The 133695-nt window shown below is 39.2% G+C and overlaps 1 protein-coding gene across 1 annotated transcript; it reads left to right on the top strand.

Annotated features, from left to right (window-relative positions):
- Positions 1–56062: 56062 nt before the first annotated feature.
- Positions 56063–130109, top strand: SPTLC1 (serine palmitoyltransferase long chain base subunit 1). The gene is made up of 15 exons (XM_032635690.1): positions 56063–56157; positions 59018–59125; positions 62084–62178; positions 82732–82825; positions 83399–83471; positions 99343–99475; positions 107108–107237; positions 110851–110940; positions 115591–115698; positions 117855–117950; positions 118309–118405; positions 119506–119560; positions 123677–123794; positions 127034–127107; positions 128719–130109. The coding sequence occupies exons 1-15, from the start codon at positions 56101–56103 to the stop codon at positions 128810–128812; spliced, it is 1422 nt and encodes a 473-aa protein (XP_032491581.1). The 5' UTR covers positions 56063–56100; the 3' UTR covers positions 128813–130109.
- Positions 130110–133695: the final 3586 nt, after the last annotated feature.

The following is a 133695-nucleotide window of genomic DNA, read 5'->3' as shown; positions in this document are numbered from 1 at the left end:
TAAATTCTTTATCAAATTTACCATTTTAAACATTTTGCCCCATTTACTTTACCTCTTGCTTACTCTCCCACTCCATTTGTTTCTTTGTTTTGTTTTGTTTTGTTTCTGAATCATTTGAAAGTAAGTCACAGACATTAAGCTTTATTACCCCTGAAATACTTAGGAATAAGGACACTCCTTACATAACCACAGTACAAAATTAAAAACCTGGAAATTCAACATCAACACAACACTATTAACTAAAATATAGCCTCTATTCAAATTTTGTTAATTGTCCTAATAATGTCCTTTGTAATTATTTTTCTCCAGGCTCAGGATGGAATCCAGGACTGCTAGCTGCGTTTAGGTGACATCTTTAATATGGAGATGTTCCTCAGTTTGTTTTTGTCTTTTGTGACTTGGAGACTTTGACAAATACAGATCAATTATTTTCAGTCTGGTTTCCACATGATTAGATCCATGTTAGCAGCTTGGAGAGGAATTCCGTAAAACTGACGTTCTGCCCAATTGCACCCTATAAGATGACACAAACTCCAACGCCATGCACCCCAGGGTCACTTGATGCCCATTTGTTGGTGATATTAACTTTGGGTAACCAGATTGTTTCTTTACTGTAAATTTTCTGTTCTCCATTTCTAACTAATAAGCTGTTCTGTAGGAAAATATTTCAAAATTCAGCAGTTATCCTGTTCCTCATCAAACTTTCATCCACTGACCATTCTTACCTGAATGTTATTAATATGCTCTGAAGACAGGTTTCCAATGTCGGCATTCCTTCTACATTTGTTAATTGGCATTCACTATAAGAAACAGCTTTTCCTTTTCTCTCACTTGTTATGTATTCTTTAATTTATTTATACCTGAATATACTAATGGGCTCTGATTTCACCTTATTCCTTATTTATTTTGATGCTCAATTGTCTCCTGCATTAGTCAGCTCAGGGTACTATAACAAAATACCATAGGCTGGGTAGCTTAGAAAACAGAAATGTCTTTCTCACAGTTCTGGAGGCTACAAGCCCAAGAACAAGGCATCATAAAAGTAGGTGTCACCCTGAGGCTTCTTCTTTCGGCTTGTAGGTGGCCGCCGTCTCACTGTGTGCTCATATGGCCTCTTCTTCGTGTGTGCTTGGAGAGAGAGAGAGCAGTTTTGATGTCTCTTATAAGTGCCTCACTCTCATGACCTCATCAAACCTAGTCACCTCCCAAAGCCCCCACCTCCAAATCCCATCACATTGGAGGTTAGGACTTCAACGTATGAATTTAGGAGGGGAAAAAATATTGATCCCGTCTGGACAATTATCTCCTATTGGTCAGAGGGAAACACTTCAAGCAGACTCTTAAGTCCTTTTCACAAACTCCAATATTATTTGAAGGCTTAATTGTTTTCTGGCATAAGATGTACCAAGGTCATCTTGTTCTTTCACTGTCCTAGATATGGAATCAAGAATTTTCCGAGGACCCCTTTTTCTTTTTGTGGGGATTGATATTTAGAAAACAGCACACTATATGTGCTGCTTGCTACTGGCTTATTGCTCACTGCTACTGGCTTATCCCTGCTCTCGTTCCTCTCAGCAGAAAGAACTAGGTGAACATGCAAATATATGCACATGCATATACATATACACGCACACACATATACGTATACAAACATACATATACACGTACACGTACCACTCAAATACACATACCCATGTACACACACATGCCTGTACACATAACACACACGCACAAACTTATATATACACACACAGACACAGAGGCACAGACATATATACATGTATATAAGCTTTGTAAAAATAATAAAATGAAACACAAAATAGACATTTTAAATCTGATTCCTGAACCTGACACTATCACAGAAGCATATCTCTTAGGAAATGGAGTAGGAGCCAGGCAACATGGTGGACAAACCTCATAGAATCAGGAGTCATTGACTCTTACCACACCTGTTCACCTGAGAAACAGCTGTGAAGCATGCTAAACAGAGTGGCAGCTGTATCTCTTAGCAATACCTTGAGTCTTAAATGTTCTGTGTTCAAAATCTCTACTCCTATAGTCACAAAGGTCATTCACATTTACTTTAATGTTGGAATAAATATGGCTATATAACAACAACTATTAGTCTGTAAAACATAGAGATGAATACCTGTTTTCCTTGGGGACTTTGCTAGTGCAGAGCCTTCATTTGGTTGGGCTCATACTGAATGATGCACAAAGAGGCAAGTAGTGGAAGGCAAGACTCCATGGGACATAATCCAGTCCCTTAATCTCAACTCTAGACCATAAGGAAATTCTCATTTAAATGAGAATTAAATGCAGTTCATTCAATGCTCTTAGCTATATTAAATTAATAGGTAGTATTCTATATTATAAATCACTTTTATAATGTAATCTTTGAGGGCAGGATTGATACACTCATAGCATTTTAGTGGACTTTCTGAAATCTGCTAAGAGAAGGCTGGAAGGCAGTGTGAAAGAATGCTGTATCAATGCTTGCTGAATGATGGATGTTATCAATGAGACCATCCAGTGTGGGTCAGCTCAGGGACACTCCAGATGATGGTTTCCAAAACAAGAGTAAATAAGGACCAGTTGGTCTGAAAAGTGTAATTGGAAACTGTTCTACATACATCAAATTGTTTAAGAAAATTAATTAATTCAAGGAAGATAAATGATTATCTGCCACCATATGAAGTTTTGCTTGTTAGTGAGGGATTACACACATACACAACCACACACAATATTATTTTAAAAATTTTAATGATGGTTCTTTCCAGAATACTGTGTTCACTAATACATCTGGATAAGTGGAACTCTGTAGAAATCATATACAAACTCCTCTAACCTCTTCCAACAAGCTCTAGTTTCTCCCTATCTTAAGCCAAAAAGAAAAATGATAAAACTTCAACCCTCAGCTAAGTTTACCCCAGAATGACTATAAAATAAGACTAAAATAGCATAAAACAAAAATCCAAGTCTTTGAAGCCATTTGAGGACAGCCAAAGCCACCAAGATACCAGAGTAAAGGGAAATACATAGAGTGGGCCTTATATTCACCACAACCCTTTCTTTCAGAGCATTTGTTAGTTTGCCATCCTGTGCACAGACACAGAACAAAAAATAGCAGCCCAGAGCTTACAGCAATCTTACTGGGCTGCAGGAGATGATGGCCAAAATTTGAGAAGAAAGGGAACCAAAGAGGGCTTGACATTCTGCATGCAACTTCCTTCTTCACAGGGCATTTGATAAATTCTAGGCTGTAAATATGGAACAAAGAAGACAAGCAAAAAAGCAGTTTTAAGAGACTATAAAATGAAAGCAGAGTTTCAGCTGTTTAATAGGGCTGGAGAAATGGAAGTTGGAGTTCAGAGCCTATCAAAGAGCAGAAGTCCTTGTCAACATTCGAGGTTTTCATTTGAGACCTCAGAAAGTCTCCACCATGGGAGTCAGAACAAACTAGAAAATGCCAGCTTTAACAATGTCTGAAATACCATCTGAACTGGATTCAGGTGAACGACCCACTCTCTATCTGCCTACCAACAGAAAATCCAATCTAAGGAAAAGCAACTTCATCCTGAGCCTCTATAATTGCTTATGAAATTTCTGTTATTTAATGAAAAGGCAGTGCACTAAGAATTCATGTAATCAAAAATACAAAAGTAAAAACAGACAATAGAGAAAACCCACAGGTAAACCATATCTTGTCATGTCTCCAATCCCGCAGAGGCCAACTGTGAGTCAGAGTTTATTCAGAAATGCACTCGTGAGCAATAATTATGGAAGGGAGGGTACAGGGGCAGGACTGGGAAGAGAGAGAAGTTGAGTCATCATGAAGACCCAATTATAGTCTAAACTGACTCCACGGAGAACTCTAGATCAAGAATGGGCTTTCTGAGTTGTGTCAACTTGCGCAAAGATAGGCGGGCATTTATGTTACTCATCAGTCAATGGATGTGGGCTCCCCTAGGGTGGTAAAACCTTGGCAAAGTGGTTCTGCATCTACAGCTGAGGCAATCCCTGGAGTTACTGAGAGCTGAAAGTAGTCTGCTGACAGAACTCCGAGCAGTGGAGCCAACAAATGTTTCAGTGAAGAGGGAATGTGGGTACACATCACATGTTCAAGAGGATATATAAAAGATGAAAGATAGATAAAACTAAACTGGGATTTTAAAAAGATGTCATGTTATTGGGACCCAGGAAAAAACAGAAGCCAAGACAAGATTCGATGTGCAAGATATTTATTAGGAGAAACACTTGTAAGAGTGTATTAATCATGTTTATTATTTTCTATATTTTATGATGCTTTGATATCTTGAGGCCTTATGGACCCAGAGAGAGCTTGACCCTTGCAGGGTTAGCTAACTCCTAGAGATAGCAAACAACTTGCCTGAAAGCATGCCTTTGATATGCAAACCAACTAACCCAGAGCCTATACCCCCAACCACTTCCTTTATCTAATTCTCACACACACCAAGCCAGTACCCCTCCTGCCCTACATCACCTCTGTACCAGGTACCAGACAACTAGGGATGACTTCTATAGCCTAGAGTCCACCAAAATCATTCAAACTATCCAATCTTAGACCTGCTCAGATGCTTAGACTGTCTTACCTTTCCTCTCCATGAAACCACAATAAATTCTCTGGCCCATGCTCTCCCCTCTCCTTCTCCCTCCTGACTGACCCTGGTGCTTCCCCATGTGGCCCTGCAGGGCACAGTATGCTCCCTCCCCTTGGGAATTTTAAGCAATAAACTCCTCCTTCAAGGCAGTCATCAGTCCATATCTGTCATCTTACCATACCTAATTAAACCAAATCCAAGCTACCAACCAAAACAGAGAGGAAATAGAGGGGGACCCTGGGAGAACCCGGATATGACCCCAGGAGAAGGAAAGAGAGAAGAAAAGAACATGTGTGGAAGGACCTTATACTGAAGTGCAGTTCTAAGGTATGCCTGGTAAGGATGTCGGGGACACCTTAAGGCAAACTCTCCTGGCAAATGAGTCCTCCATCTCTCAGGACCATCCTGCCCCTGGTATTCCTACAAAGCTCACTGGCTGGGATCAGCCTGTGGGAATCACAGTCCCAGTACAAACACTGTGATGAATTTAGAATACAGCAGCTGAGACCAGTGGTCAATTAATATGGCCCCTGCTTTGGGAGGTGAGAGGTGCATTCTCATGGCCACCAAAGATGGCAATTCTAGAACACAAAACATGTAACTTGAAACAGAGATTCAACAGATGGGATACTAGTGAACAGGAAAATGGGTCAATAAAATTTTTTTCGATAGAAAAATTATGGGAAGGGAGAAGGAAAATATAGAAAGTTTGAAGACTGTACATGAAAAACAGTGAAAATGTATAACAAAAGTATTTATAGTGCAAGAATAATGAAGAGGGAGAATTGGACAAAAGTAGTATTAGAGTAGGTACGGACCAAGTATTTTCCAAAATTGAAATCAAGTGACAAATCCAGAAAGCTCTACAAACCTCAAATCTGACAAACAAAAATTAAGCCAAATCTAAGTTTATCTTACTAAAATTACCGATAATCAGTGACAAAGAGGGGGAAAAGAATCATTTTGCTTTCAAACAGAAAACAATAACATTTTTCATAAAAAATATGGGAGTATCTCTCTCATTATTTGGTCACAAAAGGAACATTTTTTAACTGCTTAATGAAAATAACTGCCAACTTACAATTCTATACCCAGTAAAGGATATGCTTCAAAAAAGCATGTGGTTATACTGGAGATATAATATGGAACAAGATGAGTATCATTTACATGGCTGTATGGCATATTTGAAAGTTTTTAAGACAGTAAATCTTAAGAGCTCTCATCACATGGGGAAAAAAACATTTTTTAGCTATATGAGATGATGGATCCTATCTGTAACAATTACAAATTCACATACTCTTTTACTTGGCTATTCCACATATAAGAATTTATACTACAAATAAACCCTCAAATGTTTGCAAGAATGTACGGATAACATTATTATCTGTGGCTTTGTTTAAGGATGGCAAATGGTTAAATGAATTTTCATACTTTGACTCAATGGAATACTAAGTGTCCATATCAAGGAAATGATCATGTATTGATAGATTGATCACCACTATATTCTTAAGTGAAAAAAGCAAAATATATAACAGAATACACAGTATGCTATCTTTTGTGAAAAGGAGAGTATAAAAGTATATATGAGTATTTGTATCTACCCTGAATGTACACATAAATTTTCTTTGAACAAATATGTTAGAAATTAATAATATTGCTTGCCAGCAGGGAATGGAATTGATTAAGTGGGAAACAGCAGAATAAGGGAGATTTTTCACTGTATGCTCTTTTGTATCTTGTTAATTTATTATCTATTCTGTCTATTAAATTTTTTTAAGTAAACACTGGAAGTTTCCAGTTCTGGTAAAGATGGAACAAGCACACTTCATCTTATTGAATGCAAATAAAATCCTAGGGCAGAATAAATAGAACAGCTATCTGAGGACTCTGAAATGTAAATGGTAAAAGGTAGATTGAAGAAACAAACCAGAATCCAAGTAAGAACAATCCAGCAGTAAGGTTCTTAGATATTTCCCCCCGCCCCCACCTTTGGTATCTCCTGACCTGAATTCAAAGTCAGCTTGAAACCTGAAATTGCACACAAGGTGTAGAGAGAATGAATTCCAAGAGAAGCCTTTTCTTTCTGATCTACCTTTAACAATAAAGAAGGGTGACTCGTGGGGGAGAATCAGATCAAGAGGTGAAGTCAAGGGCCAAGGAGAGTTATTTCTAGACCTTGAAACCTAATTGAGGAACCCAATATTTACCTGGCTAGATTTCAGAACATGTATGATAAAGTGACTACTTTTTTACCTTCCATTTTACCTCATTTTGAATCACAATGTCTAAAGCTTCTATCCTATGCCTGCTATCATGCCCTTGTATAATTCCATTCTGCTGAAGGTGGGTGGGCCCTGTGACCTGCTTGTAGCCTATAGAATATGTCAAAAGTGATAGCATGTTACACCTGTGACTATATTGCCTTATATAAAATTCTATCTTGCTAGCATAGATTCTCCTTCAGAGCATGATGAAGTAAGTATCCATGCTGGAGAAGCTCACATGACAAAAGCAGATGGCCTATAAGATCTGAGGGAGCCTCCAGCTGATAGCCAGCAAAAGTCATATAGCTGCTAGAAAATACATTCTGCCAACAACATGAATGAACCAGAAGTAAATGCTTCTCCAGTTAAGCCTCCAGATGAGAATACAGCCTGACCAACACTTTGACTGCAGCCATATGAGACACTAAGCAGAAGACTCATCTAAATTTTATCTGGACTCTCCTGACCCACATAACCTCTGAGATAATAAATGTATGTTCTATTTTAGCCACTAAGTTTAAGGCCATTTGTTATGCAGCAATAGAAAACTGAATATAGTGGAATGAAATGCACTGAACGACAGAGAGAAAAATAGATTGGAAAACAAAAAAGGAACAGAGCCTCAGACCTACTAGACAACATCAAAGGGTTTAATATTTGTGTCACTGCAGTCCTAGAAGAGAAGAGAAAGTGTGCAGAAAAAATATTTTAAGAAATCATGACTAAAAACTTTCCAAGATTGGCAAAACACATAAACTTCCACATTGAAGAAAGTCAGTGAATCCAAATAAACCCATACACAGATACATCATGAGCAAACTGCTAAAAAAAAAAACAGAGAAAAATAATGCATAACATAGAGACAAACAGTGATTCGAATGATGACATGTTTCTCATCAAAAACCATAGTGGCGTAATTCAAAAAGAGTCATGTACCACAATGTTCATTGCAGCCCTTTACAATAGCCAGGACATGGAAGCAACCTAAGTGTCCATCGACAGATGAATAGATAAAGAAGGTGTGGCACATATATACAGTGGAATATTACTCAGCCATAAAAAGAAATGAAATTGAGTTATTTGTAGTGAGGTGGATGGACCTAGAGTCTGTCATACAGAGTGAAGTAAGTCAGAAAGAGAAAAACAAATACCATATGCTAATACATATATATGGAATCTAAAAATTAAAAAAAAAAAAAGGTTCTGAGGAACCTAGGGGCAGGACAGGAATAAAGACGCAGACATAGCTAATGGACTTGAGGACACGGGAAGGGGGAAGGGTAAGCTAGGATGAAGTAAGAGAGTGGCATGGACTTATAAATACTACCAAATGTAAAATACATAGCTAGTGAGAAGCAGCTGCATAGCACAGGGAGATCAGCTCGGTGCTTTGTGACCAACTAGAGGGGTAGGATAGGGAGGGTGAGAGGGAGACGCAAGTGGGAGGAGATATGAAGATATATGTGTATGTATAGCTGATTTACTTTGCTATAAAGCAGAAACTAACACACCATTGTAAAGCAATTTTACTCCAATAAAGACGTGAGAAAAACAAAAAAAACATAATGGTCAGAAGACAGTGGAACACATGTTATGCTAGGAGAAAAAAAATCCATGTGTATGTAAAATATTATTCAGGAATGAAGGCAAAAAAAAGATATTCTCAGATGAAGGAAAATTAAGAGAATTCGTCACCAGCAAACCCACTGTAAAAGAAATGCTAAAAGAGTTTTTGTGAAATAACACCCAAAGAAAATATAGAATTTCAGGAATAAGAAAAGAGAAAAAGAAATAGTAAGTATCTATTTAAATATTTTAAAATTTTCTCTGCTTAAGTTCTTTTAAATATGTGGGACAACTAAAATCAGAAATTATAACATTGTCTTATAGGATTTTGAATATATTTCTACAACATAAATGGGGGAAAGTTAATGGACTTATGTGGTGGTAAAGTTTCTATATTCAACTTGAAGTGGTAAAATGTAAAATTCTTAATAATAAGAAATGTTAAATATGTATATTTTAATACCTAGAGCAATCAATAGAAAATTACAGAAATATTATTTTAAAAATTCAATAGATAATTTTAAATGGAAACCTAAAAACAAGTCAAATAATTCAAAAGAAGTCAAGAAAGAGTAACCAGAAAACAGAGGGAATAAACAGAAGACAAGTAATAGGAAAGTAGACCTAAATGCACACATATCAGTATTATGTTATATGTTAATGGTATAAACACACAAATTAAAAGACAGAGATGGTCAGAATGGATTTAGAACTGACTGTATGCTGCTTGGAAGAAATGCAGTTTAAATAAATGATACACACAGGTTAAATGGGAAAGGATGAAAAAAGGATAAACCATGCAAACACTGGTGAAAGCAGGAGAGGTTACGCTAATATCAGACAAAGTAGATTTCTGAGCAAGGAAAAACTACGTGAATAAAGAAAAACATTAAACAATGACAAAAGTGTCAAATAACAAAGAATACATAACAGTCCTAATGTGTATGCATCAAACAACAGAGATTCAAACCACATGAAGCAAAAACTGAAAGAATGGGCAGATCTACAGTTACCGTTGAAGACTTCAATATTCCATTCTCAATTATCAACACAACAATCAGAGAGAAAATCAGCATGAATATAGAAGAACTGAACAACGTCATCTAACAACTTGATCTAATATTTAGAGAACACTTCATCCAACAGGAGCAGAATTTTCATCAAGAGAGATCATATCCTAGGTCATAAAACAAACCTCAACAATCAGACAGAATATGTTCTCTGACCATAATTAAACTATCTAGAAATCAATTATAAAAAGAAAACCGAAAATTTTCCAAATATTTAGAAACAAAAAACACACTTTTAAATAACCTATGTGCAAAGAGGAAGTTTCAACGGAAATTAGAAAACATTTTGTTTGAACTGAATGAAAATGAAAATATAGCTCATCAAAATTTGTGGAATGTAGCTAGGCACTAGAGAGAAATTTATAGATTTAACTGTTTATTTAGAAAAGAAGAAAAAAATCAACTCAGTAATCTTAAATTTCCAACTTAAAAACTAGAAAAAGAAGAAGGAAAAAATGCAAAACTAGTGGAAAAAAAAGAATTAGTACAGATAAGAACAAAGGTCAGTGAAATTGAAGACAGCAAAACAGTAATGAAAATGAATAAAACCCAAAACTGATTCTTTTTTAAAAATTAATAACTTTGATAAACCTCTAGCCAAAATAACAATGAAAAAGAAAGAGAAGACACAAATTATCAATATCAGGAGTGGGAAAAAAAGGATATCACCCCAGACCTCACAGGTATTAAAAGGACAATAAGAGAGCGATATAACAATTCTAGGCACATAAATTAGACTTAGATAAAATAGATGAGTTCCTTGAAAGCCGTAAACTATACTAAAGTTCACCCAAGAAAGACTAGACAAGCCAAAGAGTACTATATCTAACAAGGAAATTAAACTTATAATTTAAAAATACCCCTTTGCAAAAGACTACAGGCCCCAATAGTTTCACTGGAAAATACTATCAAATCTTTAATGAAGAAATAAATCTTCATAAATAAATGGTGCCAGAACAATTAGTTACTTGTATGCAAAAGAAAAAATACCTCAAACTAAACTTCACACCTTATACAAATAGTAACTCAAAAATGTATCACAGATCTATGTGTAAAATGTAAAACTATAAAACTTTTAGAAGAAAACATAGGAGACAATCTTAATTACCTTGGTTGAGCAAAGTGTTCTTGGCATGTTTTAAAAGAAAAAAAGTAATAAATTGGACTTCATCAAAATTTAAAACTCTTGCTCTGTAAAATGTATTATTAAAAGAATGAAGAAACAAGGTATAGAGTGGGAGAAAACATTTACAAAACACTTATCTGACAAAGAACTTATATCCAGAATATATATATATTTTTTAAAATTCCCAAATCTCAACAGTAATAAAACAAACCAACTTTTTTAAGTGGCAAAACATTTGAACAGACATTTCACCAAGGAAGATGTATTGTTGGCTCATCAGAAGATGCTCAGTATAATTAGCCATTATCTATTTGGGAAATGCGAATTAAAATCATAATGAGTTATAGTTTCACACCTATTAGAACAGCTTAAATTTTTAAAAATGTCAATGCCATGTCTGGCAAGAAGACAGGGTAACTTGAATTCTCATACATTGTTAGTAAGAATGCAAAATGATACAACCACTGTGGAAAAGAGCTTGGTAAGTTCAAGAAGTTAAATATACAAACACTATATGACCCGACAATCCTAATCCTATGTATTCATTCTTAATAAATAAAAACATGCTGACAGAAAACCTATACACAAATGTCTATAACAGCACTCTTTATAAATCATCAAAAGCTGCCAACTAGAGAAATGTCTTTTAATAGGTTATTCAGTAAATTCTGATACATCCATACAATGGAATATTAGTGAACAATAAAAAAACCTAAACTATTACAATACACAACTTTGACAAAACTTAAGGACATTACACTGACTGAAAAAATCCAACCTCAAAATATTATATACTGTATGATTCCATTTATACAGTACTCTATACGTGTGTTCAAACTCATACAACTGTACACAAAAGAAAGTTGACTTACTAGATGTAAAATTTTTAAATAATATAAATTAAAATAAACAATGCAGGGCTTCCCTGGTGGCACAGTGGTTGAGGGTCCGCCTGCCGATGCAGGGGACACGGGTTCATGCCCCGGTCCGGGAAGATCCCACATGCTACGGAGCGGCTGGGCCCGTGAGCCATGGCCGCTGAGCCTGTACGTCCAGAGCCTGTGCTCCGCAATGGGAGAGGCCACAACAGTGAGAGGCCCGTGTACCACAAAAAAAAAAAACAAAGTCATGTACTCCAATGTTCACTGCAGCACTATTTACAATAGCCACGTCATGGAAACAACCTAAATGTCCATCAACAGATGAATGGATAAAGAAGATGTGGTACATATATACAATGGAATATTACTCAGCCATAAAAAGGAAAGAAATTGGGTCATTTGTAGAGAGGTGGATGCACCTAGAGTCTGTCATACAGAGTGAAGTAAGTCAGAAAGAGAAAAACAAATATCGTATATTAACACATATATGTGGAATCTAGAAAAATGCTACAGATGAACCAGTTTTCAAGGCAGAAATAGAGACACAGATGTAGAGAACAAACATATGGACACCAAGGTGGGAAAGCAGAGGAGGGGTGGTGGTGGTGGTGGGATGAATTGAGAGATTGGGATCGACATGTATACACTAATATGTATAAAATAGGTAACTAATAAGAAGCTGCTGTATAAAAAAATAAAATAAAATGCAAAACAAAATTTCCCTACAGTTGTGGGTGAGCTAGGAATCATTCCCCATTTGGCTCATTTGTGGCTCAATGAACCAATCTCATAATTGGCCACTTGAGAATGGAAAATTCTCATTTGGGCTTTCCCTTTAGCCTTGTCCAAGTATCCTACATTTTGACTGCACTAAAAAATTACTAAATACAAGAAAGGAAAAAGAAAAAGGAGAAACATACTAACCTGTGCACTTAGCATATTTTATACAACTATCATCAATCTACAGGTGGGCCAGTTCCACAGCTAAGGTACTAAGGTCTCCCAGAGCCTTCTGCTATGGCCCAACTGCACCAGAAGGTTTGAGGTGAACTGACTATATGTAATAGAGGTTTAATTCTCATGGTAAAGTAGCGAGTGAAAGATGAAGTACAGCAAGGGACAGGTACGGCCATAAGAATTTTCCAGCACTTTCTTTAATTTTCTACTCAACATTAGTAATAATCAGATATTCTGTGGGTGATATTTCCTTCCTTGAATGGTTTATGGAAAAAGCCATCACCCACCCATCCTGAGACAGGCAGAAAAAGAGACAGACTTGTGTACACACAACTCCATAAACATGACATGGAGGTCAGACCCCTGCCTCACTCACTCATGTCTGAGATGACTGACAGTAATGATATCTGATTCTAACTCCTTCTTTCTCATTTGGGACTCAGGGAAGTGGGCCACCTTTAAGAGAAATATCACCAAGTAGGAAGCATATAAAAGTTCCCTTGGCAAAGAACAGACACACAGACTTCACAGGGTCTCTCATGCTTTTATTCCCTCTCTTGTAACTTATGTAAATGGTCTTCTGGGAAGACAATGGTCCCGCCTCATGGTATTCTCAAGTGACAGCTTGGCATATCTATCTTTCCTGAAATGAAAAAGAATTGTTACAGAACAAGTGGCCAAAAATCTTGTCCTGCAAAGTGGTATTTTCCAAGGGTCCACTGAACACCAGGCAGGCTTGAGTTTCCTTAATAACGTCCCAAACCATTGTCAGTGCAGCTACAGCCAAACCCAGCTACAGCCTTGGCCTCTGTCCTCATAGTCCCCCATCATCCAGCAGGTACCCCAGACACTCACATCTGTCTGTTACCACTTTTGTGGCCTTTTCCCAGCCCACACGTTTGCTTCTGTCTTTCACCTGACTTCATATTTGCCCCTGTTCATACCCTTGTTTCCTCCAGCCTTTTCCTACCCAGTCCCTACCACTTCTCCCCATCCCCTCTGCTCACTTATTTCAGGATTTTCACTCAATTCCTTTTCTTCTCAACAGTTCTTTTCTGTTTCTCTAGTCCCTCCCGGTCACTTGGCCGTTGATCAAAAGACATTTTTTGAGAGAGATAATAAAAAGTTTGGGGAAGGATGTGAAGAAATTGCAACCCTCATACAATGCTGGTGGGAATATGCAATGGTGCAATTGTTAGAGAATAAAGTCTGTCAGGAGGGAATTCACAGAACATGTGAAGTAGAATGTGCCAGGAGTCTGTCTCTCCATCTAGACAAAAATTGCACTGACAGAATCTGTCTGATGTAACTATATTGGAAATCTGGAGCTTATTGAAGGCTTGCAACTTCCAGGGAAGTCTTGGATGGCAAATTGTAGTCAATTTGGGGCAATTTCAGCTCTTACCACAGTAGCAGCTACCCATCCCCCAACTACAGCCATGTGGCAGGCAGCTGTGCACGTGTTCTATGAGCAACTTGAACAGAGCTTGTAGATGTGCTGAGGAAAAAGGACTCTATCCTCCAAATATGGGGGGATCTGTGCTCTAATTGTTTTGGGGGGGGGTTGTAATGTATTTCTTTAACATCTTTATTGAAGTATAATTGCTTTACAATGGTGTGTTAGCTTCTGCTGTATAACAAAGTGAATCAGCCATACATATACATATATCTCCATATCTCCTCCCTCTCGCATCTCCCTCCCGCCCTCCCTACCCCACCCTTCTAGGTGGACACAAAACACCGAGCTGACCTCCCTGTTCTATGAAGCTGCTTCCCACTAGCTATCTATTTTATGGTTGGTAGTGTATATATGTCCATGTCACTCTCTCACTTTGTCCCAGCTTACCCTTTCCCCTCCCCTTGTCCTCAGGCCCATTCTCTATGTCTGCATCTTTATTCCTGTCCTGCCCCTAGGTTCTTCAGAACCAGTTTTGTTTTTTTTTAGATTCCATATATATGTGTTAGCATATGGTATTTGTTTTCCTCTTTCTGACTTACTTCACTCTGTATGACAGTCTCTAGGTTCATCCACCTCACTACAAATAACTCAATTTCATTTCTTTTTATGGCTGAGTAATATTCCACTGTATATATGTGCCACATCTTCTTTATCCACTCATCCGTTGATTGGACACTTAGGTTGCTTCCATGTCCTGGCTATTGTAAATAGCGTGCTCTAATTGTTCATTGCTGCTTCTGGTCACAGAGGCACAGATGAAGAGTCAGGCAATCATTGTTGCTGCACCTCCGCCCATTGTTTCAAACCCTTCTTCTTTTGGCTAATGTGATTTCCAGGAAATTTCAAGGGCTGGTGCCATTTTATTCCACTACATGTTTTGCTTTTCCTCATTCAGACGCCAGACATTAAAGACTAGGACATCCAAAAACAAGTGCACATACAGGAAAATTTTAGAAAGTTTCTGTGCATGCCTAAAGTATCAGGAAAGACAGAAGAAGACATTAGGTTTATATCACATGATGATGCTCAGCACAGAGAGGCTGCAATAGTCAACAAAAACAAAACCAATAGACAAAAACAATGACAAAAAATAACAAGCCCTGGGGAAGGCTGAAAACCCTGATTTCCAGAGTTACCAAATTATTAAATTAAAGTTCCAGTGTTCCATAAAACCACAAGGCATACAAAAAAACAAGAAAGTATGGCCCAGGGACTTCCCTGGTGGTCCATTGGGTAAGATTCCATACTCCCAATGCAAAGGGCCTGGGTTCAATCCCTGGTCAGGAGACTAGATCCCACATGCATGCCACAGGTAAGAGAAGTCCGCATGCTGCTACCAGAAGTCCCCATGATGCAACCAGAAGATCGTGCATGCCGGACTTCCCTGGTGGCACAGTGGTTAAGAATCCACCTGACAATGCAAGGGACACAGTTTGAGCCCTGGTCCGGTAAGATCCCACATGCCGCGGAGCAACTAAGCCTGTGTGCCACAACTACTGAAGCCCGTGCACCTAGAGCCCGTGCTCCACAAAAAGGGAAGCCATGACATTGAGAAGCCTGCGCACCACAACAAAGAGTAGCCCCCGCTCACCGCACCTAGAGAAAGCCCACGCACAGCAATGAAGACCCCATGCAGCCAAAAATAAATTAATTAGTTAATTTATTTTTTTAAATAAATGGATATTTAAAAAAAAGATCCCACATGCCACAACTAAAGATCCCACATGCCGCAACTAAGACCCAGCACAGCCGAAATAAATAAAAATAAATAAATAAATAAAATATTACACACAAAAAAGAAAGTATACCTCATCCAAAGGAAAATAATAATTCAACAAAATTTGTCCCTTAAAACGACTTAACATAAGACACATTAGACAAAGTCCTCAGAATAACAGTCTTAAAGATGCTTGAAGAATTAAAGGAAGATGTGGAAAAAATCAAGAAAACGATGTATGAACAAAATGGAAGTATCGATAAAGAGATATAAAACCTTAAAAGAAATCAAAATGAAATTCTGGAGCTGAAAATTACAAAAACTGAAATTTAAAAATTTACTAGAAGGATTCAAAGACAATTTTGAGCAGGCAGAAGAAAGAATCTGTAAACTTAAATACAGGACAATGGAAATTATCAAGGCTGAGGAAAAAAAGAAAAAAAAGAATGAAGAAAAGTGAACACAGCCTAAGAGAAATAGGGACACCATCAAAAGAACTAACATATGCATCATGGGAGTCCTAGAAGAAGTAGAAGATAAATGGACAGAGAGGATACTCGAAGAAATGATGACTGGAAACTTCTCAAATTAGAAGAAAGACATGAAAATAAACATACAAGAAACTCGATAAACTCCAACTTAGATGATCACAAAAAACCCACACCAAGACACATTAGAATCAAACTTTTGAGAGTTAAATATAAAAAGCAATCTTGGAAGCAGAAAAAGAGAAATTAATCATCACTTACAAGTGATCCTCAGTAAGATTATAAGCAGATTTCTCATCAGAAACTTTGGAGGCCAGAAGAAAGTAGGTTGATTTATTCAAAGTGCTAAAAGGAAAAAAACTCTCAAGCAAGAATACTATATCTGGCAAACTGTTATTCATAAGTGAGAGGAAAATCAAGACATTCCCAGAGAAACAAATGTTAAGGGAGTTTCTGACCACCAGACCTTCCCTGCAAGAAATGATCATTAAAGCCCTATGAAGTGAAATGAAAGGACAAAGATGGTAAATCAAAGATGTGTGGAGAAATAAAATCTTAATAAAGATAGATACATGGACAAATGTAAAAGCTAGCATTATTGTGACAATGGTTTGTAACTTTATTTTTTGTTTTCTGTATGTTTTAAGAGACCAATACAGTGGGATAGATTTAGAAATCAATAACATAAAGAAAACTGGAAAATTCACAAAACGGTGGAAATTAAACAACACACTTTTAAACAACCAATGGGTGAAAGAAGAAATCACAAGGGAAATTTAAAATTAGAGATGAATGAAAACAAAAACATACCAAAACTTATGGCTCTCAGCAAAAGTGGTGTTAAGGAGGAAATTTATAGCTATAACAGCTTACATTTAAAAAACTAGAAAGTTCTCACGAGAGAGAGTCATGGACATATACACACTAACAAACGTAGCTAGGGGAAGCAGCCGCAAGGCACAGGGATATTAGCTCGGGGCTTTGTGACAGCCTGGAGGGGTGGGATGGGGAGAGTGGGAGGGAGGGAGACGCAAGAGGGAAGACATATGGGAACATATGTATATGTATAGCTGATTCACTTTGTTATAAAGCAGAAACTAACACACCATTGTAAAGCAATTATACCCCAATAAAGATGTTTAAAAATAAATTAATTAATTAAAAAATAAATAAATAAAAATAAAAAACTAGAAAGATCTCAAATCAACAACCTAACTTTACAACTTTAGGAACTTAAAAAGAAGAACAAACTGAAACCAAATCTAGCAGAAGGAAGGAAATAAAAATTAAGCCAGAGATAAATGAAATACAGTATACATAAACAATAAAGAAAATCAATAAAACCAAAAAGTGTTTCTTTCAAAAGAGAAACAAAATTGGCAATACTTTAGCTAGATGGACCAAGGGAAAGAAAAGAGAGAAAACTCAAATTACTAACACCAGAAGTGAAAGTGGGGGCATTACTATCAATTCCACAGAAATAAAAAAGAAAGTACTGTGAAAAAGAAAGAAAGAAAGGACTGTGAATCTTGATACTCAAAAAAATTGAATAACCTAAATTAAGTGGACAAATTCCTAGAAACACAAAACCCACCAAGACTAAATCACAAAGAAATAGAAAGAGAATAGACCTGTCACTGGTAAGGAAATTGAATCAGTAATCAAAAATCTCCAAAAAATAAAAGCCCTGGACCTGTTGACTTTACTGTGAATTCTACCAAACACTTTAAAAAGCACTAATACCAATCCTTCTCAAATTTCTCAAAATATTAAAGAGGAAGGAACAGTTCCTAACTCATTCTATGAAGCCAGCATAACCCTGACACCAAAGCCAGGCAAAGATACTACAAGAAAACTACAGACCAATATCTCTTATGAACCTTGATGCAAAAATCCTCAACAAAATACTACCAAACAAAATCAGCAGCATATTAAAAGGATTACGCACCTTGACCGAGCAAGATTTAGTCCCTGAATGCAAGGATGGTTAAAAATATGAAAATCAATCAGTGTAATATGCCACATCAAGAAAATGAAGGAAAACAAACACATGATCATCTAAATTGATGCAGAAAAATTATTTGAAAAAAATTGAACATCCTTTTATGATAAAAACCTTCAACAAAGTAAGAATAGAAGGAAACTACTTCCACATAATAAAAGCCATGTATGAAAAACCCATAGTAAACGTGATGAAAGATGGAAAGCTTTTTCTCTAAAATCAGAAAGAAGACAAGCATGCCCACTTTCACTACTTCTATTCAACATAGTACTGGAAGTTCTAGCCAGAACAATTAGGCAAGAAAAAGAAAAAAAAGACATCCAAATTAGAAGGGAAAAAGTAACATTATCTCTGTTTGCAGATGATACAATCTTACATGTAGAAAATCCTGACAACTCCAAAAAAGCTGTTAGAACTAATAAATGAATTCAACCAAGTGATACAAAATCAACACACAAAATTAGTTGCATTTCAGTACACAAATAATGAACAACCTGAAAAGGAAATTACAAGACAATTCAATTTACAATAACATCAAAAAGAATTAAATATTGATACTTAGGAATTATCTTAACCTTAAACAAGGAAATGAAAGACTTCTACAATGAAAATGACAAAATATTGGTGATAAAAATGAAAGATGACAAAATAAGTGGAAACACATTCCATGTTCAAGGATTGGAAGAGTTAATATTGTTAAAATGTCAGTATTATGCAAAGCGATCTGCAGATTCAATGCAATCCCTATCAAAATTCCAAAGATTTTTTTGCAGAAATAGAAAAATCCATCGTAAAATTCATATAGAATTTCAAGGGACCCCAAATAACTGAAACAATATTGAAAGAAAAAGAACTAAACTGGAGGACTCACACTTCCTAATTTCAAAACCTACTACGAAGCTATCATAATCAAAACAGTGCAACAAGTGCAACATTGGCATGAAGACAGACATATAGATCAAAGGAATAGAATAACGAGCCAGAAATAAGCTCTTTAATATATGATGAAATGATTTTTGACAAGGTACCCAGATCATTCAATAAAGGACAGTCTTTTCAACAAAAGGTGCTGGGAAAACTGAATATCCACATGCAAAAGAATAAAGTTGGAAAGTTGGACCCTTACTTAACACCATATATAAAAATTAGCTCCAAATGGACCAAAGATTTAATGTAAGACCTAAAACAGTAAAACTCTGAGAAAAAAAAAAAGAAAAAAAGCATGGAACAAAAGCTTCACAACATTAGATTTGCCAGTGATTTATTGGATATGACACCAAAGGCACAGGCAACAAAAGTTAAAGTAGACAAATTGAAATTCATGAAAATTTAAAATTTTTTGTCGAGACATTATTCACAGAGTAAAAAGGCAACCCACAGATTGGAATAAAATATTTGCAAATCATATGTCTGATAAGGGATAATTATCCAGAGTACACAGAGAACTCCTAAAACTCAACACCAAAAACAAACAACCTGATTCAAAAATGGGTAAAGGACTTTAAAAGATATTTCTCTAAAGAAGCTATACAAAAGGCCAATAAGCACATGAAAAGATGATCAACTTCACTAATCCTTCAGGAAACGCAAATGAAAAATGCAATGAGATACGACCCTACACCCATTTAGATGGCTACAATCTAAAACAACAACAACAAAACAATGTGTTGGTGGTGAAGTGGAGAGATTGGAATCCAGTGCAGTGTTGGTGGGAATGCAATATGGTATAGTCACTGTGGATAACACTATGAGGTTCCTTGAAAAATTAAAAATAGAATTAGCATATGATCCAGCAATTCCATGTTTGGGTATATATCCAAATGAAATGAAAGCAGGGTCTCAAGGAATATCTTCATACCCATGTACATAGAAGCATTATTCATTATAGCTAAAATATGGAAGCAACCCAAATGTCCATCACCAATGAATAGATAAGCAAAATGTGGTACATACATACAGTGGAAGATTTTTCAGCCTTACAAAAGGAGGAAATTCTACAATATCCTACAACATGGCTGACCCCTAAAGACATTATCCTAAGTGAAATAAGCCAGTCACAGAAAAACAAATATTATATGATTCCACCTATATGAGGTACTTAGAGTAGTCAAAATCATAAAGAGAGAAAGTAGGATAGTGGTTGCCAAGGGCTAGAGGGAAGGGAGAAAGGGGAGTTATTATTTAATAGGTAATAGAGTTTCAGATTTGCAAGATTTGTTGGAGGGGATTATGGTGATGGTTATATATCAATGTGAAAGTATTTCATACCATTACACTTAAACATAATTAAGAAGGTAAATTTTATGTTATGTGTATTTTAACACAATTTTTAAGAAGGAGGAAAAAGTCTGAAAGTTCCTCAAAATGTTAAACTTAGAAATACCATATGATCCACCAGATGGTGGATCTACTAGACAGACAACTCTCTTTGAAATAACTCTCTTAAGGATGTTCAAAGAACTCAAGGAAGATGTGGCTAAAGTCAAGAAAACAACGTACAAACAAAATGGAAAATGTCAATAAAGAGATAGAAAACATTAAAAAAAAAAAGAAATCGTAGAGCTGAAAATTACAACTGGCAAAAAAAAAAATCACTAAAGGAATTCAAAGGCAGATTTAAGCTGGCAGAATAAAGAATTTGTGAACTTGAAGAAAAGAAATTATTGAAGCTGATGAACAGAAAAAGACTGAAGAAAAGTGAAAAGTGCCTATGGGACTTATGGGGTACTATCAAACAGATCAACATACCCATAGTTGGGAGTCCTAGGAGGAAAGTAAAGAGACAGAGAAATTATCTTAAATAATGACTGAAAACTTACCAAGTTTGATGAAAGATATTAATAAAAAAATCTCAAAAGCTCAACAAATTCAAACTAGGATGAGCTCAAAGAAATCCACACCAAGACACATTATAATTAAACTTTCAAAAGACAAAGACAAAGAGAGAATCTTGAAAGCAGCAAGAATGAAGCAACTTGTTACATACAAAGGATCCTAAGATTATCAGTAGATTTTTTCATCAGAAACTTTGGAGGCCAGAAAACAGTGGGCTGATACATTCCTAAGTGCTAAAAGAAAAAAAATAATAACAACTAACAATCCTATAACCAGCAAAACTGTCTTTCAAAAGTGAGAAAGTAATTAAGACATTTCAGGTAAACAAAAAATAATGTAGTTTGTGACACTAGACCTGCCTTGCAAGAAATTCTAAAGGGAGTGCTACAGGTTGAAATGGAAGGACATAAGACAGTAGTTTAAAACTGCATGAAGAAATAAATCCTCAAGCAATGTAAATATATGGGCAATTTAAAAAGCTAGCATTATTCTAACAACAGTTTGTAACTCCACTTTCTGTTTCCTCCATGATTTAAGAAACTAATACATAAAAAGTTATTAGACTAAATGCTAATATTATTCTAACTTTGGTTTGTAACTCCACATTCTGTTTTCTACATAATTTAAGAGATAAATGCATTTTTAAAAATTATTAGTTCATGTTTTTGGACACATAATGTATAGATGTAATTTCATGACATCACTAACTGAAAGGAGTGGGGACAGAGCTGAAAAGGAGCAGAGTTGCTTTATGTTATTGAATTTAAGCTGTTATAAATTCAAATTAGAGTGATTTAACATGAGGATGTTAAATGTAATCCCCAGGGTAACCACAAATAAAATAGTTAAAGCATGAAAGCAACCCAAGTGTCTATCGATAGATGAATGGATAAACAAAATATGGTGTATGAATACAATGGAACATCTTTCAGCCTTAAAAAGGAAGGAAATGCTGACACAGACTACAACATAGAGGAACATTGAGGACATTATGCTAAGTGAAATAAACCAGTCACAAAAAGACAAATTCTGTGTGACTCCACTCATATGAAGTGCCTGGGGTAGTCAAATTCATAGAAACAGACGGTAGAATGCTGGGGGACTGGGGGAAAGGAGGAATGAGGAGTTATTGTTTAATGGGTAGAGAGTTTCAGTTTTGCAAGATGAAAAGAATTCTGGAGATGGATGGTGGGGATGGTTGCACAACAATACTAATCTATTTAATGTCACTGAACAGTACACCTGAAAATGGTTAAGATGGCAAAAATTATGTTACGTGTATTTTACCATAATAAAAAAGAGCAACGGAGTGGCTGAGTTCCTGAAAACAGGTGTGTGGGTGAGGAGACTGCTCAAGCCTTCAGAGCTTGGAAGTATGAGCTCTGGAGTGTAGTCTTCCATGTGCTTTCATGTTGATGACTTTGCTTGGACCTCACAGTCATCTGTGCAGAAGGCAGACCCTTACTTCCCCATTTTAAAGATCAGAAACCTGAAAAAAAAAAAAATGACCTCCACAGTGATTTTTCAAACTGTAGCCAAAATGGACCAAAGAATGTTCTGTGCCCATTGGCATAAAGAGTTTATGGCACATTTAGCAGCATTTTCAGCCTTTCCTTAGAGAGTGCACATAACAGAAACTGAGGCAAACCTTTGTTAGGACAAGAACAGCTCAGGACCCAGGCCAAGCATTGGCTGGAGCAGTGGAACATCACTGAAGCCCTGGGCTAAGAGCCAAGGGTTATTGAGCACGTATGATGTTCCAGGAAACGCTTTACAAGGTTAGTTTTGTTCTATCCCCACAGCAACCCTGGGTAGTAGGACATACACACTCCCCAGTTCTTCTAAGAGACGGAGAGTTAATTAGCTCACCACATTCGCTCAACTAGAAAGAGGTGGAATCAGGATCTGAGCCTACACAGGCCACTCGGGAACCTGCATTCATAGTCTCCTCCCCCAAATGCCCTAAGCTGGCCACATGGGGGAGGCCAGGACCCTGATTTTGGCATACACAACATGGCAGGATGAGCCAGAGGACCAGATCTCTGGAACCCAAAAATGTGAGTGTGAGCTGTGATTTATATACTTATATAAATATATATATATAACTATAAACTTCAGTTCACAGCCTGGTTTCACACTTCATCTGTGACAGCTGACTTCTGTTTCTTTCTATAATGTGTTTAGTATAAGTCTTTGGTTATATATGTAGCCTCGAAAAGTACATCCTGCTATTTTATTTTATCTGTAAGAATTTTTTATTTATACAAATGGCATGGGCTTTAAAATCTCATTTTGTTTCCTACTTTTCTCACCTGGTACTCAGTTTTAAAGCTGTATCTATGTTGATAAGCGTGTGTGTGCATGCACTTATATGTCAGCAGCTATGTCAGATTCCATTGTACGCATCTGTCTTATTCAGGACCCCTGCGAGGGAGACCCTGAGATGTGAGTGCATCTCAGAATGTGGATACAAGTGGCTCATTTGGGTCATGACCCCTAGAAACTCCTGAGCGCAGTGGGAAAGTGGAGCAGGGAGAGAAGGAAATCAGTTTCTTCTCTGGAACTTCTGGCCTGCCTTGAACGCAGGCAAAGGTGACTCCAGCCGCCAGATAAATCCCCTGGCAAAGAGGTGCAGGTACTGGCAGAGAAACTGTAAGTGCTGGGGGCATTGTGGGGTGAGGAGGAGGTACAAACAGCCCCTGCTACAGCATCATTCATGATCATTCCGCTTTAGACAGACCTTAGCTTTCTGCTACCACATATAGTGCTGTATTGAATATCCTTGGCTCCTGGCCCCTTATGATCCTGTGTGGGAGGGTTCCTGAATATATGGCCCAAGAGTAGAATTACTGGGTCTAAGGGACGTGTATGCTGAGTTTCCCCAGCTCAACCAGACTGCTCTTCCCAGGCGCAGCCCTGACTGACAGCCTCGCCAGCAGTGCATCGAGTTTCAGCCACACCATCACAGGATTAAAAACCATTTCTAGTCCTGTCCACTCATGGAGTCTCACCCACACTACCACCAGCATGTGACAGAATCTCTTTCTAGTCCTGTACATCAGAGAGCTGGAAAGTGGTCTTCCACTCTGATAACGAGTTAATTTCTTATGTTTATTAACTGTTCAGGTTTTTGCAGGACAAAGGAAAAAGCTGGGTACTTCCTCCACACTGCACACCAAAATAAAATGCAGTTATATCATTAAAAACAAATTATTAAAATTGTAAAAATATTTGAAGAGAAAAATTTTTTTAAATGTGAGTTGAAAGTTGAAGTGTATATTTGAAAATTGCTAAGAAAGTAGATCTTAAAAGTTCTCATCACAAGGAAAAAAATGTGTATGTGACAGATGTTAACTTTTTGTGATCATTTTGCAATACACACACATATCAAATCACCTTAAACTAATACAATGTTATATGTATATCTCAATAAGACTGGGACGAAACAGAAAAGAATGGCAAATTTGACCACAAAAAAAATGTTTAATTCTGTACAATAAAAGATACCTAAAAAAAGTTTTTTTAAAAACACTGAGAGATGCAATGTAGGGAAATAGGTAGAGCATACATAAAAGGAGATAAATATAAAACATACATCAAATCATATAGAAAAAGAAAAAGAACCTTATGGGAAAATGGGTAAAATTATGAACAAACGATGCCCTGAAGAAGTTTTACAAATGGGCAGTGAGCAGCACAAAACACCTCATTGGAAATGAGGAACCAGCAGTCAAATCCACTAAGACTCATTCATTTCTCCATTGTCAGACTCACAAGTACTCCGTGTGGGCATGAAGCAGGGTTACAGGCTCTTGCCAGTTCTGTGGGTGGCAGTATAGATCCAGCCAGTCTTGGCCAAGGCACCTGGCTCTTGGGTCACACACAGGAGATGCATGCAGAGGAGAGACAGCCACACAGGAAGTCCCAGATGTACTCATTTCTCTCCTGAGAGCTTAGCAGAGTTTAAGCTCAAAGCCCCTTTACTGGTGCCGTGCTCTAGCCTTCTGGAGGCTTCTAAGAGTTCCCCCCACCCTGAATTGGAGGATGGGCAGAGGAGCAATGAGGAGGTGGTCTCTAATTTGAGTGTCAGACCCCTGGCAGCTCTTACAGCACAGATTGCTGGGTGCATTCCTGGAGTTTCTGATTCAGCGTGAGATAGGCTCAGAAATCAGGGAGTGTGGACACTATATTAAAGTATGAGCAAAACATGGTTATAATGACCAAATTAGTCTGCTTGGGCTGCCATGACAAAGTACCACAGACTGGGTAGTTTAAACAACAGAACTGGGCTTCCCTGGTGGCTCAGTGGTGAAGAATCCGCCTGCCAATGCAGGGGACATAGGTTCGAGCCGTGGTCCGGGAAGATTCCACATGCCGCAGAGCAACTAAGCTTGTGCGCCACAACTACTGAGCCTGCACGCCTAGCATGCTCCACAACAAGGGAAGCCACAGCAGTGAGAAGGCTGTGCACTGAAACAAAGACCCAACGCAGCCAAAAATAAATGAATTTAAAAAAAAAACAAAAAAACAAAAAAAAAACAGAACTGTGTTGTCTCACAGTTCCAGAGGCCAGAAGTCCAAGATCACGGTGTTGGCAGGACTGATATCTCCTGAAGCCTCTCTCCTGACCTGTAGATGTCTGTCTCTTCTCTGCGTCCTCACATGATCATCCCTCTGTGAATGTCTGTGTCCTAATCTCCTCTTTTCATATCCTTATAAGAAGTCAGCTTTGTATATACCAGTCAGATCACACTAGGACTCACCTAGTGACCTCATTTTAACTTAATTACCTCTTTAAAGGCTCTTTCTCCAAATACAGTCAGATTCTGACGTGTTGGGGTTTAGGACTTCAACATATGAATTTTGGGGGAACACAATTCAGCCCATAACAATGACCTCATCCAGAATTTCTTAGTCAGGTCTTGGACTTCTTTTGTTCCCCTTGGCCAGCATATCCACTTACCTCGTTTCCTCAGGCCATATTTGAGTTATCAAAAGAAAAAGTTTCAGAAACCTAGTGGGAATAGAGTCACCTCCAACACTACTTATTTTTCTTTTTTTTTTGCAGTACGCGGGCCTCTCACTGTTGTGGCCTCTCCCGTTGCGGAGCACAGGCTCCGGACATGCAGGCTCAGTGGCCATGGCTCATGGGTCCAGCCGCTCCGTGGCATGTGGGACCTTCCCGGACCAGGGCACGAACCCGTGTCCCCTGCATCAGTAAGCGGACTCAACCACTACGCCACCAGGGAAGCCCTACTTATTTTTCTTGATTGTATTATGTTTTCATTCATCTCGCCTCCTTTATTGATGTCTCCAAACTGTAAATTCCATGAGGGCAGGGACCTTGACTGCTTTCTTTACAGTTGTATCCCAAGGCCCTAAAACAGTACCCAGCATATAGTAGATGCTGAATAAATGTGTATCAAATATATGACTGAATGACCCACCCCTCTCCTTCCTTCTAGCACTATCCCACAGAGCATGCTCATCTCACACACACACACACACACACACACACACACACACACACACACACCTCTAATGTATGTAATATCTATTCAATGGTCCACTCTGACCCATTTCTAGCAAAATCTCTTTATGCAGCTTTTGTCTGTGAAAAAGAAGCAATGCAATGCTCTGTTGTATAGATACTGATGAGGAAATGTCCCTAAGATATGTTTAACTTTTAAAAAGGAAGTCGCAGAACATATCCTTCCACACCTTGCCCCATGCCCTCTGCTCCACTCGTACTTCTCCTCCTCCCACACCTCACCACCACATTACTAAAGGCCTATTTCCAGTAGGTCCTTTTACCCAGTACGTGATGTCTAGCCACCAAAAGGAAATTACAAGGCATACCAAACAGCAAAATATACACTTTGAAAATACAGAGCAAGCATCAGAACCAGACCTACACATGGCAGATATGTTGGAATTATCAGACCATGGAATTTAAAATAACTATGATTAATATGCTAAGGGCTTTAATGGAAAAAGTACACAATATGAAAGCACACAACTACATATGGGCAACAGAGAGAAAAAATTCTAACAAGGAATCAAAAAGAAGCACCAGAGATCAAAAACATTCCAACAGAAATGAAGAATGCCTTTGTTGGGTTTAATAGTAGACTGGACATGGCAGACGAATAATCTCTGAGCTTGATGATATGTCAACAGAAACTTCCAGAACTGAAAAGTAAAGAGATAAAAATCTGAAAAAATAAAAAAGAATATCCGAGAACTGTGGATAACTCGGAACTGTGGGACAACTGCAAAGTGTGTAACATACAACTAATGGGAATAACAGAAGGAGAAGAAAGGGAAAGAAACAGAAGCAATATTTGAAGCAGTAATGACTAAGAATATCTCTGAATTAACGTCAGACACTAAAGCACATTTCAGCAGGAAAATGTAAAAAAACCAAAAAACTTGCACTTAAGCATATCATATTCAAACTTCCGAAAATCAGAGATTAAAAAATAAAATCTTGAAGGAAGCCAGAGAGAAAAACACCCTACCTGTAGAGGAGCAAAGACAAGGGTTACATCTGACTTCTCAGAAACCATGCAAGGGAAAAGAGAATGTAGTGAAATATTTAAGTGTTGAGAGGGAAAAAAACCCCACTAATCTAGATTTTTGAACAGTCCAAAATTATCCTTCAAAACTGAAGGAGAGGGCTTCCCTGGTGGTGCAGTGGTTAAGAATCCACCTGCCAGTGCAGGAGACATGGGTTTAATCCATGGCCTGGGAAGATCCCACATGCCATGGAGCAACTAAGCCCATGTGCCACAACTACTAAGCCTGCACGCCTAGAGCTCGTGCTCTGCAACAAAAGAAGCCACCGCAATGAGAAGCCCACACACCTCAATGAAGAGTAGCCCCCCTCACTGTAACAAGAGAAAGCCTGCACGCAGCAACGAAGACCCAACACAGACAAAAAAATTTTTTAAAACAAAGTCAAAAGTGTTTTATTAAAAAAAACAAAACTGAAGGAGAAGTATATTCTCAGACAAATAAAAATTAAGGAAATTTGCTGCTAGTAGACCTGCCTTGTGAGAAACATTAAAAGAAGTTCTTCAGGGAGGAGGAAAATAATACAGGCCAGAAACTCAACTCTACATAAATAAAGAGCATCAGAGAACGAATAAGTTGAAGGTGAAATAAAAACACATTTTTCTTATTCTTTTGTTCAAAATAATATTAGCAGCAAGGCATTCGGTTATGTATGCTTATGTGTGTATGTATGTGTATATAGCAAACATACTCTTACCAAAAAATCCAACAATAGCACTTTTTGGTATTTACTCAAATGAACTGAAAATGTATGACTGCGCAGAAACCTACACATAAATGTGTATAGCAGCTTTATTCATTCATAATTACCAAAACTTGGAAGCAACCAAGACATCCTTAAGTAGGAGAATGGACAAATAAACTGTGATACATCCACAATGGAATACTATTCAGCACTAAAAACAAATGAGCTATGAAGCCATGAAAAGACATGGAGGAACCTTAAACGTGTATCTCTAAGTGAAAGGAGCCAATCTAAAAAGGCTACAAACCATATGATTTCAACTGCTGTATATGACATTCTGGAAATGCTAAAAACTATGGAGACAGTGAAAAGACTAGCGGTTGGCAAAGGTTAGAAGAGAGCAAGGGATGAATAGCTGGAGCACAAAAGATTTTTAGGCAGTAAAACTTTTGTATCATACTATAATTGTGGATACCTGTCATTATAAATTTGTCAAAGCCAGTAGAATGTATAACATCAAAAGTGAACCCTAGGGCTTCCCTAGTGGCGCAGTGGTTGAGAGTCCGCCTGCCGATGCAGGGGACACGGGTTCGTGCCCCGGTCCGTGAGATCCCACATGCCGCGGAGTGGCAGGGCCCGTGAGCCATGGCCGCTGAGCCTGCGTGTCCGGAGCCTGTGCTCCGCAACGGGAGAGGCCACAACAGTGAGAGGCCCGCGTGCTGCAAAAAACAAAACAAACAAACAAAACAAAACAAAAAAAAGTGAACCCTAGTATAGCCTACGGACTTTGGGTGATAATGATGTATCAGTGTAGGTTCATCAATTGCAACAAACATACCTCTCTGGTCGGGGACATTAATAGTGGATACTAATAGTGGAATGGACTGTGCCTTGTAGGGACAGGGAGTAAATGGGAAATGTCTATACTTTCTGCTCAGTTTTGCTGTGAACCTAAAACTGCTCTAAAAAAGAACTTATTCATTAAAAAAGGAAACATAACCGCAGGTAGCAAAGACATGAACAATATTGCTCTGTTGTTATTTTTATGGTGATTACATTGCTAATTTTCCTTACAGGGAGTGAGGAAGCGTTTTAGATATATTAGTAAATTTCTAACCACCTGCTCATTCCTTTGGGAATTCTAAAAGGTTTTAGAACTCATTGGGAAAACCACTTACTCTCCATAGAAATGCAGTTTTAGGATTTAAATCCACATTTAATCACAGAAATAAAAAGGAACACAGTGTTAAGTGGGTAGCCTTGCAAACGTCTTAAACACTATTGTGCAAACCTGCCATTGAGAAATCCAGCTCAAAGAAATCCAGCAAAGGGGATTCAGCATGTTGTCAAACTTGTCCTACTCCCTGTGGATCCTGAATGTTTGACTCCAGAAACCTGGCACTTAATTTTAATCAAGATTTTCTAAAAGACACAGGACACTCCTACTTTCCTTGGCTCCTTCACCATTTCCAACACAAATAAGATGTGCACTGGGCTCAGGACTAGCATTGCCACACACACAAACACTCATATGTTTGGAATGAAGAAGGAGTGGTTATTTATTTCCTCCAGTCTGTGACATAAAAAACAAACAAACCAACAAACTCAGTTTGAAAGCTCGAGGATGCAGACAAAAAGCACAATAGGATTTCACTTTAAAAATCTGATTGAACACAACTCGGTCCAGAATTTGGGAGAAGGAAGGATTTCGGGGCTCCACCTAGGAGGGTCTGGACCCTGCATTTGGAGGACACTTTGTTCAAGATGGAGAACAAGCTGACTTTCAAATCAGGTAATTATGAGAAATGAGGAGAATAGGGACTATAAGGACTTTAGAGCCCCCCTTGGCCTCTGCTTGGCGCTGCCCTGATTCCACCACCTCCTTTTTGAGCGCCTCTCTGAGTCCCTACCACTTGGACCAACATGGCAGATCATGATGGACTTTTATGTTGCCCTATGCATACTTTGGCTTGAAGTTTATGCTAACTAGAACAACCCGTCTTGTGGTCTATCAAACAAACATTGTACATCTGCTTTAACCATTAAAGAAAAGGGTGCATTGTCCAGGAGTAAAGAGTGTCCATCTGGAAAACAGAGATAAATGCCTTCCTTCCTGGGGCTCCTTTGATGATAAGGTTTCCTTCCTATGAGCTAAGGCCATACTGACTTGCTGTGTATGTGCCAATCTGTCTTTTTCGAAACCTTGAAGAAATGTACCCCCATCAGGTTCGATGTTTTGTTCCGACAAAATATAAAACTGTCCTGAAAACCATGCTTCCCTGGAGCCTTTCCTCAGAGCTATCTGAGAAGCTGTCTTCTGGGCTACAGTCCCCAGTCTGGCTTGAATAAAACTTTCCTCTATTCTTATTATAGATTGGTTTATTCATTGTTTCCAGTGACATCAGCAATCTTAGTGAGCACCCTGTCAAACCCCTTCATGTACAGATCAGGAAATTGAGGTTAAGAAAGGTGGAATGACTCACCTGAGGACACCAAGCAAATAAGCAGCAAGCACAGAAGGGAAATCAGTCACCAATAGGTTACCCTTGTTCACTGTGCCAAGATGAATTGTGCCAACTCTCTGACTCCTTCCTTTAAACCTTGCTGATTGAGGTGGGAGGAAGAAAGGAGGTGAAACATAAACATGACACGGAGAGTCCTTTGGCCTTATTCTCTGATCGTATTTTTGTTCAGGGTACATATGAATGCTTTCTTCAGCCTAGATGACCCAGATGAAGCCACAGGTGTGCATGTCTAGTCCATCTCTGATGGGGATCCTGCCAAGTCACCTAGTAACTCCCTAAATTGGCTCTGAACACATCCTCCAACTTCCAGGTAATGGGTCCCTGCCCTTCTGTCACCACCGAAACTGGAACTTCTCCAATGATTATAATAGCTGCCTGTTATTACCGTCTATTACTGTGCTAGGTGCTTCATATTTATTAAACCATTTTATCTTCATGAGAATCCAAGAGGGAATTACCATTTCCATGGTACAGATGAGAAAACTAAGAAAGCAGAGGGATTCTTTCAAATGTGCTGAGAGTGTGAAAGCTAGGACAGGAGGCCAGACCCATTCAACTGGGCCTGGACTACACTCATTCCCCCACTCTGGGTACTGTGGCCTGCTGTCCCCACTCCAGCTCCCAGACATGGGCCTGCGGCCTTCCCAAAAGAATCAAACTTAAATCTTTCTTTTATTCCATGAACACATCACACCTGGAACCCAAGCTAGACCCGGAGCCTGGGGCTCCTTGACTATCTAATAAAGAAGATTGATGTGATTACTTTGTTTCAGGGTCTTCATCTAATAAAGAAATGTAATAGATGGAAAAATAGGAGAAGAAAGGAGAAGTGAGGAAGGGAGAGAGAAAGATACTAAAGCAAACCTCCCTGTACCGGCTTATCTCACTACCCTGGGGGTATTCATAGTAGTGCAAAGCAGCGCATCAATACATACATGCATACACATACATACACACATGCATACACATACAAACACATGAATGCATGTATATATGCAGGAGTGTGTAGACATGAATATATATGCAATGTATATATTTGACTCTAATGTATAAAACTAATAAGGATTGGTTGTACTCGATTGTGAGTCATTGAAGTGGAAATGCTAAATGCATGTGAAAAGGTACTTCCTGAATGACAAATGTAAGTCATCCGTCTCAACCAGTGGAACAGGAAGAGGGGTCACTTGGGCATCCCACGATCACCTGGTGGGATCTGAGTAGCTCCGACTTCTCTTTTTCCCTGTCACTGGGGAAGGTCGTTAACTGTGCTGGGTGGAAAGTGCTCCGCCCCTGCCTGTGTGCCTTTGCACATGCTGTTCCTGTCTCTTCAAAACCTCACCCCCAACTCCCTACTCAACCCCTCAGTTCATCCTCCTCCTCCTTAAATGGCCCAGCTTAAGTCTTCCTATTCCAGGAAATTTTTTCCTGATCAACACAAGCTCACAATTCTTTTCTTGTCTGAAACCCTATACAATGAGTTCTTCTTTACTGTTATTTATTGTTGAGATTGTCATGAGGAGTTAGGGAGGTAAGTTACATAAAAGGGCCCAGCACTAAGTCTAAAACATGACAGGTACTCAACAATGAAGACTGCTATGACTATGCCGGAAATAGCATAGAACAGGAAGCAAAATAAAAGCAAAAATGTAAGTTTCTTGTAGAAATGTTTCATTTTAAAACACCTGGATTTTTTTTCCCACACAATAGTAGTAAGGGTCTAGGTGAATGTAGGTTATGTGCTAGGCACAGTTCTGAGCACTTAGCATGTGCTATCTTGTTCTGTCTTGCTTATTCCCCCACAGTCATCCTTGGAAATGAGTTCCACCATCATCCCTGCTTGACAGATGAGGGAACGAGGCACACAACTAGGAAGAGGGTGTATGGGGCTTAACCAATCCTCCAGACCACTCTGCACCCCCTTGCTCTCCCCAACACTAAGCACAGATCTTGTAAGGTCAGAAGGTTCACCTTCAAAATAGCATTTCCTTTTTAAAATTTTTTTTTTAATTTTATTGAAGTATAGTTGATTTACAATGTTGTGTTAGTTTCTGCTGCACAGAAAAGTGACTCAGTTATATATATATATATCCTTTTTCATATTCTTTTCCATTATGGTTTATTGCAGGATATTAAATATAGTTCCCTGTGCTATACAGTAGGACCTTATTGTTTATCCTATATATAATAGTTTGCATCTAAAATAGCATTTCCTTTTGTCCAAGCCCAAAGACCCTGGTGATTTTAAGTTCATGGTTCTGTTTGTATGACCAGCACAGTTGAGAATTGCAGTGTGCCTGGGATTTTCCTTTAAACAGCATGCTTCCCACTGCCTAGCACAAAAGCACAACGCCGGAGAACAACAAACATTATCAACAGCAATTTTTCTCTTGAGTGTATTCATTTTAGCAGTTCAAATTCATTTTTCAAGTTTCCTATAAGCAGTTTTAACACTTTTAAGCAGGTAAAATTCTATTCTTCTCAGGAAGTAGAGAAAAGTTCACCGGCAGAACCCAGGGAAGATCTGGGCTGATTCCAGGCTAGTGTTGGGTTAACTGCAGTGCCTGATTCAGGGGCAACCACACTGGGCAACCGTCCATCTGAGAGATGAAAATCCCTCAACTGCTGCTGGGGTGAGTCTACTTGGTGGCCCAGATGCATTTCAGGGCCCAGCGCTCATCCTGGCAGAAGCACTGCCCTGCAGTGGGCCCTGAAGCTGCCTCCAGTTCAGACACGGCCAGCTCACTCAGGGATCACGCAGGGGCCATTCTGGGCTCCCCCATTTGGCTCGATGAACCTTCAAGAGAAGGTAGGGTACTAGGATCATTTTCTACATTCCAGATATTTATCTCATATTACCTTTGAGCCCGTTATGAAGTTATTCTCTATAGGTGCATAGTAGTAGTATTAAAGATCACCAATTAAGAGAAGACATTTTATTAAAAACTAATATAGTCATTCGAAAGAATGTTTATATTTTGCTCATTATAGAGAACAGAGATAGAGTTTGCTAAGGACCAAGGACTCCTGGCCCTCGGTCCTCTCAGTGACTTCAGAACCAAGATGGCCTCTGCCACAGTGTTCCCCAGAGCTGCTCCAATCCATCGACTCCTATTCAGAGGAGCGGAGAAAACCTGTCTATAACAGGTCTCCCAAAAGACAGTGAGGGGTTAAGGGGTTCCAGCTCATGCAACTAACTTATTCCTGCTTCTCTGTACCTTGATGGGTAATGGCCGGACCACAGGAAGTATTTGCAACTCCTAGAAAAGAAGGGGATTACAAATTAACACAATGTAAATTTAATAAAATAAAATGTTATCCTAAAACAGAGAGGTGCACAACTGTTCTTCTTTTACAACCTGTCTCTGTCTCTAACTAGCTACGTGACTTTGAACAAGTCACTTTATCCCCTCTCCTTCCGCCCCTGAGTTGTCCCCTCTGAAAAATGACTGAATTTGAACTTGATGGCTCCTACATGCCCTTCAGGCCCCGCAGTCCAGGGCACTCTGGGCTGCCATGCGGGGATGATGGCTTCTTGGTGGCTGAGGCATCAAGTGAGAGCAGCATGGTGTACCAGGTACTTGCAGCCACAACTTGATTTAATTTAAACTGTATTTCATGAGGTAGATATTAATATCCCCATTACAGATGAGAATACAGAGGTTTAGAGAGAATAAATGATTTACCAAAGTTCCTGGAGCTGGTTAAGTGGTAGAGCCTGGATTCAAACTTTGAAAACCCATGCTTTGGGCGGCTCTGCATTGAGATCCTGCCACTATGCTAGACATTGGAGTAACAACCCCAAGTACACAGCACTTACCAGGAGCCAGACACAGTTCTAAGCACTTTGCATATACTAACTCGCCTAATCCTCACAACGGTCTCATGGCATTTCACAATTGAGGAAACTGGGGCACAGAGAGATTAAACAACTTGCCCAAGGTCACAGAGCTGGTATGTATAGGAGGGATATTCATAAGCACAAACGATAACTTAGAACTGGGTTTCTCCTTTAAAATAAAGTATGGAAATACTATTTTTTTACAACTATCTGTAGAATATTGGCACAGAAATTTTTCCAATACCAAATCATCTACCTTTCAAAACTTCCTCCAATACTAAGATTCTGTTCCCCAATAAACCTAGTCACAGCATCACCCCAGGACCCTCAGGTTGGGTATACTATAAAATACGTTCGTTTCTAGAACAATTAATTTTTCCTTCTTTAAGAGGGCTCTCCTAATTATGTTAATCTGAACTTTTAAAAAAAACGTGTAACGTAGTTATCCAAAACTTGAAAGATGAATTGGATTCTATGACATTATAAATTGTTTATTTGTAGTATCCTGAACTGAAACTTAATAATTTCACCAAGCATAAAATAAGCTCTTGGGGCTTCCCTGGTGGTGCAGTGGTTGAGAGTCCGCCTGCCAATGCAGGGGACACGGGTTCGTGCCCCGGTCTGGGAAGATCCCACATGCCACGGAGCAGCTGGGCCCGTGAGCCATGGCCGCTGAACCTGCACGTCCGGAGCCTGTGCTCTGCAACGGGAGAGGCCACAACAGTGAGAGGCCCACGTACCGAAAAAAAAAAAAAAAGCTCTTGTTTAAGTAAAATGCTAGACAATCATTTCTTGGACAATCTAAGATCACCCTTTTGAAGTTTTTCAGGATTTAGGATGCAGAATAACATTTTAAAGTGGCTCAGTATTTATACAACACCAGCATAGGGAGGTGTGGGTGAAGGTGAGAGAGCAAAACACAGTGTTCATATATTTTATAATTATTTATTGAGTATGTACTAGATACTTGTGAATACAGTGATGAAAATACTGTCACAGCTCCTATCTTTGGTCAATGGAGAAGGCAGACATTAATTCATACATACACAACTACATACTTAGGTTTTATTACGTGAAACCAAGAAGTGCAGAGTCCTGAAAAAAACAAACAAAAAAGTGCCGAGTCCTAAGAGAGCTTATAACTCAGGGAGGGGAGAGCTCCCTGAGAAAGTAGTGTTTGAGCTGAGATCTGAAGGATATATATCTCAGATCTTGGCTGGGAGATGAGAGCATTCTAGGTACAGAGTGTGCATTCCAGGTACATGTGCCAAGATGCACAGAAGAGGAAAGGAAGGGCTAGTGGGGATGGGACACAGAAGGAAGGATGGTTAAGGATGGGGTTTTAGGTAATGGTGTGGCTGGCACAGTGGCACATCCAATTCTACTCCCTCTTTCCTGAAAACAGAACCCCACTTTATTCAGGCAGTGGGCAGAGACCCCTTGATCTCAGTGAAGGTAAGCCCAGCTCCCAGACTCAAAAGATAAGTCATAACTGGTTGGCTAATTCTTTGCCTCCTTTCCCAGTGACCAGAGAGGGATTGGCAAGTGGCCAGTTCTGACCAATAAAGGAAAACTGAAAGAATGCTCGAGTGTTCTTGGGAAAAATTAGATTTCCAAATAAAACCTCAGAGATCAAGAGAAGACATCCTTTTTGCCTTGCCCCTCTTGTCCTGACTGTATGTGACAGCGCGGCACTGTGGTCATCTGGAATGCATGACAATCTTAAAAACACAAAGCCACCGGGTGGAGGATGACAGAATGGAAAAGTAGCACCTGGGTCCTTGACATTTCCAAGCCTCTGAGCAAACCCTGGAACTGCCTCCCCCAGGCTCCTTGATATGTAGGATCATTGAAGGCCTTTGTTTAAGTCATTATTGCTCAGGTCCTCTTATTCATAGCCAGATGCAACCAAAACTGATATGTGCGGGAAGGCATTTGTTTCAGTGGTCTATTGTTAAGTCATGAACCACCTCAGAACTTAATGGCATAAAGCACCCATTTATTATTATCTCTCACAGTTCTGTAGGTTGACTGTGCCCAGCTGGGCAGTTCTCACTTGAAGTCTTACAGGTGGCTGCCCTCATACAAAAGCTGCAGTCATGTGAAAACTCGACCAGGTTGGATGCCCAAGGTGGCTCACTGATGTGGCTGTTGGCTGGATGCTCAGCTGGGGCTGTCAACATTGCGCCTATTCATGGCTTTGTCATGCAGCTTTAGCAGCTCACAGTATGGTGGCTGGTTTCCTAGAGGGAGTATTCTAAAAAACAGTGTTCTAGCAGAAACAGTAAAGTTTTTTATGACCCACTTTCAGAAGTCACATGGCATCATTGGTCAAAAGCAAATTGCAGAGCCAACCCAGATTCAAGATGTGAATACCAGGAGGTGTAATTCAGTGGGAGGGTCATCTTTGAAGACTAGCTTCCATACTGTTGAAAGATTTTAAGTGATGAGTGGTGTAGTCAGATGGTTGCTGTATCAAATGGATCGGTGGAAAGGAAGATAAAATAGGGAGACGAGTGAAGTGGCTTTCTAGGATTGTGATTGACTCCAATATCCATTCTGTGCCTCCCATTGTGTATCAGCAAATCATCCCTTCTCTCCTTTACACTTACTGATTCAGGTGTGGACAGATCCAAGTCAATGTCGACCAAGGAGACTTGAGCAGAACTCTCAGGATCTCTTAGAAAATTCGTTCCTTGTTCTTAAGAAAAAACCTCTTGAAACCAGTCTTTCTCTTTGGCTGGACATGAACATGGAATCATGCAGAACTGATTACCATCAGCTGCTGTCTTATAGCCAGTGAGGAGTATTGGTCTTAAAATTATCTTGATATTGGTCTTACAAAGAAGTTAATACTGTGGGTAGTGGAACAAAGATCTCAGAAGAACCAGAGGCTTCAATAGCTTTGTTGAGCCACAGGACAGGAGCTATCCAGGGATGACCTGAACCTCACTTTTTAAAATTTTCACCAATTATTTGATTGATTGATTATCACTGCATATTTTGCAAGGCTACAGGTATAATTAAAGACTTTAGAGCAGGTGTCCAGAAGGACAAGGGATGAGAATGGGAGTGGGGACTGGAGACAAAGTGGGGGGAAACAAATGGATGGATGAATAAAGACACTACAAGTGATTTATAAACTTAGCAGTCTGAATAACTCAACTTTATACCCCTACAATAATAAAAATAATAATAATGAATTGACAGCCCTTAAGAAATATTATCTAAGGAAAGGTTGCAGGAATGGATTCAAGGGTGTGTATACAAAACTACCTGTTTGATATACTGCAGGGTAATGGGAGATTTAAGAGATTTTCAGTTAATTTTAATATTATGCCAACAAATCTATTTGATTTTAGATCCAAACAGAAATTTTTCTACATCCCATAATAAGATATTATTCCACTGTTCAATACACATAAATCACTGATAACAGTGACTGACACATAATGCTAAATACGTTAGGTAAAATATTATAAAGAACAATTAAAGATACAACTTTGCTTAATTTTGATTTTTTTCCCATTTAGTACATATACTATATATGCATATACATATACACTTACGTATATTATAGCTTAAGAATTCAGATAAAAGCACGAGGTTTATAAAAATAAAAATCTGTCCTGGCCCACCCTTCCCCATCCCAGATTCCCATTTCCAAAAGGCAACTACTTCTTTTAGTTACTTCTAAAAATTTCTTTATATTTTTAAGTAGCTTGCTCTTCTGGTATTTATGATGTTTTCATTTTGCTGCTGTTCATTAACAACATGCTATAGAAGATGAAGATTCAGGTGTCTTAACATTATCCCTCACACACATTTCAACATTTCACCAACTCCCATCTTCTCAATATAGTTGAACCCATTTTTCAGTTAAGTTCATTCACAGTGTTTCTATTATTATTTTTTTTTTTTTTTTTTTTTTTTTTTTTTGTGGTACGCGGGCCTCTCACTGCCGCGGCCTCCCCCGTCGCGGAGCACAGGCTCCGGACGCGCAGGCTCAGCGGCCATGGCCCACGGGCACAGCCGCTCCGCGACATGTGGGATCCTCCCGCACCGGGGCACGAACCCGTGTCCCCTGCATCCGTAGGCGGACTCTCAACCACTGCGCCACCAGGGAAGCCCTGTTTCTATTATTAAATGACTTTAAACGTTGTTCACTGTCAAGCCAAATAGTGATTCCTCTCTGTAACATTTTTCTTCTGGGTTTAATTGCCTCTTTTTGTTAATTTTCTTGATGTTGGACCCACTTAGATCCATTCCTTCTGTCCTCCATCCCGTTAATCCAATTTTGCCTAGTCACACTTAGGCCTGCCCACAGCTGTCATCCTGGAATCTCCTTCCCTTCTTTTCTGTGTGAGGTGTCCCATGCCATCTTCTTTCTTGTTTTGCTTCTCATTTGGGAGCAGCATATCACCCAGGAGTTTCTTGAGAAAGAGTACCAAGGTGGATCGGTTATTAAGAACTTGTGTGCGGGCATCAGTGCTGTTGTGTTTTCCAGACATGGAGTAACATCACACCTCCTTGCCCCATGAGTAGAAGTGGCATGTTACCTTCATGCCATAGCACTAATTGCTAGTGTGAAACTGACACTAACACAATGATAGGTGATGTCCAGGATGGTGGCTGTTGTATTGACCTGGATCATGAAAAAGGGCAGTGTTGCAGGATCTCCCCTACTCTCAGATTTACAAAGGGGTTAGCATAAGCAAGAAATAAACTTGTTATAATAAGCCACAAAGATTTGGGGGATGGTTGTTACTGTAACATCACCTAACTGATCCTAATTGATACACATTATATGTCTTCATTCTACTTTTATTATTGCATAATAGTTAATGATAGACTCCTTTGTTGGAAATCATTTCCTTCAGAAGTTTGAAGGCATTGGGGACTTCCCTGGTGGCGCAGTGGTTAAGAATCCATCTGCCAATGCAGGGGACAGGCGTTCAATCCCTGGTCCAGGAGGATCCCACATGCTGCGGAGCAACTAAGCTCATGTGCCCAACTATTGAGCCTACGCTCTAGAGCCCGTGAGCCACAGCTACTGAGACCATGTGCCAACACTACTGAAGCCCGCACACCTGGAACTGGTGCTCCACAACAAGGGAAGCCACTGAAATGAGAAGCCTGCGCACTGCAAGGAAGAGTAGCCCCCGCTCGTAGCAGTGAAGACTCAACACAGCCAAAAATAAATAAAATAAATTAATTAAAAACAAAAAGTTTGAAGGCATTGGTCTATGCTGTCTGGCTTCTAATATTGCTAATGAGAAGTCTGACCCCACATTTACACTTGATCCTTTTTATATGACCTGTCCTCCGATCCCCCCTTTTAGAATATTTAGGAGCTTTCTTTATTTTCATTTATGTTTAACTTTACAATGGTATAAGTAGTTGTGGGACTTTTTTTTTTTTTTTTTGCAGTACGTGGGCCTCTCACTGTTGTGGCCTCTCCCATTGCAGAGCACAGGCTCCAGACGCGCAGGCTCAGCGGCCATGGCTCCCAGGACCAGCCACTCCGCGGCATGTGGGATCCTCCCGAACCAGGGCACAAACCTGCTTCCCCTGCATCGGCAGGCGGACTCTCAACCACTGCACCACCAGGGAAGCCCTGTGGGACTTCTTATAATCAGTATGTTGGGCACTTGAGGGAGCCTTTCAATCTGGAAACTCATGTCCTTTGGGGAATTTTCTTCTATTATGTCTTAGAGTGTTTCCTCACCATCTTTTCCTATGTGCTATCTTTCTGGAACTCAAGTATATGAATCTTGCAATTCCTAAACTGTTTCTCTCATCTGTGTGTCTTTTCTCCCTAATTTCCATCTCTTTGTATTTTTTGTTATATTTTCTGGGATATTTCTTTAACTTTATCTTTCAAGACTTTTAACACATTCTTTCATTTCTGCTTCCAAGTTTTTAATTCCCAAGAACTCTTCCTTATTACCTAGATGTTCCTTTTTATGACATATGGCTCTTGCCTCATGGTTGCATTATATTCTTCTTCTTTCCATTATATTCTTCTTCATTTCACATTAACCCTGTTTCCCCAAGTTCCTTTTTTTTAAAATAAGCTCTTTATTTTACAATAGTTTTAGATTTACAGAAAAAATTGTGAAGATAGTAGAGTTCCTATATAACTCACAACTAGTTTCCTTATTATTAAACAGCTTATACAAGTATGGTGCATTTGTCACAATTGCAAAGCCAATTGTGCCAAGCTCTTTATTCTTTGTTTTGGTGTTTTTCTTTCATGTTAAATTATTTTTTCAACTCTGCGGTGACTCTTGGATGACCATTAATATCTAAGAGTTGGGGAAATCCTGATATATAAAGTAAATGGGATTTTACTGGGCTTTAATTAAAAAGTCTTTTCAGTGACTATAGTAAAGTCTGTCACTATATTAACATTCACTTTATTCAGTCTCTGAGTGGGCAGCAATCCAAGGTAGGAAAAAATTAAAATTTTAGAAAAATTTTTTAATTTTTAGAAATGTTTTTCAAATGTACTGGAAACTAATACCTAATATGACCAAATAGAAATAATATCTGAGGAAATATGGTTAATAGGGAAAACAGGAGGCCATTTTAAAGTAAAAGTAGTTAATATACCCAGAAAGTGGTGCTTTAAGGCAGAGTCTTTATACCTCTTTTCTCCTGCAACTACACTCATTTCCATTTCTATTCCTTACCTCTTTTCTGAACTTCAGATCCAAACATCCACTTGCCTATGGGACATCTCCATGTAGATGTCTAACACCTGCTTTCAAACTTGCTCACCTTCAGTCTTCCCCATCTCAGAAAATGGTAATGCCATTCACTCAATGATTCAGGCTAAGGACCTTGGAGAAGCCTTGATCTACCTTTCTCTCCCATCCCACAGTAGCAAATCCTATCAGTTCTATCTTCAAACTGTCTCTGGTATGATGACTTCTCACCTCATCCAACTCTACCACCAGCATCTAACTAAGTGAGGACCTTTGCAGTAGCTCCCCTCACCCTACACCAGCCACACTCTCATCTTTGGTATTTCTTGAACTCCCAAAACATTTTATCATCACTTAGTCTTTCCCCTACCTATAACACTCTTTCACCAAACATTCATAAATTTCATTCCTTTATTAAAAGCTCTGTCCACACAACAATTCTTTAGAGAGGCTTCCCTGTCCACTTTCTGTAATTCTTTATCTCTATACATACTTTCCCTTTCTTCATAGCATTTCATGACATTAGGCCATATATTTTATTGTTTATCTGTTTATTACCTGTCTACCCACTAGAGTGTAAGCACCAGGAGGGCAGGGATGTGACATTTTTTGTGCATTTCTATGCTCCAGTGCCTTAGGAAATAAGTGCTCAATAAATAAATGTTGATGAATTCCACATCTAGAATTTTAAATAACATCTCTAGAAATTAAAAATGATCACTGAAATTAGATTTTAAATCAATGATCTGATGGGCTGAATAGGCACAACTAAAGACAAAATGGTGGACTAGAATATTGATACCAGGAATTTTACCAAAATGAAGCTTAAAAGGACAAAAATTGGAAATTTTGGAAAAAAGTTAATCTATATAAAATTTAAATACATACATATAAAGAAATCCTTTATTGTGGTAAAACATACATACATAACAAAATTTACCATTTTGAGTGTATAATTCAGCACCATTAAGCATCCGTTTATGTGCTTAGTGACTATTTGTATACCTTCTTTGGTGAAATATCTGTTCAAATCCTTTGTCCATTTTTTAACTTGGTTTTTTTTTTTTGTTTTGTTTTTGTTCAGTTGCAGGAGTTCTTTATACATTCTGGATATTAATCTCTTACCAGTTGTGTAGTTTGCAAATATTTTCTCCCATAAATAAAAAACTGTTTTAAAGGTAACATAAATAATGAGGTAGAAATAGTCAAAAAACTTGTTCTAGAACTGAAGAAAGTCATAATGCTTCAGCTTGAAAGAAACCACCTGGTAACCAGCAAAATAAATGAAAAATGTTTAACATTACTACATATAATACTTGTGTGTGTGTGTTGTGTTAGTCTCAGATTCTTGATAGTGATGCTCATGGTTAGGAATGCCTAAGACACTTGCCCAGGGCCTATATTACAAGGAGTCAGTCCCCACAGACATTTCCCTGACCTGATCCAAAGTTGTGGCTGGTCTGGTCCTTGTACTTCTTATTATGATTGCAGGATGCACTTCAGCAAAAACCATCAGGGAACTTTAAGGAACAAGGTTTATCACTCACAGGTCTTGGAGGGTACACGGCAAGCTCCAGGACCACACTGTGAGGTCATGGAGAGGGAGGGAGGAAGGGAGGGAGGGAGTGGGGGGCAGAGAGAGAGAGAGATAGAGAACCTAGCAAAAATCAGGGGCTCTGCCTTTGTTAGGGTCCAAGGTTGGGGTGTGTAGGGTTTTACAGGTTCACTCTGTCAGGAGGAAGAAATTTTTCTCTACTCTTCTAGGTTCTTCTGGCTGGTCTAAGAATTAAACTGACATGAAACAGATTAACAGGAGAAAATCACACAAAATTTTAATAACATGTATACATTGGAGAGACACAGGAAAACCGGATAACTCACCAAAATGGCAGAAACCCTCACCTTACATATCATCTTCAGCTAAAGACAAAATAGGATGTTGGGGATAGCAGTTTGGGACTTCAAAGAAGAGGAAGGCAATTTACATGGAGATGGAAAAGCAACTGTTTGGTAAACAAATGTTTGCTGGCCATGCAGAGACAGTGAGACAGAGAGGAATTTTAAAAAACACACTGCTAGGTTCCTCCCTGTGTACACACCAAGTTCATACCATAGTTATCTATGGTGATAGCTCCCTTCCTGAAACAGGTCCTCTATCTACATTCTTTAGGCAGTTAGGAGGAAGGTCAAAGGTCTTCCTGAGTCTTTTGGGCTTTGAATTTTTTCAGCTCAAAATAATCTGCATGCCAAAGAAACATTTTTGGGTGAGAAATTTTGCTCCTCTGTAGTCCCACTTTTGAAACTTCTCTTTAGTTTCACAGTCCAGAAGTTAAGTTGATAGATTGCTTTATATCTCATTGAACCAGTATCTTAGTCCTGATAATCGGTCAGTTCAGTTACTCATTTCAGGAAGCAGAAATGCAGGTGGGCTCCCAAAGCTAGGCCTATAGGGTGTAAGAAGTTGGGTATTTAATAAGAGCCATTTCTATGGAGACAAAAGAAAAGCAATGGTTAATGATTGGAGCAAGTTATAAACTCACTGTCTGAGTGAGTTCTGATTGCTGTCAGTCCAGAAGATTTCTCGATGTCAGGGTTGAAGCAGATTTTGCAGTTTGAAATGTCTCTGAGGATGTCATCAGGTGTTCAGGTAAACTTTCTGAGTGCCTTACACAGCAATAAGCACAAAGATTGTCTAAACATGGGCTATTGAGGTAACCTCTCTTAAGTTTATATCAAGTTGTTCAGTTCACAGGGCTTCAGGAAAAAGGCAGTTCTAGTTCTCAATGATTCCACGTCCAAAGTGGGAGAGAAATTGGAAACATTAGTTTGAAAAGTTGTAGTAAAAGATTTGAGTAAGCTAGAAGAATTCAGGATCCAGACCAGCTAACGAGTGGAAAAGCAAAACCTTGAAGACAATTAACAGAACTAGCATCTAATATCCATGACTGTGTATTAAAGTTCTACTGAAAAACAACTTTTTTCTCTAGTCACCCTTATTTCTAACAAAGATAGATGAATTAACATTTAATTTGTTTGCTAAATAAATTTAGTTTCATTAAACCTAGCCTGATTACTTAAATCCAGAAAGAATAGTGATTGACCATAAAGACTATTTTAAATTTGCTTTGCTGGAACTTTTCACAAGGAATTCCAGATTAAATTTTTTTTAGCCTATGGAGGCCAGGAAGCCATGAAGCCACACCAAGGACTTGCCATCTGACTTGCCTGTAATACCTATATATTTGGGTGAATTCCTCTCTTCTTGAGGTCCCCCAAATATTCTGAGATTCTTGTGCCTGCCAGGAAGTGATCTTCCTTACTCACCTGGTAAGGCCACTGAGAACCTGTTATCAGGGCACCAGGCTAACTTTCCAACGGATTTTATGGCTCCCTAAAGTCAACCTCAGTTCCTTAAAGCTGTCTGGCTGTATCTGATTCTATGCACATTCTCAAAAGTGACTTTCCAGCCAAAGCCTTAGCCAAAGTTTCCAATTGGGTCCTGCTATAAGGGGAACATATTCTTAGTGAACTTATACAAATAACTATATTGCCATGAAAATAAGAATACTCACCAAGAGTCTCCAAATTCTGGAGCAATCAGGTAGGGATAAAAAAAAGGTAAATTTTCAATTCTACTTACAAATGTATAATTTACCAAGTAGCTATAATATTGTTAGCTTAAGAGGAAAGATTTCCTTATATCTGGAAAGCAGAGATTAAAAAGCCTGTAATAGTTCAGATGAAAAATCATAAAAATTATGATCATGTTCATCAGTTCATTCAGTTTGGTATAATTAATTCTTATTGATCTTGATCTTTGTTAGCAGTTTTATGAAGCCATCAGGGTTTTCATTAGAGTTCTGTAATTTCTTACTCAGTTAAGTATATGATTTGAAAGTTATCAGAAAGGTATATATGTCAAAAACTTCTTTCTATAAATCTTCTTGAACGTGAAGCATTTTTGTAAAAGCATCAGAGTAAAACAGTAACAGTCTGTAAATGACAAAATACTTAAAATGGTATGGTTAAAGATCTTATTATAATGCAATTGACAAGGAAATTTGGTTATTTCTGTGACATACAACATTATAAAATAATAACTAGAATTGTGATTGATATTATACCAGGACATATCTGAGTTTTAAGAATTTTATATAATTTCTATAACATTTATATTAGTAACATTCATTCATACAATATAACCTAAGGTTTATCTCAAATTATCACTCATTTGACAATGCTTTCCATGTAATTTAACATACCAAATAAGCCTAATAAGTTTAATATCTCTGAGATTTTTCAGGGGCTCTCTGAAAACCTCAAAGTTAGCTAGAGGTCAAAAAGACTTCATCTAGAATTTGATTTGGGGAAATTTGTCAAAGATATCAAAAGGTTTAAAACACTTGGTCAAATAGGATCATAGGTCACTGTGAAAGAATACTTATTCACTTAACCAAAGTGACAATAAAATATTTCAAAGGCAGGGCTTCCCTGGTGGCGCAGTGGTTGAGAGTCCGCTTGCCTATGCAGGGGACACGGGTTTGTGCCCCGGTCTGGGAAGATCCCACATGCCATGGAGCGGCTGGGCCTGTGAGCCATGGCCGCTGAGCCTGCGCGTCCGGAGCCTGTGCTCTGCAACGGGAGAAGCCACAACAGTGAGAGGCCCGAGTACCGCAAAATATATATATATATATTTCAAAGGCAAATACAGAAAATTACAACAGATTATTTAAAAGGTAAAGAAATTTTACAATCTGCTATCAAAAACAGATCAATATTGCAAGATAACTTTGTCCACTTAACAGAGAGAAAAATTCAAATTCTAGTTTTGCAGCAGCTTAGTTTTAATATTAAAATTCATTCACTCAATTAAATTTATTATATTTATTCTACATTTATTCTATTTTATTCTTAGCCAGTCTTAACCATGCACAAAAATTTTTCTAAGGGTTTCTTTTCCATAAACATCTATAACACCTTTCTTTTGTATATTCAAATTTTGTCTTATGCTTTCCCTTTCTCTCTCTCTCTCCTTTTTCCTTTAACTTCTTTTTAGGACAAAATTACTTGTTTTCCCCTTAACAAAATGCATTTCCATTCCTTATACTTTTTTCCCCTTACATATAAAGATGTTTTCCTCATTAATTTTAATAATTTTAATTATTTATATTAATTAGAGTTCTTAACCCTTAGAAACCTTAATTTCTAGTGAAAACTAAGGAGTAAGCAATTGTGACCTGTTTGTTATACCAATATTTTTTGGTTGGCAAACATGTGAATACATTTCATAATTTCTAGAAACATACATTTCCTCATAACATAATATCTTTTTTAATGTGGTACATGACACGTTTCTAATAAATCTAAACATATTTAGTTTTTCTGTAATAAAAAGACAAAAAGTAAGTATATTTATACTCGTTTAGCAATTAATATTTCAGCAATTTATCATATTTGGAAATGATCTAGACATTTGATGAATTGTCATCATTTAATTTAACTTAGCAAAACTGTACAGTTTTGTTACCAAATTATTTTGGAAGCTGTTTTTAAGTTTTAGCTTACTTACATTTATCTACATCACTGTTCTCAAAAATTATGTTAGATCACCCTTGAAAACTTCAAGAGACATTAGACAAAGTCGATCAACATCCCAAGATATTTTTCTTGCTGACAAATTTTGTATCAGAGATAACATAAACTTATTTGACTTTTGATAAACCTAGGTTGAATAAAAGTTTTACATTTAATGCTGACAACTCTAAACACATGCCTATTTTAATTGAACTCATAACCTTAAATATACTTTTATTTGTTAAAGATTAATCCTGGATCACATGAACTTGAAAAATATTTGGGTTTGTTTCTATTACATTTAAAAATATTTAATTTGTAAGCACTTTTAAGCAAAGTAAACAGAGGTCTTTTACAAATTAATTTCAATAATATTATCAGAGGTAGAAAAAAATACCGTATCTTCAACATACACCACAGATATACAGACACAACCAGTGATCTTATAGCTTCATTTTAAAACTTTAGTCATGAATCTTTTACAAATTAATTTCAATAATACTATCAGAGGTAGAAAAAACACCATATCTCTAACATACACCACAGACATACAGACACAACCAGTGAACTCAAAAAATACCATATCTCCAACATACACCACAGACATACAGACACAACTAGTGATCTCACAGCTTCATTTTAAAACTTTAGTCATGAATCTTTTGCAAATTAATTTCAATAATACCATCAAAAGTAGAAAAAATACCCTATCTCCAACATACACCACGGACATACAGACACAACCAGTGATCTCATAGCTTCATTTTAAAACTTTAGCCATGAATCTTTTATAAGTTAATTTTGATAATATTATCAGAGGTAGAAAAAATACCATATCTCTAACATACACCACAGCCATACAGCCACAACCAGTGATCTCATAGTTTCATTTTAAAACTTTAGTCATGAATCAGGTATTACAATATAAAACTCGCTAGTTTATAAGTAACAGTTGGAATAAGTTAAGTTTATCTGCTCAGAAGACTAAGGTTTTTTTTACTATTTGTGGAGGAGACTTTTAAGATTTGCATTTGTCCTTGAAAAATCTTTACAGAGACTATGAATCAGATTTTGGGGCAAGGAAGTCTTTACAGCGGTTGCACTTTTTAAAGTTCTCTTTCCCTCTTTTTTCCCCCTTTGGTTTCAGGTACTACCTGACTGAGGTAACAAGGCCCAGTCTTAGGCAATAGTGAGCTGTGTTTACATTTCTGTTTAGGTAGAGATTACAAGACAATGTTTTCAATTTCCTCAAAAGAACTGGGTTGCCGCCTAAATGATATGAAAAGGCTGACTTGCTGGTTCAATTACATTTTCTTTCACTTGCTTCTTTATATCAAGGAGATTTCCAACAACTAAAATGGAAATCAAAATATTTCTATGTTCTAGAATTTCGGGGTTTATGTACCACATCTTTAAAAAATCTGCACAAGGCATTCAACAAAGGCCCTCTATCTGAGTGCATAAGTCAACCCTAAACCAGTTCACGCTAGGGACAAAAGTCCTCCGCCACTACTGTCAATCCCCAGTTTCCACCTTACACTACGTGGGATCAGGCAACCCTATTGACTTCTTTTAGTATGTTCAATTCACGTACTACGTTGTCCAAAAGGTGGATTTATATGGCCTGTCTTGCAATACCAGGCAGGGGAAGCATTCCACAGTGAGACACAAAGTTCACTCCCACAAAACAATCAGGCAAAAGAGACACAACCATTTTACATAAAGCCCATTCAAATATTCCCATTTTCTCCAAACTGAGGTAAATAGAGCAGACTTGTTTGGGGCCCTTTAATGTTGGGGGGATGAGTAGGGGAGTAAGTAACCACATCAGTATTTGTTTTATATATCCCACTTCTTAATAATTATCAAAAGATTTTCATCCCTCTGTGATGAATCCCATGATTCTTCCTTTTTTGATTCTACTTTATTCTGCCTCTAGCAATATTTGCTAGACATAGGTGTTGTGAGGTTGCCCCTGAGCAGAGCTACTTGCTTAGGTGGCAGCTGCCATTAAAAGTGCTGAAGAACTTCAGGCAGGGCAAACTTGACTCAGAGCAAAGTGTCAGGTTTGCTTTCTCACCACTCAAGTGGTTTATTTTTCCTTGTTAGACCCTAGCTGATACATTGCTTCTAAAATGATCCCATCAATCAATTTTCAAAGAGCCAGCAGAGAAATCCTGGCAAATGCAAGCCAGAGCATGTCCCTCTTCTGTTCAGAAACCTCCAACAGCCCCCATGTCATCTGGGAAATGGCAGAGTCCTGAGAGCGACCTACAATCCCCATGAGACCAGGTTTCTTCCTCACTCCTAACCTCACCTCCTACTCTTCTGCCCTCTGGCTCAATCCAATCCAGCCAGATGGGCCCCTCATTCTGCCTTGAGCACTCTGAGAATGCTCCAGCCTTAGGGCCTTGCACCTGTTAGTCACTCTACCTGCAAAGTTCATAGGAGCTGAGAAATTTTTGTAGTGTGTAGCACAAAGGACAATAGTATCAACTAGGTATCTGCATGGCTAGCTCTTTCATTTGCAACTAGTATTTAAGTCAAAAGTTAACTTCTCAGTAAGCTTTCCCTGGTCATACTATCTAAAATATCAACCTCTCAAACAATTTATATCCCCCTTCTCTGCTTTATTACTTTCTCTCTAGCATTTATCACTATCTAAGACACTATATATTTTCCTTGTCTGTCTTGTTTCTTTCTGGTTCCCTTAGTAGGATATAAGCTCCAGGAAGAAAAAGATCTTTGACTATTTTGTTCACTTCTTTGTCCCTATCTCCTTAGGCTTATAGTGGGTACTGGTTAAATACCAGTTGAAAGAGTAAATGAAAAGAAAATGTAACCTCATGAAGGAAGGACTGACATGAATAAGAAACAATGAGCCAACTGAATTGCTACATTCACCAAGAACAAAATACCACAAAACTACAGTGAATTAAAAAAAAACATGGTGCAAACCACTTAATAGTATCTAGATTACACAAAGAACTCTTAAAACTGAACAGTTAACATAAAATCCTATTGGAAAATGGGCAAAAGACATAAATAGACATTTTACCAAAGACGATAAACAGACCTCTCTCATCCTTATTTGATAACAAATAAACATACGAAAATTGGAAAATTCTAATTAAAACTACAGTGAGATATAATTACATACCTATCAGAATGGCCAAAGTAAAAAATTGTGACAACACCTGGTGAGGATGCAGAGAAACTAGATCACTGATATGTTGCTGATGGGAAAGCAAAATGGTACAGGCACTCTGCAAAATAGTTTGGCAGGTTTTGTAAAACTAAACATAAAATTACCATATGACCCACCAATTTCACTTCTGGGTATGAATCCCAGAGAAATGAAAATTGATGTTTACACAAAAATCTGTACACAAATCTTCATAGGAGCTCTATTCTTAATAGCCTAAAACTGGAAACTACTCAAGTGTCCTTCAACATGTGAATGGCCTAACAATGACTTAACATCCATACCACAGAATACCACTCAGTAATGAAAAGGGAAACACTATTGATACATACAACTTCCTGGATGAATCTTCAGGGAATTACGCTGAATTTTAAATGCCAATCTTAAAATTTCCCCTATGGTATGATTCAATTTATATAAAATTCTAAAAATGCAAAATTATAGAAATGGAGAACAGATTAGGGGGTGTCAGGGGACAGAGACTGAGGAGGGAGAAGGGGAAGTTGGTGTAGCCATAAAAAGGCAAAATGAGGGATCCTTGTGGCAAGGGAATGTTTCTGTATCCTGACTGTATCAATGTCAGTATTCTGGTTTTAATATTGTACCATAGTTTTGCAAGATGTTATAATTGAAGAAAACTGGGTAAAGGGGACATGAGATCTCTCTGATTTATTTCTTACAATGCCATATGGACCTGAAAATATTTCAAAATAAGTAATTTATTTTTTTAAGTCATACTGTATCAGAATGGGCACAAATAAAACAGATTAATGGAATCAAATAGATGCTCCAGATACCAACTCTATCAGGTTTGGTTTTCCAGAAGCAGACTATGAGACAAGGATATGTGTGAAAATGATTTGTTAAGAAGCATTCTCAGGAAAAAACTGGTGGGAGAGATTGGTGGTAGGATCAGAAAAGAAAGGAGGCTGTAGTAAATTGAATAGTGGCCCCCAAAGTCATGGTCTTATCCCAATCCTAATCCTACATTGTAAATGTCACCTTATTTGGAAAAAGGGCTGTAAAAGGTGTAATTAAGGATTCTAAGATGAGATCATCCTGGATTATCCAGATGGGTCCTAAATCCAGTGACAGAATCTTTATAAGAAACACAGAGGAGACATACACAGAGAAAGAGGAGAAGACCATGTGAAGATGGAGATAGAAATTAGAGTGATGCAGCCACAAGCCAGGGAATGCCTGCAGCCACCAGAACCTGGAAGAAGAAAGGACACATTCACCCCTAAAGCCTTCAAAGTGAGTACAGCCCTGCAAACAGCTTGATTTTGGATTTTTGACCTCTCAGAATATAAGAAAATAAATTTCTCTTTTTTTTCTCCCACCCATTCATGGTAATTTGTTATGACAGCCCTAGGAAACTAATACAGATGTTGATACTAGGAAGTGAAGTGCTGCTGTAACAAATACCTAAAACTATGGAAGTGGCTTTGGAATTAGGTAATGGGTTGGAAGAATTTTGAGGTGCATGAGAGAAAAAGATTTGAAGAGTCTACAAGTAGAAATATGGGCTTTAAGGATAATTCTGGTGAGATCTCAGAAGAAAGTGAAGAGCATGGTAGAGAAAATGTCTATCACCTTAGAGAATAGGGATCCCATCATGACCAGAATGTTAGTAAATATGGATGTTAAAGTCATTTCTGTTGAGGGCTCAGAAGGAAATGTGGAACATGTTATTAGAAACTAGAGGAAAGGCAATTGTGGTGATACAGTGGCAAAGAACTTAACTGAGTTGTGTCCTGTAGCTACTGTGGAAAGCAGAACTTTTAAGTGATGAACTTGGATAATTAGCTGAGGAAATTTCTAAGCAAAGTGTTGAAAGTGTGGTCTGGTTCCTTCATGCTGTTTCTTCAAAAATATGAGAGGAAAGAGGTAAACTGAGGAAGGAACTGTCAGGCAAAAAAGAACACAGCACTTGATGACTTGGGAGGTTCTTGGGTTATCCATATTGCAAAGGATGAAAAAATTAGTAGAGTCACTGTTGGGAAAGTATGCTCTGGAGAGAGGGTCAAGGATGCAGCTGGACAAACTTTTTGTAAAGAGATTAAATATGTGACTCATGGATCCACTCAATCATCTCAGCAGAGCCAGAAGTAGAGATGGGGTTATTCAGAAAAGATCTCTGGAGGACTCTCTGTCTATGGCACAGTCTCATGACATACATGGGAGACCCACAAGGTTTCTGAGAATGTTGTATCAGCAGAAACACGGTCAGCTTGGCCTGAAGGGACAGAGACAGGACAAAGTGAAAGAGTGCTGTTGAATTTCCAGAATTCTACAGGGCTGTTAGAGCTGCTTAGCTATAAGCATATGCTCCCCTTCAAGAATGACTATAAGGGCAGAGCCATGGACTCAAGAGCTAGAAGCTGGAGGTGTAGGAGCAGAGGCCTACCAATCTACCATAGGTACAGAGGCCTATGGAGCTGTGTGTCCAGATGATGTAGCTTCATAACACAGAGAATTATTCTCAGGCCTTGAAACAAAATGAAACTGGCCCTGCTGGATTTCTAACTTTCTTGGGACTGATGACTCCTTTATTCCTTGCATTTTCTCCCTTTTGGAATGGAAATGTCTATCCTATTCCTGTCCCACCCTTGTACTTTGTATGTGACCTTCTGGCTTTACAGGTCAATAGATGGAGAATTTTGCCATTGGATGGGTTATACCTAGAGATTCATTCATATCTGATTTAGATGACCTAGATGATGAGATTTTGGACTTTTTGAACTGATTTAGATGAGGGTTGAAACTTTTGGAAATGTTGGAATGGAGTGAATGTATTTTGCATGTGGGACAGATGTGAATTGTGGGCCAGAGATTGGACTGTAGCTGAGTTGAATGGTGGGCCCCCAAAGTACATGTCTATGTCATAATCTCTGGAACCTGTGAATATGGTCTTATTTGGAAAAAGTTTCTTTGCAGATGTAATTAAATTAAGGCTTTTGAGATGACATTAGCCTGGATTATCAGGATGGGTCCTAAATCCAACGACAAGTGTCTGTAAAGAGACACATATAGGACAGACTGAGAAGACCATGTGAATACAGAGGCAGAGATTGTAGTTGTGCAGTCACAAGCTAAAGAATGCCAGGGGCTTCCCTGGTGGCGCAGTGGTTGAGAGTCCGCCTGCCGATGCGGGGGACACGGGTTCATGCCCCGGTCCCAGGAAGATCCCTGGACCCGTGAGCCATGGCCGCTGAGCCTGCGTGTATGGAGCCTGTGCTCCGTGACGGGAGAGGCCACAACAGTGAGAGGCCCGCGTACAGCAAAAAAAAAAAAAAAGAATGCCAGGAGTCACCAGAAGCTGGAAGAGACAAGGAAGGATTATTCCCCAGAGTCTTTGGAGGGAGTGCAGCCCTGTCGACAACTTGATTTTGGATTTCTGTCCTCCAGAACTGTGAGAGAATAAAGTTTTGTTGTTTCAAGCCACCCAGTTTCTGATAATTTGTTATGGCAACCTGAGGAAAATAATAAAGGGACCATGCAAGAGTGAAAAAGTTTGCAAGGTTCCACAGGGTACCCATTCCAGTGATCTATTGTAGCAGATAACTTCTACATAGCAACCCATCCCAAAGCAGTGGCTTAGGACAATAACAATCATTTGTTTTGCTTACAAATTTTGGAGTTGTCTGAGCTTAGCTAGACATTTTTCACTCAAAGTCTCTTAGATGGTTGAACCAGAGGGTGATTAGAGCCAGGGTCATCTTGAAGGCAACTTCCCTTACATGTCTGGCACCTGGACTGGTAAGACTCAAACAACAGGGGGCTGGAGCAGGTGGGGTCACTTCGCCATCTCTTTTCGTGTGTATGCGGTCCCCACGTGATCTCTCCACGTGGCAGCAGCAATCTACTGTAGAAGGTGTCACAAGGTACTTCCAGATTCAAGCAAAGAGAACATAGACTCTACCTCTTGATGGGTGTGTCAAAGAATTTGCACACAGTACCCCTGACTCATTCTAGAGGAGATGGTGAGGTTTACCCCTCAGAATCGTCTTGCTCTGTGCAGCCAGGAAGCTCCAATATTTTATTCCCCAGCAACCATCAGTCACCCACCCAGTAAAGGGCTGCCTGAGAAAACATGTTCTCAGATCCTTCCAGTTCTCCATGAGAGTAGGAAACATGGGTTCTGGCAACCTGAAGGTACGCCTCTGAAAATTGCAGGAGCTGGCTGTTGGGAATGAATGCACCTGGGCTAGGCAGTGTGCACAAACATGATACTGGATCCCAGGGCACCAACATCATCGGGGACATAGTGGCAACTTCATGTGCAGTGCATTAGTGCTGGTGCCATTTCACAGAATTTGGGGAAATCAGGATGACTCAAATAAATGGCACTGAGAAAAATTGTTATTCCTTTAGGAAAAAATAAAGGCCCATAACTCTCATCATACAAAAATATAATTTCCAGAATAATTAAAGAGCTAACTATAAACAACAAACTGAAGCATGGGAGGAAAACCTAAGTGTGGTGAAGATGGTCTTTCTAAGCAAGATACAAACCCACAGGCAATAAAGGAACAGACTGACACATTACATAAAAATTAAAATATAGGTATGACAAAAGACAATGTAAAAATCTAGACAGGAATTGGGCAAAAATAATTGTCACATATGAAATTAGATGGTCTTTCTAAGCAAGATACAAACCCACAGGCAATAAAGGAACATACTGACACATTACATAAAAATTAAAATATAGGTATGACAAAAGACAATATAAACAACTAGACAGGAATTGGGCAAAAATAATTGTCACATATGAAATAGGAAAATATAAGATATTCAGGATGCATAAAGAGCTTCCATACATCCATTAGAAAGTGAAAAATAACTAATAGAAAACTGGGCAAAGAATATGAGTTGATGATTCACGAATGGACTACAAATGCCAATAAACATATAAGAATAGCCATGAATAACCAGCAGCATGGAAAGTAAAATTCAGTGAAGAGACATTTTATCTCCATTAAATTAAATTGGCCAAAATTTTTAAAAGATTGATAATATCCATCATGAGATAGACTATGGATACACTTTCGAACATTTAAAATTGGTTGAGCCATTCTGGAGAGCAGTATGGCAGTATTTATCGGCATTAACATGCATTTGAGTAAAATTCGACTTTGAGGAAACTTGCCAGACATACCCCAACACGCACAGAAAGACAATAGGGCACATCGATGTTTACTGTAGCATTGTTTGTAATAGGTGAAAAAGTAGAAAAAAACTAAGTGTTCATCAATAGGAAAATGTTTAAATAAAATGGAAAGAGAAATATACATAACAAATTATTCCAATAAATAGGCTTCTTCGTTGATTAAAAACACAAGATTTATAGCCAAAAAAAGAATGGAAGAAAAGCAAATTGTAGAACGATATTGTCCCTATGCTCCCGGTTAAATTTAAGAAATCCAACCGAAGTGTGTGTGCACACCACGTTGGGATACATAGGTTCTTGAAGGTTCCACACCAAACTCCTATTATGGCTTAATACCTGCAAGGCCTTAGGCTAGGCTTTATACACAGTAAGTGCTATATAAGAGCTGTCTATTTTTTTTTACGATAATGCATTCCTGCATTACTTACGTAATTTAAAAGTAAAGAATATGTTTGCGATTGCATTAATAACTCCCTGCACCCAACTGCCTGCCAAGCGCGAGGGCCATTTATTAAAATCTCTCCATCCGGAGAGCCCAACACGGGGTCTGGCACATAATGGCCGCGTTGCGAACACCTGTTGCGGGGACCAGCCTGCCGCTTCCCACCCCTCCCCGCACCCAAGCGAGACACCAAGTTGACCTTTCACCCCTAAACCTTCCTCAGCCAGCGCAGCCACCCGCCGCCCAGTACACAGGCCCGAGAAGGCGGTGCCCAACTGACGGCCGCCCCGCCTTCCGGGCGTATAGACGTCACTGGACCGCGCCGCGCAATATCTGACGTGCCTGTGGCCCGCCTTCCGGAAGGAAACCCTGGCGGCTAACTATGGCGACGGTCGCGGAGCAGTGGGTGCTGGTGGAGATGGTACAGGCGCTCTACGAGGTGAGCTTGGCGGCCCCAGGGGTCCACGACCACACCCAGCCCTGGGGAAGTGGGACGTTTTGTGTGGATTTTTGGTCTGAGGCCTGGGCGGGGCTGGCCCGGTTATGCCCGGACCCCCGGCGTGCCTCGCTGGAAAGGCTCATAGGCGCACACATTTCCCAGTGGCGGAATGTAGGAAGGCACGGGCGGGAGCCGGAGCCGGGGGTCTTGTATTGTGCTGCTGCGAGCACGGAGCCCTCTCCAGGTCCTGCCCGAATACAGGAGAGAGGCTAGTCAAAAACAAGAGTTGGGACTGATGGTAAAACGGAGTGATGAAAGTAGAGTGGAAAATCTCAGTCTGGTGAGGTCCGGGGGAAGACAGGTTCTCGAAACTGTGGAGCAGGGAATAGGGGAAAGAATTGTAATAAGTTCGACTTTGTTTTTTTGGGACGTGGGGTTAGAAAGGAAGCCGAATGATTTAGGTATGTGAAATAGTTTGTCATTCTTCCGCCTACGTCCCATTTTCTGTCTTGTAAAGATACAACTATTTTAGTAAAATTTTAAAGAAAGACCAGTTAGGAGCTTTTTTGAAAGGCAATATAAAATTTAAATGTCAGTCTTGGAGAATGTTCATTCATTTGACATTTAGTGAGTTTCTATGCATTGTGCAATGGAACTTTCTGCGTGTTCTCTGAGCTGTTCAGTACAGTAGCCCCCTAACCACATGTGGCTGTTAAGCACTTGAAACGTGGCTAGTGCAACTGAGGGGCTGAATTTTTCATTTAATTTAATTTAGATGTGTATTTAAATAGTTGAATGGTGCTAGTGACTACAGTATTGGACAGCAGAGATCTAGATGCTAGGAATAGTGCAGTGAGGGAACAGGTAAAAGTTCCTGTGCTTACAGAGCTTACATTCACTTAAAGTGAATCTGTTTTCTTTTGATAATTTTCTTAAAACTTAATATAGCGCTTACTGGGAAGGGTGATGATGCAAGATGTATTATTGCAAAACCCATCAGGACTTTTTGAAAAAAAAAAAACAGTTAAGAGAGCAAATAGAGCCTAGGTGATGTCCAGCCTTAGGTAGATTATAGTGACTAAGAAGAACCACTAAAATTTAAGATTTCCTTTTTTAGAAATGAGTAATTTCTACTATATATTGTTGCTGCCTTTTTGAAGACTGCCCTTTGACTATGTAACTTCTCATACCCTGGTATTGACCATGAGTGAGACTTGACAGAAGGTCTCCTTGATGTAACATTTCCCAGGGGAGAAAAGAAGCCACATTTGTGATTTTTATTAATTCAGTAGACATTTCAACTTTTCTTAGGATTTCTTTGTGGAGTGGAATGTTTAGTGACTTGGACTTACGTTTGTCAGCTATAATCCAATTATTGATAAAACCAAAGGGATTTTTTTAGTAGAGTCCTCATTCTTAAATGAATTATAGTCAGGAGGGATCAGCAAATTTTAAAAATAGTCTTAGATTTCTGGTTTTGCTTCTAATTTCTGTGCACAGTGTATGCAGAATTTGAGGAGTCTTGCTGTGTACCCATACATATGTAGCATGTATGTAGTTTTAAAGTTATTTGTCCAATGACCTGAAAGTTTATTTATGAAATTGCCAGCAGTTTCCCTGGTCCCCCCTTCTGAACTTTTTTAACTGTTGTGAATCATCATTGCTTTCTTTTTGTCTAATGTTTGAAAATAATTTGTATTTACGTTTCTAAATACCTCTTTTATTTTTAACATCTTTATTGGAGTATAATTGCTTTACAATGGTGTGTTAGTTTCTGCTTTATAACAAAGTGAATCAGCTGTACATGTACATATATCCCCATATCTCTTCCCTCTTGCATAAATACCTCTTTTAAATGACTTTCCGATGACAGCCTATTGGGATGTAGCACCCCATAACTGACTTATGGAGGTTTAGTTGATATCTGAAATCTTTTATATGCACTTACTGTATCTAGTTGTGTAAGACATAAAAGTCAGCCTGGCTTTTATCCTGGAAATGTACAGTTGAAAAGAAGACCTGATGCGGATAATTTCATTAAGGTACCTTCATGGATGTTGACATGGAAAGCACTACATACTTTGGGGGAACTGGTAGAAAAGAGACCTGCTATTTCTTTAAACACTTATAAAGTCTTTTTGTCTCTGCCACATTCCAAGGAGAATTTAAAGAGGCCTATTGGGGATACAGGAAATATAGTAAATTGTGCAAAAGTCTTTGAGAATTATGGAAACTGGTGTCCAAATAATTCTCAATTTATCCATGGTATGTGGGGGTTGTAGAAGGCTTGTGAAGCTGTGAAATGTTTGTTACAGTTATTTCTCACCAGTAAAAATATAAATTACCTGAAGGATCTGATAGTTGATATTGTTAGACTATTGGAATTCTGTGTCAGATTTAACTTTTAAAATTAATTTTTATACAGTTGTAGAGATTTTTCATGTAGGAGAAATTGCCTTCTGTTAGAAATGGGAAAACGAATGAGTAGACATGAAGTGAGCTTTGAAAGTAAATTTTAAGAAGTAATAACTAGGTATAGGGCTTCCCTGGTGGCGCAGTGGTTGAGAGTCCGCCTGCCGATGCAGGGGACACGGGTTCGTGCCCCGGTCCGGGAAGATCCCACATGCCGCGGAGCGGCTGGGCCCGTGAGCCATGGCCGCTGAGCCTGCGCGTCCGGAGCCTGTGCTCCGCAACAGGAGAGGCCACAACAGTGAGAGGCCCGCGTACCACCAAAAAAAAAAAAAAAAAAAGGTATAAAGGTCATGGGAGCAGTATATACAGATGAATTAAATTTTATGTGCAGGTTTTGGAAATGTTTATTTTACTTCTTGTTATGCTTTTGCTTTTGACTCCCTCCTAGGCTCCTGCTTATCATCTTATTTTGGAAGGAATTTTAATACTCTGGATAATCAGACTTCTTTTCTCTAAAACTTACAAGTTACAAGAACGATCTGATCTTACAGTCAAGGTAAGAAGTTAAATCTCTATTTTATTATTTGGTGTATGATTATAGTTGCTACATCTTTCAAAACAGGACTTGTGGTGGCTCAACTATAAATGTTAAAATATTTTCTGGAATGTAAGGAAATCAGGGTAAGCAAAATACGGGGAAGCCAGGGATAAAGTGAATACACAAAGGAGTACCATGTTACAGGCCTTTATACTTTGCTAGGAGTAAACAGCAGTCTGGGAACGTACTAGATGCTGGACGGGAAGCATGGATGCATGCTGGATTTCAAATGTCCATATACAAGGATTACATGAGATGCTCAGGAAAAGCACCACTATTTCTGAAGCCTGAATGAAAGTTTCCCCTGTGGTCTTTATAAAGGAAATTCAGAGTTAGAAAGAATCCTCCCCATCCCACTGCTCTCCACCTTCCCACCCCAAATCAGATTTTGATGTGTTCTATATGGTAAGGGACCCAGCTCAAGCCCAAGCTAGGCAAACCTTAGGAAGCAGAAGTGTCGAGAGGACTTGCAGTCCTGACCACTTCGAGTCTGTTAGTACGAGGGACCAAGGGGTTTGTGGAATCCCCTACCTTCTCACGCAGGTAGGAACACTTAGTAACTGTGCCCCGGGTGTGAGAGGAAGAGCAGTTTTGACTGCAGTGTGGTTTCTGTAACTTGGATTGTTTCCTTATCCAGCCTCTGTAGCAATGTGCCAGAATACTACTTAGGGATACAGAGATGGTGAGAGATATTTTCCCACAAAAATGCCTGAAACTTTGGTTCACAAGGCAGCATTGAGTGTGGCACAATGATGGAGCACCGCTCTTTTCTGGAGCATTCACAGAAGGAAGTGCAAGTGGAATGGAATTACAGCAATGTGGCGATTGTTCCCCTGGTTTCACTGGCTGCCCCTGCTGTCCTGATCATTAATATTTGTCATGAGATGGTCAGGCAGTATCCCCCCTAGGTGATAGGGGATATGCAACAAATGGTTCTTAGGGCAAATAAGTTTTGGAAACCTGGGTAAAGAAGACTAAAGAGGTGTCTCATTGCATGATTTCTTGTAACCTTTAATATGCCAGTGGATATTTGAACTGCTGTTTGGAGAACTGCCATAAACTTGACCATAGATCCCCACCCCCGCCCTTTTTTTTATGAATACCTGTGGGATTAGTGTGCCTTAGAACACTCTTTTGATAGTATTGCATTAAGATTGGGCTATCTGGGCCAGAAATCCTGTCTCTTCTTTTTTCCCTTGGTATTTAGGAGCTCCACATGAATGATTATGAGGCCATGGAATAGATTTATAGCCCAACTTTTTAAGGGGTTGATCATTCCTAATATTCTTAGTTTAAGTTTAGACAAGTCAATCCACACAAATATGCATTTTAAAAGAAGGATACTGAAACATAATTTTAGGATAACCCTCTAAAAGCAGAACTTACCTAGAGCAAGATTCAGTAATCACTGACATCTTACCCTAAAAGCTGTGGAAGAAAAAAAAAAAACTTTATGAGTGTTTCTAAAGCTTAACTTATGGCAGCAAAGAAGAAATGTCCTTCTCAGTTTTATAGGTCTGCAGAGTCTCTTTATTATTTATTTAATTTTGGCTATGTTGGGTCTTTGTTGCTGAGCGTGGGCTTGCTCTAGTTGCAGCGAGTGGGGGCTACTCTTCATTGAGGTGCTTAGGCTTCTCATTATGGTGGCTTCCGTTGTTGCGGAGCACGGGCTCTAGGTGTGCGGGCTTCAGTAGTTGTGGCAGGCAGGCTCAGTTGCTGTGGCTCACCTGCTGTAGAGTACAGCCTCAGTAGTTGTGGTGCACAGGCTTAGTTGCTCTGCAGCATGTGGAATCTTCCCGGACCAGCGCTTGAACCCATATCCCCTGCATTGGCAAGCGGATTCTTAACCACTGCACCACCAAGGAAGTCCCCTGCAGAGACTCTTGAATACCAGGCAATCCTGAGTTGATTCTCAAATCTGTCTCTGTGGTAGCAAGTGGACAGTGTGCATGATACATACTTCAGGCTTGTTCAGGCTGCTGTTCTGTGCAGTCATTGGCAGAAATAGATGAGGAATTTATTGACTGATTTATTCAGCCAGCATTTTTGAGTGCCTGAGCATCAGGTGAATATGCTCCTAGCCATGCCCTAGAATTGCCTATTAGGAGAAAAATGCACAGAAGCATTTAACAGGAGTGTGAAAATAGAAGTATTGAGAGTGGACTTATGTAAGGCAAGATTTGCTGTGGCTGTCATGTTCATCAGGTGCCTCATCTCATCCTGTACATCCAGACTACATTTTCAAAATTACATTGTTTTCTAGTTCAAGAAAGGGTAAGAAACTCAAAATAGTCAAAATACTTGGAATGCATGAAATAACAGGTAAAAGGAATAAAGTAGTTTTTTATGAGAAATTTCCAAACAACTAAATCCTGTTACAATAATTATTATGAGAGTCTTTTGGTATATTTCAGTTACTTCTGAATCCTTGCCAATGGCTGGTAGAAACAGTGCTTTATAGTCTAGTTGATCCCTTCCTGTGACAGCCATGCCTGTAAGAACTTAAGGCATGGCTGTCTGTCATATCTTGCAGTAGAGGCTGAGCTCCCTTACCTGCAGTCATGCCTCTCACCTTTGTGTTATAGACTTTTAGTTTTATCATCAGTTGCAGTTATACTTCCTACTTCCCACAGTGAAAAATCCTGAACATAGAAATAAAATTTTTAAGAAATTTCCAGTCAGCCACAAAGCTTCATGGAAAAAGAACCTTTAGCCTGAGATAAGGAAAGAGGTGAGGGGTTAAGTGCACAAAACTCAATAGTGATTCTGTGTCATTTCCAGGCACAGCAGCTGGACGTCTGTGTCTAGCAGTGTGTTCATTATGATGGTTCCATTACAACAAACAGTTTAGATACCGCTAGAGTTGCTGTCCAGTATGTAGCACTGCACTGTATTTTAACTGCTTTTCTCCTGTAGGAAAAGGAAGAATTGATTGAAGAGTGGCAACCAGAACCTCTTGTTCCTCCTGTCTCAAAAGACCATCCTGCTCTCAACTACAACATCGTTTCAGGGTAAATTGGTTTTGCTAGTCAAGGGCTTATATTTGGTTTACTGTAGGTAAACTCAACAAAGTATACAGTGGTTTATATAGTATTCCTTTCTTTTTAACTGAAATAAGACTTTCAGAAATTTCTGGAGATCAGAAACTTTTTTAATAGTCTCCAATTTGGGTTTCCAAGTTTTTCCCTTTCTAAAAATATATATATATATATATATATTTTTTTTTAAAGCAGGGGCTTCCCTGGTGGCACAGTGGTTGAGAGTGCGCCTGCCGATGCAGGGGACACGGGTTCGTGCCCCGGTCCGGGAAGATCCCACATGCCGCAGAGCGGCTGGGCCTGTGAGCCATGGCCGCTGGGCCTGCGCGTCCGGAGCCTGTGCTCCGCAACGGGAGAGGCCACAGCAGTGAGAGGCCCACGTACTGCAAAAAAAGTAATAACACACACATAATATTTCAAATGGGAAGACAGTTAAAATGAAAAACAGCATTCCTACTTTTTCCCACCTGGATTGTTTCTGATTTTAGATCTGTTGAAGGTTACCTTCATAACTAGATATTAGCAGTATGCTTACATTACTGTTTCTTGATTGATTAATGATAGGCAGTGCCTGTTGACTTTCACAATATGAATTATGAAACTTCAGCTCACTTATGCTACCTACCTCCTGGTTTCCAATGTTTTATTTTTATTTTTATTTCTTAAATTTTAAGTATACAGAAAATATCAGTCACATATGTATCTACCACCCAGAAGTAATAGGTATTAACATTTTGCTATCTTTACTTTAAATCTATTTTTTAAAAGAAATAAAGCATTAGAAATGCAGTTGACCCTTGAACAGTATGGGGGTTAGGGGCCCTGACCCTCTGGGCAGTCAAAAACCTGCATATAAATTAGAGTCAGCCCTCCAGATACCCAGTTCCTCTAGATATGTGGTTCTACATCCATGGATTCAACCAACCGTGGATCATGTAGTACAGTAGTATCTACTGTTGAAAAAAAATCTGTGTATAAGTGGACCTGCACAGTTCAAACCCATGTTGTTCAGTGGTCAAGTGTATCACTAAAGAAATCCCTTCCCATCTATCACTTACTCTTGCCTCCCAGGCAAGATAACCACCATCTTGAAGTTGGTAGATGTTTTTCCTTTGCTTATATTTATACTTTTGCCACAGCATGCCTGTTGCCATGAAAGTGTTTAGTATTCTATTTTAAAATATGATGTAGGATATTCTCCTGAGTATGTCCTTCTACTTCTGGTCTGATCTGAAACAGGTTTGTATTCTTCACTTTCGCGAATTTCTTTGGTCTCATGAAAGTTTTACTTCTCCTGAAATCAGACTGACCAATCATTAATGTTATGGTTATAAAATCCTTCCTACCACAAAGGTCTAATTTGCCTGTTTTCCATATGACAGTCAGTTGTCCCAACATTATTAGTTGAATAGTCCATTTTTTACCTACTGATTGGAAATTTCCCTTCTTTCATATGTCAAGTTCCCTTATAAAGGATCTGTTTCTGGCTTTATTTTTATTCTTTTGGTATATTTATCTCTCCCTGTGCCAGAACCTCGCTTATACCACAGCTTAATAATAGGCCTTGACTAGAGTGAGTCCTTCACCTCCTTGTTCTTCACAATTGTCTAGGCTATCCTTGACTCTTCACTATGAGTTTAGGTTTAGCTGATCAGATTTGACCAGAAAATGGGTTTGGGTTTGTGACTAGTAATGCATTGAATTTATGGATTAATTTGGAGAGAATTGGTATATTGCTAATACTGAATCTCTTCACCACGTACCTTGTGTGTCACTTGTATACTTAGGTCTTTTATGTCTCTGAGAGAAGTTGCATAACATTCTTCATAGAGATTTTGCTTAACTATTATTTTGCTACTTTTTATTTGGAAATAATAGTAGATTCACATGCAGTTGTAAGAAATAATACAGAGAGATTTCATATACCCTTCATCAGTTTCCCCCAATGGTAACATCTTGCTTAACTATAGTACAGTATCACAACCAGGAAATTAACATTGCATATCTTTTAATAGCGTCGTCTCTGGGTTCCAGAGAGTTTTCACCTCTGTCATGAAGCGTCATTTTCTTCTTGTTTCTGTGTTATTGCACTTGCTAGGATACCTACCATGCAGTGTTGAATAGGAGTGGTAACAAGGGCCTCTGTATCCTGTTCCTGATGGCTTTTAAGGGATAACCTATATGGTGTTATAAGCCTTCCTTTCTCTTCCTAGTTTGCTAAGGGAACTTTTTGTTAGTTTTAAAGTCAGTGTTAAATTTTATTAAATTTTTTCTTTATCTATTGAGATGGTTGTGACTTTTCTTCTCTAATTCATTACTATATTAAATTGTACTGATTGAATTTTTTACATTAATTAAGCATATACATAAATTTTTATGAGAAAAATTGCAAGCAGCCATGCCACTCATCCTCACCCCAGATTCCAGCTCTGTAGACTTGCAGAAAGATGGGAGATTTACTCTCTGGAAAGGCTAAATATAAATTGAAAGTCCTAAGAATGTGTGAGGAGGCGAGTGCCATTCTAAAAACAGAAAGCAAGCATATAATGAATAATGGGATGCTAATCCTGTTTCCTCCAACTCAGCTTTCAGAAAGTTGGAAACCAGATTTATATCCTCATATACACCTCACTGGAGGACTCCTCTCTGGTGAAACTCGGAGTCAAGAGAGTAAAAACAGAAAATTTTGAGTTTGCGGTCTCCACAGATGAATAAACAAGTCTATGTCTCATTATCATAGAATGAAGCCCACCATCAGTCAAGAAGCCAAGCTCATTTACACAGTGCTTGCAATTAGCATTTCAGTGTCTTATTCTTAAAAATGGGTGGACAACCTTAAATTATGGTCCATTGATTTTCAACAGAATGCCAAGACAATTCAGTAGGGAAAGAATACTCTTTTTAACAGATTGTGATGGGGCAACGGGATATACACATGTAAAAGAATGATGATGGACCCTGACCTCACACCATGTGTAAAAATTAGCTCAAAATTAATCATGGGCTTAAATTTAAGAGCAAAAACTATAAGTTCTAGTTTAGAAGAAAGAAAACAAAAGAGTAAATCTTCATAATCTTGGATTGGCCAGAGATTTTTAGAAATGACACAAAAGCACAAGCAGCAAAAGAAAAAATAGACAAACTGGACTTCATTAAAATTAAAAACATTTGTGCTTCAAAGCCCATTACTAGAGAAATGATACAAAACCCCACAAAATGGAAGAAAATATTTTCAAGTCGCATATTTGTTAAGGGGCTAGTATCCAAAATATTAAACATATAAAAAGAACTCTTACAACTCAGTGACAAGCATGACTATTTGGTTAATTTTTATTAATTGTTGGATTTTTTTTTTTTTTTGCTAATATTTGTTATTTTTAGCATCAGTATTGAAAAATGAGTTTAGTATTTTTCTTTTCCCTTACTGTGCTGGCCCAGCTTTGGTATCAGAGGTATATTAGTCTTATAGTTTTCCTGGCAACACTATTTGTTGTTTGTTCTGTTGAGCATAGATTTTTAATCATGAATTAAATGTCTTCAGTGAGTTTTTAAAGCTGTTCATATTTCCTTTTTGAGTAAGTTTTGGTTACTGCCATTTAGTAATTGTTCATTTCTTCTTTTGTTTTCAAATGCATTGGCATGAAGTAATTCATAGGATTCTCTTGGGAAGTTATATGTAAAATATATACATATAACTTTGTATATAGATATATATAACAACACATCTATGGGGTTTGTGTCTCCACTGCAGGCATTTGTGTCTCCTTTCTCACTCAAATTTGCCAAAGGTTTATCCTCTGGTTTAGTTGAGTCTCTGTTTTATTTTCTTCATTTTGAGCCTTTCCTGCAAAGGCATTGACTCTCCCTTCAGCACCGCTCTCATCAGCACCCATGTAAGGCAGCATTCTCATTTGCTTTATTATTTCCTTCATCCCTAGTGCCTGCATCTGTTCTCCTCCCCAGTAAGGTATCCCACTGTAATACGTGTATTTTGCTTTCTTTTATTATTTTATGTTATTAAAGTCATATATGTTATTGTTTTTATTACGTATGTATGCTTGAAACCATGTAATCTTAATGTTTTATGAAAGTATGTTTTTAATTTTGTGCTCTAGACTTCATTCTGGTTTTTTTCTTACAAGTTTTTTACTCGGCACTTATTTTTCAACAAATATTTGAGTGCCTACCATGTTTAAGGAATGTGCTGATGAGCATGTGCGATAAATCAAAATCTTAGTTGTCTTGGGGCAGGCTGACCAAGAATGAAATAAATAGAATGTTAGCTGGTGTTGAGCAGTATGAAGAAATATCAAGCAGGGCAGAGAGGTGGAATTGCTAAATGGACTTCCTGTTCATTTCTTCCAACTGCTACATATTATTCTGTTGTGTATGGCCACCATGTTTTACTTAGTGATGGGTAAATTTAGTGATTTTCCTCATGATGGATACCTAAGCTACCCCCACTCCCCACTGCCACAAAAAACCCTGGTGATTAAACCTGATTAATGTCCTCTTGTGGACCTGTCTGAGTCTCTCTAGGGGTGTGGGACCAGAAATTGGGTACTACTCTATATGCCTGTCTCATTTCCCTATGGGACTTTCCTACATTGTGATTCTCCTGAGTTAGTATATGGGCATTCAGTTTCCCACAGCTGTGTTTGGTAACATTGTTTTATTTTGCATTTCTCTGATTATTTGAGCCTTTAAGTATCATTTCATCTACTTATTATTAGCTGCTGGGGTTTTTCCCTCCTGTGAATGCCTCTTCATATCTTATAGTTCTTCTTCTCCTTGATTCCCAGTCTATCTTTCGATTATCAAGAGTCCCCAGTATTGTGTAGATTTTAATCCTTGGTCAGTTTTTGAGTAGTAGTCTATTACAATGAGTCTAAGAAACTTTTTTTTTCCGATTTTATGATCTCTGAAACATGTATGAATCTTACAGCTGCTGAGAGTCATTGTCAGCTGGGAGCAGGTGAGAGTATCATTTCTTGCACACTGATGAACTTGGTCATGGCTATGCTTACTGCCAGCACCTCAGTTGAGTTTTGTGCACTGCTGGTAAGTAAATCAGCTGATGGAAGGAGAAATGGCCAGATCCCTCCAGACAGTTGAACAGAGGCTACTGGGACTAAGGCTTTGAACATTCCTTTGTCAAACTCCTACTGCCTTTGGGTAATAACAGTTTACTTTCTAGAAACATGATTCAACTGCATAAAGATGAAACTAAGAGTTTAGTCCAGTAGGAAAGTTCCAGCATCAAACTTAGAGAATGGGTGATACTGACTTGTCAAGTAATCCCAGAGATGATAGCGGAGCATCCTCCTAAGCAATGCCAGGATCCTTCTGTCAGCAGGGAGCAGAATATGTTAGCAGGGAGTATGAATACCCATGATATCCATTACGTAGCAGAGAGCAGACAGAACTGCTGACTAGAAGTTACGAATGTCTTGCCTGATTGATCTTGCTTATATTTTTCTTTTCATGGGTACAAAAGTAGAATGACAAAAATCTGTGTCAAGATAGCCCTTTCATTAAATATGAACTAAAATATAAATGATGAGAAAACATCATTGCATTTTATTTTTTTTTTTTCATTTTTGGCTGTGTTGCATCTTCATTGCTGCATGCATGCTTTTCTCTAGTTGCGGCGAGTGGGGGCTACTCTTCGTAGCAGTGCACGGGCTTCTCATTGCAGTGGCTTCTCATTGTGGAGCATAGGCTCTAGGCACGCAGGCTTCAGTAGTTATGCCACACGGGCTCAGTAGTTGTGGCTTATGGGCTCTAGAGCACAGGCTCAGTGATTGTGGCATACGGGCTTAGCTGCTCTGTGGCATGTGGGATCTTCCTGGACCAGGGCTTGAACCCATGTACCCTGCATTGGTAGGAGATTCTTAACCACTGCACCACCAGGGAAGTCCCTGCATCATTGCATTTTACTTCCTTAGTGATAGATAAAATACAGTCAATGCCATCTTAGATTCATGAAATCTAGTAAATCTCTTTATCACCCGTCTGTTAATTTTGTCTTTGGTATCTTCATTGAACCAGAATTCTAAATTTGGACTTGGTCATATTCATCCATTTTCGCCTCATGGTTTGTGTGTTTGCATACTTGTTTCAGAAATCATTTCCTATTCCAAGGTCACAAAGACCTTCTAAGTTTTCCTCTGTTCCAAAATACTTTTTAGGATTTTTTTTAATATGCGTGGAATTCATCTTTGAATATGGTAATTCAATTTTATTTTTCTCCATAGAGAAAGAAATATGTGTAACTTAGTTAGTGGGGGCAGCTGCTGTCATTTGCCATATATTTATATATAGGCACACCTCATTTTATTGCACTTCACTTTATTGCATTCCCATAGATACTGCACTTTTTACAAATTAAAGGTTTCTGGCAACCCTGTGTTGTCAGAAGATGGTTATCATTTGTTAGCAATAAAGTATCTTTTAAAAATTAGAAAAAAGGGAGACCTTCAAGATGGTGGAGGAGGAAGATGTGGAGACCACCTTCCTCCCTACAAATACATCAGAAATACATGTACATGTGGAACATCCCCTACAGAACACCTACTGAATGCTGGCAGAAGACCTCAGACCTCCCAAAAGGCAAGAAACTCCCCACGTACCTGGGTAGGGCAAAAGAAAAAACAGAGACAAAAGAATAGGGACGGGACCTGCATCTCTGGGAGGGAGCTGTGAAGGAGGGAAAGTTTCCACACACTAAGAAGACCCTTCACTGATGGAGACAGTGGGTGGCGGGGAGGAAGCTTTGGAGCCATGGAGGAGAGTGCAGCAACAGGGGTGCAGAGGGCAAAGTGGAGAGATTCCCACGCAGAGGATCGGTGCCAACCAGCACTCAGAGGTTGAGAACAGCACTGAGAGGCTTGTCCGCTCACGCGCCTGGGCGAGTGGGGGCTAGGAGCTGAGGCTCTGGCTTAGGAGGTCAGATCCCAGGGAGAGGACTAGGGTTGGCAGCGTTAACACAGCCTGAAGGGGGCTGCTGCGCCACAGTTGGGAGGGAGTCCAGGAAAAAGTCTGGAACTGCCTAAGAGGCAAGAGACCATTGTTTCGGGGAGCGTGAGGAGAGGGGATTCAGAGCACCACCTAAACAAGCTGCAGAGACAGGCACGAGCCGCAGCTGTCAGCGTGGACATCAGAGACGGGCATGAGATGCTAAGGCTGCTGCTGCAGCCACCAAGAAGCCTGTGTGCAAGCACACGTTACTATCCACACCTCCCCTCCCAGGAGCCTGTGCAGCCTGCCAGTGCCCTGTGATCCAGGGACAACTACCCCGGGAGAACACACAGTGCGCCTCAGGCTGTTGTAACATCATGCTGGCCTCTGCCACCTCAGGCTCGCCCCACATTCCATACCCCTCCATCCCCCCGGCGTGAGTGAGCCAGAGCCCCCTAATCAACTGCTACTTTACCCCGTCCTGTCTAAGCAAAGAACAGACACCCTCAGGTGACCTACACGCAGAGGCGGGGCCAAATCCAAAGCTAAACCCTAGGAGCTGTGCGAACAAAGAAGAGGAAAGGAAATCTCTCCCAGCAGCCTCAGGAGCAGCAGATTAAATCTCCACAATCAACTTAATGTACCCTGCATCTCTGGAATACCGAATAATAGATCATCACAGAATTCAGGTGGTGGACTTTGTGTAATTTTTTCTGTATATCTTTGCTTTTACCATTTGTCCTAGGGTTCCATCTGTCCATTTTTTATTTTTTGTTTGTTTTCCTTTTATTATAGTTTTTAGTGCTTGTTATCATTGGTGGTTTTCTTTTTTGGTTTGGTTGCTCTCTTTCATTTTTTTAGTTATTATTAATTATTAAATTTTTAATATTTTTTTAAATTTTTTAATAACTATTTTATTTTTTTTCCCTTTTCTTCTCCCTTTTCTTCTGAGCCATATGGCTGACAGGGTCTTGGTGCTCCGGCCGTGTGTCGGGCCTGTGCCTCTGAGGTGGGAGAGCCGAGTTCAGGACATTGGTCCACCAAAGACCTCCTGGCTCCACATAATATCAAACAGCGAAAGCTCTCCCAGAGATCTCCATCTCAGTGCTAAGACCCAGCTCCACTTAGTGACTAGCAAGCTACAGTGCTGGACACCCTATGCCAAACAACTAGCAAGACAGGAACACAACCCCACCCATTAGAGAGGCTGCCTAAAATCATAATAAGGTCACAGACACCCCGAAACATACCACCGGACGTGGTCCTGCCCACCAGAAAGACAGGATCCAGCCTCATCCACCAGAACATAGGCACCAGTCCCCTCCACCAGGAAGCCAACACAACCCATGGAATCAGCCTTACCCACTGGGGGCAGACACCAGAAACAACAGGAACTACAAACCTGCAGCCTGCGAAAAGGAGACCCCAAACACAGTAAGTTAAGCAAAATGAAAAGACAGAGAAACACACAGCAGATGAAGGAGCAAAGTAAAAACCCACCAGACCAAACAAATGGAGAGGAACTAGGCAGTCTACCTAAAAAAGAATTCAGAGTAATGATAGTAAATATGATCCAACATCTTGGAAATAGAATGGAGAAAATACAAGAAATGTTTACCAAGGACCTAGAAGAAGTAAACAGCAAACAATGATGAACAACACAATAAATGACATTAAAGATTCTCTAGAAGGAATCAATAGCAGAATAACTGAGGCAGAAGAATGGATAAGCGACCTGGAAGATAAAATAGTGGAAATAACTACCGCAGAGCAGAATAAAGAAAAAATAATGAAAAGAATTGAGGACAGGCTCAGAGACCTCTCGGACAACATTAAAGGCACCAACATTCAAATTATAGGGGTCCCAGAAGAAGAAGTTAAAAAGAAGGGGACTGAGAAAATATTTGAAGGGATTATACTTGAAAATTTCCCTAATATGGGAAAGGAAATTGTCAGTCAAGTCCAGGAAGTACAGAGAGTCCCATACAGGATAAATCCAAGGAGAAACACACCAAGACACATATTAATCAAACTATCAAAAATTAAATACAAAGAAAAAAATATTAAAAGCAGCAAGGGAAAAACAACAAATAACATACAAGAGAATCCCCATAAGGTTAACAGCTGATCTTTCAGCAGAAACTCTGCAAGCCAGAAGGGAGTGACAGAGCATATTTAAAATGATGAAAGGGAAAAATCCACAATGAAGATTACCCTACCCAGCAAGGATCTCATTCAGATTCAACAGAGAAATTAAAACCTTTACAGACAAGCAAAAGCTAAGAGAATTCAGCACCACCAAACCAGCTTTACAACACATGCTAAAGGAACTTCTCTAGGCAGGAAATACAAGAGAAGGAAAAGACCTACCATAACAAACCCAAAACAATTAAGAAAATGGTAATAGGAACATACGTATCAATAACTACCTTAAATGTGAATGGATTAAATGCTCCATCCAAAAGTCATAGACTGGCTGAATGGATACACAAACAATGCCCATATATATACTGTCTACAAGAGACCCACTTCAGACCTAGGGACACATACAGGCTGAAAGTGAGGGGATGTAAAAAGATATTCCATGCAAATGGAAATCGAAAGAAAGCTGGAGTAGCAATTCTCATGCCACACAAAATAGACTTTAAAATAAAGACTAGTACAAGAGACAAAGAAGGACACTACATAAAGATCAAGGGATCAATCCAAGAAGAAGATATAACAATTGTAAATATTTATGCACCCACCTCAATACATAGGCAAATGCTAACAGACGTGAAAGGGGAAATCGACAGTAACACGATCATAGTAGGGGACTTTAACATCCCACTTTCACCAATAGACAGATCGTACAAAATGAAAATAAAGAAGCACAAGCTTTAAATGATACATTAAACAAGATGGACTTAATTGATATTTATAGGACTTGCCATCAAAACACAACAGAATACACTTTCTTCTCAAGCGCTCATGGAACATTTTACAGGATAGATCGTATCTTGTGTCTAGCCTTGGTAAATTTAAGAAAACTGAAATCATATCAAGTATCTTTTCCAACCACAATGCTATGAGACTAGATATCAATTACAGGAAAAAATCTGTAAAAACTACAAACACATGGAGGCTAAACAATACACTCCTAAATAACCAATAGATCACTGAATAAATCAAAGAGGAAATAAAAAAATACCTAGAAACATGATAATGGAGACACAATGATGCAAAACCTGTGGGATGCAGCAAAAGCAGTTCTAAGAGGGAAGTTTATAGCAATATAGTAATATTTCTTGTTTCTTCCTACCTCAAGAAACAAGAAACAGCTAAAATAAACAACCTAACCTTACACCTAAAGCAGTTAGGGAAAGAACAAAAAAACCCCAAAGTTAACAGAAGGAAAGAAATCATAAAGATCAGATCAGAAATAAATGAAAAAGAAATGAAGGACACAATAACAAAGATCAATAAAACTAAAAGCTGGTTCTTTGAGAAGATAAACAAAATTGATAAACCATTAGCCAGACTCATCAAGAAAAAAAGGGAGAAGACAAATCAATAGAATTAGAAATGAAAAGGAGAAGTAACAGCTGACACTGCAGAAATACAAAGGATCATGAGAGATTACTACAAGCAGCTATATGCCAATAAAATGGACAACCTGGAAGAAATGGACAAATTCTTAGAAAAGCACAACCTTCTGAGACTGAACCAGGAAGAAATAGAAAATATAAACAGACTAATCACAAGCACTGAAATTGAGACTGTGATTAAAAATCTTCCAACAAACAAAAGCCCAGGACCAGATGGCTTCACAGGTGAGCTCCATCAGACATTTAGAGAAGAGCTAACAGCCATCCTCAAACTCTTCCAAAATATAGCAGAGGAAGGAGCACTCCCAAACTACAAGACCACCATCACCCTGGTACCAAAACCAGGCAAAGATGTCAAAAAGAAAACTACAGGCCAATATCACTGATGAACATAGATGCAAAAGTCCTCAACAGAATACTGGGAAATAGAATCCAACAGCATATTAAAACGATCATACACCATGATCAAGTTGGGTTTATCCCAGGATTGCAGGGATAAACTGCAATCTTCAGTATACCCAAATCAATGTGATAAACCATATTAACACATTGAAGGAGAAAAACCATATGATCATCTCAACAGATGTAGAAAAATCTTTTGACAAAATTCAACACCCATTTATGATAAAAACCCTGCAGAAAGTAGGCATAGAGGGAACTTTCCTCAACATAATAAAGGCCATATATGACAAACCCACAGCCAACATCGTTCTCAGTGGTGAAAAACTGAAACCATTTCCTGTAAGATCAGGAACAAGACAAGGTTGTCCACTCTCACCACTATTTTTTTTTTTTTTTTTTTGCATTTCGCGGGCCTTTCACTGTTGTGGCCTCTCCTGTTGCAGAGCACAGGCTCCGGACACGCAGGCTCAGCGGCCAAGGCTCACGGGCCTAGCCACTCCACAGCATGTGGGATCTTCCCGGACCGGGACACGAACCCGTGTCCCCTGCATCGGCAGGTGGACTCTCAACCACTGCTCCACCAGGGAAGCCCCACTCTCACTGCTATTATTCAGCATAGTTTTGGAAGTTTTAGCCACAGCAATCAGAGAAGAAAAAGAAATAAAAGGAATCCAAATAGGAAAAGAAGTAAAGCTGTCACTGTTTGCAGATGACATGATAGTATACATAGAGAATCCTAAAGATGCTATGAGAAAACTACTAGAGCTAATCAATGAATTTGGTAAAGTAGGAGGACACAAAGTTAATGCACAGAAATCTCTTGCATTCCTATACACTAATGATGAAAATCTCAAAGAGAAATTAAGAAAACACTCCCATTTATCATTGCAAAAAAAGAATAAAATACCTAGGAATAAACCTACCTAAGGAGACAAAAGACCTGTATGCAGAAAACTATAAGACACTGATGAAAGAAATTAAAGATAATACAAACAGATGAAGAAATATACCATGTTCTTGGATTGGAAGAATCAACTTTGTGAAAATGACTGTACTACCCAAAGCAATCTACAGATTCATTGCAATCCCTATCAAACTCAATGGCATTTTTCACAGAACTAGAAAAAAAGATTTTACAATTTGTATGGAAACACAAAAGACCCCAAATAGCCAAAGCATCTTGAGAATGAAAATTGGAGCTGGAGGAATCAGGCTCCTGGACTATAGAGTATACTACAAAGCTACAGTAATCAAGACAGTATGGTAATGGCACAAAAACAGAAATATAGATCAGTGGAACAGGATAGAAAGCCCAGAGATAAACCCACCACATATGGTCACCTTATATTTGATAAAGGAGGCAAGAATATAGAATGGAGAAAAGACGGCCTCTTCAATAAGTGATGCTGGGAAAACCGGACAGCTACATGTAAAAGAATGAAATCAGAACAGTCCCTAACAGAATTCACAAAAATAATATCAAAATGGATTAAAGACCTAAATGTAAGGCCAGACACTATAAGACTCTTATAGGAAAACATAGGCAGAACACTCTGACGTAAATCACAGCAAGATCCTTTTGACCCACCTCCTAGAGAGAGGGAAATAAAAACAAAAATAAATGGGACCTAAAGAAACTTCAAAGCTTTTGCACAGCAAAGGAAACCATAAACAAGACCAAAAGACAACCCTCAGAATGAGAGAAAATATCTGCAAATGAAGCAACTGACAGAGGATTAATCTCCAAAATTTACAAGCAGCTCATGCAGCTTAATATCAGAAAAGCAAACCACCCAATTCAAAAATGGGCAGAAGCCCTAAATAGACATTTCTCCAAAGAAGATATACAGATTGCCAATAGTTACATGAAAGGATGCTCAACATCACTAGTCATTAGAGAAATACAAATGAAAACTACAATGAGGTATCACCTCACACCAGTCAGAGTAGCCATCATCAAAAATTCTACAAACAATAAGTGCTGGAGGGGGTGTGGAGAAAAGGGAACCCTCTTGCACTGTTGGTGAGAATGTAAATTGATACAGCCACTATGGAGAACAGTATGGAGGTTCCTTAAAAAACTAAAAATAGAACTACCATATGACCCAACAGTCCCACTACTGGGCATATACCCTGAGAAAATCATAATTCAAAGAGTCATGTTCCACAGTGTTCTTTGCAGCTCTATTTACAATAGCCAGGACATGGAAGCAACCAAAGTGTCCATCAATAGATGAATGGATGAAGAAGATGTGGCAAATATATACAGTGGAATATTACTCAGCCATAAAAATAAACGAAATTGAGTTATTTATAGTGAGGTGGATGGCCCTAGAGGCTGTCATACACCGTGAAGTAAGTCAGAAAGAAAAACAAATACCATATCCTAACACATATATATGGAATCTTAAAAAAAAAAAAAAAAGGTTCTGAAGAACCTAGGGGCAGGACAGGAATAAAGATGCAGATGTAGAGAATGGACTTGAGGACACGGGGAGGGGGAAGGGTAAGCTGGGATGAAGTGAGAGAGTGGCATGGACATATATACACTAGCAAATGTAAAACAGATAGCTAGGGGGAAGCAGCTGCATAGCACAGGGAGATCAGCTCGCTGCTTTGTGACCACCTAGAGGGGTGGGGTTGGGCGGGAGACACAAGAGGGAGGAGATTTGGGGATATATGTATATGTATATGTATAGCTGATTCACTTTGTTATAAAGCAGAAACTAACACCATTGTAAAGCAATTATACTCCAATAAAAATGTTAGAAAACAAATAAAATTTTTAAAATTAGAAAAAATATTTTTGTTTTATTGAGATGTAATTGACATATAGCATTGTATAAATTTAAGGTGTACAGCATAATTATTTGACTTGAACACATCATGAAATGATTACCACATTAAGTTTAGTGAATATCCATCATCTCATTTAGATACAAAATTAAATAGAAAAATTTTTTTCCTTGTGATAAAAACTCTTAGGATTTACTCTCAACAATCTTCATACATAATTTAACAGCAGCATTAATTATATTTGTCATGATGTACATTGTATCACTGGTACTTAATTTATCTTATAACTGAGAGTTTGTGCCTTTTGACCTTCATCCTGTTCCCCCTCCCCTAACCCTGCCTCTGGTAACCATAGATGTGATCTCTTTTCCTATGAGTTTATTCGTTTCTTTTTGAAGTATAATTGACTTTAAACACTGTTAGTTCTTTTCCTTTTGAAGTATAATTGACTTAAAACACTGTTTATTCGTTTCTTTTTGAAGTATAATTGACTTAAAACACTGTTAGTTCCTGGCACACAACATGGTGATTTTATATTTTTGTACATTTCAGAATGATTATCCTGATGAGTCTAGTTACCATTTGTCACCATACAAAGATATTACAGTAATTATTAACTATATTCCCCACACTGTACATTTCATATCCATGACTCACTTAATAACACACACCACACCACGCATATATAGCAAATCTTTTTCCGTACATCTATCGATGGGCACTCAGATATTGCTACCCCATCTTGGCTATTGTAAAGCTGAAATGAGCATAGGGGTGCAAGAATATTTTCTAACGAGTGTTTTTGTTTTCTTTGGGTGAACACCCAGGGGTAGAATTGCTGGATTGTATGATAGTTCTATTTTTAATTTTTTGTTGAGTTTCCATACTGTCCTCCATAGTGACTGCACCAATTTACATTCCCATGAATAGTGCATGAGGGTTCCCTTTTCTTCACTTCCTTGCCAACATTTGCTATTTGTGGTCTTTTTGATGATAGCTATTTTGACAGGTGTGAGGTGATATTTCATTGTGGTCTTGATTTTCATTTCCCTGATGATTAGTGATCTTGAGCATCTTTTCATGTGCCTATTGGCCGTCTGTATGTTTTCTTTGGAAAAATATCTATTCAGATACCCTGCCCATCCTTGTCTTGTTCTAAATCTTAGAGGTAATGCTTTCAGCTTTTCACCATTGAGTATGTTAGCTATGGGCTTGTCATATGTGGCCTTTATTATGTTGAGATATGTTCCCTCTATACCCACTTTGTTGAGAGGTTTTATCATAAGTGATTGTTGAATTTTGTCAAAGACTTTGTCTTTATCCTTACTGAGATGTTCATGATTTTTATTCTTCAGTTTGTTATTGTGATGTATCATGTTGATAGATTTTCAGATATTGAACCATCCCTGCATCCTTGGGATAAATTCCATTTTATCATGGTGTATGATCCTTTTAATGTATTGTTGAATTCAGTTTGCTGATATTTTGTTGAGGAGTTTTGCATCTATGTTCTTCAGTGATATTGGTCTGTAATGTTCTTTTTTTGTGATATCACTGGTTTGGGTATCAGGGTGATGCTGGCCTTGTAGAATGATTTCAGAAGCATTCCTTCCTCCTCTGTTTTTTTGGAATAGTTTAAGAAGGATAGGTCTTAACCCTTCTTTAAAGGTTTGGAAAAATTCACCTGTGAAGCCCTCTGGTCCTGGGCTTTTGTTTGTTGGGAGTTTTTATTACTGATTCAGTTTTATTACTGGTAATTGGTCTGTTCATATTTTCTACTTCTTCCTGATTCAGTCTTGGGAGATTGTACATTTCTAGGAGTTTGTCCATTTCTCCTAGGTTGTCTATTTTTTGGCATTTAGTTGTTCATAGTAATTTCTTATGATCCTTTATATTTCTGCAGTGTCTGTAACTTCTTTTTTCATTTCTGATTTATTGATTTGGACCCTGTTTTTTCTTGATGAGTCTTGCTAAAGGTTTATTAATTTTGTTTGTCTTTTCATAGAACCAACTCTTAACTTCATTGATCTTTTCTGTTGTTTTTTAGTCTCTTATTTATTTCTGCTCCAATATTTATTATTTCATTCCGTCTACCAGCTTTGAGATTTACTTGTTCTTTTTGTAGCTCCTTTAAGTGTAAGGTTAGGTTGTTTATTTGAACTTTTTCTTGTTTCCTGAGGTAGTCTTATATTGCTTTAAACTTGCAACAGCACACTTCCCTCTGGTCACCAGAGCTACGTGCTCTGAGTGTGCCCTGTGTGTGTGCTGAGCGAGTCTTTCTGTTTTGGTGTGCTGACTAACTACTGTGGGTGCTTGGTAGCCATGGTTGGCCCTTGGTCCAGTTGGTTGCCAGACCCTGCCTTGTGCAGAAGTTGCTGGCCCCTGGTAGGCATGCCCAGATCCTGGCATGGCTGGCTGCATGGCTAGGGGAGTCCCAGTCCTGGTGCCAACCAGCTGGTGGGTGGGCCCAGGTCACAAAGTAGCTGGCTGTAGGGCCAGGGGTCCCAGAGCTAGTGTTGGCCTAGTGTTTGTAGGCAGGGCTAGTCCTGGATTGCCTGGGATTCAGGGGGTCCTATGATAGCCTGCCTGTTGGTGAGTGGGACTGTGTCCCGGCCCAGCTGGCTCCTTGGCCTGGTGTTTCCCAGTACTGGTGCTGACTAGCTGGTAGGCAAGGATCAGTTTCAGTGCTAATAAGCTAGAGTGAGGATTCAAAAATGGCACTTGCCAATACCAGTGTTGCCATGGTATGATAATCTCCCAAAAGTGGCTGCTGCCAGTGTCTGTGTCCCCAGAATGAGTCCCATTTGCCTCCTGCCTCTCTGGGAGGCTCTCTAAGATCAGCGAGTAGGTCTGACCCAGGCTCCTTTCATATTACTTCTGCCCTTGGATACTGGAGTGTTTGAGATTTTGTGTGCAGCCTTTAAGGGTAGAGTCTTTATTTCCCACAGCTCTCTGGCTGTCCCAAGAGGAAGCTCCACTGACCTTCAAAACCAAATGTTTGGGACTTCCCAGGTGGTCCAGTAAGAATCCACCTTACAATGCAGGGGACCCAGGTTCAATCTCTGGTCAGGGAACTAAGATCCCACATGCAGTGTTGCAACTAAGCCCATGCACCACAACTACACCAAGCCCGCGCGCCTCAACTAGAGAGCCCATGTGCTGCCAACTACAGAGCCCATGCACTCTGGAACCCCTGTGCCACAACTACAGAGCCCACACACCCCAGAGCCTGCATGCCTCAACTAGAGAAGAGAAAACCTGCATACCACAACTAGAGAGAAGCCCACGTGCCACAACGAAAAATCCCACATGCCTCAATGAAGATCCCGCATGCCTCAACTAAGACCCAGTGCAGCCAGAAATAGATAAAATAAGTAAATAAATAATAAATTTTTTAAAAAAAACCGCAAATGTTCTGGGGGTTCATCTTCTGGGTGCAGGACACCCAGGCTGGGGAACCTCTTGTGGGGCTCAGACCCCTCACTCCTTGGGAATGACCTCTGTAATTGTAATTATTCTCCCATTTGTGGATCACCTACCTGCGGGTATGGGTCTTGACTATACCATGTCTCCACCTCGCCTACCCATCTCATTGTGATTCCTTCTGTCTTTAGTTGTGGAAGATCTTGTCTGCTAGTCTTCAGGTCATTCTCATCAATAGCTGCTCTGTAAATAGTCGTAATTTTGGTGTGCCCATGGGAGGAGGTGAGCTCAGGGTCTTCCTAGTCTGCCATCTTGGCCACTCCCAATGCAATAAATTATTATTTATTTATTTATTTTTGGCTGTGTTGGGCCTTCGTTGGTGCACACAGGCTTTCTCTAGTTGTGGCAAGCAGGGACTACTCTTCATTGTGGTGCATAGGCTTCTTGCTGTGGTGGCTTCTGTTGTTGCAGAGCACGGGCTCTAGGCACACAGGCTTCAGTAGTTGCAGCACGTGGGCTCAGTAGTTGCAGCACACGGGCCCTAGAGCGTGCAGCTTCAGTAATTGCAGTGCATGGGCTCAGTAGTTGTGGCTCGAAGGCTCTAGAGCACAGGCTCAGTAGTTGTGGAGCACAGGCTTAGTTGCTCCATGGCATGTGGGATCTTCCCAGACCAGGGATCAAACCTGTGTCCTCTGCATTGGCAGGCGCATTCTTAACTGCTGCACCACCAGGGAAGTCCCAATAAATTATTTTTTAATTAAGGTGTGTACATTGTTTTTTAGACATAATGCTGCTGTACACTTAATAGACTACAGTATGGTGTAAACATAACTTTTATATGCACTGGGAAACCAAAAACTTCATGTGGTTCTCTCGATTGCTATACTTGCTTCATTGCGGTGGTCTGGAACCGACCCCAGAGTATCTCTGAGGTGTTCCTGTATACACAATTTTCTTGAGTTCTGGATTCTTTCATTCGTCCGTTTGTCTGTTCTCCCTCAAGTGCCAAACCTGTTGTTAATGGGGGTCTGTAGTATTTGTTTCTTTCTGGTAAAGCACCATCGTCCTATTTCTAAGTTCACTTATGTAATTACTGACTCTCAGTAATAGTGTGGTTGTGGGTTTTGACCGGAAGGGTTTTATTTTCCCTCCCTTGACTCTTCTGAAGCCTTGTTGTGAAGATGTCTTTCTGTATTGGTTTTATTTGCTTCTGTGAGGAACTTTGAAGTGTCTTCAGCTCCAGGATTCCTGTGTTAAGTGCCCTGTCTGGCTTACTGCTGCAAGCCTGCATGGGGCACAGGTGTGAGCCTTCCAGTTCTCATGGAAACTGTTTTCCTTTCCTGCCCCATGTGCTAGGCAGAAACAAGATGTCTACATCCCTACATCATGCTGGCAGCTTATCAACTCTGGTCAGGGGCTTTGGGTGTACTTATTCCTGGTAGTTTGATTTCTCTGTGTGTCCCAGTTTTTGTAGAATGGCCTCAACTTTCACAGCAGCAACCGTTAGTACAGACTTGTCTACATGGATATTTTTTTTTCATCTTTTTGTGGGTGCCAACACCTCCACATCAGGGAGGACTTATGAAACTAAAGAAGTCCTGGGAAGTGGGAAGCTAAATAACACAGTGGATTATTTGAAAGAGAAGAAGCTCTTGAAGCAATAGGGAAAAAAAAGGAAAATATGTAATGAACACCTCTTATAATGACAAGTTGAGAAATGAAACTGAGGCTTATGCAGGCCAGGTAACATCTCTGAGTTTCTGAAGTGGTCAGTAGCCATAATACTGACGGGATCTGCCTGACTCCACAACCATGTTCTTTCACCGAGTCTTGTACGAGTTCATCTGCTTTTGTGAATTTACTTCAAGTAGTCATTCTCTTCCTTCCCTGGTTTCCCAGCATCTTTCGTTATTTTTCTCATAGAAAACCAGTTCTGTTAAAACATACCAGTGAGAGTGGTGTTTCCCAATCTTTTCTGACCACAGTGCATTTTACAGAGCAGCCCAGTGCATAGAGCAATGCATGTGTAGAACAGTTATGTGCCACCGTCCTTTCCCTGGCCCTGTTGGTGCATTTCCATTCCATTCTATTCTTACGGTTTACTTTAGGTGAAATAGGCTGGCTGTGACTAAGTAAATTGATCTCACAACCCTTTAATAGCTCATGTCCCATAGTTTGGCCAGTGTTTTGTTTTGTTTTTTTTTTTTTTTTGGTTTATTTATTTATTTATTTTTGGCTGTGTTGGGTCTTCGTTTCTGTGTGAGGGCTTTCTCTAGTTGTGGCAAGCTGGGGCCACTCTTCATCGTGGTGTGCAGGCCTCTCACTATCGCGGCCTCTCTTGCTGTGGAGCACAGGCTCCAGACGTGCAGGCTCAGTAGTTGTGGCTCACGGGCCTAGTTGCTCCGCGGCATGTGGAGCCAGACCAGGGCTCGAACCCCTGTCCCCTGCATTAGCAGGCAGATTCTGAACCACTGAACCACCAGGGAAGCCCTGGCCAGTGTTTTTGAAGCATGACTTAAAGCTAGAGTATTTGTCAGCAGAAGATGTAATAGGTTGTCTCCTCAAGAGCCCATTTCTTGTCTCAGCTGAACTCAATCCATGCTTCTCCTGTGTAACTGGCCACTCTGTTTTCCCCCCTTTTGGGATGAGGGGGATTCCTTTTAAACGGTATTCCAGCATTAACTTTAGAAATTGGGAACAGAGCTCACTTATTCTTTTGGTGGCTTCCTGTAGATAACATGTAATTTTTTTTAATATTTATTTATAGTTATTTATTTTGGCTGCACCGGGTCTTAGTTGCTGCATGCGGACTTCTTAGTTGCAGCGTGCATGTGTGATCTAGTTCCCCACCAAGGATCAAACCTGGGCCCCCTGCATTGCGAACGCAGTCTTACCCACTGGACCATGGGGGAAGTCCTAGTAACATGTATTTTTAAACCACTTAACTGTAAGATTGTTACTTGCTCTGCCTCTTCATACCTTTGATCTTGACCTTTTTATATTTCCTCCCTGTTTGTCTCATTCCAGGTACTTTATTTAGCAGCTTCTTTCTTAAGTGAGTTTTAAAACTAAAGCAACGGTTTGCCATTCATCTTGGAATTCTAGCTCAATTTTTTTTATTTAAGTACTACGAGGTGGCCTATTAAGAGTAGAATTGATGACCGAGTATCTGATTTTTAATATACTATTGTCTAATTTTACTTTTTAAGAATAAAAAGAGAGCTAGGAGGCCAGAAGGCAAATAGAGTAGAATGACAACACTTGTGTGTCCTGTCACCTTCCCTCTTCTGGACAGCTGATAATGTGTGTCCTGTAACAAGAATGACTGCTGAAGTATACCACTCCTGTCTTTCCCCAGCCCTCCAAGCCATAACATTGTGGTGAATGGAAAAGAATGTATAAACTTTGCCTCATTCAATTTTCTTGGATTGTTGGATAACCCTAGGCTCAAGGTAAGTAGCGCATATGCTGAAGTGGACAGATAACATGACTGACATAAGCATCTGGACATAAAATAAGAGACAAATGCAGAATATCAGAAGGGGCTGTGTAAGTACTTACTCTTTACTCTTTAGTGACAGAGCTGTAACCTAGTTTTCAACAAAGGGAGGCAAGAGTGTCCTAATGTGGCTTAGTGTTGGGTGACAACCAGAGAACTATATGAACCAGACCCAGGTAATAGTTGGAGATGTGTCTAGGAAATTGCTTCATCTCCTGTTGGGATTGTGGGCCAGTAAACATTTTTTGAGGAAACACCTGTGCCCACAAATGCCAGAAAGTACGAATGCATTGAGTTAACCAGGTTTTAATGATCAAGCTAATACAACTTTTCCATGTTTTAAGTCGTATACCTAAGTCTTCCCATCCCTCTTTTCTTTATATCCTGTTAGAATTGTCTTAGTACTAAGAAAGGAAAAGCCAGGGTACTGGGGAGCTATGTGGGTTAAAGAATAGGAAATGTCATTTTTAAACTGTTAAAGATATATTATTACAGTCTAATTTTTTTTTTTTTTACTTTCACAAAGGCAGCAGCTTTGGCATCTCTAAAGAAGTATGGTGTGGGAACTTGTGGACCTAGAGGATTTTATGGCACATTTGGTATGTTTTCTGTCATATTTTTCAGACTACTGCTTTCAAGAATTAAGATTCAGTTTGATTTCAAAACTCCTTGGAAAAGGTATCCTTAATTAGTTGTGGTAATAAGCTGGTGAACTTTCTAGATTTTGTGTTTGAAATCATTGGTAGGAGATGCATTGGTCTGGGGCTGACTGTCCCTTGTGGAGAAGAGTCATAGGTATCTAAGGCACACTGTCTCAGTAGGGGGAAGCCTGAGCTCTTGTTGCATTTGCCCCAGGAGACATGGTGTGAGGAGACTGTTTTTGCCGTGCATGACAGTTGTAAGGGGAAGCATCCGGTTGTGAGTGGCTCTGCTCTTTGTAGTCGTGCAGGAACCCAGATTTTCCCTGTCTCGTTGCTCTAGGCCTCAGGGCACCATCTTTGTCTGTGTGACCGAAGCCAAGTGATGAGTATGGAGGAGCAGGAGTGCAGGGCATTGGTACCTGTTTAGGTGGGCAGGTGGTGTTGCTCATCATTCTGGCCACATTCTGTTGGTGAGAACATTAACCAGGTCACGTCTCCCAGCAGAGGGACTGGAAAATTGCTCTAGCTGGGCAGCCACCACATGCCGGGAGGAAAGTGAGAACAGATTTGGGGGATGGGGGAAGTCATAGACTGTGTAGCCCTTTTCTTTCTGGAATGAAGACAAAGGATCATTGATTTCCTTGTGTGTGGATGACCTGGAGATGGGCTAACTACATATTAGGATGAGAGTGTGATTTCAAACACGATGAACTCCCTAAATCAGAGTCATCAAAGAAGACCCTGGAATTTTATGGTGGTTTTTTATTAAATGTATATTGTTCTTTGCTTCTGAAAATTTCAAAAATGTTGTTAAATAATTTTCCAAATGAGTATATTACTGGAAATAACATTCTGGTTTACAAAATGTCAGAGGGTGGGGACAGTGGGGCCAGGGAAGTCTCTTTTGTCTTCTCTACTCATTTTCATTTCTGGGTCTTTGTTTTTTTCACTTTAACAGTTAAGATGTTTTTATTTAAGGGAGCACCTTTCTTTATCCCTTAGCTAATTTAGTGGTTAAATTATTTTTATTGGAAACAGATGATGGGAGTTAGTGTCCAAGAATCCTACAGTTGGAAAGGATCTTTAAAATCTTGTATTCCAGCATCCCAGCTATTCAGAAGAAGAACAGAAAGCTCAGAGAGGTTAAGTGACTTCCTCATGGTCACATAGCTAACTAATTTCAGCCCTAAAACTAGAAAATAAGTATTCTGATTTGCAATATTAATGGCAATATCAAAGACTTAAAAGAGCTCAGATCAGAGGCTCCCTCTTTCCTCTAGCCTAGTGCAAACATGATTTGTTTGCCTGCTTTTTATTGATAGGGTGTTATTTCCTTCATAAGAAGTAGAAAACTAAAAAAGGCATTTTTTTTACAAAGTTGTTTGTTGTAATCTGATCAACAAGACTTTCTTTCCATGATCTGCTTGTGGGGTAAAGAAATTGCTTTCTTAAAAGCCTCTCTTTCTAGTAGATCTTATTTGCATGTGTGGCCTTGGCTCTTGCTCAGGAGTTAATCTGAGAAGACTGATAAGAGATTTATTGCTAAATTTAGAGAAAAAAAAGTTTCAAATCTTCAAGACCAGTTTTCCCAGAGCTATGGAAATATGTTGTTTTAATTGCCCAGTCAGTTTTTCATTTGGATCACCTGAAATATGTGTAATAGGATGCTGTGTGCCTCCAAACTTGGAGGGGGGGGTCTTTAATGATTTTTAAATTATTTTTTTAAATTTAAATATAGTTGACGTACAATATTACGTTAGTTTCAGGTTTAGTATATAGTGATTTGACATGCATACATTATGAAATGATCACCATGGAGTCTAGTAAGCGTCTGTCCCCAAAGTTATTACAATTTTTTTTGGCCATATTCCTTATGCTGTATGTTACATCACCATTGCTTATTTATTTTATAACTGGAGCTTTGTACCTCTTAATCCCCTACACCTAATTTTCCCCACCCCTGATCCCCTTTCCCTCTGGCAACCACCCCTTTGTTCTGTGTATCTATGAGTCTGTTTTCATTTTGTTTGTTTGTTTTGTTTTTTAGAGTCCATATATTAGTGAGATCATATGCTATTTGTCTTTCTCTGTCCAACTTATTTCACTTTTCATAAAACCCTCTTGATCCATTCTAAATTAATTTTCTTGATTCAATAATTCAATCCAAGATATAAACCTCAAAGATTTAAAGAGATAGTGAAGTCTTCTCCCCACTGCCATTCCACCCCCAAAAAAGACAGCTACTCTCAGTAGTTTCTTGTTCATTCTTCCAGGCTTTTTTCAGTGTGTGCAAACCACTTCCATACATTTTCCCCCCAGTTTTACAAAAATAGTAGCATACCACATACATGTGGTGTGCTGTTCAAGTGCGTTTTAAATTTAAATTGGATTTGATCTTTCAAGTGTCTGAATGGGCCACCAGAGTCAATATAATGAACACATAGTTGTGTATTAGCTACTCTGTGAACTACATTATTGGTCACTGTGTCATCCTTATCCTAATGTAGTCGAAGGTTCAAACAGACTGGTATCTGGACAAAGGTTGAAGGTTAATTTGCAGTGTGATGCTTTTGTAATAAGACACCAAACCTACAGCTTGGAGTAATGTGTATTGTTTTCTGAGTACATTGTCCTTCCTGTAAACTTGTTTTGTTCCTTTTCAACAGTTGCCCATGCTTGCTTATCATCTTTTTTCCTTTCTTTATGTGTATATCGTATGTATTTTTACTTGGTTTTCCAACAGGGTATTTTCTATGTTTTTCCTTATTCTGGAACTAATCACTTCAATTACTGTAGTTGTATTAAATTACCTTGAAATTTCAGTGTTAGATAAGTTCAGGAAGATACTTGAGGTCAGCTAAGGCTATATTTTAAATCTCTAAAATACCCTTGGGACTTCCCTGGTGGCACAGTGGTTAAGAATCCACCTGCCAATCCAGGGGACACAGGTTCAAGCCCTGGTCCAGGAAGATCCCACATGCCACGGAGCAACTAAGCCTGTGCGCCATGACTACTGAAGCCCGCATGCCTAGAGCCCGTACTCTGCAACAAAGAGTAGCTCCCACTCGCCACAACTAGAGAAAGCCTGCACACAGCAATGAAGACCCAACGCAGCCAAAAATAAATAAATAAATTTATTTTAAAAATAAAATAATAAAGTAAAATACCCTCTATAATTAAATTATTCTAAATATTTAGATATTTGCCCTTTGTACTGAGCATTAAAGCAGAAGTGAACTTCCCTTTCCTCTCTTAGTAGCTTGTGTGTGAGGCTAGGGTCTCTTTCCCAGGCCCACCAATAGGTTGCTTTCGATTTTGGCTTTTTCTTTTCCTGGAAGTACTAATATCACTCAGGCATCTGTTTTCAGTGATGAAAATCCTCCGTCTTTTAGCTCTTTTCTCAACTTTTCAGATAGTGAATGAAAATCACTTATTGGAAAAGTAAATTTCCTTATTAAAACATTTTCTGTTATTTCATAGTAACATATTAGATGGTACTAGATGATTAACACAGAAAAAGAAAATTGACAGTTGAATTAAAATTCTTCTAGTTTCTTAGGCTAAATGTTCTCCTGCCTCCTAAAGGCCCAGCAGGTTCTTCAAATAGTCTTGTGAGGACTGTGTGGATCAGAAGTGTTTCCACCTTCTCATCTTATCGTTTTAATGTGTAGTTTAGAATCAATCAAGTGATTTTATCAGGTTGTGGAGCCTTCCTTTCCTCTAAGGCTAATGGGGTCCCTGTGCACTTTGATAGTTTCTCTTGTTGAACCTCTCTGATTGTTTTGTTTGTAATGCATTCAGATCTCATTTACATGTGGTTTATCCCCGTGCCTGGGATCTGCTTTGCATATGTGATGCCTACTTGACTCTTTGGTCTTAAACTAAATCAAAAGACAATTAGTGGCAGAGTTTCATGGTGAGAGATAGTGGCATATAATTGTGTTCTAGAGCCAATAGTGAACAATTGTTCATTTGTTTATTTTAAAAAATATTTTCTCTCTGTTACAGGACCATGAATGCATGTTTTAGTAGGAAGGGCATTTGGTCATAAAATTCCTAGATCTGCCACTTCTTCCTACCAGTCATGGAATTGTAGTTTTCGCAGTGTAGGCAGGGAATCATCTCTGTTGCACAACTTAGAACATTTTGGTAAGAATCACATAAGACACTGTATGTGAAAACATTCTGGAAAACATTCAGCACTGTTTTTAATGTTCTAATGAGTACATAGGTGATATTTGTACTTTTAAGAAAATTGTCCAAGTCTCAAGGGATTTAAAAAAAGTCTGTAGGGCTTCCCTGGTGGCGCAGTGGTTGAGAGTCCACCTGCCGGTGCAGGGGACATGGGTTCGTGCCCTGCTCTGGGAAAATCGCACATGCCGTGGAGTGGCTGGGGGGGTGAGCCATGGCCGCTGAGCCTGCGCGTCTGGAGCCTGTGCTCCGCAATGAGAGAGGCCACAACAGTGAGAGACCCGTGTACTGCAAAAAAAAAAAAAAAAGGTATGTAACACAAAAATATGGAGATTTTTAAGAGAAAATATAGTTGGTTGTTTTTAAACTGTTCTAAAGTTGGGTATTTTATAGTCTTTCCTCTGAAAAACAATCAAGAAGGCCATAATACCTCCTTTTATTCTGATAAATATGAACTTGAATAAGTGGCTTTAATATAAGATAGTCCTTTAATATCCAGGATTTGGATAACGTAATTAGCAGATAGCGTACCTTTTTTCCTTATAAAAGATTACTTTTTTTTGGAGGGGGAAAGCTTCAGAGCCCCGGAGAAGAGCACAGCAACAGGGGTGCAGAGGGCAAAGCGGAGAGATTCCCGCACAGAGGATTGGTGCCAGCACTCACCAGCCCGAGAGGCTTATCTGCTCACCCTCCGGGGCAGGCGGGGATGGGAGCTGAGGCTCGGGCTTCAGTCGGAGCGGAAGGAGAGGACTGGAGTTAGCGGCGTGAACACAGCCTGCAGGGGGTTAGTGCACCACGGCTATCCGAGAGGGAGTCCGGGGAAAAGTCTGGACCTGCCGAAGAGGCAAGAGACTTTTTCTTCCCTCTTTGTTTCCTGGTGCATGAGGAGAGGGGATTAAGAGCGCTGCTTAAAGGAGCTCCAGAAACGGGCGCGAGCCGTGGCTAAAAGCGCAGACCCCAGAGACGGGCATGAGACGCTAAGGCTGCTGCTGCCGCCACCAAGAAGCCTATGTGTGAGCACAAGTCACTATCCATACCCCCCTTCTGGGGAGCCTGTGCAGCTCGCCACTGCCAGGGTCCCAAGATCCAGGGACAACTTCCCCGGGAGAACACACAGCACGCCTCAGGCTGGCGCAATGTCATGCCGGCCTTTGCCACCACAGGCTCACTCCGCACTCCATACCCCTCCCTCCCCCAGGCCTGAGTGAGCCAGAGTCCCTGAAGCAGCTGCTCCTTTAACCCCGTCCTGTCTGAGTGAAGAACTGACGCCCTCTGGTGACCTACACGCAGAGGTGGGGACAAATCCAAAGCTCAGTCCCGGGAGCTTTGAGAACAAAGAAGAGAAAGGGAAATCTCTCCCAGCAGCCTCAGAAGCAGTGGATTAAAGCTCCACAGTCAACTTGATGTACCCTGCATCTATGGAATACATGAATAGACAACGAATCATACCAAATTGAGGAGGTGGACTTTGAGAGCAAGATTTATTATTTTTTCCCCTTTTCCTCTTTTTGTGACTGTGTATGTGTATGCTTCTTTGTGACATTTTGTCTGTATAGCTTAGCTTCCACCATTTGTCCTAGAGTTCTATCCGTCCGGGTTTTTTTCTTTTTTTCTTTAAAAAAAAATTTTTTTTTGTTCTTAATAATTATTTTTTATTTTAATAACTTTATTTTATTTTATCTTCTTTATTTCTTTCTTTCCTTCCTTCCTTTCTTTCTTTCTACTTCTACTAATTCTTTCTTTCTTCTTTCTTTCTACTTTTTCTCCCTTTTATTCTGAGCCGTGTGGATGAAAGGCTCTTGGTGCTGCCGCCAGGAGTCAGTGCTGTGCCTCTGAGGTGGGAGAGCCAACTTCAGCACACTGGTCCACAAGAGACCTCCCAGCTCCACATAATATCAAACAGCAAAAATCGCCCAGAGATCTCCATCTCAACACCAGCACCCAGCTTCACTCAACGGCCAGCAAGCTACAGTGCGGGACACCCTATGCCAAACAGCTAGCAAGACAGGAACGCAGCCCCACCCATTAGCAGAGAGACTGCCTAAAATCATAATAAGTCCACAGACACCCCAAAACACACCACCAAACGTGGACCTGCCCACCAGAAAGACAAGATGCAGCCTCATCCACCAGAACACAGGCACTAGTCCCCTCCATCAGGAAGCCTACACAGCCCACTGAACAAACCTTAGCAACTGGGGATAGACACCAAAAACAATGGGAACTACAAACCTGCAGTCTGTAAAAAGGAGACCCCAAACACAGTAATAAGCAAAATGAGAAGACAGAAGAACACACAACATATGAAGGAGCAAGATAAAAATGCACCAGACCTAACAAATGAAGAGGAAATAGGCAGTTTAACTGAAAAGGAATTCAGAATAATGATAGTAAAGATGATCCAAAATCTTGGGAATAGAATAGAAAAAATGCAAGAAACATTTAACAAGGACCTAGAAGAACTAAAGATGAAACAAGCAACGATGAACAACACAATAAATGAAATTAAAAGTACTCTAGGGCTTCCCTGATGGCGCAGTGGTTAAAAATCCGCCTGCCAATGCCGGGGACACAGGTTCGAGACCAGGTCTGGGAAGATCCCACATGCCGCGGAGTAATTAAACCCGTGTGCCATGAGCCTGTGCTCTAGAGCCTGCGAGCCACAGCTACTGAAGCCTGCACACCTAGAGCCCATGCTCCGCAACAAAGCCACAGCAATGAGAAGCCCTCACACCACAATGAAGAGTAGCCCCTGCTTGCTGCAACTAGAGAAAGCCCATGCGCAGAAACAAAGACCCAATTCAGCCAAAAATAAATAAATAAATTTATTTAAAAAAAAATACTCTAGATGGGATCAATAGCAGGACAACTGAGGTAGAAGAACGGATAAATGACCTGGAAGATAAAATACTGGAAATAACTACTGCAGAGCAGAATAAAGAAAAAAGAATGAAAAGAACTGAGGACAGTCTCAGAGACCTCTGGGCCAACATTAAACGCACAACATTTGAATTATAGGGGTTCCAGAAGAAGGAGAGAAAAAGAAAGGGACTGAGAAAATATTTGAAGGGATTATAGTTGAAAACTTCCCTAATATGGAAAAGGAAATAGTTAATCAAGTCCAGGAAGCACAGAGTCCCATACAGGATAAATGCGAGGAAAAATACGCCAAGACACATATTAATCAAACTGTCAAAAATTAAATATAAAGAAAACATATTAAAAGCAGCAAGGGAAAAACAACAAGTGACACACAAGGGAATCCCCATAAGGTTAACAGCTGATCTTTCAGCAGAAACTCTGCAAGGCAGAAGGGACTGGCAGGACATATTTAAAGTGATGAAGGAGAAAAACCTGCAACCAAGATTACTCTACCCAGCAAGGATCTCATTCAGATTTGATGGAGAAATTAAAGCCTTTACAGACAAGCAAAAGCTGAGAGAGTTCAGCACCACCAAACCAGCTTTGCAACAAATGCTAAAGGAACTTCTCTAGGCAAGATACACAAGAGAAGGAAAAGACTTACAATAATGAACCCAAAACAATTAAGAAAATGGGAATAGGAACATACATACCGATAATTACCTTAAATGTAAATGGACTAAATGCTCCCACCAAAAGACACAGATTGGCTGAATGGATACAAAAACAAGACCCATGTATATGCTGTCTACAAGAGACCCACTTCAGACCTAGAGACACATACAGACTGAAAGTAAGGGGATGGAAAAAGATATTCCATGCAAATGTAAACCAAAAGAAAGCTGGAGTAGCAATTCTCATATCAGACAAAATAGACTTTAAAACAAAGAATATTAGAAGAGACAAAGAAGGACACTACATAATGATCAAGGGATTGATCCAAGAAGAAGATATAACAATTGTAAATATTTATGCACCCAACATAGGAGCACCTCAATACATAAGGCACATACTAACAGCCATGAAAGGGGAAATCGAAAGTAACACATTCATAGTAGGGGACTTCAACACCCCACTTTCACCAATGGACAGATCCAAGATGAAAATAAATAAGGAAACACACGCTTTAAATGATACATTAAACAAGATGGACTTAATTGATATTTATAGGACATTCCATCCAAAAACAACAGAATACACATTTTTCTCAAGTGCTCATGGAACATTCTCCAGGATAGATCATATCTTGGGTCACAGATGAAGCCTTGCTAAATTTAAGAAAATTGAAATTGTATCAAGTATCTTTTCCAACCACAATGCTATGAGACTAGATATCAATTACAGGAAAAGATCTGTAAAAATACAAACACATGGAGGCTAAACAGTACACTACTTAATAACGAAGTGATCACTGAAGAAATCAAAGAGGAAATTAAAAAATACCTATGGGATGCAGCAAAAGCAGTTCTAAGAGGGACGTTTATAGCAATACAATTCTACCTTAAGAAACAGGAAACATCTTGAGTAAACAACCTAACCTTGCACCTAAAGCAATTAGAGAAAGAAGAACAAAAATACCCCAAAGTTAGCAGAAGGAAAGATATCATAAAGATCAGGTCAGAAATAAATGAAAAAGAAATGAAGGAAACGATAGCAAAGATCAATAAAACTAAAAGCTGGCTCTTTGAGAAGATAAACAAAATTGATAAACCATTAGCCAGACTCATCAAGAAAAAAATGGAGAAGACTCAAATCAATAGAATTAGAAACGAAAAAGGAGAACAACTGACACTACAGAAATACAAAAGATCACGAGAGAGTACTACAAGCAACTCTATGCCAATAAAATGGACAACCTGGAAGAAATGGACAAATTCTTAGAAATGTACAACCTGCCAAGACTGAATCAGGAAGAAACAGAAAATACGAAGAGACCAGTCACAAGCACTGAAATTGAGACTGTGATTAAAAATCTTCCAACAAACAAAAGCACAGGACCAGATGGCTTCACAGGTGAATTCTATCAAACATTTAGAGAAGAGCTAAGACCTATCCTTCTCAAACTCTTCCAAAATATAGCAGAGGGAGGAACACTCCCAAACTCATTCTATGAGGCCACCATCACCCTGATACCAAAACCGGACAAAGACGTCACAAAGAAAGAAAACTACAGGCCAATATCACTGATGAACATAGATGCAAAAATCCTCAACAAAACACTAGCAAACAGAATCCAACAGCATTAAAAGGATCATACACCATGATCAAGTGGGGTTTATTCCAGGAATGCAAGGATTCTTCAGTATACGCAAAGCAATCAATGTGATATACCATATTAACAAATTGAAGGAGAAAAAAAATACAATCATCTCAACAGATGCAGAGAAAGCTTTTGACAAAATTCAACACCCATTTATGATAAAAACCCTGCAGAAAGTAGGCATAGAGGGAACTTTCCTCAACATAATAAAGGCCATATATGACAAACCCACAGCCAACATTGTCCTCAATGGTGAAAAAATGAAACCATTTCCACTAAGACCAGGAACAAGACAAGGTTGCCACTCTCACCACTATTATTCAACATAGTTTTGGAAGTTTTTGCCACAGCAGTCAGAGAAGAAAAGGAAATAAAAGGAATCCAAATCGCAAAAGAAGAAGTAAAGCTGTCACTGTTTGCAGATGACATGATACTATACATAGAGAATCCTAAAGATGCTACCAGAAAACTACTAGAGCTAATCAATGAATTTGGTAAAGTAGCAGGATACAAAATTAATGCACAGAAATCTCTGGCATTCCTATGCACTAATGGTGAAAAATCTGAAAGTGAAATTAAGAAAACATTCCCATTTACAATTGCAACAAAAAGGATAAAATATCTAGGAATAAACCTATCTAAGGAGAACTGTATGCAGAAAATTATAAGACACTGTTGAAAAAATTAAAGATGATACAAATAGATGGAGAGATATACCATGTTCTTGGATTGGAAGAATCAACATTGTGAAAATGACTCTACTACCCAAAGCAATCTACAGATTCAATGCAATCCCTATCAAACTACCAATGGCATTTTTCACAGAACTAGAACAAAAAATTTCACAATTTTATGGAAATACAAAAGACCCCGAATAGCCAAAGCAATCTTGAGAACCAAAAATGGAGCTGGAGGAATCAGGCTCCCTGACTTCAGACTATACTACAAAGCTACAGTAATCAAGACAGTATGGTACTGGCACAAAAACAGAAAGATAGATCAATGGAACAGGATAGAAAGCGCAGTGATAAACCCATGCACATATGGTCACCTTATCTTTGATAAAGGGGGCAGGAACGTACAGTGGAGAAAGGACAGCCTCTTCAATAAGTGGTGCTGGGAAAACTGGACAGGTACATGTAAAAGTATGAGATTAGATCACTCCCTAACACCATACACAAAAATAAGCTCAAAATGCATTAAAAACCTAAATGTAAGGCCAGAAACTATCAAACTCTTAGAGGAAAACATAGAACACTCTATGACATAAATCACAGCAAGATCCTTTTTGACCTACCTCCTAGAGCAGTGGAAATAAAAACAAAAATAAACAAATGGGACCTAATGAAACTTCAAAGCTTTTGCACAGCAAAGGGAACCATAAACAAGACCAAAAGACAACCATCAGAATGGGAGAAAATATTTGCAAATGAAGCAACTGACAAAGGATTAATCTCCAAAATTTATAGGCAGCTCATGCAGCTCAATGACAAAAAACCAAACAACCCAATCCAAAAATGGGCAGAAGCCCCTAAATAGACATTTCTCCAAAGAAGATATACAGACTGCCAACAAACACATGAAAGAGCGCTCAACATTATTAATCATTAGAGAAATGCAAATCAGAACTACAATGAGATATCATCTCACACCAGTCAGAATGGCCATCATCAAAAAATCTAGAAACAGTAAATGCTGGAGAGGGTGTGGAGAAAAGGGAACACTCTTGCACTGCTGGTGGGAATGTGAATTGGTACAGCCACTATGGAGAACAGTATGGAGGTTCCTTCAAAAACTACAAATAGAACTACCATATGACCCAGCAATCCCACTACTGGGCATATACCCTGAGAAAATAATCACTACTGGGCATATACCCTGAGAAATAATTCAAAAAGAGTCATGTACCAAATTGTTCATTGCAGCTCTATTTACAATAGCTCGGAGATGGAAACAACCTAAGTGTTCATCATCGGATGAATGGATAAAGAAGATGTGGCACATATATACAATGGAATGTTACTCAGCCATAAAAAGAAACGAAATTGAGCTATTTGTAATGAGGTGGATGGACCTAGAGTCTGTCATACAGAGTGAAGTAAGTCAGAAAGAGAAAGGCAAATACCATATGCTAACATGTATGGAATTTAAGGAAAAAAATGTCATGAAGAACCTAGGGGTAAGACAGGAATAAAGACACAGACCTACTTGAGAATGGACTTGAGGATATGGGGAGGGGGAAGGATAATCTGTGACAAAGCGAGAGAGTGGCATGGACATATATACACTACCAAATGTAAAATAGATTGCTAGTGGGAAGCACCCGCGTAGCACAGGGAGATCAGCTTGGTGTTTTGTGACCACCTAGAGGGGTGGGATAGGGAGGGTGGGAGGGAGGGAGATGCAAGAGGGAAGAGATATGGGAACATATGTATATGTATAACTGATTCACTTTGTTATGAAGCAGAAACTAACACCATTGTAAAGGAATTATACTCCAGTAAAGATGTAAAAAAAAAAAAAATCAGATAAAGTAGGATGACAAGGAAAGTAAAAATCCTATTATAGATTTATAATCTATACTGAAAGACAATCTCCCTAAATCTCATTGAAAAAAAAAAAGATTCCTTATTTTTATTCTACAAATATTGAGTTAGTTGAACAAACGCCAGCATGTTGCTTTTTCCATGCCAGACATTGTTCTGAGTGTTTTATAAGCATTCTCTTGTGGTTCTCCTAACAGTCCTTTGAGGCAGGTAGAACTGTTAACCATTTGACAGAGGAAGGACTGAGAGGCTCAGAGCAGTTTTGGGCCTGTCCATGGTTCAGACCTGGCAATGAGGGAGCCCAGACCTGAACCCCCTGTGATGACTGCCATGGCCAGGCCTTGTGTTTGGTGTGGGGCATCCTGCCCTGGCCTTGCCTCCCGTCTCTTACATTCTGGTGAGGGAGCAGGTGCCAGAAAGGGCAGCAAGTGCTGAGGAGACACAGAGGCTTTCTGGTCACCTTCCTCCGTGGCCTCTTGCCTACCATATTGGTTCCTAGCAGTGAATTAGAGAATGACGCATGCAAATCTGTGGCACTAATTGTTTAAATGGATCATACACACAGAAGATAGGCATCCAAAGTCAAAGAACATGCCCTGGCAGTTTTTCTGTTTGCTGCCTCCCCCGCCTTTGGGTTAAGAGTTTCTTCATTGCAGAGTAGCCGTCAGACATCAAAAGATGTTATGCAACTGTCCGTGTTTACCTGTCACAAAACCTGCTTTGCACAGCTGACATCCCCTAAGACCCAGTGTCTTTAGATAGGAGGAGGAACGGCCCATCTTTTTTAAACTTTTGGGACTAGGCAAGAACCAGTAAGTCATTGATTTATTGTAGAGAGATTCTTCTTACCACTTTATGGCAATGACATAAAAATGGCTATGAGTATGTATAATGAGAATACTAACATAATTTTTATCAACTGGGTAGCTAACTCTAAAGCCCTAAAACAAAGCCAAGATTGTTTTACTGTTTTATTGCTAATCAGTGAAGAGAGTCATTTAGAGCTACAGAATGATTTAAAATCCTTTTTTGTAGTTGGCAAAAACAGTTTGTCTGTATCCATAACATGTTTTTTCTTTTTAAAATGTAGATATTGAATGAGAGCAATTCACTGTGGCTTGGGTTGCCCATCTGCTAGCTAAATTGTTGAGATTTGCGGTAGATGATTCCCAGTTTAGAGGCAGCATTATAATTTGAAGGAGGCCTCTTATGGGGGACCTGCCCTCCTGTCTCATCAGAAGTGAGAGGCAACAGAATGGTGGGGACGTATCTGTAGGCAGGGTGCTCAGAGAGCACTAACAAAGAGGAAAGGAAGACATGCCTGAGACACGCCCATGCTCAGCTGCATGGAGGTAGCTGGTTCTCTGGTGCTTTGCTGCTTTCCTCGTTCTTGCCAGACTTTGCCTGCCACATTTCCCTGGCAGCATATCTCGTGGAAGGGCGGGCAGTCAGGAGCAAGATCAGGTCTTCAGACTTGGTGGTGTTGGTGTCACAGATTTGATGCTTGAAGAGCTAAGCACTCCTTTGGTACCATTTTGATCAACCAGGATACATTCTTCTAAACGTTATTGTGAAATCTCATATTTATTTAATGTTGATCTAATGAAAGTGTCACTGCTATAAAAATGAATACCTGATTGGTAATAGAAATCAAGTGGTATTTCATGTGTTTTTTATGTAATAAACTATGTTGGTATACATTTTAACTTATAAATGGGAAGAAGCATGCCTAGTTGTTTATCATTACTTGATGGGATAAATTGGAATGGGATAAATAGTTCATTTTCACAATTCTGTATCATCCTTTAAGAAGTCTACAAATGAAGTGTCTTCAATTTATTTTATTATTTGGATATTGCTGCTAAATTTTCTAATTCCTCACTATACCTCTCTTGCCATCAAATTGAGATTTAGTTCGGACCCTCTGTGTCTTCTCATCTCTCACTCAATAGCTGGCACCCACCCCAGCAGCCTTTGGTTCACAATCGAGGGACCTGTGTGCCTTTAGTCAGAAGTCATTGTGAACGTGTTGCAGTTCTGAGTGTAGAAGGGACCCAAGTGCTTCAGACCAGGGTACTGAAGGCACAGCTTAGCCTTGTATCTGCCCTCTGGGCTCTGAGTTCTCCATTGACAGCTGCCAGATGCCTCTCTTAGCTGTCTTACTTTGTCAAGTGGCAGAAACCCTATATTTCTCTTTGATCCAGTGCTTCTCAGAGTATTTTTATGTGATACTTACTAAATGTTTGATTAACAATTGAATGAGATTGTTGGACAGCCCTCATTTAACTCCTTTTTAAAATATAGTCCTTTGTGAAGTTGTATCTTTTATAATTCTTAATTTTGTCTTTTACTAGTTAAAAAGCATCACAATAAGATTAACTTGCCTCTGATAAATCAGTGAGTGGGTTTACAGATTTTAGACACTTTATTCAAATGTTCTAAAAAGTTGTTTGTTCCTGTTGATAAACTGACCTTACTCACTTGTTCCTCCCTGGAAGTTGGTGGAAATCTCACACTTAACAACTAACCAGGTCTCTGTTGGAAATATTTAGTCCACTCACTGTCCAGACAGCCTTGTATCCAGCTGGGTTAAGTTGTTTCTTTTGTATATCTCAGTCCCTCAGGTCTTTTCCCTCTCTCCCTTCTTACTGGGAATGTCTCTGGTAGGGAGGGGCATACTTGGAGGGAAGGCTGATGCTGAAGGGGTCTTCTGGAGCGAGGCTCCCAGCCACAGGTCCTCGACATCTGGGATGGAGGGCTCTGCCGGGCCATCGGCCCTCTCCACCACCCCTCACTGGGGAACGTCTGGGTCCCCTGCCACTGCCTCCACTTCTGAGTTCCCCTCGGTGGACATGGCGCGGCTCTGAAAGTCTGCCTTTACTCCTCAGAGTTCCTCGTTTCTCCCATGAAGCTCCAAGGCTGGAGGGGCCTGGCTGCATCCTTCCTGTATCAACTTCTGAGTTCTCTTTGCGCAGAGCATGTGGTAAAACTCTGATCTTGTTCTCCAAACTTGGGTCCTGCTGTAGTTAGAAGAACTAAAGAAGGTTTAAAAAATTTTTCTCTCTCTTGGGTAATGCCTCATTTTCAGACACTTTGAAGTTTTCCAGTTCACAGCCAGCTGGTACACTATTTATTTTAGACATCTTTGGTCCCTCCATCCCAGGGTGTGAAGCCTCTTGGCTTAGCCTGGGAAGGTGAAAGGCTATATGGAACCATGAGGTAAGAGAGAAAAAAAAATACCAGTTTAATAATTACAATTTATCCCTATAATTACATCAACATTCTTCTTAAGCTGCTTCCATAAAAGGACCGTATTTCTCTTTGTACTATATGTTTGAATTCACCAGTACACTTAAAAAGAAATTCAGACAGAAACTCAGTCCTGCAGAGTGATGGCAGGTGCCACAACTAAGTGCTGACACAAACTGTTAGAGGAGTGACCACCACAACTGAAAAAATTCCTTGATGCAGAGTATGTGGGGTTCTTTTTAACTTAACTACTTTTCTTTTTTCTTTCTTTTCCTTTTAAAAGCTGGTTGACAGTTGTCTTAGTGCCTGGTTTGGTCACTTCTACTAAAATGCAAAAAGGTGTTAATAAATTAATGTCTTACATTGGTAAAGTCTTGGCATTTTTGGTTGAGGGAAGTTAAAGCAGACAAGGTCACTGGACCTTGAATTCTTATTGCTAGAGTGATATAAAAGCAAAACCTAGAGTCAGAGCTGTCCCAGTCACGTATTTATAGACAAATGAGTAGCTGATTCAGTTCACAGAGTATAGAAATAGTTTTGGCCCAGAATTATCTTAGACAGTATTAACAACTAAACTGCTTATGTTATTTTATTTATTCTTTAGTCAAAGAAAAAGAATTATAAGATAGTTTAACCATTTAACTTTTTACTCTTGAACTAGATGTGCACTTGGATTTGGAAGACCGCCTGGCAAAATTTATGAAGACAGAAGAAGCCATTATATACTCATATGGGTTTGCCACCATAGCCAGTGCTATTCCTGCTTACTCTAAGAGAGGGGACATTGTGTTTGTGTAAGTAATCTTTACTGACATTTCTTACCAGAATTCCTTTGGAAATAATATTGGCCCTCCTAGAGAATTCCTTTGTTAGAGGTCATCTGCCTAAAATAACATTGACTTTTTTTTTTTTCATTTTTTAAAGAAATATATAGTCACCCAGCCAAGTAGTTCTGCAGAATTAGTGAGACCTCCACTGGAAGGATGCCTTAAGGTGTCGGTGCTTTGTTATCTGCCATTATGATTTTATTTATTGATGTTGAGAAGGCCAAATTTATGTAGGAGGGGGCCAGCCGTCTGCTTTCCCTGTGCAGCTCTGTGACAGTGTGGTGTCCTTGTGAGTCCATGGTCATAACCCACATAGTCACTCACACTACCTGATAAAGTCACTCCACTTCTCAGCACCCCTGCTGCGACTCTTGGTCTCTGCTGATCTTGCTTCATGGCTTGTTAAGAATATAGAAGTCAGGAGTTGCAGACTTCCTTAACTTTCCAGGAACAAATCTACACACTTGCATACATGTGCACTAGATGTATGGTGTTGCTTTTTACTGTGGAGGGGAAGAGCAGAGAGGAGTAGAGTGAGGGCTGGCATAGCCCAGGCAGCTGGTTATACCCATCAGAAGCACCTGCCACTAGCCCGAGCCTCTGTTATCTTTTGATTGGACTATTAAATGACTCTCTTAATTTAGGTCTCAGAGTGACTTTTGTTTCCTCTTTTCCTTTTTGACACCATGTCCAGACACTCCATTTAAGAGCTTCCATTGTTCCTAAAATAAATATCCAAGTTCTTATTATGATCTTGTACATTCTAGACTGCTGTTTTAGACCCATTTTCTACCATTTTCCCTTAGGTGGTCATGCTGTGTAGCCTTACCAGCCTTATGTGCTAGTTTCCTCTCAAGGCCTTTGCACGTGCTAAGACCCTGAGTCCCTATGCCTAGAACATTGTTCCTCCTCTCATCTCCTACTTAATTTCTGCTCATCCTGCACATATACCACCTCTGCAGGAAAGCCTTCCCCAAGCTCTCAGACCAGGTCAAGACCCCTTGCTGCATGTGGAGAAGATTTTACAGCCAGAGGAGTTTGATATCCCTGTGAATCTATGACCATGTAGCACTTACATGCCTGTCAAAATCAGGTTCTCAAGCCTCCCTTAACTTATATATGTAGGTGTGGGCATGTGTGCTCATGTGCACCCGTACCCTCTGCTCTTGGCTCATCTTGCCTCACACTCACTGTACTCTTTTATAGCACATTCGACAGTTTATACCAGCCCATTGCCTAGGATAGCATGTGCCATTTAGTGGTACTCAATAAATACCTTCAGTAAGAGAATGAATGGAGGCTGGAGCTCAGAAGAGGGGTCCAAGTGACTGGACTTCAGAGCCCGGCTTACCTCAGTCCCTGTACCATCCTGCTGCTTCTCACTCCCTGTCGGAGCACCTGTAGTGCAACAAGCTCAAGCACACGCTGCAGGACTGGCTCTTCCTGGGGGTTTTCAACGCACTTGTGTCCCATTCTTCCCCACAGCCCTGTGACAGTTACCTGGGAGCACTCCAGCACATGGCCTGGGCCTGAGTAGAATTGTTTCCCAATGTGACCATGAAAATGAATGTTTCTATTAATTTCTTGCACATAGTTTAAAAAATCAATAATAATAAAGACTCATCACAAATTTGAGAGCCAGTGATTTAAACAGTGATTCTAGTTTTTTAATAAAGCATAGTTGCAGACAACTACAATACAGTGTCAGCCAATGTCGCTTTATACAAGCCCCCACCATAAATTCCTTTTTGAGTTTAAAGTCCAGAAAAAGTTTATAGTTACAGTTGAACTTGTATGCTTCCTTTGTCAGATAATAAATACTATATTGTCCTTTTGGTTTTCACTGCTAGGAAACCTAGTCTAAACTCACTTTCAAATCTTATGCCTGGTGTCTTAGAACTTCAGTTTCTAGTGAGCCATTAGACAACTTAATTATTCCCTTATACATAATTTTAAATATTCCACCTGAAATTCATTTGAAAGTAGGAACGCTAGAGGTAAAAATGGTGTTTAGTAAATTATTTGATAAATTGTTTTTGATAAATTCATTAGGCATAGACTCTATGTTCGATGTTTTATTTTCTTTCTTTTGTAGTAAACAGTGATAATGCTTTGCCAGTAGGTCTCAGAACAGTGGTTGTTTATATACGTAAGTCTTTCCTTGTCACTGTCTTTTTTATGTTACTTTGTGTACCCTTTTCTAATGAAATGTTTTATATTGAGATAATCATGGATTCACATACACTTGTAAGAAATAATACAGAGATTTTTATGTGCCCTTTACCCAGTCTTCCCCAATGGTCACCTCTTGCAAAAGTGTAATACAGTTTCAAAAGTGGGCTGTTGACATTGATGAAGTCAAGATAATCCCTCTTGTTGCCACACCCATATCCCTTCTACTCTACCCACTCTTTAACCCCTGGCAGCCACTAATCTATTCTCCATTTCTATAATTTCATCATTTCAAGATTGTTGTACAAATGTAATCATACAGTAGGTAAAACATTTGAGGATTGGCTTTTCTCATTCAGCATTAATTATTTGGAGATTCTCCAGGGTTGTTATGTGAATCAAGAGTTTGTGCCTTTTGATTGCTGAGTCATATTCCATGGTATGGATACACCACAGTTTGTTGAACCATTCACCTATTAAGGATATCAGAGTTGTTTCTAGTTTGGGGCTATTACAAATAAAGGTGCTGTAAATATTCCTGTATAGGTTTTTCTGTGTACATAAGTTTTCATTTCTTTGGGATATATGCCAAGGAATGCAGTTGCTGGTCATAAAGTATTGTGCATTGAGTTTTTTAAGAAATTGCTAAACTTTTCCAGAGTGGCTGTATTATTTTACATTTCCATCAACAGTGTATAAGTGATCTAGTTTCTCCAACATCCTCAGGAGCATTTGGTGTTGTCACTTTTTTTTTTTTTAAGCCATTCTGTTAGGTGTGTACAGATATCTCATTGTAGTTTTAGTCTGTGTTTCCCTGATGCTACCATACTTACTGTTTTTAGACTTTGGTCTTGGCATCAGGGTAATACTTCATAAAGTCAATTTGAAAGTGTTCCCTCTTATATTCTGGAGAAACTGTATAAAACTGTTGTTAGTTCTTTAAATGTTTGGTAGAATTCTCCAGTAAAAACAGCTGGACCTGGAGTTTTGGGGGGGTTTTTTTGGAAGTATTTTAACTATGAATTTAATTTCCTTAATACTTGTAAGGCTATTCAAATATTGAGTGAGTTGAGGTAGTTTGTGTTTTTCAAGGAGTTGGTCCATTTCTTCTAAATCGTCAAATTTGTGTGTGTAGCATTGTTTGTGATAGTCCCTTATTTTCCTTCTAATGTCTGCAGAGCCCTGTTTCCTTCCTAACTGGTAATTTCTGTCTACTCTTTTTTTGTCATTTTTGCTAGAGACTTGTCAATTTTATTGATCTTTTCAAAGAATCAGCTCCTTGTTTCATAGATTTTTCTACATTGTATTTTTGTTTTCATTTCTACTGATTTCTGGTATTATTTCCTGCCTTCTGCTCATTTGCAGTTTAGTTACCTCTGTCTAGGTTCTTGAGGTGAGAACTTCAATTACTGATTTGAGACTTTTCCTCATGTCTAATGTAGTAGTGCTGTAAATTTCCCTGTCATCACTGCTATAGTTGTGTTCCACAAATTTTGATGTGTTTATTTTCATTTTTGTTTAGTTCATTTTTGTATTTTATTTCTCTTTAGACTTTCTCTTTGACCCATGAGTTATGTAGAAGTGTGTTGTTTAGTTTCCAGGCATTTGGAAATTTTTAATTTGTTACAGTTTGTTTTATGGCTCATGATGTGATCTATCTTGGAATATGTTCCATAGTCACTTAAAAAAGAATATTCTGGTAAATGCAGAGAAAAGGCCACGTGAGGATGCCAGTGAGAAGGTATCACTCCATGATAGGACACATGTGATTAATTTCCTTCTTTATACATTTCTGTTTTTCATATTATAGTATTCGATGATCAAATGTTACACTGAACATTATTTTTTAAAAGTCACTGATATGCAAATTAAAAACCAAAAAAAACATACAGAACATTCATTTGCCACTTCTATTCTTTAATCCACTAAGAGAGAGCGCTAGTTTTACATGTCGACTTCCTAAGGTATACTTATATAAAAGTTTTAGTGAGACTAAAAGCAATTTACATATGAAACTTTATTTACCTTTTGAGAAAAAAAAATTTTTTCGTCATTATCATTAAATAGAAAAAAAAATATTCTGCTGAATGGAGTGTTCTATAAATGACAATTAGATCTTTCTAGTTGATGATGTTATTGAGTTCTTTTATATCCTTGCTGATTTTCTGTTTGGTAGTTCTGTCAGTTGTTGTAATTTGTCAATTTCTTGTTTCACTTTTATTAGTTTTTGTGTCTTTTGTAGCTCTGTTATTTGGTGCATATTTAGGATAAGTTTTCTTGGTTAGTTGATTCTTTTTATCATTATATAACATCCTTCTGTGTCTCTGGTAATTTTCTTTGTTCCAAAGTCTACTTTATCAGATTTTAACATAGGCACTCTGCTTTCCCTTTTGAATGTTTGCATGGTGTGTTTATTGTATGTAATATATATGTATACCCTTACTACCTATATTATTGTATATAACATACATACATATATATGGCATATAACTATATATATATAACTACATGTATACACACACACACACATTCCCTTACTACCCATCTCATTACATTTGAAGTGAATTTCTTATAGACAGCATGTTTAATCCAATCTGCCACTCCCTGTCTTTAAATTGTATATTTTAGCCATTTACATTTAATGTAATTATTGATATATGGTATCTTAAATCTCCCAATTTTTATTTTTTGTTTCTTATTTGTTCTCTCTATTTTTTGTTTTCTTTTCTCTTTTTCCTGCCTTTCTCAGGGTTAATTGAATGAGTTTTGGAGTTCCGTTTTTATTTATCTCATTTATTTTATTTGTTTTTGAGTGCTTCTCTTTGTATAGATTTTTAGTCATTGCTCTAAGTATGATGTTATATGTATGCATAAGTTATCACATTCTACAGGTGTTATTTTACCAGTTCAGTTATAGAATCTTTTATCTTCCTTTACATCCCCTTACTCTCCTTATTTATAATACAGTTGTTTTAAGTATTTCCTGTAAACCCTTTGAGAACCACATCAGAGAGTGTTATAATTTTTATTTCAACCATCCAGAATAACTTAGAAACCTCAAGAGGGGAAGAAAAGCCTAGTGTGTTTGTTCATACTCTTTACAGTGTTCTTTCTTCCTTCCTGATAATCTAAGATTCTTTTATTTATTTATTTTTTCTATGTGGAGAGCTTTCTCTAGCCATTCCTTTAGAGGAAGTCAGCTTGGGACAGAGTCTCTTAGTTTTTTTTCAACTGAGAATGTCTTCTCCCCCTCATTCCTAAAGGATATTTTTGCTAGTTTTGGATTCTTGGTTGCTATGTCTTTTTTTTCAGCATTTGAAATACATTGGGACACTTTTTTCTGGTGTTAATGGTTTCTTGTTTTTTGTTGTTGTTGTTGTTAATGGTTTATGAGAAATCTACTGTCACTCAAATTGCTTTTCTCTTACAAGTAAGGTGTCATTTTTCTTGTGCTGATTTCAAGATTTTTTTCTTTGTCATTAGTTTTCAGAAGTTTGACTATAATTGTATTGGCATTTATTTGTTTGGGTTTACCTGCAAGAATTTTGCTCAACTTCTTTAATCTATAGTTTTAAGCCTATTCTTTAATCTATAGGTTTTCAGCCATTATTTCTTTAAGTACCTTTTTAGTCCTGCCCTCATTCTCTTCTTTAGAACTCCACAGACTTGAATGCTGCATATTTCATTGTAGTCTCACAGGTCCCTGAGACTGTTCTTTTCTTTCTAGTCTACTTTCTCTCTGCGATTTACATTGACTTGATTTCTGCTGTTACATCTTTCAGCTCACTGAATTTTTCCTCTCCATTCTGCTGCTGAATTCATCCACTATGCTTTTTCTTTTGACTATTTTGCTTTTTAGTTCTAATATCCCCACAGGATTCTTCTTTGTATCTTCCTTTTCTCTGCTGCAGCTTCCTGTTTTTTCATTTGTTTCAAGCATGTTCATAATTACTCATGAAACATTTTTATCATGACTGTTTTAAAGTCATTATCAGATCATCCTGACAGCTCTGTCATCTCAGTACTGGCATTTGTTGATTGTTTTTTTTGTTTGTTTGTTTTTTCATTGTATGATGTTTTCTGGTTCTTGGTATGACAAGTGAAACATGAACAGTTTCATATTATGCTGTTATAGTTTATGCTTTATTTAAACTTTCTGTTTTAATTGGCTTTCTCTGACAGTCTTCCAACAAGGGCAGGGGGGCACTGCTGCCTCATTACTGTCAGGTGGAAGTACAAGTCCAGGGTCCCCACGGGGCCTCCATTGACACTGAGGTGGGGTTATTTTCATTTCTTCTGGTTGTTGGTGAGAGTCCTACTCTTCTCTGAGCCTCCCCTGACACAGCCTAAGCATAGGCAGGGGAGAGTGTCTCTCCCTGCAGGGGATTGGAAGTTAGGTCTCTCCACACGGTCTTCACTAACACCACAGTGGGAGCCACTTGTTACTACCCAGCAGATACAAGTTCTGGCTCCCTTCTCTGACAGCGCCCACAGGGGTACTGGGGAGCCTTGTTATGGCCTTGTGACGGTTAGAGTCTGGGCCTCCCTCTCAGCCTTTGCTAGTGTGGAGGGGACAGGCCCAGGTTTTTCTGTGGTTTGGCTGCAGTAGAGACATTTGCCGGGCTGCCCCCTTTCCTGTCCCTTTGGCTACAGAGAGCAGACTTTCGTCAGAGCTTTTCTGTCTCTGCCTGTTGGCATTTCCAGTTTGCCAGCTGCATCAGCTCCAAGTTAGGAAAATCCAGGAACTTGTTTCATGTCATTTCTCAGGTCCCTTGCTGGTCTGCCTTTTCTCTCCATTTTTCAGCATCATCTTATGTTTGTCTTATATATGATGTCCAGGATTTTTGGTTGTACCCAGTGAGAAAAATAGGGAAAATACATCTGTTTTCTCAGAAGTAGAAGTGTTGCATGTACTTTTAAATAATACACTTAATTTAAGAAATATATCCTGCCCCCCATTAACTCAATTTAGGAGATCTTACTGAAGATTAATCTGCATGACTCAGAGTTCTCCTCTGGGTTATGTAGAGTCAGTAACCCAGTATTCCTTTTGATGGCAAGTGGTGGCCAGTCAAATCAGAGATGCCACTGATGGTGAGATACACCAGTATTTCATTTATTTTTCAGAAAGAGAAGAGTACTTTGAATAATATGCCATCCATATAGTAAGATGCATGCTGATTTCTCAGATGTCAAAATATGGCAAGAGTTTGCTTCCTGGAATAGAATCAGTATGGTAGTTATGTGGAAAGGCTTGCAGAGTGAAGTGCAAACAATAATGTATTAAAGTTCAAACATGTTTTATTTATTTGCCATGTTCAGTTTAACAAGTGTATGTTGGTCAACTTACAAAAGCAAGCATTCCTTTTCTGAGAATGTTGACAAGACCCTTTAAACCCCAGTTTGGTGGGTCTCTCTTCCTTGCAGAGATAAAGCTGCCTGCTTTGCTATTCAGAAGGGATTACAGGCATCACGTAGTGACATTAAGCTGTTTAACCATAATGATATGGATGACCTGGATCGACTGTTGAAGGAACAAGAAATTGAAGATCAAAAGGTATGATTCTTAAAAAAATAAAAAATTAAAATAAAATAAAAATTTAAAAAGGTATTCTTTTGAAGAAAATTACGAAGTTCTTTTGTACTTTCTAACCATCTAAATTATAAGTGAAATGGTAATTTGTCATGAAAACTTGCTTGTGGATCACATTTGGACATTAAATAAGGGTGTTTCTACTTATCAAATGTACCTCAGATTAGAGAGTCAAGCCTGATAGTAATTGCCTCATCATTGCCATAATTATATATGGCAAATTTGAGGGAAGGTTATCTAGACAGCTTTCTAAAAGAGAAAAAGAAAAACAGCATGCATTTGGGGGGTGGAGGGATGTACACTCAACTCTACAGAAGTAACAACAGAACTCATTAGGGCATTAACAAGATGTATCTAGTGAATTCAAAATAGGCTTATTCATATTAGAATAAATCATGTATCAATTCACCAGAAGACACCATGGCGGCAGATCTTAATTTATGAATTTATGAACAAAGTGAAGACTCTTTCTCCCTACCCCAACCTCATCCCAGATCTCTGAGCAGCTCAGCTGCTCCCTGTGGGAAGCAGCTGCCTCAAGCATGGTTTCCTTCTACCTTGCAACCTATTTACACTTCTTCTCAAGCACCTGTGTCGTCCCTTGGAACAGGGAGGAAATTAGGCAGGTGGAACTTGCTCCTTGTTGTTCTGATAGAGAGTGGAACAGAGGAATCGTGTTCAAAGCATCACTGTTAGAATTAGCATTTATTTGCCCCTGACAACATGATCAGAGAACGTAGTTCTGTGGTCTGTGGTTCTCCATCAGGAACCACTCTGTGTGGATTGTACTGGGAACCCATTCACCACATCCTTTGTCTCAAACACCACTTTCAAGTGGACTTTCCCAGTGTAACTCGTCCGTTACTAGAGTAACTGATGAAAATGGTCATCACATCCTTAATTTTGTGTTAATTTCCATTTTTCCAGATATTTGCATTATTCCTTTTGGATTCTATCATCTTTGTTGAGGTGATAGCCTAAGAGCAGCACTTCATGATTATACACATTCTTGTGATGAATATGTATAGACTTATGCTATTTTATGCTGAGTGTGCTATAGACAGTGTTTTATAATTATACAATTTAGAAAAATCTATAGGGAAAATCTTAAAATTGAGACCATTCCACCGATGAATTTTTTCTACAGATTGTAAAAAGATATCCCTTTTCTGATTCAGTAATGGAATGCTACTGTATTGAAAAACACTGCCTTAGAAAGTGTGACCAATGAACCAGTCTGCTGTAGAGTTATTTTGCCAAGTTAGCATTGTACAAATTTGGAAGACAACATATTCAAGTTCTGTGTGTGTGTTGTGTAAGATTTATAATCTGTGGGACTTTTTTAATGAATAACAAGAAATAAAGTTATCTTAAAATTTATTTCCATTTTATAGTTTTTACCTTTTTACTAATGAATTTATACCACATATTCCTGCCAAGAGTAGGCTTTCTAAATTACTTTACATTTTGGTTTTTAGAAATAATTCTTTTTTAATTTTGTTTTCACAAAAATAATAAATGTTAAATTTTTAAATATTTTGTACTTAGATGCTTATATTTCCTTTGAAAGTAAGTTAAATAATCTGAGTTTGGATCAAACTCTTTTTGTCAGTTTCCCAACTAATGGGGTTCATATGTTTTTTCATTCCTTTTCTTATAGAGTTCTCTTATCCCCTATTAATCCTTCTTAAAAAAAAAAAAGTTGATAAAAACAGCAGTTCATAGAAGAAATGCAGATAACTGAGCAAATAGAAAATAGTCTGACCTCACTAACAATTACAGAAATTAGGGTAAGAGGTTTTGCCTGTCCAATTAGGGAAGACTTTTTATGGTAATAATCAGTGCCACACTGATGTATGTGAGGATACAAAGGGCCTTCCAAAAACTCTGAGGAGAGCTTCAGTTGGCACAGCCTTTCTAGAGGGTAAATGGGCAGGTATACTCTGCGATTCTTAAATATCCATACCCTCTGGAGTGCTATCTTTAGAAGAGAATCAGAAGTGGTGTCAAAGATCGAAGGGTATTCACGTGATGTAAAAAAACAAAATGAGGGAAACAACCTAAATCCAACACTGTGGGAGTAGTTAAATAATTTACGGTATATCTACAAGGTGGAATATTAAATCTCCATTAAAATCATGGTTTAAATAATATTAAATAATGTGAAAATGTTCACAACATAATATTTTGAAACCTCACGTCCTAGAACGATTGCAGTAGAACCCCGATTTGAACAAGGTAATTCACAAAGATATGTAGTTACAAGAAAAAGTTACCAGTGTGTGGTGTAACGAGCTCATTTGTTAAATTCTTTTTTGTACTTTTCCATTTCCCAAGAATATTCCAAAAATAAAATATTCCTTTATTGAGTATTTTAAGATCATAAGAAAGATACTTAGTTTTTTAAAGGCAGGGAGAGGCGGGATGCCCCCATGTCCTCAGCTGTGACCTCCCAGCAGACCCACAGCCTTCAGGTCTGAGTTAGTGACAGAGTAAAGATGACCAAGAATGATGTAAACTTTTGCATGCTTCAGCCGACACTTTTCTGAGCATTACATACAGCTGTGGGTTCTAAAATACCCCTTAAAGAATAGCTCTGATATTTGAGTTTCTAGTTGTGCATTAGAAGCTTAGAGGCAAGAAACCTTTGAGTAGAAAGGTGGCGGCAAACTCTGTGGAATTTTTTCAGTGCAGTGTACCTGAAACATCTACAAATTCAGCAGTGGGAGTGGTTTATTAGTGATACGACATCAGTGTGTTGTGGGAAGGTGTGTGTTACTTGAAAGAGTCCCTCCACTGCACCACCTTCAAACGTCACTGGGTGAGGTCATGGTCCAGTTTTACTTGAACCAGTAGTGAGGAGTAAGGAAGGAAAAGGGTTTCATCTGTTTTTTGGTAAATAAGGGAGATCAGGGTTTGTCTGTTTTTTAACTTTTTATTAGGAAAATTTCTGGCACATTCAAAGGAGACAGTAGTATAGTGAAGCCCCCTGTACCCTTCTCCTGGCTTTGTTTTCAATATTCTGCCATTCTTGTATCATCTGAACCTTCGCCTAACTCCCCACTCAATCTCTGTGATGATGATGATTGTCATCATCATTAGAGTTCTTTTTATTTTAGGTAAAATTTACAGACATTGAAATACATTAGTCCTAGTTATACAGTTTTGACCAGTGGTTATACCCGTGTAGCCCAGGTATCATGGCCCCCATCATGACATGAAACATCCCCATCTCCCCCAGAAAGTTCCCTTGGGTCCCTTCCCAGTCATTCTGGGCTTGGAGGGTTTTGTTTGTGTTTTAGTATTCTCCGTGTCTAAACAGTTTGTATTTGTGTGTGAGGCCTCCTAGTTGACTGTGTGACCTGAAAACATGTCTGAGAGAAGAAAGCACTGTTTTTCATCTCAAAATAACAGGATCTCAAACCTTGAGCTTGAAATTAATTTAGTTTGACTATCTATTTGTTGATTTATCTTGGTGAATAAATCTTGTAGGGTGAAAGTGCTAGAGAGCACATAACAGATTTTGTATTTGGAGTTACTGAAATTTAAAACATCTATTTTTTTTTTTCTTTTAAAGAATCCTCGCAAGGCTCGTGTAACTCGACGTTTCATTGTAGTCGAAGGGTTGTATATGAATACTGGAACTATTTGCCCTCTTCCAGAATTGGTGAGCAACCATGTTTATTTATTATTTTAGTATTCAGACTATTTGGCATTTAGGCCTTTTTTTATGACCATTTTTAATGTATAATGTCTGCATTGCTTTGCTTAATAGGTATCATAAGTAAATTCTGATCATACTAGGGAAGTAGGTTAACGTTAAATGCCAACCCTGACCTTTAAAGAGTAATCAAGACAGTTTTTTTTGTTTTTGTTTTTTTTTGGGTTTTTTTGCGGTACGCGGGCTTCTCACCGCTGTGGCCTCTGCCACCACAGAGCACAGGCTCCAGACGCGCAGGCCCAGCAGCCACGGCCCACGGGCCCAGCCGCTCCGTGGCATGCGGGATCCTCCCGGACCGGGGCACGAACCCGTGTCCCCTACATCGGCAGGCGGACTCCCAACCACTGCGCCACCAGGGAAGCCCAAGACTGAGTTTTATAAAACCAACTTTATTGAGGTATAATTGACACATAATAAAATATACTCACTTTAAGTGTACAGTTTGATAAGTTTTGACAGATGTATACTCCCCTATCACCACCACCACCACAGTCAAGATATAGAACATTTCTGTCACTCCAGAGTCCCTCATGCCCCTTTGTAATCAGTACCCCATTCCTGGCTGCAAGCCACTGTTGACTTGCTTTCTGTTCCTGTAGGTTTGCTTTTTGTAGAATTTCATATAAATGAAATCATATAATATGTACTTTCTAAAACTCAGCTTTTTAAAAGGGGATACAGTACACTGTCTTTAGAAACCATGACTGTTGAGATTTTTTTTTTTAGGTGAAATTCACATAATATAAAACTAGCCATTTTAGAGTGTAGAGTTCAGTGGCATTTAGTATGTGCGCAGTGTTGTGCACTCATCAACTAGATAGTTGTAAAACCTTTTTGTCACTCCCAGAGAAGACCCAGTACCCATTAAGCAATCACTCTGCATTTTTCCTTGCCCCTAGCCCCCACCAGTCTGCTTTCTGTCTATATGGATTTACCTATTCTGGGTATTTCTGATAAATGGAATCATATAATATATGACTGTGGCTTCACTCACTTATAATGTTTTCATCATTTATCCAATTTGTGGCATCATTTATCAGTACTTCATTCCTCTTTTTTTTTCTTTTTTTCTTTTAATTTATTTATTTTTGGCGGCATTGGGTCTTCGTTGCTGTGTGCGGGCTTTCTCTAGTTTTGGCAAGCAGGGGCTACTCTTCGCTTCATTCCTTTTTAAAGCTAATATTCCATTGTGTGGGTATATCACATTTTGGTTTTTTTGTTAACAGATATTTGGATTGCTTCACCTTTTGGCATTTGTGAATAGTGCTGCTGTGAACATTCATGTACAAGTATTTGTTTGAATCCCTGTTTTCAACTCTTTCGTGTATGTGCCTAGCAATGTAATTGCTGGATCATGTGGTAATTCTATTTTTAACTTATTGAGGAACTGCCATACTGTTTTCCACAGTGGCTTGTACCATTTTACATTCCCACCAGCAATGGAGGAGGGTTTCAGTTTCTCCACATCCTTACCAATGTATACTTTTTTTTTTATTTTAATTTTTGCCATTCTAGTGGGTGTGAAGTATATTTGCATTTCTGATTTGCATTTCATGAATGATACTAAGTCTTATCATTGATGAACAGGGAATGTATTTCCATTTATTTCAATTTTCTTCAATTTCTTTCAGTATTGTTTGTGGTTTTTACTGTAAAGTCTTGTACCTCTTTGGTTACTTTTTTTTTTTTTTAAGAAGATGTTGGGGGTAGGAGTTTATTAATTTATTTATTTTTGCTGTGTTGTGTATTCGCTCCTGTGTGAGGGCTTTCTCTAGTTGCGGCAAGCGGGGGCCACTCTTCATCGTGGTGCGCGGGCCTCTCACTATTGCAGCCTCTCTTGTTGCGGAGTACAGGTTCCAGACGCGCAGGCTCAGTAGTTGTGGCTCACGGGCCTAGTTGCTCCGCAGCATATGGGATCCTCCCAGACCAGGGCTCGAACCCGTGTCCCCTGCATTAGCAGGCAGATTCTCAACCACTGCGCCACCAGGGAAGCCCCTCTTTGGTTAAATTTATTCCTAAGTATTTTATTCTTTTTTATGCTATTATAGATGGAATTGTTTTCTTAATTTCCTTTTTGGATTGTTCACTACTAATTATAGAAATACAGATGACTTTTGTGTATTGATCTTGCATTGTTCAACTTTTGCTGAACTTGTTTATTAGCTGAAACAGTATTTTTGTGGATCATATTCTGTATATAAGATCATGTCATCTGTGAATAGAGCTAGTTTTGCTTCTTCCTTTCCAAGGATGGATGCTTTCCTTTTTTTTTCTTGCCTGATTGCTCTGGCTAGAACTTCCAGTACAGTGCTGACTAGAAGTGACAAGAGTGAGTGTCCTTGTGTCATTCCTGCTCTTTAAGGGGAAAGCTTTCAGGCCATCACCATTGAGTATGATTTTAGCTGTGGGTTTTCCATAAATGCCCTTAATCAAGTTGAGGAAGTTCCCTCCTATTTCTTATTTGTTGAATGCTTGTCTCATGAGAGATTTGGGGTTTGTCAGATGCTTTTTCTGCCTCAGCTGAGTTAATCATGTGGTTATCCTTCATTCTATTAATATGATGTATTACACTGGTTTTCCTGTAATAAACCACCATTGCATTTGACCATTAAAATCTGAGTCTATGAGTCCATCAATTGAGTAGGGATTCAAAATAAAGGTTTCATATCTTATTTTTTTAGTTTTTCACTATTTCTTGAGGAAATCTAGATACATCCTAAATGTCAGTAAAAGAGATGATTTGTTTTCCGCTCCTTCCTTTTGTGAGTGTCAAAGACTGATAGAATAATGTAGGGGAGATAGTCGGCCACAAGATACTAGAACTGTATGTTACAGGGGTACAATAATAAAGCAGTACTGATGGGCAAATATATAGCCAATGAAACAAAATGTGAAGTGTAGGAACAGATCAAGTACCTAAAGTACTTAGTATGTAAAATTACAGGATACAAATTAGGGTTTGACGAAAGGATTCCTGTTTTGTTTTACTTGTCTATTTGTGTTCCAGTACTGTGATAATATTATTAAATATTTTCTAAAACATAGTTTTTAGAAACTGTCTCACTCATATAATACCTCATATTAATGGATGGGAAAGAATCAGTATTGAAAAGATGTAATTCTCCCCAAATGAGTTTGTTCATTTTTAATGAAAATTCAGCTAAAAGCCCAGTGAGGACCCCTCTCCCAGTTTGATGTTGATTCACAAGATTAGCCTGTAAAATCTTGATGGTTAAAAAATAAATTATCAGACTCAGGATATGAGACATCAACCCATCTTATATATTTCTGTGCATTATTTCTATAGTTTCAGTGGAAAAAATCATATTAATTAAACATTTAATAACTAAAATTATGATTCTGGCATGAGAGAAGATTACATGAGTCATGGAAAGATTTAAGAGCCCAACTTCTCATGTTATATATATAAAAATTTAGTGGTTGATAATCACTGTATTTTAATTCAGCTGTGAAACTTATCACATACATATCATAAAGGGGTAAATCAATTAGACACTAGGGGGAAAAAATCTGTACATATGTCAGCCTCCCATTGTATAAACCAAAAAATTTATGAAATAATTAGAAGAACATATAGATAAATATGCATCTAAACCTTAGATGGGAAAGGACTTTCTTATAAGCCGGAAAGCAAAGGGGGAAAAATAAGATTAAAAAACATATTAATGAAAACTTTTTTGGGATTAAAAAAATGAATCTAAATTGGAACAGTGCCTCTGAGGGAAGAATATTTACAACATTTCTCTAGGAGTTTTTATGTATAATCAGACCAGTATTTAACAGATAGATTACATGTCTGTACTCATAATGTCTTAACAGTTCCTTCTTTAAAAATTGGCATTGTGCTGTCTGTATTACTGAGTTAAATTGAATCATTTTAGAGCATCTAAAATAGTTATTTTTCATTATTCATGGTAGTTATGTTCTATAAAGTAAGTGTGTGTGTGTGTGTGTGTGTGTGTGTGTGTGTGTGTGTATTTATGTTCTATAAAACTGCTGCAAATACTGAACTTTTGCTCCTAGGGCAAATACAGAGTTAGTTTTCTGCAAACCTCTAGTCACAACATTTTCATCAGTCACTCAATACATAACATTGTTTTATATGTGTTTCTGTTTAAAGACACCTTATTTAATATATATCGTTGATTTATTCATATTGAACTCACAGCCAGCAGTATTATAACTCAGGCCTGAATGAAGCTTATGTAACACACACATTTTCTCCATAAGGCACATCACAGCCTTCTTGCATTTAGGGACTCTAGGCCAAACTTTAGCACTGTGCTTGGGGGCCATTGTAAACAACAAAATCACAAAGAAAAGCACAAAATGCGAAAAATGTGGCAGTAAACAGAATGTGAAAAGGACATTTGTTTGCAATATAAGCTGAAGCAGTAGCCTGTTAACTCAGCTGGGAAGGTGCATTTCAGGTGACTCAAAGTTTTTCACCACCCTGCAAATATGCCCTAAGTATCGATTTGGAGGTTACAAATAAATTTTAGCATGTAGGCAGATTCACAAATATGAATTTTATGAATTTTCAGTATTTTAAAGTTGTGTTTATTTACCACTTAGGTTAAGTTAAAATACAAATATAAAGCAAGGATCTTTCTGGAGGAAAGCCTTTCGTTTGGAGTCCTGGGGGAGCATGGCCGAGGAGTCACTGAACATTTTGGAATCGATGTAAGCTCTCCTTTTTTGGAACATTCTCTCATACAGTAACCATGCAGTTCCATCCTGCTGGGCAGGTTTCATGGGCACAAGATAGTGTTCCTCATCAATGTGCAGGGTGCAGCTTTGGTGTTTGTCACTTCACGGAGCCCACAGAGGATTGGGTCAGCCAGACCGGGGTCCCTATCTTCCCTTGGAACTCAGTGGCTAATCATAGAATTTGTGTTCTGTTTACATGGTAACATTTGATCCCAGCTTTCAGTGTTTCTTCTCTAGAAACAGTTAAGTTTGCCTTCCATTTTTTCTTTAAAATCAGGAAGAATTCTCTAAGTTGTCCTTTAGAAAGTATCAAAGCAGTGAAAAGATGTTCTTTCTAATATTTAAAATTCTATGTTGTTATTTGTGTGTATGGGGGTGATATATATATATATATATATATATAAAAGAAATACCACCAGCATGGATTCACAAAGCCGTTCAAGGTCCCAGACAACTGGAGTGAGTTTTTCATTGTTTCTTTTGCTGAAAGGAAGTGAGCCTCAACTAGCCCCACTCTTAGTGGGTTTTGCTCCTAGAGCCTTGGAGAGGAACAGTGTGGGCCCACCTGCAGAACCTGTCCTCACCCACCACTGTGTAACCTGTCCTTACCCACCTCTGTGTGGTTGATGTGAAGGAAGCTTTTCTCCAAATCTTGTGCATAAAAGTTTTGCAACTTGTGTTAAAACGTTGAACTATAAAACATAAACTCACCTTAGATTATTTGCATCCCTCTACCCATACAGACCTAGAGAAAAATGTAGAGCAGAATGAATATCACACCAAGTTGACTGAAGCATACTCTTCAAAGACAAACTGACATTTGGCAATAAAATGCACTGAAGAATTTAAGATAAATGGAAATGTAATTCAAGTAAAATTTACACCAGAGCAATTTTTAAGGCATGAAAATTTTAAAGAAGGAAAAAGCACTATCTAATTTCACTGTTCTAGTTTTCTCACTGCTTCCAGCAGTTGTCTCAGAGGTAGTATTTATAATGGCTTGAGTAAGAGTGCAGAATGTATGAACCTTATTTGGACCCTAATTCAAACAAATACTGTGAAAAACAAGCTTTGTGAGACAGAGATTCTTGAACACTCAGTATTTGATATTAAGAAATTTTTCATTTTTTAAGTGTGGTAATGTTTTTGAAAGAGTGCATATCTTTTAGAAATGCACACTGAAATATTTATAGATGAAAACATAAAAAGTCTGAGATTTGCTCCAAAGAAATGAAGAGGGCAGTAGGGGGCTTATACGTGGAACAGGATTGTCCATAAGTTGATAATTATTGAATCTGGTGATGGGGATTCTTCATACTTTTGTATATGTTTGAAATATTTCATAATGAAAGGTTAAAAAAAAGAAGAATAGTGCACAGGTTTCCTTGTTGGATCTGTGGAACACTTGGGAAAACACCAGATGTGATCTGACCAGTCATTATTATGGCCATCAGTGAGTAATTACAGAATGGCTGCTGTATGCAGGATGGAACTTGGTGCTGGGGGCTGGAGCAGAAGGTGAGGACCAAAGGAGTGTTGAGCAGTTGAGAAGGTGGTGGGTACTCAGGAGCCCAGTGGGCACATTAGGTTCATCCACTGCCCAGTTGGTCCATTTTGGTCAGAGCCCATGATGGCCCATTGCCATCATGTTTGGATAAATTGATTTCATTTTTGAAAAGGTGGAAAAGGTAAATGGAATGTAGTACTTGCTCCAAAGTGTTCAAAACCCTGATAGATTTCTTTTTATTTCTCTCAAGTACCTTCTATGGAGAAGGACAGCTGAGACCACTGTTTTAGCAAGGAAATTATCTTGTACCTCTGAATATGTTTAGTATCAAACAACTTTAGATTTCATCTTTTATCTAGCTCTTCCACTGTGAATAAATCGTCAATGAATGATGGAATGGCAAAAAAGTATAAAGTGAGACATCTTCAGAGGTGGGCTATGAAACATCGGTCCTTTTAACGATTGATTTTGTATGACTTACCCTTTATTTTCAAGGAGGTAGTTTGAGTCCAGATGTTGACATGATTAGTGCTGAAATTTTGTCTCTAGGATTGACATTGGCCTTCCCCCCGCCTTTTCTTTAAATTGAGAAATAACTCCCGCTGTCCCTCTTTTCTGACAGATTGATGATATTGATCTTATCAGTGCCAACATGGAGAATTCACTTGCTTCTATTGGGGGTTTCTGCTGTGGCAGGTCTTTCGTAATTGACCATCAGGTGGGTTCTTTTTAAAAACAGAAGTAAAAACTGAAACCTGTTGCTCCATTGGTCAACTAAAAATGTAACTGCTATTACAAAATTTCATTCTAACTTAGTTTGTCACACAATTTTTATTTAGAAGTAGATTTGTTAAAGAATCATTCAAAATATTTACATTTAGAAGTTATCTCCCTTCCTAAAAAAGTTTTGGTTTTGTTACATAACTTCTGTACATGCCTGGGTCTTACCACCTCACGATTTGTACATGCTATTTGATAGGGAGTGCAGAGATTTGGTGACTTTAGTTTTTTTAGCCAAAGAAAAACAAAGACAAAAAAAAGTGTTTATGTTTTATAACTTGTGTGTTTCTTCTCAGCGACTTTCCGGCCAGGGATACTGCTTTTCAGCTTCATTACCTCCCCTCTTAGCTGCTGCTGCAATTGAGGCCCTCAACATCATGGAAGAAAATCCAGGTATAACCTTTAAACACAGGAAGTCAAAGATACTTCAAGTCATGTTAGCCATGCTGCTGGTTTGCCTTTTTGGAGAAATTAGCTGGAGGAAATGATTTCCCAGACAAAGCTCTGGCTCTGAATTACATTATCTGGCAATTTATGGGAAAAATGATGGTGAAGAAGTTGTCCCTGCCTCAGGGTTTCGGGTTAGAGCTTCTCTCGTGTTTCTGGAGGTGAAGCCAGAGCCAAAGCAAAGCTCGCTCCCTTGGTGGGCAGAGATGCCAGGAAAAGGAGGGACTAGCTCTGGGCCAGTCATCCTTTAGTTTATCAGGGTTTTTTGAGAAATTAGCTGAAGTATGCTAATTCTTGGTACTTATAATTTTATAACTGTTGTCTAGTTTTCCTCATCAGCCTTTGATTCATGAATTGGTGCTGAGGCCATACAGGTTTACCAACTATTAAATCTTGCTTAATGGGCAGTCAACTCAATTTAAAATGTGGTTTTGGGCTGTGATAGCACCTCCTCACCAAAGGCTAAAAGGAAAATGGAAAAGCAGGCCTGGCGTTTGTAATTTTAAATTTTATAAATTTCTAAAGATTCAGCATTGGTTTTAATTCAGAGAATCAGTAAAAGTGAGTGTTTCTGTGTGCACATTCATATGCTTGCTTGTCAGATACCCTGCCACTCCTGTCTCCTCAGATATTTCAGTTTGTGCATTTTCCTTAAAAGAAAGTGAAAATATCAAGAAGAGATCATAAACATTACTGCAGTGTCTGTTTTTTCCCAAATTGTTTAGGGTCCAGAAATATTTAATATATTTGTACCCTTTTGTTCTTGGCCAGATAATTTATAGTATCTTAAGAAGAACAAGAGCCATTGTTTTGTTGTGGAAAACCTCATCCCAGATTTTGCTGAAAGTTGGCTGAGCAGGTGCCAGCTAGTATATGCCACAGATGAAAGTTGGGGACCTTCAGAGGAGTTACTGGCAGTCTATTTGTGTGTTATTAGTGGGCAGAAGGATTTGCTGCATTTTAAATTGATGAACTGGATCTTTAAAAACATTTTTAGATTAGTATATGCAACCTTCCAAATGTACTAATGTATTTGTTTCCTTCAGATATTTTTGCAGTGTTGAAGGAAAAGTGCAAACGAATTCATAACGCTTTACAAGGGTGAGTTTTACATATTTCCAACCAACTCAAAAGTTTATCTGCACAACATTTAAACAACTTGTGAAAAATTTTGAATGTCACCTCTTTGGTTTTCAGTGCATTTAATAGGCTTGAGTCAGTTTGTCTAAATTGCAGCTAAGAAACCAAAAACACAGTTCATTCAAATTTGTCTCTGTGTGTGAAACCAGAGCATTCATTTTGTCATTGTTTTAAAATATCATAACTTTGTTTTTCTAAAAATGATACAAGCTCATTGGTAAAATACTACAGCAGTACAGAAGGTAACAAAGATGAAAAAAAAATAACACAACATGCTGCCACCAGAAATAACCAGCATAAACACTGGAGAATCTCCACACATCTGTAAGGATAAAAGAATGACAGTGGGCTCATACAGTCCATGCTGCTTTTTAGAAAATCACTGATTTATTTTAAGTTACTTCAAGAAAAAGAAACAAGTGAAATCGAAGTGAACCGTATGAGTGTTCTGTTTACTTTCGTTTTAACTACACAAGAGTAGTTCTTTAAGATTCCTCTAGAATTGAGAAAAAAATTGAGGCTAGTGACATCTTCAGGCAGATTTCTTATCTTACAGAAAATGATCTCACCTTGCCTGTGGTTTCTTTTTGCCTTTCCAAGTTGAAACCTGCCTTCTCAGTCATGGAAGTCCTATCCCTATTGCCAGATATGGAAACTAGAAACTTTTCTAAAAAGGACGGTTAATAAATAAGCGGGTCACAGATATTCCCGATAAAGTAGGGGGAGAAATAATTGAAGTCTGGGTCTGACTTTCTGATCCTAACAAAAGTCCTTGTATGATTTATGGTAGAGAGATATTATTGTTTCCAGTTACATTGGCTTATGAAATATTAATAAACCAGTTCAGCCTAGCACATTGGAGTCACTGTCAACTCATGAACACCTACCTCAGATGCCCTTTATTCTATGAGTGTTAATTTGTTTATTTTTTAAGTCCAATCCTCTACTTTTCCCAGCTCTTTCACACTTTTTCTTCTCTCCAGAATCCCTAACCCTCTGTCTCACTCCACCCAGTTTTAGCTGACAGCCTTGCCTCATGCTGTCACTTGGGAACTCCCTCATTTTCCCTCACAGACCTGCACACCTGCGGGTATCCGAACCAGTCTTCCCTCGTGTTATAGCCAAAGAAACGTTCCTCCATCCGTCACAGCTCTTCTTTCTTAAGGACCAAGTGCCTTTGGTTGTCTCCTCTCCTTTCTCTTCAGTCTCTCCCCTTTCCTGAGTCATTTGATTAGCATTCAAGTACACCCTGCCCTATCTTGTCTTAAATTCTTCTTTCCTGTGGCCCCATACTCCCCTCTAGCAACTAGCCCATTGCTCTGCTTCTCTTTGTAGCCAGTCTTTTTCCAGAGTTGTTTATGCCCTCTCCACATCCTCACCTCTCATGTACACTTGAAACTACTGAAACCCACCTCTACGGCACTTTACCCAGAATGTTCCTGTGACTACCGAGGGATGACTGTATTTTCTGATGTTAAAACATCCTTGCATTCCTGAGTAAATCCCTCCTTGATTACAGTGTATTTTTCTGCACTGTTAGTTAGAATTTTGAATTTTTATATCCATATTTATAATTTAAATGGACCTATAATCTTTTGTTACAACAACCTTACATAACCTAGGAATCAATGTGTGGTAGCCTCAATAAAGTATTGAGCAGTTTTTCCACTTCCCTGCGTTATGGAGCCATTGTATAAGACCAGGCTTGATTATCTGTTTCTTCAAAGTTGAGCAGGACTCCTCTGTGAGACTCTAGACTTGGGGCCTTTGGGCTGGGCATAGTCTGTGATTATCTCTCTTGTGTCTGTATTATTTCCCCTTTTTATTTTCTGTTTCTGTCATTTTCATTCTTATGATAATCTGTCCAGGATTTTGCCCAGCACGTTTTTTTAAGTTTGATTTTGTTTTTTACTCATATTTTGTTTTCTCTGATTGATTTTTTTTTCCTTATTTCTCTACTTTCTTGTTTCATTGAATTGTGTTTTTTTTACTCTTTTTTAGCTTTTTACATTTAGGTTATTGGTGTTATTATTTTCCAATAAATATCTTAAGGATAAACATTTCAAAGGCAGTAAGTATTTTCAGTGTTCAGTTCTAAGTAATTTTTTTTAGTCTCCTCTAATCAGTGATTTGCTTCTCTCATCTCTGAGGTTGCATTTGGGAGAGGAGGTCAGCGGCCTTTGCTACTTTGGGTCCTTGCTGGAATCTTGAAGAGCCCCTAAATTCTAACAGATAATTATTCATGTCCAGTGCTTTCCCCACACTAAGCACATGATGGAGACCACGTCTGAACTGTTGATTGTTCTATCCCTAGGACCTAGACCAGTGTTTAGTATTTCCATTTGGTAAAATGGGTAAAATAATATGGTAAATAATGTGCTCTCCAGAAATGCTTTTTTTAAGTATAACAGGCTCTGAAACACAGCTTCTAACTTTCTGAACTCAAGTTATAATTCTCTGTCCATTTGGTTTTAGTTAAACTTTAATGCGGCATCCAGGCAGCCAGAAAGAGGGCATTTTGTTTCATTCCTTCTCACACCAACTTGCTCCACCTAACATGTGAGATGAGCCCATTTGATCAAATAATAAGCTCGATTGGGCTTATAGGTGCCTTGTTTGTATCAAGGAAAATCCAGGCCATTTAATTCATATGAAATGCAATTTGAAAAGTAATTTTTTAAGTTCTCCCTGAGAGTACATGACCTAAAACATTTAATACTTCTTTGTGTACAAGTTTAACACATTCAAAATTCACCTAAGAAATGGGTTTTGAAAGCATATTTCTTAGTTTCTACAGTAGTAAAACAACTGATCTATAAGGTTTCCCCATATTCCAGAAGCCCTAGAGTCTAAGATTCCATGATTCAAATCTGCAGCCTGATTTATTGAGAGATCCTAGTGTGATGCATTACATTTAAAGAAAGTAGACACAAATTAATGATGTTCAAGGGTGGTTTGAAAGGCAGGTGAGCTTAGCTTCCTCATTTCATGTGGCACAGGTAGTCATTCAGTAAAAGCTTGTTGAGTCCTAAACATGTTTGAAGAATCGAATATGCCAGCAAGTGCTTTTTGTGCTCATTTCATTCTAAGGGAAAAGCAAATCTTTCCAGGTAAAGCAGACTAAATGAAAGCCATTTAAAATGTTTAGCCCAATTTCAAATAGACATGTATCACTCTTTTTGTCCTAGGAGATAGGTCAGAAATCAAGCCATACATGGCTATATTATATGGCCTATCATTCTCATAACACTGCAATAATCATTTGAAAATACAGGCTTTCACCCCTAAAGAAATCTCCCTTCCTTCCTGAGAAACAGCAGATTTCTGTGCTGTTAATCCTAAGAGAGAAGAAAATAATTGTAATTCAAGAAAAATTTAAAATTAAACATGTACACAAGAAGATAGCTTTACAACCTAAATATATTGTTGGTGATCAAAGTATAAAATTTTAGTGTCAGAAATCATCCCTGTAGTTTATAAAAGACAAGATACAAACTAAACATTTAGAAAATAAGGAAGCAACATTATCAATTATAATATGTTATCCATGGAGGAAACAGAGGTAATAGAAACTGATGGTGCAGACACTTCCCTAAAGTGGGTGATGAGGGAGGCCCCCCTGGACTTGGGACCGGGCGTGTCTGGCGCTAGCCGTGCAAGAACAGGAGAGAGCAGGTGAGAGGAAGCGACAGGGCAGAGGCCCAGGGCTGAGTGGGCCTGCAAGGGGCCCCTTGAGGAGGAGTTGGCCCCAGCCAAGGTGGGTGAGGCACGTAGACTGTCTGGTGGGAGGCTGGGGATGACGCACGTGTTCTCTGTGAAATGTGAGCCGGAGAGTCCCGCGGGACCGGGAATCCTCTTCCCAGCCATGCTGCAGGGTGTCCTAGACTAGGAAGCACTGCCCAGAGCGTGCATTTTTACCTCCCTTTGTCAGATCTGGAATCCCACCACATGATGTTTCCCATGGAAGTCCCAACTTTCTGTCACATTCATTAATGCAGACTTTGTAAAATTATTTATATGTGAGAAATCTGAGCTCGGAAGAGGATTTATGCTTGTGTGTGTGTTACTCTTCCTCAGCATTTCTGGATTAAAGGTGGTGGGTGAGTCCATTTCTCCAGCATTTCACCTCCAGCTGGAAGAGAGCACTGGGTGTCGAGAAAGAGATGTTAAACTACTTCAGGAAATAGTAACTCAAGTGAGTATCCAGTTATTCAGGTGAATCTCTTCGTACTCTTCTACCCTGAACCCAAGCAATTTTTAAGGTCATTTTTAAGAATGCTCTCTTTGCCCTAAGAGATTGGGTACAACAGAAATTGTGGTTACCCCTCTGGTGACATGGAATTGTTCCGATGCCCAGCCTTCCTGACATCTGTCCCTGCCCAGTGGAGTCTGTAGCAGTCTCTACTGACAGGCTGCAGGTTATTCCATTGGGTCAATTTTCAGTTCACATTGAAGTTGTGTTCTTTGCCACATTGTATTAAAATACACTTTGCTTCCACTCTGAATAATTAGTCTTCCAGAAAACCCAATTGCTTACTATTTACAAAGACAGGCTTTTGCATATGTAGGTGGGGATGGCATTGTGTATGGTGATGGCGCACAACACCGGACAGCTGACTGGGGCTGAACACCCAGCATAGCTCAGAAACAGGTCGAAATAATCTTGTAACCAAAAAGGAAGGAAGAAGAGCCACTCCTTTACCGTGCCTAACTTGGGAGCTTGATTTAAATGTCTGACTTCTGAAAGTCTTACTACTAAGTACCTTAGTTATTAACTAAGAAACGCATCACTAGGGAAGATCCCTTGGCCTTTTACTCTTCAGTAGAGCTGCTTTCACCCAAGTCCTCTCTCCTCACTTTCCTCCTTCTAAAGAATGGTCAAGTGGCCCTGCAGCACTGAGCACCGAGGGGGGTGCTGCCTTGTACTTGAATCTGAAATACATGGAGTATGTATTTGAGAATTTCCTTGTCCTGCTTGTCCTGACGGTTCCTTTCAGAGGCTCCTTCCCTGAGTCCGTGCTGCCAGGCATCAGGGTAGTAGTGACGGTCAAGTCTGCCATGTGCCCCTGCCCGGCTGTGGCACAGCAGGCAGTCACGTGGCTGCTCAGTATGGAGGCTGTGGTGCTAAGCCAGCCTCTGGCTTCAGCTGACCTGTACCCTGCGATGTGTGAACCACAGTACCTGCAGGCATTGATTCATGGAGAGCTTCTTGCAACTTGTGGATCATTGATTCGTGGAGAGCTTCTTGCAACTTGTGGCCTTCCAGAGTCACTTGTCCTAAAAAAACAAAATAAAACCAAACCCAGAATATGAGATTCCTAATTAAGGAAACGTGTCAGATTATGAATGAACAGGCTGGAGTGGCTCTCGCCTTGCTGGGTGAGGAAATGTCACGGATGTCTCCTCAGGTGCAGCTCTGCAAACATGAAAAAAAACTCTTTAAAGGGGAAAAGCATCCCACAGACCTTTTTTACTGCCTCGGTGTTTTTATTGTCATATTACTTAAATGTATAAGCTATAAAAGGAAGTACAACATCCTTTTAATTAGAGCTCCTATACAAATGTAATACCAAAACAAATTTATAACTTAAATATAAGCAGAACAGACAAGCCTAGTAAGAGTCAAATTATGACATTACCTTCATGTGACAGCTGAGTTTGTTTTCTAACTGAGTTGCTGAGTGGTGTGACTGACGCTGACTGCCGCCAGAGCAGCCTTGTGAAGCTGCATGTCCTGTGTTGGAGTCTGTGGTGACGCCGTTATTATCCCAGAGCCTCCCCTCCAACCCCCCCTCAAGGTGCTTCTCTACACACTTTGTGTCACAGGACGTGGGCCTTCTCTAGGTGCCAGGGTGTCAGTTCCAGTCAGATACACCTCGGTTCTTTTCTCACTAGGTAGCGACAGCTAAGGTCTTACTGCTACTCTGTTCCAGAGGGAGACTCAGGGCATGTGAATCAAGTGACTCGATACTTCTCTTACATAGGTTATCCTCATAACAAAAAGAAAAAGTGAGTCTGGACAATTCACAGATCCCAAAATTACATCTGTGGGCTCCCGCTGGATATTGACTGTCTTCAGGAAATCACCTTGAGAATTGAATGAGGAGAGAACAGGCTCTGGGGAAGGGAACAGAATACTATCTGGAAACTGCATTTGTAGGAAGGAATAGGAAAACTCTTAGAGTTTCTTTGCATCATTGCAGCTTCCATCTTAATAAGTCTTTTGTCCTGTTCCTCTTTGCTTTTTCTTTTCAATATTTGAAAGAGAAAAAAGGATCATGACACCGTAGTTCTTGTTTAAGCTTTGCAGAACTGAGCAGTTCTGCCAAATTTTTGTTGACTTCCTGATAAAAGTTTTTACAAACTGAGCTATGGTTTATACTGTTTCTTAACTAGACAGGACTAGAAACAGAGCCAGTCCAGATGTTTGCAGAAGGAGTTAACTTTTCCAAGTACACTTCCAGAATGTAGAATCAGCAAAAGACATTGCCTGCCATTGTTTTCCATCTTTTCCTAGCAGAGGAAAACCTTGCCTCACAGCTTACAGAATGGCCCCTCTTCAGGCAAATACCTGCACTGCCACACGCTGGCACTGATTGTTCTTTCCTTTACAGCACCCCTTGCTCTAGCTGACTGTTTGTTTGTTCATTTGTTTAAAAATACAATTCACGTTCCATAAAATTCACTCTTTAAAGTATACCGTTGAGTGGTTTTTAGTATCCTCACAGGGTTGTGCAGCCGTCACTATCTGATTTCAAAACATTTCATCACCCCAAGGAGAAACCCTTATAAACCATTACCCTCGTCTGACTTTATGCTTTATTTTGATAGCGATTATTTAATTTTTTAAAAAATGTTGGCAGGTAGCTGATGTATTGGAAAGCTGTGCAAAATGTGACACCAGACTCTTCTGTGCTTGGTAGCACTGTGTCCAAGTGTAGCACATGGGAATCAGAGGTGGTGTTGATATTTGACGTGTGAGCAGTTCCTCTCTGAAATGATTCTGCTGGCGTTACTAAGTGCAGCTCTTGGTTAGCCTCCGGGGCTTTGTTGGTCCTCTTTCCCCTTGTCCTAACTCTGCTTTGCCTAAAGTGGTAACCACTAGTTACCTATGGCTGTTTAAATTAAGTCAGATTCAAAGTTCAGTGTTACAGTTGCACTAGCCATATCTCAAAGTGCCCGAGAGCCACGTGGGCCCCTGACTGCCGTCCTGGACAGCACAGGGCAAACACCTCCATTATTGCAGGAAGTTCTGTAGAACAGTGCTCTCAAGATGATAAGATGATTCTGTGGTATTTTGTTTTGTCTTCTAGCAGTTATAATCGGAAAAATGAATTAAAACTACTATTGAGAGTAGCATTTCACTGCACCTTCCTGTTTTAATGATCAGTGTCTGCTGTCCAGGTTGCAAATGTATTCCTTTTCCTCATACAGTGCATGGACAGAGGCATCGCGTTAACTCAGGCGCGCTACCTGGAGAAAGAAGAGAAGTATCTCCCTCCTCCAAGGTTGGTAGACTTAAAATTATGACCTGAGTCATTGTTTTCTACTTTAAACTCTGTATGAAATGTATTATGTTTTGAAATTTTTTGAAAGACTGTCACAGGATAAGGAAGAATGTGTATTGTTAAAAGATAGAACATCACCTGTTTCTGTTCTTAAGCTAGATGTTTTCCCATTTTAATTGAAAATGCCCTCAGGACTCTGTAATTAACTTAATGACACATCTGCAATCCCAAGAACGAACTGGGACAGCCCAGGTTCGCATTGGCGACAACCTACCGCTGTGCTACGGTAGCATGTGCTGGGCCAGCAGTTTCCGCCACCAGGATAGTCCTTACAGTGTGTGTGGCGGTGGGGGGGCACAGTCTGGGGGTTGCTGCTCATCCCACCTCTGGCCCAAGCGCTGTGTGGTACTTCATCTGACAAATACGTATTAAACACCCAAGGAAAAGCAAAGTGACAGTGGAGAAAACCTCTACAGAGGTTCAAGCAGCCCTCAATGGGAAGGCGCCTTGACTCATTTAAAATTGGCATTCATTCAACACCTGATTCTGTCCCCTAAGCACTTAAACAGTGTAGTCCAAGAAGGTAGACACCCAGAGCTTGAGGGTTTCAGGGTCATGACACAGGTCAGGGAGGTCACAGAGGAGGAGGGCATGGTTAGTTCTGGCCTGGGAGGGGCTGAGGCTTCCTAGAACAGGAGACGCTTAAGCCGAGCCTGCAAAATCAAGCATATCAAACAAGCTGGGGTGGGCATCAGGCCTTCCAGCAGGGTCTGCGGTGGCGTAGAGACCTACAGGTGCATCTGGGGAGCCCAGAGCACAGGTTTGAGAGGCACCATGGAGAGGGAGCCTGGAAGAGTCTGGGAGAGACCCACGAGAGCACACAAAGTCAGCGCTGTGCAGGCGTGGAGCACTGGGCTGGGTTCTGGAAGACTGTTCTGGCACCCTAAAGATCCTGCTCTCTCCGTTCTAGTTACACCATCCAAAGTTGTGATCCTGTGTTTCATGAGGACAGGGGCCACCGTCGTTTTGTGCCCTCAGGACTCTGGGCCCAGCCCAACTCAGTGTGTGTGTGTCCAGTGGCTGATGCAGATGTTTGCAGAGGGGAGTGAGAGGGACAGGGGTAGAAGTGCCCTGTCAGGCTGATATTTCTTGTCTTCAGTTTCCTGAAAACTTGAAAATTTCTGCCTCACATCAAAGTATTGTAGAACCTCTATATGACTTATTGAATTACACTTATGAACAACCACACATTAATATGAGAAACGTTGACTTCCTGCTTTGGGCCTGATACTGCTTGCAGCGGTAGATTGAAAGGACAGTTTCCTGCCGGCCCTGGGCAGAGCCCTACTGCAAGGTTACCTTGACTAGATCGCTACTAGTCCAGGCAGGGAATGGCAAACTCCTATAAATAGCAGATAGTAAAATGCTTTCAGCTTGCAGGACACAAGGTCCCTGCCACAACTACGCAACCCTGCTGGGGCAGTGAGAAAGTGGCTATGGACAATAGGCCATGTTCCAGTAGAAGAGCTTTATTCACGAAAACAGGTGGCAGGCTGACCCTTGGTATAGACTCTCATTTGACTGTCTTTTGTGTCCCTTATTATTTCTCAGCATTAGGGTTGTGGTCACAGTGGAACAAACAGAAGAGGAACTAGAGAAAGCTGCGACCACAATCAGCAAGGTGGCCCAGACCGTGCTGCTTTAGTCTGGGGCCTGGTGGCCTCTCACCACGCAACACGCAGACAGACCTGAGTCACTGCAGAGTGAGCCAGAGAGGGCCTGCGGGAACCACATAGGGTGTCACTAGATGGTGTGGATATCGACTCAGTGTATGACCATGAAAAGGATGCTGGATACTTAAAAGAAAACAAATCCAAAAGCCCAAGAACTGATTTTCTTAAGAGAAAAACTAATGACAGCGTATAATTGATATTTAAATTGTGCTGTTTAGTACTATTTAAACGTTTTATTAATACTAGTATTTTATATTCTTTTTTTTGTCATTGTTTAAAAATGGAGCTTCAGTGTATCTTCTTTCCCTTCTAATGATAAAGATTGTGAGCACTCCTTAATATCTCATAGAAAATTTTCTGCAACATTAAAGCTTAGAGGCACTTCAGCATATATGATACAAAATGTATTGAAGATCTAATTCAACCACATCTTTTTCAGTCTTCGTCATGTGAAGCTCAATGGTGGCTAATATATAAAGAATACTTTATGTGTGATCATTATAAATTTTTCGTTATATTTGAATCCTAGAATTTTTATATACACTAAATACTGATGTTGCACCATTTCTAACAGTGAATCTTAGCATCCCTAACCAGAGAATAGTCATTATACTTCCTAAGTGAGCAATAATTTAAATCAAATTCTATTTTATTTTAGTATAATTGACCTTTACATTCGTTATGTGTTGACTTCTAATCTGTTTTCAGAAGAGGATTATTGTGATGATCCCAAAATAGAAATCATGTCCTTGATATTTTAGAATATCTAGAATGTGTTCTTTTTTGTATAGGGATGTATAACTACAAGCTTTTTTTCTAAGCTAAAGAAAATGAGACCTTTATTTCTTTTCAGCTTATGAATTCCAAATATCTAAAAAAGATGTGAAAGCACTAAAAATAAAATTTTTAAGCTGTGCTTCAGCTATCTGTTTTTTCTTTAGCAAACCAAGTTGGGTGGTATAAATGTTTGTGATATGTGCCATAAGGTACTACATAAATATTACACTATTACTCCATCTCTTATTAAAGGGAAAGGAATAAAATTATATTAAAAATGTCATTTTATAATATATGTTCATATTAACAAATGGTCTTCAACATCTTTTTAAATAACATATTTTTTTAATGTTTAGTTTCTATTTTGCTCGAGGTATTTTGTACATATGTGCCTTGTGATTGCTGCTGCTTTAAAGGACACAGTACTCTTTGGGGGATGAATCTGTTTTGTTTTGTTTTTTAATGAAATAAACCTACATTCCTGATAATCAGTCTTTTGCATATGTAATCTATTCAACAGAATAGTCTCTTGATTTTAAATTCTGCAGGCCTAGGGTAGTATTCTGTGTGTGTGTGTGTGTGTGTGTGTGTTTGTGTCGTGGGGGTTTTTGGAAAATATTAATTTAATTTCTTAGTGCCTTTCTTCAATGTACAGTATCTTGAAATTTCCTTGGTTCCTATTGATTTAACCCTTGGCCACTTATGACTACAAAAATACCAGACCTATTATTTTTATAAACAGATTAGGATTGTAACTTTTCAGCTACTTTTATAATACTCTATAAGTCAAAATTGCAATAATCTAGTTGTTTATTGCTACATTTAAAAAATGATTGGACGTTCCTGGAAAAAGATGGTGGACATTATTTAACTTTATTAACATTATTTAATGCTCACACATTATTTAACTTCAATCCTTGAAACACATCAACACGAACCAAAAATAGAGTCTTTATATTAAGCTATAGAGTGACCACAATCTGGGTAATACACACCACAGAAAATACCTACTGGAAGCAATAAATTTGTATGAAACAAGCAAAATGTTGAGAACAACAGTCATCTCAAACCTCAAGCAGTTTATAAATTGCTGTTTTAGAAACAGTGAGAGAGAGAGGGTTCTGAAGTGCTCTGTCAATGGACCTCTGTTTAGAGAGGCAGTGGCTGGGGTGAGCAGCATGGAAACCTTTATGAGCCGGTTTCCACTCAACAGTTGCCCCCAGGGGAGAAAGAAGCCACCCACAAGGGCTCCCTTGCTGTTGTCCATAGAAGGCTCTAGCTCAGGAAATGTGGGGCTTTGAGTCAGGTTAGGACACGTGGACCACAGGCCTAAATATAAAGCTTAAAACTACGAAACTTCTAAGAGAAAGCACAGGAGGAAATATTTTAAATCTTTGGTTAGGCAAACATAGATACAATACCAAAAGCGTAAGCCATGAAAGGAAAAATTGGTAAATTAAGCTTCATTAATTCATTGTTTAATTTGTTCTTCAAAAGACAGCTTGAAAGAATGAAGACAGGTCACAGACTGTGAGAAAATATTTGCCAATCATATGTAATAAAACATGTGTATCCATAAATATAAAGAACACAACCCCAAAATAAGAAATCCAAAAGCATAATTTTAAAATGGTGAAAGACTTGACATTGCATCGAGAGACATTCAAATATCTAAACTCATGAAAACGTATTCGACCTCATTAGTCATCAGAGAAATGCAATTAAAACTACAAAGAGATACTATTACACACTCACTAGAATGACTGAAATCAAAAAGATAACACCAAATATTGGCAAGATGCGGAAAAATTGGAAACTACATTGTTGGTGGAAAGGTAAAATGGTACAACTACTTTGGAAAAGTTTGGCAGTTTCTTAATATAAATTTGTCATGTGGGCCAGCAAATCCACTTCCAAGAGAAATAAAAACATGTTTGTGCAAAAAATTGTACACAAGTATTCATAGGATTTTTTTTAATTTAATTTATTTATTTTGGCTGCATTGGGTCTTCGTTGCTGCGCGCGGACTTTCTCCAGTTGCAGCGAGCGGGGACCACTCTTTGTTGCGGTGCATGGGCTTCTCATTGCGGTGGCTTCCCTTGCTGTGGAGCACGGGCTCTAGGCACGCGGGCTTCAGTAGTTTTAACACGTGGGCTCAGTAGTTGTGGCTCGCAGGCTCTAGAGCGCAGGCTCAGCAGTTGTGGCGCATGGTCTTAGTTGCTCCGCGGCATGTGGGATCTTCCCCGACCAGGGCTCGAACCTGTGTCCCCTGCATTGGCAGGCAGATTCTTAACCACTGCGCCACCAGGGAAGTCCTATTCATAGCAGGATTATTCATATTAGTCAAATGTCTGCCAGCTGATGAATGAGTAAACAGAAAGCAGTATATCCATACAATGGAATACACTTCAGCAATAAAAAGAAATGGATAAATCTCAAAAAAGAAAACATTTTGGTAAGTGAAGAAACCAGATGAAAACAACCACGAAATTATGTGATTCCATGTATATTCAATGTCCAGAGAAATGTAAAAAGAAGATAAGTTAGTGGTTGCCTGCGGCTGGGGGTGAGAATGGGATTGACTGATGAAGACTGTCAGCCCCGGGGGCCTTTCCAGGAGGTGTTCTAAAACCGGATTGTGGTGATGGGCACACAACTCTCTGAATATACTAGAAACGTTGAATCAAGCACAAATCTCTGATAATGAACATAACTGCTAATGAACTGACTTTCTTCCAGTCATTACAGCAAATACTCTATCTGTGTTGTCCATGATGAACATTTGGAAGTCTGTGACGTGCATGGGCTGGCAGGCCTCAGCCACAGAGGTGGTTCCTGCTGGGTTCCTCATCCCCTTTGTGATGTGCACGGTTTGTGAGTGCACGTGGCCCACGTGCCAGAACAGAGCAGGAGGCAGCCCAAGGCAAATTCGAAAACAGAACAGGGTCTGGTCCTAGCTCATTTACTCAATAGCCACGAGTCCTTGGACAAGACCCTACTCCTCACTGAACAAGTTCTTTCTATGAAATAGAGAGTTGGGCTGAAGGACTATATTTGAATTATCTTAAATCCTCCTGCTGTCATAGTGTTTCCCAGGCCAAGTTGGAAAATTCTCCTTGGCTCCAGACAGACCTCTGTCACTGAGAAAGAACTACCCATACACACCTTTCCCACAGGGGGTGTGGAGGCCCCTTTGTTCGGCCTCACACCAACCAATATCCTATTTTGATGAAAATGCACAAGCCAGAAAACTTCAAATATAGGGTTCCATTCCCCCGATTGTTGGTACTTATCCTCAGAGTGACTGTCCCCCCTGACCCCACACCATCTCTCCCTGCTTAATGGCTTCCAAGAACTTCCTTGGAGGCACCCTCCATGCTGCTTGTCACCATGGGCCCCCTTTGTCCTCTTCACCCTCATTTAGTCCACAGACCCCGTGACATCTGAGGAGGCTGCTGAGGGTTCCATGCACAGTGCAGAGGAAGCCCTGGAGTCAGGTCTTCTAGACAAGAACCAGCATCACCACCTGCCATCCGTGTGAACCTGGAGAGTGGCTTCAACTGACTGTGCCTCAGTTTCTACATCTGTGAAATGAGAGTAATCGTGCCCCAGCCCACAGAGCCATTGTGAGAATTAGGTGAGACGATACATGCAAATACTTTAAATTGTACCTGATGTGTAGTAAGTACAAAATATGTGTTATTATTATTATTAATAATGTAAATGAGACAAATTGGCAAAAAGAACTCGATACAGGAGTGCAGATCTCTTACCTCTTATATGATCCAGTAAGAAATCACTCCAGGAGGGCTTAGGACTTAACATGACATCCAGGTCCATGATTTTTCCCTGCAACTGCTTTATGGAAGCTACCCCAAATACTGAAGACTAAAGGAGTATTTCTGTCCCTTTAATTCACATGCACGGCTTAGAACCAGCCTCCTGCATGTTCTGTTGACAATCCAGATCTCCTGGCAGTTAATTCCAAGCCCACCCCTCCATCTCCCACACGGGGGCTGATAGAAAGCTGAGAAAACTGAGTGCCCCACCCACCCTGGGGGCTTGGAGCTGAAGAGAG

This window comes from Phocoena sinus, chromosome 6 (genome assembly GCF_008692025.1).
Source record: "Phocoena sinus isolate mPhoSin1 chromosome 6, mPhoSin1.pri, whole genome shotgun sequence".
NCBI lineage: Eukaryota > Metazoa > Chordata > Mammalia > Artiodactyla > Phocoenidae > Phocoena > Phocoena sinus.
This window is presented reverse-complemented; position numbering and strand designations above follow the sequence as displayed.

Coding starts and splice junctions, on each gene's coding strand:
- SPTLC1 (XM_032635690.1), top strand. CDS start 56,101: ATGGCGACGGTCGCGGAGCAGTGGGTGCTGGTGGAGATGGTACAGGCG. Junction 83,472..99,342: donor AGGATTTTATGGCACATTTG/GTATGTTTTCTG, acceptor CTCTTGAACTAG/ATGTGCACTTGGATTTGGAA. Junction 127,108..128,718: donor AAGTATCTCCCTCCTCCAAG/GTTGGTAGACTT, acceptor ATTATTTCTCAG/CATTAGGGTTGTGGTCACAG.